This window comes from Diplotaxodon limnothrissa, linkage group LG2, assembly GCF_057381915.1.
Source record: "Diplotaxodon limnothrissa isolate DT_005_m linkage group LG2, D_limnothrissa_male_GT1.1, whole genome shotgun sequence".
NCBI classification, from domain to species: domain Eukaryota; kingdom Metazoa; phylum Chordata; class Actinopteri; order Cichliformes; family Cichlidae; genus Diplotaxodon; species Diplotaxodon limnothrissa.
The window spans coordinates 14,516,057-14,641,951 of NC_140597.1; the positions used below are offsets into that span (position 1 = coordinate 14,516,057).

At 43.9% G+C, this 125,895-nt stretch overlaps 1 protein-coding gene and 1 pseudogene across 2 annotated transcripts; both read left to right on the forward strand.

The window, feature by feature from the left end:
• The first annotated feature begins 26,255 nt into the window (after window positions 1-26,255).
• fat2 (FAT atypical cadherin 2) lies at window positions 26,256-101,370 on the forward strand. 2 transcript variants are annotated; one of them, XM_085367452.1, is made up of 28 exons: window positions 26,256-29,514; window positions 30,644-30,955; window positions 37,618-37,676; window positions 39,077-39,388; window positions 40,180-40,387; window positions 46,657-46,796; window positions 47,973-48,035; window positions 48,660-48,872; window positions 49,111-49,321; window positions 50,278-53,945; window positions 56,353-56,749; window positions 60,756-60,955; window positions 62,163-62,316; window positions 63,945-64,178; window positions 67,472-67,861; window positions 75,101-75,312; window positions 76,295-76,432; window positions 76,514-76,657; window positions 80,023-80,220; window positions 80,970-81,570; window positions 81,656-81,856; window positions 83,359-83,516; window positions 89,824-90,262; window positions 91,532-91,685; window positions 93,734-93,827; window positions 93,918-94,066; window positions 94,152-94,426; window positions 100,871-101,370. In XM_085367452.1, the coding sequence occupies exons 1-28, from the start codon at window positions 26,256-26,258 to the stop codon at window positions 101,368-101,370; spliced, it is 13,083 nt and encodes a 4,360-aa protein (XP_085223578.1). The 2 variants fall into 2 exon arrangements, with proteins under 2 accessions (XP_085223578.1, XP_085223587.1); XM_085367461.1 differs by having other exon boundaries at window positions 26,277-29,514; window positions 94,137-94,426.
• Window positions 101,371-110,006: 8,636 nt separating this feature from the next.
• LOC146638297 (uncharacterized) lies at window positions 110,007-110,834 on the forward strand (annotated as a pseudogene).
• Window positions 110,835-125,895: the final 15,061 nt, after the last annotated feature.

Sequence of the window (125,895 nt, forward strand, 5' to 3'; positions counted from 1 at the left end):
GCCTGCAGATCAACAATGGATAATATATTGAGTGCGGCAGATAGTATGAGCGTGCAGCGTTTAAAGCGTGGAAGTACTGACCTTACTTTGAGTTTGATTCCATAAAAAGTGACAAAAACATTAGCGTCCATCGTGCGTGGGAAGAAAACTTCTTTTTGCAGCGAAAAAAACCGCTAAACTTCCGAGCAAGCACCGAGTGCGCTACGACGTAATGGGAAACTCACAGAGAAACTCGCAGATTCTTTAACTGACCGCGGCACACCTGCACCAGGGCAAACCTCCGCCTGCCCCACTCCTGCTTTACAGGTGAAAATAGAGCAACGGGACCGCTGAGTCTTTGACTTTATTTATTTTCTGCTGTTTTACTTGCATCTATTTGAAAGAGTGAGTGTAAGCACAAAAAAATATTTTATTTTATGTGCTGGAATGTGCAGAAAATAGGTTTAAATGTTAAACAAATTTCTTCCAGTCAGAGAATGTTGCATATAATAAAATTTTTGCTTGATGCATAAAGTTAAAAGATTAAAACTAATAAAACAGGTTTTAAAAAGAGACTTTTCCATTTGATTACATTTTGTATGATGGATTACGCAGAAAAAGTAGAATTGGGCTGAAAGATCTATCGCTTTATCACCTCTTCAGGTTGTAAATCGTGTTTTTAAAAAGTAACTAAGTAATTAAGTAATTACTTTTGAAAATAAGTAATCAGTAAAGTACATATATATATATATATATATATATATATATATATATATATATATATAGATAGATAGATAGATAGATAGATAGATAGATAGATAGATAGATAGATAGCTAGATAGATAGATAGATAGATAGATAGATAGATAGATAGATAGATAGATAGATAGATAGATATACACACACTAACTACACAAGATCTGTGCTAAGCGTTGCAAATCTGCAAAACAGAATTGTTAACGTATTAATTTTAATTTCAATTCAGGTTTGATTTTTTTTTTGTGCGCAACGCAGATTTTCTGTGCAGAGACCGTGCCAGCAGTGTGCAATTGCGCATGTGCGCAGCTTAGAGGGAACATTGGTGGGACCTGAGATAAACTCCTCTAAACTGCCAGGATGCTGTTGATGAAATACGGTAGGAAATACATTAGATGTTACCCAGGCAACAGGTACAAGTGACCAGCTTCAAAAAGATGTGCAGTGAGCCAGAGCAGACGCCCGCGCTACACTGTTACAGGGCAGGCTCAGGGATGGGCTGTTGTAAAGGCCGAGTGGGTTTTCCATCAGTGCACCAAACAGAACTGGAGATGGTGTCTTAAATGTGGCCATGAGTGATGAGGCTGTGATACTGATACTTGTGTCGGGATGAATATGTAAACGTTAAAGTGGTGGACTGAACAGCGTGAGATGGCAGCGGGATGCATAAGGTGGATCTGAGCTTTCATTTCCTCCAGGCTCTCCTGCCCTCTGTCCAGCTTCACCTGCTGCCAGTGGCTTCCTGCCCACCTTCTGTTGGTGTTTATTTCTAGCTCAGACCTCCTCCCTCCTTTTCTCCTCTGTTCATCTGTCTTCCTTGCCTTTCCTCCCCCTCGTCGCCCCCTCCATCTCCACCTTCACCTCTTCGTAGTTCACATTTTCGATCTCATTCATTTTGTCCCTCTGTCACCAGCCCTTTCTCCCCTCTGTGACCTGTTTTCCATTCTCTCTTTGCTTTCTAACTCCCTGCTCACATTTCTCACTGTCACTCTTTCCTCATTGGCATTTGTTCCACACATTGTTTACCTTCCTCCCCCTGCTGCCATCTTTTTTTTCATTTCTCTATCTCACCTTTGACGCTCTTTTTTCTCCTTCTCCAACTTTATCCTCTGTTACCTCATTGCTTCTGTGTTTCTTCAGTCTGTCCAACCTTGGCCTGGAAATCCTGGACATGGCCCCGGGGAAACTTCTGCTCACCTTCTGATGCAGCACTAAAGCGAGGACAGTAGTACAAAGCTCTGTATATACATATACATGTATATGCGCACCAATAGTGAGCAACACTAACTTAAATTAGCCCAAACAATTTAGTCTATTACAGTTTTTTTCAGTCGCTAACAAGCGTTTGTCCAAACAGTTGTCACATTTGCAAAACGCTAAACACAATTAGCACAGCATCGGTCTGTTGTGGCCATACCATTCACACATTTCATGTCGTGTTCACCCAATATGCAGTCAGTGAACACATTTCCACAATGCTTACATTTTCTTAACAGACAAGCTATACCTCCCAACAAAATTATGGACTGTTTTTGTAGTATCTACGAATGTTAACACACAACATCCCACAATAGCAAAAACAATATTCCAAACCTTAGATACAGTATAAAAACCTCTGCCTCTGCAATGATATCAGTACAAAAACAATATCAATACCAAAAATATATCTCAGCTGATAATAAACAAACAATTGAATAATTGACACACAGCTGATTTATGTTGGGTAAATTGGGCCAACCACAGCTTCTTCCATTCTGGCTTAGACTCAGTGGGGTTTATAAGGCAAGACCTTGAGGAGTGATGTTTTTGGAAACAAAAAAAAGACAAACACTGTAATGTCTGGTCGAGGAAGAGTAAGAGCAAGGGGCCCAGGGAGAAGAGCAGGCCCAAGGAGAGGGCAAGGTAGAGGTGTAAGAATGCGTGGTGGTGGCATTCCAAGGGCTGCAAGAACAGTAGTCAGTGATGAAATTCGTGCCACTATCATTGACCATGTAATCAACCATGGTCTTTCACTAAGAGAGGCTGGTGAAAGAGTGCAGCCCAATTTGAGGCGGTCAACGGTTGCCTCCATTATACGCATCTTTCAACAAACCAACAGGTAAGTATTGCATTTTACATGGATTGTTTCTATTCTCACTTGACATGTCAATATGGTCATACAGTAATGCATATGTTGAATTTTTTGTCTTTCTAAAGAATGCAACGTCTTCCACCCTCTGGGGGAAGAGGAAAGCTCCTCAGTAATGATCAGGAGCTTGCCATTGTAGAAATGGTTACTGCAAATAATGCAATAAAACTGCGTGAAATTCAAACTAGAATTGTGGCGGACCATGAGATATTTGACAATATCGATAGAATCAGCCTCACAACCATTACGCGGACATTGTCCAAACACAGAGTGTGGATGAAGCAGCTCTACACTGTTCCCTTTGAGAGGAACAGTGAGAGGGTCAAGGAGCTACGACGACAATATGTCCAGGTATAGTGTATATTCAATCCAATGTCCAGTTCTATAAGCTTTGCACTTTGCAAGTAGGTAACCTACACAATACTAGGTTACAGTACAGTATGGTATACAGTACTAACATGACTTACATAAACTTTGTTTCAGAGAGTTATGGAATTGGAGGCCAACCAGGCCCCTCATGAATTCATATACATCGATGAGGCAGGATTCAATCTGGCCAAAAGGCGTCGACGTGGACGAAATGTAATTGGAAAAAGGGCCACAGTTGATGTGCCAGGACAGAGAGGGGCAAACATTACCATGTGTGCAGCAATTGCAAATGCAGGATTACTCCTTCACAGATGTCAGGTTGGACCCTATAATACAGAGCGCTTGCTTGCCTTTCTCAATGATCTCCACCAGCGCCTGGTTCCAGAGCAAGGTCAGGAGGGTGAAAACATGAGGACCTTTGTAATTACCTGGGACAATGTGGCTTTCCATCACTCGCAAGCAATAACAACATGGTTTGAAGTCCACCCAAGACTGGTAAGTCTCTTCCTTCCACCCTATTCACCTTTCCTCAACCCCATAGAGGAGTTCTTTTCTGCATGGCGGTGGAAGGTTTATGACCATCAGCCACATGACCAGATGTCCCTCCTCGAAGCCATGGATGCTGGCTCCAGGGACATCACAGTTGACGATTGCCAAGGGTGGATCCGACATACCAGGCGGTTCTATCCCAGGTGCATCGACTTGGCTGACATCAGATGTGATGTTGATGAAAACATGTGGCCTAACCCTGAAGATCGCAGAGATTAGATGCAACTTTTTTGCCTTTTTTTAGCCCCCCTCCCCCCCTTTTTATCTTGGCTTTTTGCTGTTGTTTTTTTGTTCAGAATGCTCTTGTGTGTTTCATGGATATTTTGTTCACTGTAAGCAATACTGTAAAACTTTCTCTGTCCTATCATACCGTGTTTCTACTGTACCTCCTGTGGTAAACAGTAAAGAAACAAAAACTTGTTTGCTTTTTACTGGAATGCTTTTGAATGTGAACATTACTGTACATGTGGACATACAGTTACCAACCAAGACATTTCTGGTGTCAATATGGTGGATTGCATGTTTCGCATGCAAATACCTGTGACACTGAAACATAAAAGTCTATGCAGTTTTTGTAATGTCAATAATAGCCAGTATTTTGAAACCTGGTGTACTTTGATTGACTGCATGTACCTTGTGAAGTGAAAACAAGTGTTATTCTTTGACAGACTAATTTCATTTTGAGTCAGATTTATAGTGTTTTTGTACAGTTAGTGTGTGCAGAGAAAGATGTGTTCTAATTTTGAAATGAGGAGTTAGTATATATTTAACAAAGTGTATTTTTGGGAAGGATATTATCCATTTGGCCAATTGTGTTTTGTAGGTGTGGGTCTGTGTTAAGAGTTTAGAAAAAGTATCTGAAGTATGGGTAGGCGCTTGTTAGCGATTGAAAAAAACTGTAATCACTAATATCAGCATAGAACCGGCACAGCACAGACTGGAACACAGACTTCAGTTAAAATTTGTTTTATTTATATAGCGCCAAATCACAACAAAAGTCGCCTCAAGGTGCTTTATATTGTACAGTAGATACAGAGAAAAACCCAACACCAATTCTCAACACCAATGAACCCAATTCAGGGAATTTAAAATAGAAAGTAGCTCGTCCACAGAAGGACTGGTAGCTCCCCTTACGATAAGGGTTCAGATCGCGCGAACAGGTGTGGGATTAGAGCTCTGGGTAGCTCCCCATCTGGGTCTAGACTGGGTCTAGAGAGTATTTTAAATTCAGGGAATTTAAAATAGAAAGTAGCTCGTCCACAGAAGGACTGGTAGCTCCCCTTACGATAAGGGTTCAGATCGCGCGAACAGGTGTGGGATTAGAGCTCTGGGTAGCTCCCCATCTGGGTCTAGACTGGGTCTAGAGAGTATTTTAAATTCAGGGAATTTAAAATAGAAAGTAGCTCGTCCACAGAAGGACTGGTAGCTCCCCTTACGATAAGGGTTCAGATCGCGCGAACAGGTGTGGGATTAGAGCTCTGGGTAGCTCCCCATCTGGGTCTAGACTGGGTCTAGAGAGTATTTTAAATTCAGGGAATTTAAAATAGAAAGTAGCTCGTCCACAGAAGGACTGGTAGCTCCCCTTACGATAAGGGTTCAGATCGCGCGAACAGGTGTGGGATTAGAGCTCTGGGTAGCTCCCCATCTGGGTCTAGACTGGGTCTAGAGAGTATTTTAAATTCAGGGAATTTAAAATAGAAAGTAGCTCGTCCACAGAAGGACTGGTAGCTCCCCTTACGATAAGGGTTCAGATCGCGCGAACAGGTGTGAAATGTGTGTGTTTAGTTAGTTTGTTTGTTTGCTTGTTTTAATCAATTTTAAATCATGCTTTTTATTTGCTTTTGTTTCTAATGTCTCTGTAAAGCACTTTGAATCACCTTGTTGTTGAATTGTGCTATACAAATAAATTTGCCTTGCCTTGCCTTGCCAACAATCATATGACCCCCTATGAGCAAGCACTTTGGCGACAGTGGGAAGGAAAAACTCCCTTTTAACAGGAAGAAACCTCCAGCAGAACCAGGCTCAGGGAGGGGCAGCCATCTGCTGCGACCGGTTGGGGTGAGAGAAGGAAAACAGGATAAAAGACATGCTGTGGAAGAGAGACAGAGATTAATAACAGATATGATTCAATGCAGAGATGTCTATTAATACATAGTGAGTGAGAAAGGTGACTGGAAAGGAAAAACTCAATGCATCATGGGAATCCCCGGCAGCCTACGTCTATTGCAGCATAACTAAGGGAGGATTCAGGGTCACCTGGTCCAGCCCTAACTATATGCTTTAGCAAAAAGGGGAGTTTTAAGCCAAAGCTTGAAAGTAGAGATAGTGATCTGGCATCAAGCTGGCACTTCCGACTGACTGGTGTCATGGCAGAGTGTATTGTCAACCAGATGTGGGCCAGGTCTGGCAATGATGCATTATTTATGCTCCTATTTAACTATTTCAGTTAGAAGACCCAAATGCCATGTTGCAATACTATACTGCTATGGTAGCCAACGTTTCAAATGCATGTTTGACAGGTTTGTGAGTGTACACTTTATCCAAAACCTAGTGAGGGTTTACTCATCTTTGCCAGTGGGTGGCTGTAGCTCAGGCGGTAGAGCAGGTCACCTACTGATCGGAAGGTTAGTGGTTTGATCCAAGGCTTCTCCAGTCTGCATGTTGTGTGTGTGAATGTAGTTAGGAAGCACTCAGTTAAGAGAAAGTGTGTGACTGGGTGAATGTGGCATGTTCTATAGAGTACTTTGAGTAATTTGGGAGAGTTGAAAAATGCTATATATGAATCAGTCCATTCACTGACTAAACAGAGTTTTGTCATGCTACTTTTGCACTATTATGCACATGTTGTTATCACATGGCTTAATTAAGGTACACATTAGGCTGACATCTGGGGCCAGAGCTGAAACTGTTCGGGGCCAGAGCTGAAACTGTTCTGGGCCAGAGCTGAAACTGTTCTCGGCCAGCACAGGGCCAGCAGTGTGTCTGCAACTGACCCGTGGTTGCACACAACTTACACATAGTCCACATACTGCAAAGAATGACGGCCTTTTGGTGGTCCAGATCTGGTTTGCCAGAGGTAATCCACACATGGGCCAGCACAGGACCACCAGTGTGTCTGCAACTGGCCTTGTGCTGGCCCATGTCTGGGCCACATTTGGCAAACCAGATCTGGGCCACCAAAGGGCCATCATTCTTTGCAGTATGTGGGCCATGTGTAAGCACATTGTGTGGGCCATACCAATTTTACTATGTGGGACATTAATAAAGAGAACACAACAATAAATTGGATCTAAACCAGCAGGCTGAGAGTGAAGTGCTCTGTTGGGGTGATACAGTGATTATGAGGTCATGGTCAAGATGGGATTATTATAAGAGCTTGAATGTGAAGAGAAGGATTTTAAATTTGATTCTGCATTTAACAGAGAGCCAGCTAGCTTAGCTACACCGCCTGTGTAGATGGCGTTGTCACATGAACTTTCTCATCGTTGTAGCTGTACACGCCAGGCGCTCAGGCGCCAAAGCATGCAGCAATGTTTTATTCTGGTCTCAGAATGGCTCAGTACTTCTGTTTGCTCTCCATCCACCCATTCTCTTCTGCTTAAGGGTCGTGGAGCCCATGCAATCTGCCATATGGTAGCTGTTTGTTCTGCTTACCTGAAATGATTTCTGTCACAGTCACATCTTTTCCTTCGGAGAGACGAATTATAGCAAACAAACTGCATAAAGCACAGGTTTATTTGGCTCACACAATGATCCCTCTTTGTGACTTCTCCTTCCAACTATTTTGACTTCAAAAAGAAAACTACAGAGGATCATTATTGCTGATAGTGTTATCATTACTGTATTATACCTCTCTGTAATAAGTTGTACTGGAGTCGACCTGTGCTGACAGATAAGTGTGATTTGTGTCCCTCACAGGCCACGGTAAGCCCTTTTCCATTTTTCAGAGTTTATATGACAGGAGAGACTTAATACGTCTTTATTCAGTCATGTAGCACAGAGCAGATACCACCCCCACAGCCCTGATTGTTCTCTGTTTCATTTCCAGCCATTAATGGCCCGGGGCCAGACGTTTGAATCTGTATGCACTCAGATTATTTGTAGTGTTTGCACAGCAGTAACACAAAGCCCGCCGATTCTCTGCTCCAACTGAAGACCACAATGACTCAACTGTTAGTCTCACCCACCACTATCAGCAAGGCAACAGAGTCACAGTCAACTTTGTTAGTTTTGTAGTAACAAGAAGGAATCGGTGGTAAAACTAAATTAAATGCTGAGCCATGAAAAAGAAAATAATTAGATGTTATAAACATTCTAAAAGCCTATTTACACAATTGCAGTCTATGTACTTTACAGTGCAACAAGAGGGATGCAGAGGACTTCTGCTTACAGTCAATCAGACAACTAATAACAGCTGTAGTATGAATCTGTCATAATTCAGTGAAATTTGCTGAGCAGCTAACTATTCATCAGGATATCAGAATATTTGGTTATGATTGTCAGGCTCACGTGCAGCCCTGTGTCACATTACAGCTTTATCATGTGGAAGGAGTGGAGCTGCACAACAGTTTAAACATAATTTTGTGTTTTGCAAAAATATTGTACTAAAGTAAAATATGTAATCCTGCTTATACAGTTCCGATTGAAAGTTTAAGACCACTTGAAAAATGGCAAAAAACATAATTTGCATGGTTGGATCTTAACAAGGTTCAAAGTAGAGCTTCAATATGCAACAAGAAGAAATGGGAGTGACACAGAACATTTTTTGAGCATGCAGTTTAATGAAAACAACACTTAAACTACAACAGATTTTACAGCTGATCAAAAGTTTAGGACCACACTGCCAAAAAAACCCTGTAAACCCCCCAAAACAGAAATCAAAGTTCCAAACATGAACTCAGTAATGAGTAGCTCCACCGTTACTGTTCCCAAAGTTGTTGATGCAAGCATTGTCATGAGGTGAGTGGGAACATTTCTCTAAATGGTGAAGACGGCCGCATGAAGGGCATCTACTGTTTGGAACTGTTGTCCATTTTTGTAAACGTCCCTTGCCATCCATCCCCAAATGTTCTCAATTGAATTTAGTCAGGGGAACAAGCAGGATGGTCCAAAAGAGTGATATTATTGACATGGAAGAAGTCTTTTGTCCTGCGGGCATTGTGTACTGTAGCGTTGTCCTGCTGAAAAACCCAGAGGTTACCACACAGGTGAGGGTCATGAGGACATGCTCTCTGCAACATCTGGACATAGCCAGGGGCCGTTTGATTCCCCTGCACCTCCTGAAGCTCCATTGTTCCACTGAAGGAAAAAGCACCTGTAAAATGTTCTCATTATGTAAAAATCAAACACATTATTGGATTTTTATTACCCATGTATTGCTGGGCAGCTTGAACTATATTACTGTTATTTATCACAAACAATGATGGTTTAGGCAACAAAGGACTCTTTGACTCTGCTCACATTAGATCTCTGGTTCACTCTTGTTTTATTCACTTTTTACCAAGCTGAGTTCCTCTGTGTCAGGCTCTGAGGTGGAGATTATTATTGGTGCCTTTATTTCATCACATCTGGATTATAGTTAATCACTGTGTTGTCTTTACCAACCTCCCAGGTTGTTCAGAGTGCTCACATTCAGACTTGCTGCCCATCAACCCATCAAGCCCACTTTAAGATTCTGCTATCGACTTTCAGACCTCTGCATGGACAATCACCAGAGTACATCAATGAGCTTTTACATCCAAACCTCCTCAGCAGGTCACTGAGGTCACGTGATCAGTGTCTCAGATCTGTGGATTAAACAGAAAGTGTTATCGAAATGTTTTACTGAATTCTGGGTTTGGCTGAAGGTCTGTGAGCTCTGTCCTCAGATTTGTTGTTACCCTTCAGGAAAAATCATATTTGCAATAAGAGAAATGTTAAAAATGAAGAGACTGGATGTACAGGATCAGAAACACACACATATGCACTCACCACAGAGGCTCAGTGCTGGCTGAGGCCCAAAGGCCTGAACCCACAGGCAAAGAAAGGGGGGGCAGCCCACGATCTGGGCACATGGAGGGTGTGTGTGTGTGTTGCACTGACAGAGAGGAGGGACAGTGCAAGAAGTGGGTGGAGATGAGATCCTGAGGGAGTGCTGAGGTGTGTGTCTGGTGCAGATCCTCTGAAGGCGCTCAGGCTGAGACTCACTCCTGTAACTCTGCATGTTTGTACACTCGTCTTCTTTTTCTCATGAACTTTGCACCAAACTGTGATGGGAGGACGACGGCTGTCGCCGTGCGAGCAAAGGATTTCTTTTAAAGTTTCCGAAGCGTGACGGGAGAGGAGAAAGAGGAATTCCTGGAAAAGACGTCTAACTGGACGTCAGGTAAGGTTTCCACGCTGCTTGCTGTTTATTGTGAAGAATAATACCACTATTTAGCACCTCAGTGTCACAAAACAGTAGCCAGGAGGAGCTTTAAACAGGACAGAGGAGCTGAAAACTACATGAAGCTCACATGTGAGAAAAGTTCAGTTTTTGCTTCAGTTTTAAAGCACATGTAGGTTTTCTCCGAGGGCAGCATCTCTCCTTGGGAGGATGTCTGAGGTTTAACACAGAGAATAAATGACACGTTTTAGAAAAGAGATGAAAGTGTGAGTGTGTGAAGTGTGTGATCTGACAGGTTTCGCTCCGAGCGTTTGTATGGGAGGAGAGTGAAGGAGCACATGTCAGCGCATGCAGGCTGACGTCCTGAGCTTCAGCCAAAGTTTCTCGGCCTTGTCTTCATATTTGTCCTCAAGCTGATTTACTGTATGAGCAGTTAAATCAGCCTCTGCAGTGCGCTAATAATTTGATGGTTTTGAAATAAGGGTTAGAAGGCGCTGAGGTGCTCCCGTATCCGCCTGCAGGGTCTGCCTGCAAACCGAGTCATGGTGTTTGAAACCGATGGAGGCGAGATAACCTTTAAGGACAAAAACACATAACTTCTCTAAAAGCACACTTTCCCTTTTGCCCTGAACCTGGCTTGACCTCACAGAGTCTGTGTTGTGTCCAGTTGTAATTTGGCTGCCGTGACCCTGGAGAACAGCTGTATCTCCTTCTTGTTCTTCTTCTTCTTTTGTTCGATGCCTTAGCGGATTTGGAACAGCAGCTTGTCTGCCCGTTCTCTGGTCGGCATGTTTGACTTGGTAAGGATTTTACCCTGGATACACCTGGAGCCAGGCCGGCACATGCTGTATGTTAGCTGGTGATCCCGTCAGAGGTGGAGTAACCAGATGCCACATCTCTGATGGGATGTAATAGATTTACTAGAAATCTAGTAAATGGAGTTTCGTGTTTTTTAGGAGTGGATGTTCTGCTGGTATTTCAAAGCCAAGCGCTCCGTCTGGACCAATGGGTCATTTCTCCAGGGCCATTTAATGACAGCGTTGATAACACGGTTGTAATGACTTGTTGAGATAAAGACGTAGCTGGAAGGGTGGCTGAAACTACCCGCCATAAATGAGAGATGGATGATTAGCTGGGAGCTATTAGTCCAGCCTGCTGGGCTCTTGATGGGACTGAGCTAATGTCTCACAGAAGATTACACAGGATCAAAAACCAGTGCTGAGAGGGCAAAATGAGGTTACATGCACCCTGATTCAAACACACACATGCCTACCAGAGCAGCGACACACTTCTCCTCCTCTTCCTCACCGAGTCCGAACGAGCCTGATTGACTGATAGCTGCTGCCTGTTAGCATCCTGTGGAACTTCTGTAAATACAGTGCTGTGAGGCAAGAGTGACCCTGTGTGATTTAAACAGTCCCGCAACCTCACATCACATGACTCATACCTTCACACAGTGGCTTCGTACCTGTTCAGGTGATCTGTTTTGGTAAACGCTGGGTGCAAAGGGGTTAAAAATGTCTCTCACAGCCACTGTATCAGAATCAGAAAGGGGGTTTATTGCCAAATGTTGAGCAGGTTTACAACATTAGGAAATTGCTGCGGTAACACACACACACACACACACACACACACACACACACACACACACACACACACACACACACACACACATATCTGTGACGTGAGAGTTTTTATGAGGGCCTTCAGTGGTGCAGCGCCACATCTCTCACAGATGCTCCACCAGTAAAAGCTTTGATTGTAAAACAGAGCTCGAACAGAGTTTAACAGCAGCATGTAAAAGCTGTGGCTGTCGGGCGTGGGTGGGAGGGGAGCTGCTCCTAAACAAGGAAAAATGTCTTATTTTGATCACAGATGTCGTTAGTCTGCAGACGGAAAAGGACATGAAGGAAAAACGTGTGATTGTGCAACGCTGCAGTAACGTTCAGTTTAAAGGAAAAAAAACAGGTTAGTGTACTTGGGGCAGATTTTTGGCAAATTAAATAAAAGTGCACACAGTCGTGGGGGCTGGTCGAGTGTCAATCACATGATTTTTGAGTCATTAGGACAGCAGATAGCTGAAAAAAACTCTGAAAATTGCAGGTACTGCTATAGTTTAGTCAGACTTTTCTCCAAAGGTTCATTCTGTTCATCTGGACGTAGCGTTTTGTGGGAGAAACGTTTCGTCACTCATCCAAGTGACTTCTTCAGTCTCAGCTGACTGCAGGTTTCCCCAATCCCCAAAACAGTACATGTGCATAATGACTGAAACCAGCCCACTGAAGGAACAATGGGCTGGGAGGTCACCTTCATCATAATTATGCAAATTCTCATGACCATTGATCAACAACCACTGATCAATGACCATGAGTACCATTCACAGAGAGTTGGGGAATGGCTGCAATCACAGCACTGTAAGATGGTGAAAGATGTACCCTTAGGCCCCCTCCTCGATTCAGAGATGGTCTTTCCCTTTTCACGTAAATGGCCTCCTTGACTCTCCTGGACAGATGTACAGATGTGTACATCCTGGACAGCCTGCCTTTTGAATGCAAAATAATGCATTCTGGGTAAACTTTGAGGGGTCGTGTTCAGTGGGATAGGTGTCTGAAAAAGGTTCATTTTTACCAACACATGATAGCAGCTGTTATCCATGAACCCTCATTAAGTTGCGAAGGCTCAAAAATAAAAATAAAACCTTCAAAGGCTCCAAACAGTAAAAAGATTTGGAGGTAAAAGTTTGCATGGCTTCATTAAATATGTTAAAGATAGTGTAGGTCAGGTGGGGAAGCTCTGGTTGATTTATCAATCTTTGAACTTCTCTGGCCGTGTCAGCGCACTGTGACCACACGTGTGTGTGTGTGTGTACTTGAATAAAGCTCATTTGATTTGGTGGACACACACAGCCCAGTTTGACGTTGCATGATCCTGACCACTAAAACCAGAAAAACCTCTGAAAATGTTAACATTTAATAAACCACCAGTTATAAAACTGAACAGTAGAGCTCAGATTTTCCACATCCAGCCTGTTTAGTGTCTCTCTCACAGAAAACTGTCTCCGCGCAGCAGGCCAGGCCACCTTACTTTGCCCGGTATGGCAGGCCGAGGCTGATGTCCGGACCGCAGCTCTCATCTGCCTTTGGTCACGATCACCTATGACTCAGAACGGTGAGGAGTCCCACGTGTACGCTGAACCGGGGAAGATTGGACGTTTCTCTTTGAAACCCCCTGCTGAGGTTAGCGTCTCTGCTTTTGTTGTAGAGCAGAGCTCAGAGTAAAGGTCGGACACATTTCTGATCAAACCCAGAACATTAAATCATTTCACTCACTCTTTCCTCAACTCCTTATTTCTGACGGACTCTCCGTTTGAGGTTTCACTCACAGATGTCGGTCATCGAGGCCGGGTTAAGTCCTACCACACTGTAACTCACTCAGATATAACCGTTCAGCTAAAGGCCTCCACGCTCCAGCTTCACTCTGGGTGTGAATGGGGTTAGTTTGGAGGCCATGACCTTTCCAGACAGAGGTCACCATTGTAGCCTCACCCTGACGAAATCCAGCATCTGAATTTCAGCTGTGAAAGCTGCTTAAAGGGCTTAACATCTGCTTTTTAAGTTAAACACACCCCAGAAAGGCCCAGACTGCTGATTTTCATCAGATTACTGTGAGGAAGCTGGACTTTCAGCTCAAATAAAAAAACAAGCTGCCCTGCCACGAAGCTCACAGAGTAATGTTACTCTCAGCCTCATTATAAAGTCCCCCTAATAAAGCCCCGAAGCACTAATTTATATATGAGAACAGGTGAATAATTTGGGATGGTGACTGGAGCTGACCGTGCAGGGGTCAGGGGTCACAGTCATTGAGCTCTGCTAACGATCACGCAGGAAAAAAGCTATAAAGCGAGAGCAGAGCTGTGAGGCAGCTTCCATCAAAAAGAAGAAGTCATGGGGGTGGGGAGTCAGTCAGTCATACCTCCGACTGGCAGATGCCCAAGAGCCCGATTTTAATTGGTACCTGGAAGTAGGAGCGCATACAAGAGCAGCTGTCTGTTCTTATTTGAGTATTTTTTCACTTCATACCTCAACAGCCCTCAAACAGCGGAGCACGTTTCACTTCTCCTGTGAAGGTCCAAAAACACTCTGCAGACCTCTGGCTGTAAAAGAAAAAAGCTGACTGACACTTAACACCATGTAGAGTTTAAAGCCCTCCTAACCTGACACGTGGAGCCATCCTGCACCTGGTTGGTCCCTGAACTTAACCCGAGGTCTTTACAGATCTACGTGATGGAGGGATCTCTGTTCTGGTTTTGTCCTCTGAGGAATAAATCCAGTTGACCAAATGTGTCACACTGACAGTCTGCACTGTGTGCTGGTAGAGTCTCGATCAGTCGGACTGTTTCAGGAAACTGAGATGTCTAATAGCAGAGAGGATGCAGGTGAAAGACAGAATCGCGTGTAAAGACGGGGCATGACTTCATGAGAAAACACAGCGTATGTATGAAAGCACCAATAATGCTGCACGTTACTGAGACAGCAAACAGATAAACTGCAGCTGCACGTGGCCGACAGGGTGGCTGTGGAAGTTCTGCCTTGTTGATAATCACTGATCACTGTGGGGTTGGCTGGTATTCGCTCTTCTTCATAGTCAGTTTCAAGTTCCAACAGGTTTGGCTTCATTGAATCCAACATTACAGTTAGGACTAGCTTTGCAGCGTCTGAGTGTCGGCCTCATTCTGGGCCACAGTCCAAGCTTCTGGAGGTTTATTTAAAGTCATGAGCCAGTGGTCGCTCTGCTGTCTGCTGCTTCATGAATGTAAACGTGAACCAAGCTGCACATTTTCACTTTTCAGAACAGTTAATCAATAATAACCTATGGTTTTTCCCTGATTGTTGGGGTTCTCTCTGCATTACTCTAGGTCTTTACCCACAGAATAACGTACTTTGGTGCAACTGCTGTTGTGATTGAAATAAAACTGAATTGAACTGAAACTGCCAGCCAGAGTCGGCGAGAGCCTTTCCCGTCATCTGTCCATCCACGACTAACAACAATCACTCTCGGCGATGGTCATGTTCGAGATGGCGTTCGTCATTTTTACAGCAGTAGCCTGTGAACTGTGACAGATCCATACCTGGACGCTTCCTCTGAAATCACCTCACTAATCTGTCTGAGATGAGCCTGTAGGTGTTTTCGCATCAGAAACTATGAAATGATTGTGTGAGGGACACACACTGTGCATAGATGTTCTGCAAACAGCAGGCATTTCAAATGGCTGCTGACAATTTGCAAACAGTGCACCAATACAGGGATTAGCGGGGATTATAATGGACAACTCTTCAGGATTAATAAGAAGACCTTGAATCCCCTCTGAGGAAACTGGACCTGGCGTCGATGTTATTTTAAATGTAACTTATGATTCATGAGACATCTTCTTGTTTCATGTGCTGCGCTCTGATTGCTGTTCTTCATCAATTTTAAAACTCTTTCCATCATTAAGCTGCAACGATGTGCTGCAGAGCTGCACGTGTCACAGAGCATAAAGCGACCTTTCGTCTGAAGGCGAGCAGCTGCTGGAGCACCTCATTGTCAAATTTGACATTTGGGGCTGATTTTGCTCTTAAAGGAGGAGGAAGACATTCTTTACGCTTTGCAGTCATCAGATCTTAGGTGTTTTTTTCACCTTAAAACAAAAATGAGTACTTAATAAAGTGGCAGCGGGCGAAGCCTCCCCATCCATCACGGTCCGGCGCTGCAGCCCAGACTCATTACTGTGTGAGATTGTCCCAGTGTAACGACCCTCTGTTGTTCTTTTTAATGGCTACCAAGGAAATTGAACTCTGCAATTATGCAAATGAAGATGAAAGTCTGAAAGTAAGTTGAGTTTCTGGCAGAGGAAAACATGCCGCCGTGCCTCGGCCCAGACGACTGAGCGCATTAAAGGATAAAAACTTCAAACCGCATTCTTAGTGTTTGTGTGGCTTCAGAAGCAAAAGGCCGCCACGTTACCGGCTCACTGATGTGCAGCTGTGGGCATGCTGGGACACTGGGTGATTAGTGTCAGTAAGTGATTTGTACTCAGCTAATTACTGATTGGTGGCACAGGTGAAATAACGTGAGCCAATCAGGCTTAAGCTTCAGTTTGAACTGTCTCCAGCTTCCTGCCTGAGCTTTCGGCTGTGCCGAGTTTGCTCTGCACAGAGCTCAGCTGTTTGTCAATAATAAGAACGATCATTTTTAGCTTTAACACAGCGGTTGCTTTGTGAAGCTTTCACTGATTTCTCATCCTGAATTTGTGCACTTGTCATGGCCTCGTATTTATATGTAAACAAGTACAACATAAATCAGGTAAAAACTGCTGATGGGAACTGTTCTCAGACTTAAATACATGGTTTTGTGTATATTTCTGAACCTGCATCCTGTTGGGGTCTCAGCAGGACAAACCTCCGACCTGCTGAGCCTCTCTGTCCGTTTCCTCCGTGCGCCATTAGCAGATGTCCCACACCTGGACCGAACAGGTCGACTCACCATAACCAACACTGGATCCAGCTTTTAGATACGGGATGGCAGTGATAGGTTTGTCTGAACTTTGTGTCTGTTTAAACTTCCTGGATGAATTAACAAACCTCCACGGGAGCTCTAATATCTAACTTTACTTATGTTAATTGAACACTAGAAATGATCGTAGGTCTGCTTATTATGGGCCTAAAGTCAGCTAAAAAGGCTCCCGTGCTGTGCATGCAGTGAGACTAAAGCTCTATGTGTACCTGGGTTTGTAGTATAAATGGATGATTTAGCTGTTAGAGAAATAAATAAAACACTGTTTTCATTTATGGAAGTGAACCTCAGCTCTGTGAAACACCTACACCTCAGCAACTCCTTTATGTGAAGACTGGGATATTAAATTTCAGGGCCCTCGTCTCTGCTCGCTTTTTTCAGAATGGGGGTGTAATCACTGACAAAAAGCAGGAAGTGGGTTGGTGGGATTAATACACTCACAGAGGGAGCAGGAGGAAGAATAATGCCAGATAGTTTCCAGTGACAAAAGGAAAACCCTGAGATCCTTTCACTCGCTCTGCGTTTCATTGCAGTTTCCTGGAGGAGAAGCTTTTGTACAAACATATGGCCGTAATTATTGTGCTCTTCAGGCTGAAACAATGTGCCCTGCCCTCCTGTTATAAAATACCCTCAGGTTTTCACAGCCAGACTGGCAGCTCTGCGGATCCATGATTCAACTTGTTGCAGGAGTCGTCACACAGGAAACAAACTACTACCTTCACGCTCAGTGAAGTGACTCATGTTCAGCTCCTCGTAGCATGAATGAGTAAGAACATAAGAGCAAAAGGCTTAATTTATAATAAAACTGAACTAGACAGAGCAGGCTGGAGGAGGGTTCCACTTTATGCAGGAAGTCAGACTATAAGAATAAACCATTTTTAGAAACGTATCACTTTTCAAAGCAAAACGAGGCCTGAAAAAGAGAAAAGTGTGACGTATTTCAAGGATGAGGCCTCATGTAGTTTTTTTCTTTCCTTGAACAGATGAGTCAGATTTAATTTTTAATTTAATTTTTAATTTTGAATGAGTCTGAGACGGTCATGATCAGTTCAGGAGGAGATAATCTCCATGTGAGGACACTTTGTTCCTCTCACGCTCCCTCTGCCCAGTATATCTGGATTTTTTTCCAGAGGCCTGTGGCAGTTCTATGAATCCAGATTCAGTGATAAGACCCGCCAGCTTCCTTGTGTCTGATGGTGTGGAGGAAGTCATCTGGTTTCAGGAACTGTTTACTCTGACATGCAGCTGAAACCTTTAACTGAGTTTTCTACAAAATGCCCTCAAAGTGGATCTCTTATTTCTTTCTATGACTTTTCCAAAGCAGCTTTGCATGATTAATAGTTCAAAATAATCCTTCTTTGTGCCCCACAGCTCCTCCTCATTATTAATAAAGCTCTTTCAGCTCTGATTGGCTGCCCCCTGCTAACAGAAGTTTTAAACAGCAGGTAGGTGACGAGACCACATTAGAGAAACCTGCTCTATGTGACATCATCCAGAGCTTGGAGTGATAAAATGAGTGTTTGTATTACAGCACATCATCAGAAACATGTTAACGTCAGCATGAACCACTGGGACTCAGAGTTTTTTACATGAATGCAAATTATTCCGATTTTAAATCGGCGTGTTGAAAGGTTGCCCAGTTTGAGTTTTAAGAAGTGTTTGTGTCAGTTTAACTGAGCAAACGTTGTTGATCAATTGATTTTTTTTTGCTTTATACTGTGTTGCCAGGAAGTTTACACCTGATAAAATGCGAGGAAATTTAAGATGAAATGAAAAGATTATGCTAAAAATAAAAACCGAGACACAGCAAAGTCGAGAAAAAATAACAAAGATCTTAAAGATTGCTGAAAAAATGTACCAGCATGCACAACTGTGTTGAACTTAGCACTGCAGATAAGATGCACATCAGGCCTCTGTGCTAAAAGTGCTGAACAGAGGCGGCGACCATTAAAGACAGGAAGCTGTCTTTGACCCCATCCAGCTCGCACTGACTGACGGGGCGGGACCAGGATGCAGATGCTGCTCTGTTTGAGCCCTGAGCCATAGGGGTGATGTGGAAATGTAAGCCATGCATTTGTTTGTGCCCCAAAATGAGGTCTGAGGGGGAAGCGCTGAGCTCACTGAACGGACAGTTTGCCATTTCCTGTGCAATGGGGCCGTTTGCTTTCAGAGCAGATCATCTCTCACATTCCTTTAAGTGATTTTCGCTCAAGTTCTGCTAGGATTTTGAATCCACATGGAATTAAATTGTACCTGAGGTGTTCTTACTGATCAAAGAGCTGAGAACTTGTGGTCCTCCTCATGCATTTGCCCTTCTCCCTGACCTGCGCTTCTGTGAAGGATGACATGTATTCCTTCATTTCCTTTGCCTGTAAATTTCAACCAAAAGCACTCCGTGTGTTTTTTAAACCTTAGTCTGTTAGAAATAAGACAGCTTAAATCATCAGCCCAGAATTCACTGCAGATCCAGCGTGCACGCTATCCTTCGCAGGTCAAAATGTATGTTAAACATTTACAGGTCCGTTTATCCAGTGTTTGATAAAACAGAGCACCAGCGCCACTGCAGCCCTCTGAGCAGTGTGTATGAACGCGTGCTGATGAAACAAATCATCCTGATTTGTGAGGTTCATTACAGGCCGGCTCAAAGCTCATTAGATTCAAATGGATTTCATAATGTTTTCCAGTTTCCCAGCGAAGGTCGAATCCATCTTCGTCTCCCTGCTTTGGTCCTTTTTATTTCACCACTAGATGAAGAAGCATTAGATTCCTCCTGTGACTTTTAATGTTCCCAAACTGTGTTCAATACTCTAATATGCAGTAATATCAATATGCAGGTGCAGACTGGCACAGAGCAGACTACAGTCGTACGTAAACTCCTTCAACAAGACGTGTTTATTAATCACTCTTTAATAACTAATTTTTAATAGAATACCTGGCCTACTAGTTTCTCCAAAAAAATGCTAAAATTCAAATCCTATTAGAGGACATGCTTGAACCTAAATCTGCATGATCAGGGAATTCCTGTTTTATGCTCAAAATTCCTCTTTAAAAAACACGTTACTCTACGTCCCCATGCACGTGGTTTAAATTTGTATATCTATTTGTATTTGACTGTCTCTAAGTGCTGCTGTACAAATGGTAAATATAAGACTTATCTTGTTTTATCTTATACTAAAAAATTATATTATATATTTATTTGATAAGATTGCTTTAACCTTGAAATATTCAAACTGGACTAAATGAACATGTAAATGTTTAGATTTGACTGACATGAGGCTGAATCAAACAGCTTTGTCTGAGAACACAACGCTTTGCTTTGATGTGAAGATAAAAAATAATAATATATATAAAGACATTATGCATGTGTATAGTGAGATTTTCAAGGGCCTTTTAATAATAAAGGAGAAATTAAATAGAAAAAACAAACACTGAAGAAGAGTCAGGCACATGACGGGAAATCAGATTCAGGCTTCTCCTTAAAACTTATCATAGAAACTAAAGCAGTGAAACGGGCACGTCTGCTTTCACCTCAGCTGAGCAGGTAACACTTTATAATACTGCTCCGACTAAGGGCTTAATTCTCCTGTAATTTATGTAATTATATTTACTTACAAATAGTTAAAGGTAAGACCAGGGGCGATTCTAGGATCAGAGCTTTGGGGGTGCTGAGCACCCAGAGAGCTGCCCATCCAGGCAAGGTAAACTTTCCTCATCACGATGAGACTTCTTCCCTGTCTCTGTCAGTCCCTGCATCCTTAAATGTCTCCCGTTGTCCCGAGTTCCCTCTGACTGTCCCCTTGGTGCATTTAAACCCCTGGTCCTCCCTGTCCTCGTCCTCTGTTGTCTTCATCTCCATTATCAGTCATCACAATTTTACCATCTCTGTGCAAGTCTGCAAATTTCTTTATTAAATCATAAGATTCTTAAATTCATCAAGTCTCTCTGTGCCTGGGTCCTCGTCACAAAACATGACATCACTGTTTTGTACATTTTAACACAATTTAATCCCCACATTTGTGAAAGAAAAGCAAAACACTTTTTTGGAAAGTCTGTAACAAAACCATCAAATCTGATCAAGGTTATTTAAATGCTGCAAAAGAAGAATGGATTGGAATTTTTAAAAAATACATATACTAATAATTGATGGCATTCATATAGCAGGGCCCTCAAAGCACTTTACAATTCTGGTGGAGGCAGGTACACTTGGTGACAGAAGCGAGGCTGCCATATCGCGCCATCGGCCCCTCTGGCCATCACCAGTAGGCGGCAGGTGAAGTGTCTTGCCCAAGGACACAACGACCGAGACTGTCCGAGCCGGGGCTCGAATCGACAACCTTCCGGTTACAAGACGAACTGCCAACTCTTTGAGCCACGATCGCAGTTTCCTAACCTTAATTACTGCGGGATAATAATGAATGATGCTCACTGTGAGTAAAAAGTAAGCTGGGTGCATTTTTTGGACAGAGATTCACTTTTAAAGTGTATTATAATACAATAGAGATACATAAAAATACACTCCAAAAATAGAAGAGTCCTTGAAATGTACAAAATATTATTAAAAAATGTAAAAAAACTGAGACACCTTAGCCTCTGGTACAATGTATACAATGTATGAAAAGATCTTTACTGCAGATACTAATATGGCTCTGCAGATTTTTTCTTTTCTTTTATCCTCTGTCGCCTCAGCTTGAGGTTGGCAAATCTTTCTATCACATTTTGGTGTTCAAGTCTCTCAAGCATCTCTTTCTCAACTGACATCACAGCCAGGTGCTGGAGTCTGCTTTGACCCATGGTCCTTCTCAGCCAGGTATGGAGCTGACTCAAGACACTAAAAGACCTCTCACAGCTCCAGCTGCTAACTGGGTTTGTTAGGACAACCTGAATAACAGTTTTCAGTTTGGGGAAGATCTGATTATCCAGAAGATTGTACAATGTTAACATATCTGGGATGGCACCAGCCTCACTCTTGAGCTTCAAAAAGTCTCTGGCAACCGTGACTTCCTCTGACTTAAGCTCAATATGGTAATGCAGTGCCAGGGCTGACAACCCAGTTTGTTTTGCAGACTGTGTATAGCAGCTTTAATCCGGTTGTTCAGTCTGACGTCACTAGCCGTGTCTGGGTCTAAACTCCGCTGCAGGTCCATATATCAAACGATCACTATGGCATTACTGAGAGTTGAAAAACTGTCTAAAGTCTTTCATCTTTAATAAAATGATCAGCGTTCTACTCTACCAGGTGTAACAATTGAGTTTAACATCCAGGCATCCATGAAAATGGAATTTATGACATTTAACGGAGTTAGAAGTTAGCAGGGAGTTAGCTCGCTAGCTTCTATCTAAATACAATATAGCATGTCCTGACTGCGGGGTTTTGGAAACAAATTAAAACGTAGCCTACAGCTCTGTTATCACTTCCAGCATAAATGAAGACAGAAAACTAAACAGCAGTGACGTTTGTAGGGTTACTGAAGTTGGGCTAGCTTGTAGCTTTTCCAACTATTTATTTATAAGTGACTTATGTATGTATGTATGTATATATATGTATATATTGTACTATTCTTAGTTAGCGTATTGTCTGTCTTGTCTTAATGTTGGTTTAAAATGGAGCACTGTAACAAAAAATAATTTCCCCCAGGGATCAATAAAGTATTCTGATTCTGATTCTGATATAAAGATGTGCTACGTGACAGCTAACGACACAGCTATGTTAGCATAATATAAACAAGCTAACTTTTTTTCCACTCTATAAAAGTTAACGTGAGTGTTCTCGGTGGTCAGGAACAAATGTAATCGCATGGCAGGATGCTGTAAAAGGACCAAACTTCAGCCAGGAGAACAACTGAGATAATCCATCCACAATACGAGGTTAGTCATTCATATACTGCTGCATGGGCTGGGCTGTAGTTACACCCTAAGGTTTTAAAAACTGAGCTTAAATAAATGATTAGCGGTAATAAAAGCCGAGGGAGGTCAACAGGGATCACTGACTGTTTTAGGAGCTTTTTGAGATCAAATAGAAGAAAATACATAACATTAAACATGTTAACAACACAAAAGCCATATTAAACGCAGACTACTTTAGACCCGGAAGTAGGATTCGTCGCGTCATCATTAAAAAACCAGATAGTTTAATAGTTGTGTTTTTTTCTTTGCCAGTTTAACAGTTTCTGTTGTGCCTGTTAGTACTCCCTGTCTGTTTTCTTACCTGGTTCTTCCTGACCTTGTACTTTCTCCTCATGTTCTCCTCTTTCCTCTCTCCCTCTTTGGACTGACAATCATACACAAATTGATTGTATTCAATTAGATTAAAAAATACTATTAAGATCACTAATAAAAAAGAAGTCCTCTCTCAGTTTACTTTTAACCAAAAGGCAAATAAACAAACCACATGTACATCTAATAAAGGATATAAATATTGAAACACTGATCCAACATTATCCTTTATTGATGGATCATTTGATTTTACACTTTTACCTGAATGTGGCTCCTTTTTTTGAAAAAACTACCTCATATCCATTATGAACCTGGCTGTCTCTCTGTACACAAACAAACACACACACACAACAGGAGTTATAAGGTTAATGGGCATCCAGTCAGTTAGCTAGTTAGTACCTTGGGTTCAATATCGGCACATATGACAAAATAACCAGTTTCTCTCATTACATTTGAAACAGGACGGTGGTAACAACAGTAGGCTGCGGACAATGTTACGTTTTACATTTTAAATAGGCTGCATACATTTAAATGGGAGCAACAGGACGGTCAAATGTTGCTGATTTTACTACAAAGCAGGACGGATTGTAGGGTAGCAAACATAGTCGGAAAACACGTTTTCAACACTGCAGGTTACCTGGTGTAATATTTTTCAGCTAAAAAGAAACATGGCCTGACTCCTACCTAACTATATAAAGAGTAACTGAAGGTTAAAGGCAGCTAACATGTCCTGTTTTAAGCCAGGCACTTACACCTCTGCTCCGCTGCGTCTCAGCCACCATCGCTCTGGCAGCAACGGCGCTAGAGCCAGAGCAGGGGAGAGCTGGAACAAACCACTTTGGGAGGGGGGAGGGGTTATCTATACTTTTGTTGTTAAAATGTTCCATCTCAATTACGTACTGTATGCTTTTTATATTTTTAGTAGTGTGTCCCACAAACAGCAAATATTGTCAAAAAAAAGTAAGAAATCTTTGGGGGTGCTTTGATTCATTTTGGGGGTGCTGAAGCACCCTCAAAAATGGGCTAAAATCGCCCCTGGGTAAGACCATTTAAATAAGGAGGTAATAAGTCAGGTTTTAAGTAAGTAAGTTTTAGCGCTTGCGTAACAATATTTCCCAGTTTTACATTATAAGCACGCTTTTACAGGAAAAGAGACATTTGGACTGTGATTATAAAAATAAAGATGTCCCAAAATGTCCACATTTCCAGGCAGCATAAATATTCTCGGTGGAGAGATCAGCGATCTGTGAGGTGTCCTAAAAAAGTCAAGTCAAACCCTGAAGCAGTGCATCTAAAATGTGCCAGTCACAAAATAGACGTGAGCACCAGAAAAAAATGATGGTGCAGAAAGCCTGGCTAAATTACAAAACACCTTGCCTCTCTTTTGAATTCCAAGCTGTGACGTTGGCGTTTGTAATCTGATCAACTGTCACCATGTGAGTGGAGATAACACCCCTCATACCTGTCACCGTCCAGTGAAAGCTCCAGCGCCAGCCTACCTGGAGACTCGGGACCAAACCATCAGCGCGTCCGGGAGTGCTGTTTTCCTAAACCCACATGAGTGTGAGATCGTGTGAGATACTGGTATTCATAACTTTCTGCCACAATAAGGCATCTTTTGTCTTGCCCTTTTGTGTGTTCAGATTTGTTTAGACAACTGAAACCGAATGGTTGGTGTGAAGGTGCGAAGATATTCTATTTGAAATAGCTTATTTTTGTGGAGGAACCGGAGGTAGAAGGGAGAACTTTTCATACCTCTGATCTTGGAAAAAGGAGTTTGTTCCTTCCAGATTCCTATGATTGGATGAACTGTCAGAGACGCAGTGAGGATGGTGTGGGCAGCCTCATTATTTTCCAGATTCCTTGGACACATCAGACTCTTTGTACTCCTCTGAATAAAGGGAGCTTCACTTTTAAAGCAGTTGTGTGATTCATGGTTTTAGGTCATTTGTGAGTTACTTTTAGCTTTTTGTGTCCTGATGGGGTTGATCTTTCTGCCAGCACGCCGTGTACACACCATCAATCAGAGGCTTGGACCACATGGACATGATGAACCACAGGAAAACATTAGCATAGGTAGATATGGCGATTCCAGAGATGCTGAAGAGTTATGCTACAATGCTGATGTATGGAAACATGGATTAGGTTCAGAAGGATATTGTGGGTCATGATTTTGAAAGACAAACTTTAAAGTGTAAGACAACACTGGCAGTGACATCCTTAACTTTTGATGTATGTCTTCATCAGATTTGAGTTTTAGGCCTCTACATCATCACGGGGATGTCTTCATCCTAACCCCCTTAAATGATTTCGTTTGTATAAACAAATTGTGAGCAATACATTGGACAAAATGCTGAATGTAGAAAAAATGGAAAAAATCTTTTGATTTTTTTTGCATGATCATCGTCATCATCATCAGGTTTGGTCCAAGTCCATCTTTTCAGAACATGTTCAGCTGCTGCTGCTGTGACTCATTTATGCAGAAAGTGTAAACAGGTTAAAACCACTGTCTTTCCCTAAGGCTAACCTGGTTTAGAGTCTGAAGTTTCCCAGGAAGTCAAAGAGAAAGTAAAAAAAGGAATTATAACTGCACCATATGCCTCCAACCTCCCAACAGACACTGTAGGTCTGTTACTCAGGTCCGTTATTTCTCGCTGCAGCTGGCGCATGAATTGAATCTGATTAAAAAGCATTGTCTTTCAGAACACCTTATAATAAAAGATGCTGTTAAACTGGAAGAATAAAAGACAAAACACACATGTGAGCTTTGTAGAGTTGGACATGAATGTGGGCTGCAGGTAGTGATTGTTGGTTTTATATGTTTAACTTTTTGATCAGGTCTTCCCTGTAAAAGGTTATGGGTGTAGCAGTTTAATGACTCATGCCTCCACGGATAAGTGCTCTCAGTCTCTGAGCCACCCACCATCACCTACCACTCCTCCACACATCGTTGCAATGACTGAAGGCGATTATTGGGACAACTCTGCGCTGCTGATATTCAGCCTCAGAGAAATGATTAGGGGGTATTTGGGCTGCCAACTCTCTGAAAAAGCTTGTTGGCCTGAAACAATCCAGCGTTTTACTGGTTTTACGTTTTGTCAAGACAAGTTAGGACAAGAGTGAGACGCCTCTCCGCAGCCTCCCCTCGGCTGTTGTGTCAATATGCTTTCTCTGTTGTACTCTTTGTGCTCGAGCTTCAGGGAAGTGATTGGTCTATTTACAAAATAGCTTGGAGTGTACATTTCATGTCTTGTCGTGTGATACAGGCAGCTGTTGTCTCTCCCTAAAGGCTTTTCTTACATGACTTTTATTCTTCTCTTTTCTGTCTTTTTTACAGATGTGAAAATGTTCAAAAAGGGGATTATGATGGCAGCTTCAGGAGCAATCCTTCTTGTTTTTGCCTCAGTCCTCACATGTGTGACAAGATCTGAAGGTAGTTATAGACTGGGAAAAGGCAGTTCTCCTCTGCTGTTTACACACCACCTCTACAACGCTGCCATCAACGAGAACTCAGCCCCGCGGATGTACGTTGAGACGCAGGTGAAGATGGGCATTGAAGTGACAGATCCGCTGTGGGACATCAAGTACAACATCGTCTCAGGTGACGATGACAGCTTCTTCAAAGCAGAGGCAGTCAAAGTCGGAAATTTCTGCTTTCTCAGGATCAAGACGCGCAGCAGCAACTCGGCTCTCCTCAACAGGGAGGTCCGAGACTCGTACACTCTCACTGTGGAGGCAAAGGAAAGCACTTTTGGCTTCGAGGCAATGACGAAGGTCTTCGTCCAGGTGCTTGACACCAACGACTTAAAGCCTCTCTTCTACCCGGCATCGTACAATGTGGCCATCAGGGAGGACGCTCCTCTAAAGTCAAGTGTCACCAAAGTCAGCGCTACAGACGCCGACATTGGGAGCAATGCTGAGTTTTATTATTCATTCACCAGCAGAGCTCATCCGTTTGTTGTTGACCCTTTCACGGGCACGGTGAGCCTCATCAAGAGGCTCAATCACACTCGCGCACAGCGCTACGACCTCACCGTATTAGCAGAGGACAGGACAAAAAAGATATCCGGTGTTCAGAAATTTGGGAATGTCGCCAGGGTCACTGTAAACATACAAAAGATGACCATGGCATCTCCAGTTATCACACCGCCCCCTGAAGCTACAGTGTCTGCAGATGGAAAAATAGATATCAATGTCCATGTGGAGGAAGGAGTTAAGCCAGTGGAATCCCTCAATATCATTGGAGGGGATCCCCACAAGTGGTTTGAGGTAATCCCCTCAGGTGTGCAGGGCAGTGACTTCCAAGTGATCTCTACAAAGAGGATTATCTGGTCTCAGGCTCGTTTTGGGTTGAATCTTTCACTGCAAGCTAAAGACAGGAGCTTGCCAAGTTTCCTCTCTCCAATCACACAAATCCACATTCCAGCCTATCATTACAGCCCACTGGCATTTTTGGAGGACACCTACATTGTGACTCTGAGTGAGTTTTCACCCCCACAGACTCATGTACTTAAGGTTTCTGTCACCTCAGTTCCCTTTAACGTTACCTTTAGTATCAAGAACAATCCAGACACCTCTAACTTTAAGATCAATCCTAAAACTGGGATTATCATAACTACAGGGAAATTTGATTATGAGAGGAAAGATCGATATGAGTTTGATGTAATGGCCAATCACGGTGAAGCTGAAACTCACATCGTGGTGGAGATAACGGATGAAAACGACAACAGCCCAGAGTTCACACAGACATCCTATCAGGCCACGCTGGATGAAAACAGCCCTGTTGGCAGCAGCGTGTTGAAAGTAGCAGCTTCAGACAAAGACAAAGGCAAAAACGGCTTTGTGACTTACGCGATTGCAAATTCAGGCCCTTTGCCTTTTACAATAGATCCATTCACGGGCATCATCTCTACCTCCGAACACTTGGACTATGAACTGATGAAACGGCGGTATCACCTGAGAGTTTGGGCGTCGGACAGCGGCGGCCCCTTCAGTCAGGTCAGCGAAAGCCCTGTGACAATAACTCTGAACAACATCAACGATAACATCCCTCTGTTCGAGCAGGTGGGCTGCAATGTTACTGTACCTCTGGATTTACCTGTGGGACACGAAGTCGCAAAGCTGTCAGCTATTGATTTAGATGAGCTGCAGCAGCTGAGGTATGTCATCGAGTCAGGGAACGAGCTCCAAGTGTTCGGGATCAACTCTGTGACTGGAGTCATTGCCCTGAAACAACCTATCCCTCTGCTGCAGGGTTCATTCACTCTGAGAGTTGTAGCCACCGATGGGAAGCATCACTCTGAAGCATCGGTTGTCAGGATAACCATTACTAACCGAGGTGAAGATCGAACGCTGCACTGCAAGGAAACTGGCATTGCCAAACAGGTCACTGATAAACTAATCAAGTCAATCAAACCCATTTTAATCAATCAGGAGGAGGACACATTCTCAGATATCCACATCACCAATCGACATTCTCCCAAGTTTGATACAAGCATTCCCAGTTCGATTGATCTCGTCGAGAACCATCCATTAAATTCAACCATTGTTCAGTTCAAAGCAACAGACAACGACTCTGGGTTTAATAGTAAGCTTGTGTACGCCATCTCGAGTGGGAATGAAGATGGCTGTTTCTCCATTGATACGTTCTCTGGTGATCTTCGGCTAGTTTGTCCACTTGACAGAGAGAGAAAGGGGTTCTACATTTTGAACATCACTGTTTATGACTTGGGAATACCGCAAACTTCTGCGTGGAAATTCATTGCCGTTAACATCATGGATGTCAATGACAATCCTCCTGTTTTCGATCAGCCCAGGTACGTGATCCACGTGCCTGAAAACAAAGAGGTGAATTCGGTTATTTTTACATGTCGCACAGCAGACCTGGACTCAGATATGAGTGGTAAAGTCCAGTATTCCCTCCTGACAATGACCGACATGTTCAGGATGGATGAATTCACCGGAGAGCTGATTGTGACGGGTAGACTGGATCGAGAAAGCTCACCCAAGCATGATCTCCTGATTGAAGCAAGAGACCAGGCTACAGTCGGCCCTCAGCTGTTCTCCACTGTCAACCTGGTGGTGATTTTGCAGGATATAAATGACAACCCACCCAAATTTGTGCCCAAAGTGCATAAAATAAAAGTTCCAGAAGATGTTCCTGTGGGCACGCTGCTTGTCTGGGTGGACAGCATGGACTTGGATCTGGGCAGTGGAGGCCTTGTCACCTATAACCTCAAAAACACAGAGAGCGGGATCTTCCATCTCGACTCCTCCACCGGCGCCCTCACCCTCGAGAGAGAGCTGGACTTTGAGAGGCGGCCATCTTACAATCTCACAGTCTGGGCAGTCGACCACGGCCTCCCTCGCTCCTTGTCATCGTCATGCTTCGTGGAGATCGAGGTTCTGGATGTCAATGAGAACCTCCACCGGCCGGTGTTCTCAGAGTTCGTCTATGAAGCTCTGGTAAAGGAGGACTCAGCTGTAGGGACATCTGTGGTAACTCTCACGGCTTCAGACAAAGACCTGGGCAGAGACGGGGTTGTCAGGTACCACATCCATGATGGTTCTGGCTTAGGAGTGTTCACCATTGATGAGGAAGCAGGTAACTAACACTTGGTGATTCAATTTTTGTTGTTGTGATGTTTTTATCTAAAAAGTAGAAAAGCAATGTTAGCAATTTTTAGTCAGATGTGAAGCCTGATCTCGCTCTCATAGTTTAGCTTAGCAGAAAGACTGGGAAAAGGCCTTTGTCCTCTCCAAAGGTTGCACCATTAAATCTCACCTGGTAACACACTAGGTTTCCATATAGAAACAAAGTTTAGGAGCTAAGAACCAATCTGACTGAAAGCCAAAGCTAACCACCTGCTAAATAAAGCACTGTTTAGCAGAGTGTGTCTTCAGTGAAGGGTAAAGATTATAGACTAGTTCTCAGTAGAAAGGTCAAAGGTCAGAACCGTTGTGCTCTGTAAACAGTAATTAGCACTGCAGCATAAATTAAACGGCACAAGTGTTGCATGGTAACATTTGTCTTTTCCACCTCTCTGACACGCCTCGTGCTGCATTGAACTTTACAGCTGTATGCTCATGTGCTCACTCTGATAGAACGGGACGTGTACTTGCTTGAAGAAGCAATTCTTCGTCTGGGGTTGTTAAAGTAGTTTGTATATTTTTCCATCAGCATATCCTTTGCAGAGGATACCCTGCGACCTTGCAGCGTATCACAATGTATTCCATTGGCCTGCTGCTGTACTTAAGACTCAAATAAAATCAGACTGAATGGCGTTCACTGTGACAAAAGAGTTATGCTGAAATATGTCTTTGTCTCCACGTTGCTGCTTCATTATCTCTCACTTGGGGCATCAACATTTAAACAGCCTCTTCAGACCACTGTGCAGAGGAGTACATTTCCATTGTGTTCAGGCCTCTGTGCGGGCCTCTTTTCTAGCGTATTAAGCTAACACAAATATGTCACACATTTTGCTGAACAGGGAATAACTTAAAATTTCACAACCCACGTCTGGGCTCCTTTCCAGATTTTTTTTGAATGCAAAGAGACACCTTAAGCTCAGTGACGGCGCAAGTGGCTGCTAGTTCCTCCCGGGCTGTACAGTGATTAAGCATGAACAGATTAGATGGATAAGTGATTCATTCCTGAGGCAGGGCAGCATGTTTGAAACATGTGAATACCAGTGTAGACAACAATGATTTAACTGTACCGTTGGTGTGTTTAGGTGTGATTCGTATGACAGAGATGCTGGACCGCGAGACGGCGCCTCATTACTGGCTCTCCGTCTACGCCACCGATCTGGGGACTGAGCCTCTGATCACCTGGACTCACGTCTTCATCGAGGTCCTGGACATTAATGACAATGCTCCCGAACTTTCCCAGCCGATGTATTTTGCATCTGTCCCAGAGAACGTGGACACGGTCGAATCCGTCATCAAGGTGTCGGCCACAGATGTGGACACGTCCTCTGAGGGGAAGCTTTCCTTCCAGATGCTGGAATCTCACCGATTGCACTTTGACATCGATCCTAACACAGGTGAATACTCTTCAATGAAAAATATAATCAAAGGAGACCTTGATGAATTTCAACATGTCACAGAAAGTTTTCCTGGCTCAGAAAGGTAAAACAAGGTGATATCATGTGAGTTATCTCAGTCGCAAACTGAGGCACAACATTTTAACACCAAGTTTTGAATGGCAAGCTAACCTGGAGAATTTCTTATCCATCCAGACCTTTTCTTTAACTTGTCCAATTCAAGGCTGCAGCGTCACAGGGCGAGCGGCAGAATACACTCTGGACACTTTGCTAGTCTGTCCCACAGAGAGACACACACACACCTACAGTCAATTTAACCTCAACAGTTTATTTAACGTCAGGGGTGTCCAACTTGAGAGCTACTGTCCTGCAGCTTTTAGATGCATTCCTACTCCACCACTGCTGAATAAAATGGTTGGATTACCTCTTCAGTATGCCATCAATTTTGGCAAAGGCCTGATAACAAGCCATTCATGTGATTCAGGTGTGTCGGAACAAAGACTGGAGTTGGACACCCCTGGTGTATGTCTTTGGACTGTGAGAGGAAGCGTGAGTACATGGAGAAAGGCCAAACTGCCCCCAGCTGTACAAAGAGTGTTTAACCTTAATTATGAGTACTCACCAATAAAAACATGGTCAGTACTCTGAACTCTGTCCTTAAAGTTCCTAAACCTTCATAAGATTGAAAAAATAATTTCCAGACCTAGCACTTATTCCATCCAACAGGTAGACATTGTGTTTTTAATTGCAGCTATAATTATTTTGTTATTGAATTTATTATTAGAATATAGTACAAAAGTACAATTTTCCAGTTTTCCAGCTTTGGCTCACGTCTCCTCCCTCCCACTTAAACATTTCTCACCCCTGAATCATGGTATTGAAGCATTCAGTGAGCAGCATATGTGCAGGCAAAAATACAGGAACTCTGGGATGTAATTGGATCAAGTTGCTCAGCGTCATTCTGGCATTTCACGAGCAGCTCGAGCAGAAAAAGAGACTTCATGCTCTCATTGCAATTGATTTACATCTTGATTCAAACTCCCTTTGTGTGTGCAGGACATCTGGCAGGCCTCTGTTGCAGAGTGTTTTGGTATATCTGTACGTGTTACATTTTGATTCATGGGTGAAAAGCTAACAAGCATATGCATGCTTGCAAATGCAGTGTTGCAAGCATGAGTGCAGTATGTGCTGCGGAAGCTAGGTCTGTCTATACCTATACAACAGGGAGCTCCCTGAGAGTCCCTCAAAGAGTCAGTCACGTGCGACCTGAAATAAAAACTGAGTTAGCATGACGGGAACAATGAGGAAGCCTAAACATCTCTGCCTTCCTCGCTGACAGTTGAAGCTGAATCACCTGGCGAGGACTTTGAAGTTAAAGCTATTGAGCGCAGCATTAGCTGTGATGCTACCAGCCGCTACCAGCCCTGTCCTCGTCCTCTAACATGCTATTTGTCCACGCCCCGAGGCCAGTGTACCGAGGGATTACAGAGATGTCGCTCAGAGACGGGGCAAAGGTTTGCTGCCAGCTGGAGTGTGTCACATTCAAACAAGTATTTTTCTATAAATGCAGGTGTATTTGGTATCCATTTACTCATGCATAGAAGCACAGGATGAATAGTGTTTTGCTGAAAAGGGGTTATTAAATCTCTGTGAACCTTTTTGTATTCTGAGGCTGCAGGCTGAGGACAGCTGACTGACACTGACCCAAATTCTTGCAGAACTGACCGAAGTTTTATTTTTTTTATCCCTGTGCTGCAAACTAAAAATAATTAAAGTAAAAAAACTCCTAAAACCTGAAGTTCCTCTAACATCTAGCAGAGGCTCCAGCAGTGATAATAAACGTGCAAAAATAAACGTGCATTATTAGGGCTGTGGTCTCTTTGACTGACGGGTGGCTGGTGACCAGTGTTGCCAACTCCTCAGTAAGGAAAATCGCTATTGGCTGTCCTAAAAGTCGCTAGAAGTTGCCAAATGACGTCATCGCCTAATTTGCATAATTGGTCATGCTAATGTAATTGTAACCTACGGTGTTTTAGAGAGAAATAACATCGTGGAAGAGACAAAGTGAGTAAAAAACGTCTTAAATGCAGTTAGAATTTATTTAGAACTACAAATTAAATTTCTTTCAATTATTGTTTTTTAATGTCACAATTCCAACCCTGCTCCTTTTTCTGGGCCTGGACCGGCAAAAGTGACCTGAAATAGGCACTCTGGTGGAGTTACTGTGTGTGTGAGAGTGTGTGTTTATAAGTAGTTTTAAACCTTGTGATCCACAAAACAGCATAAGAGTAAAAGAAGAACAGACTGCGTTACAGTCAGTGCGGGAGCAGCGGCTTCGCTCATGCGCGATTCATTTGCCGTTTGGACACACAGGTGTGAACGTCTCCTGCCCTGATAGCAGCTGGGGAGGACTATCCTCCGCCTGTGAGCGCTTTGGCACGGGTGAGGTGCTCACGGCAACACCGCTGCTTGTTGAGAGTAAGAGCGATACGCGTTTTCATGTCAAAAAGTCGTCATAAATAAGTCTCCAATACCACCAGAAAAAGTCGCCAGATTTGTCGCTAGTTGCTTTTTAGAAAAAAAGTCGCTAAGGTGATCTGAAAACTCGCTAAATATAGCGACAAAGTCGCTAAGTTGGCAACACTGCTGGTGACACAAGTGGCTGTAGCTGCTAGCTGCCTGCTAGGCTTCTCCTCAGCTAGCTGGAGTTCCTGAACTGGACCTGTGGACTAGGGCTGGGTATCGTCACTGATTTCTAGAATCGATTCAATTCCGATTCACAAGGTCCCGAATTGATCCACGATTCGATTTAATTCGATTCGATTTAATTCGATTCGATTCAATTCGATTTGAATCTGGGAAATTTTGACAGTCAGAAATATTATAATTCAGATCAGTACATTTACATATTTTTGTATCTATAAAAAGGAAGCTGACACACGCAAGACTTTATCAAAAGTGTGTGCATCACAGCAGATGCCTTTAAAGGCATCTGCTGTGATGCACAGAAACACAGAAAAACATGAAGGTGATTTTCCTGGCCTGGGATTTTATAAAAATATTCTGCAGTACATCATAAACGAAAGAAATCCATTAATCAATAAATGAACATTACCTCTGAAGTTACAGCGGTTTTATTAGAGACACAGTTAAGTGTTTTGCATTTTGCATAATTTTAAAAAGTTTAAATTTGTTCAGTATTGAACGGCAGAAATTAGGTTTTCTTTTTGGAAGTATATAAAACGGAAAGAAAAAAAACGTCGGCCGACAGCGCTGTAAACAACGGCAGACTTGTGCGTAACAAGCAAGCGAATAATGAAGAAAAACTGTTCTTGAAGTACAGAGAGAGAGAGCTGTGCATCGTGGTCGAAGCAAAACAGTAAAAGTAAGAGTGAATACATGACGATGTTTATGTGAAGCGTAGTTTGGATCTTCTTTAGCTGCTGGTTCGGTCAATATTGTTTGGAGAGACATCAAACTAACAGCTTTAGAATCAGCGCATAAAGGGCGTGAACACAAAGCGCGGACCCGCCGACAGATCAGAATCAGCGAGCTGTCGGCTTTCAGCCCCGACTGTGAGAAAGGCGACATCTGACTGATTCTGATCCGCGGGTTGCGCTGTGTGCAGAATCCATGTTCCTGCTCTCATTTACTGTCTTAGCTGTTTGGTGGTTGTTGAAATTTTGTGAGGTTTCACCTGAGATTCTGGCATTTCGGGCAAAATAAATTTATATTAAAAAATCGATTCAGGATTTTAATGAATCGATTTCACGTTATCCAAGCCAGAATCGATTTTAATCGATAAATCGATTATAAAAACCCACCCCTACTGTGGACCACATTTGTGCTGTTGGAGCTCTTGCTAATAGTTTTTACATTAAATCGCAGCTTCCACAGGTCCAGTAAACATCAGAACAAATGCTAAACAGGCTTTTTGACTTCGAGGTCTGCAACTGGTTTTTGTGGTTCACTGAAGTCCAAATCAACAGGAAACCTAGTTGCCAGTTTGTGGCCTCTAGAGCTCTGACCTCAGCTTCTTTCAGCTCATACGGGATGAACTGGACTCGAACTGGGACCTCATCTTCTGCCTTCAGTGGTCACTAACACTCCTGGAGCCATGTCGGAGCACAGGCTGTCATAGCTTAAATCAAACAGACTTTTAGGATGTGCTGACATCCTCTCTGACTTTTACTTGTAGACAGCAAACTGAGCTGTCCTTAAAATCCTTTGACAACAAAGAATCAAAGAAATATTGTGTACTCGCTTATATAGATTAGAAAAACGGCGTAAGCAGAGGGAGATCATGTTACCTGGAACCTGTTCCTCTTTGGAACATGACCCACCTTGTCTTACTGTTAACAAATGAACCTCTTATTAGTAATATGAGGGTGAAACCACTCGTGCCTTGACAAGATGAAAGTGACTCATGACCACAGCGCTGTGTCCGTTTCAGGCGAGAAGAATCGAGGAAGCTTCGTGCTTTAATGCAGAAATGCACATGAAACATTGTCGTGTGTGTTTTGAGAAAAAGCATCTAGTGGAACACTTCATTATGTGTTTGTTTGTTGACAAGGCCAGGCAAGTCAGGAATGTGCCCACTTCATTAGCATTTTGCAACAGCAAATTCCTCAAATGGCTGCAGGCTGTTGATGATTCAAAAAGTGATATGATGCGATTGTGTATTTTATATTCTTGATATACACAAAGCACTCACCAAGATGTATGATATTTTTCTTACTATTAACAAATTTACATGAAAAAGAGTCCAACACCTGAGACCAACTTTTATATGAAATCTGTCTTGGGTAGCACATTCTCAGTCTCAGAGCCTGAGACTGAATTATTACGTCTATCGAGACGGGAACGATACACTGTGTAAAGGAAGGATGCAGCCAAAAGCCCAGCTTTGAAGCCTTAATGTGTTTTGGCCGTTGCCATGTTGGCTTTTTGGAGGCAGGAGTGACTGTATGTGGATGAGAGGTTGGAATGCCAAGGCTCCACCGACCTTGTTATCAAGCTGAATCCACAGACTCAGTGGGAATGTCACACAGACACAGATACCTGCTAATTACCCCTCAGTAACATACAAACAAAAATTCTCAAACTTTTTTCTCATTGGCATTTCTGAAATAGTTCTCAGAAATTTGCGATGTCTGAATTAAAAAGCAAGTGAAACTAGTCCACATTCAAAAAAGAAGAGACGTAAAAATGTGATGTGAATCCTGCGAAAAAGGAATGAACGGCCCCTGACGCAGAAGCAGCTGTTTGTCCTCGTGTGGTTTTGACAGGCGTCCTGGATGGCTGAGTGAAAACAGGCGGTGGGGAGGGACGAGGCTTTAGCCGTGATTCCCACATCTGCACTAATGACAGGAACACACTTTCTAACGTTCCCACCTGTCCCTCCCAGCAGGGCTTGTTTGCTCTGTCATAAAAGGACTCGATGACGCTCAGTGGGGCCTCTTTTGCAGCACTTACGACCCCCTCCTCTGTCTGCAGCTCCCACACCTCTTTTGGTTGGAGACACAGAGACTTGTATTTTCCCAGCCTGTTGCTGTGTGTCTAGGACGCTTCTCCCAGCAGCTGCAGACACTTAAACACGCTGATTCAGCAAACTGTCAGCCGCGGTTTCCCTCGCGGTGTCTGATAATCACCTGTCACACAGTTCAGAGGCCGACTGAGCTCAGGCGGATGCGGCGGAAGCATCTGATTGGCTGTGAGTGACCCCTCCTCCCAGTGATCAGTCAGTGTTGTGCTCTGAGTGTAAGGTGACCCAAATTGCTAATTTCCAACTGTAGAGCAGCTTTGGATGACAAAATAGTGGTTTTGTCTTTCAACAGTAAATTCCACTGGTCCTGTAATGTGACACAGGTGCTTCCCGTATCTCCCAGCCATGCTGAAGGTGATGCCCTCCCCTTATGAGCAGCCGCTCTATGCTTCTGTCTCCTGTTGGTTATTTTGAGTTTATGGGCCTCCAGTTTTTTCCTGTTCTGCCAGCATCAGTACCGACAGCTCCAGTTTCTGTGAGAAAACGATCGAGTCCGGACGCCCCAGCCTTTGCCTGGTGGCAGCGGGATGGGCTCCAGCCCCCGCCCCCACGACATTGAAGTGGAGAGCGGAAGGAAATGGAGGTTTTTTAATGTCTTCTGAAAGTTTATTCTTGATATTAAACAATGCAAAAAAAATGGATGATGTTTCTTTTTTTAGACAAACAGAAGAAAGTCCTTTGCAAAGCTCCTCGATGCGATCTCTGTCGTGTTGAAGGCGGCTTGTTCTCTGCTTCAGAAGTTTATCACGCGATCCATCGCTCACTCTGTCCCTGTTTGATATCTGTATCAGTCTTTATTCAGGTCGACTTCACCTCAGCACTGCATCACACCGCCATCATCATCATCATCTTTTTTTTAGCTGTTTGTTGTAATTTTTTATAGCGACATAAACAAACATTGAGTGACCCTCAAAAACAAAAACAACAGAAACAACATCAAGAGCTGTAAAATACAATGTGTTTTCTTCTGTTACTACTCAGGGACACCCGCCTCCATTCCCAACCGCCACAACACACACACACACAAAAACTCCCAACTCTGTTTGTTTATGTGTAACCTGCACTCTCACTTCCTGCTAACAGCACCTGTGTTTGGTGTGTGTGTTTGTGTTTGCAGGTGTTATCAGCACTGTCTCAGCTTTGGATCGAGAGGATAAACCGGAGCACAGTATTGAGGTGAGACTCTGATAAACAACATTTTCTCTTCCCATCAGATCGATGCAGAAACAGGAACACAAATCCAGCTCTGCTGTGAATCGCCGACGTTCCCATAAATCCAGAATACACAGCAGTGCTCGCTGCTTTACTGACACGGGTAACGAGCACCAAACGTGACGTCAGTGTGGAAGCTGCTCTTTTTTTAATGCTATAATTTTAGTGATCGTTCAGTCGATCGCTGACCTGTGAGTCAGGAAATAGCACAACCCCCCCACACATAACGATTTTTTCGAGAAAGTTTTCAGATAAAAGTGAAAAAGGTTTTTTTGCCCCGTCCGAATGTGTTGTGATCATTATTATTTATTTATTTCCAATATTTTTTTTTTAAAGGCCAATAGTTCATCTTTTAGTGTGTCTCTGTTGGTTTGTGTTGTTGGCTCATGTTAAATATTTAAGATATATATGGTTAAAAAAATGCATGGCATAAATGAACCGTGTAACTAAGAGTGCATGAGGCTGAGAGTATGAAAACTGGAATTCTTCCTCAGGGAAACAAGCTTTACTTCAGTTGGAAGCTCCACTTTAAAACTTCCACAGAAATGGGAATCAGTGCACAGTCATTACATTTAATTATGTTGTTGTTATGTGGACAATCGGAGGTGTGTAATGAGATAAAAGCAGAAAGAAAAGGCATGTGACTGGTAACATTTAGATGCTGGTTCAGATATTTCAACATCAGAAAATCAAACCACATTTCTGGCTACCGACTAAAAGAAATGTATCTCAGCTGCTTGGAAATTAATCTTCCTTAACTGGTGTGACATTTCAGGACAGACCCAAAGTTTCAGAGATTTGAGCCGTCCATCTGAGACCATTTTTATTTTTTCTGATATTATCTATTCAAATCAGTTTTATGTATAGAGCTCCAAATTAGAACAACAGCCTTCTCAGCCTTCTCCATTTTTTTATAATGATACTACAGAGAAAACAACAACAGGCAGATAACTCCCCTATGAGCAAGCGCTTTGGCGACAGCGGGAAGGAAAAACTCCCTTTTAACAGGAAGAAACCTCCAACAGAACCAGGCTCAGGGAGGGTCAGACGGGTTGGGTGTGAGGGGAGGAAGGTGGGACAAAGACAAGCTGAGGAACAGAGCCAGAGATGAATAATAACTAATGATTAAATAAGACAGGTGCATGACCACATGGAGAACATCTCCACCCCAACCTCCCCCACTCCTAATAAAGGAAAACTCTTAGCAGCAACACAAAAATACCCCCGCCTCCAGCAATCTTTGTCGTAGCTTTAAAACCCCAAGAAATTCATTTAGTGGTTTAAAATTAAGTCAAAGTAAATATAAAGATCAATCGTGCTTTTATTATTCTGATGTTGACCCTCCAACTCTTTTTCACCTTCAGGTTATCGTGTCGGATAACGGATCTCCGGCTCTGAGCTCCACCGCCACCGTTGTGATCCAGGTTCTAGATGCCAACGACAACCCTCCCAAGTTCATGGAAAAACGTTTTGACGTCAAGCTGCCTGAACGGCGTCACGATGGTGGCAAACAGGAAGTCTGCAGGATACTCGCTCAGGATAACGACGAGGGCCCGAACGCGGCAGTAACCTACAGTCTGCAGGAAAACGTGGACGAGCAGTTTGAAATCGACCCAGTGACGGGCGTGGTCACATCGCACGGCGACTTCTTGCCCGAAAGCTACAATATTCTCACAGTAGGTGCTGCAGAAATTTTCACCACAGCAAGTTTACTTGTCCCGTCAACGTTTCATACGGCTGATGAATCTGAAGCTGTTACAAACCTGTTGTTAACGCAGTGTTTACTCATTGGATGAATTTACTGCATGTATGATTATTTTATCAAGCTCAATTTTTCCGATGTTTTGTGATGCAAACAGATCTGACCAATCAGACCACTGCATTTGGCAATAAGTGCACTCACAATACGGAAATAGTAAAATAATCGTAGGTTACCTCTGCTCCGGCTCAGTCGGCTCTCTGAACGGATTATTACGTTTCCTCAGATGTGTTTCCACCTCTGACATCCTTAAATCAGGACGTCAGGATTTCATCATCACTTTTTTTCACCGTTGTTATTTAAGGATTTTTTTTACACACACTTGCGATTTGTGTCCCAAAAATTAGGAATTTCATGTCTTTTTTATTTTTCAGAATGCGCTCGTTGTGCAACACCTTCAGTCTGTCAGCATCTATGTGTTGATCCTGACTCAGTCAGAGCGCCCCCTAGAGTCAAAATGACATAAGCAGTATGCGATTGTTATTGTATGTGGCACGACTGTTACCATAGTTACCATAGGTAACCAGTGAGTCCAGGCCCTCAGCTGTTAGTTCATCTGACGCGGCGACATGAGTGACGGTGTAATCGTCATTTTTGGTGAATCTGAAGAAAACATCTGGACGTGAGCTGGAAGTGTTTTCAGTTACCTGCTGGACTGGATGTGCAGGTGTGTCACAGCTTCCTGTTTAGTTTCTCTGTTTATTCCAGATTAAAGCTACAGACCAGGGCAGCCCGTCCTATTCATCCACCGCTCGACTCAACATCGAGTGGATCGCCCTCCCGCCTGCCTCTGCGGAACCAATCGTGTTCGTCGAGCCACACATCAACTTTGCTGTCATAGAAACAGACCGCATCGCTCAGATGGTGGGCGTCATCTTGACGGAGCCGCATCGGGAGAAGTGGTTCGATATCGTGGGTGAGTGGAACCACACACACACTCTGAGGTTTGACCTTTGATGGAAGCCGAGCATCACACAAATGGCTGTAATGACCTTGAAAGTAAGACAAATGATGGGGAGAAGTGCTGCTTGCATTCACGCCTGCAGAGCGCCCACTTCCACAAAGAAAACAAATTAGAGGAATCACCTGCATCAGAGCTGGCTGAGCTCATAGTAATGATTCAGAGTTTCTCCGTCTCCGCTCCTCCCGCTAAACTCTGCGGCCATGGAAATGATATTTGACGTTCGCCATATTTCCACTTAGCCCAGAGTGCTGACTCGGAGAGTCACAGCTAACAGGGTCTCATCATTTTACAATCAATCCTCATGAGTTTCCAGATGAGCTGAAGTAGTGTGATTTTCTTAAGGTCAACCAATATAATGCAGCCCGTGCAGGACGAGAGCACCGGAGGAGGGAAATGTTTAGATGTTGGTGATTTATGTAATTTTCCTAAATGTGCCTGCTCGGCTTCAGCCAGAAGTGCCCCAGAAGTGTGTCGGCTTCACTGAAAGGCCGACATTCCCATGCGACATAACTCGACCCGCATGAGCAGAAAAGTGAGCGAGCGGGTTCATTGCTTGAAAAACTCAGAGTGACAGTCGAACCGAACCTGACTCAAGAGATCCAGTCACGACGTTTATTACTACAGTCATGTTATTGCAATAAAGAAAATTGATGCAGGCGTTTTTTTTACGTGAAAACATTTGATTGATAACTGAGGCATGGTGAACTGGTCCCAGAGCCGTGACCTGTGTTCACTCAGCGAGATGAGAGACCCCGGAGCGAGTCATCTGTGGGATAATGTTTTCAGCTTCTCCCTCTTCTCTTGATCGCCGATGTTCAGGGTTTATTTCATCGATCAATACAAAGATTGCATGAATGATTCCAGCAGGTGGCGAGGTGTCAGCTCCAGTGTTGGCATGGCTTTTATCTCGTGTGTGTGTTTGTCAGATGTTTGTGATGACACTGCAGCTGGATGTCATCACCAGGGGCCAGTGTTAGAGATGGTGTGGGGTCAGGTTTACGTCATCAGTCCTTCAGATGAGCTGCTGCAGTGAGGACAGAAGTCAGAATGTAGAAAGATTTTCCTGGTGATTAAATCAAACAAAGTCTGTGCTTCTCAGTTTTCCCCCTCCTTTTGTGCTGGACTTCCACCAATCAGCAGCTTACTTTCAATTCAACCTGTGTGTTTTCTGTTTAAAAAATCCCAGGAGTTAGATGTGACTCAGAAGGACAGATTCATCCTCCCTTTTCTGATTCGTCAGTCATGTAATCACTGAATAAACATGTGAAATTATGCTGTTACATACTGACATTTGCCTGGCGGCATCTCAGGCTTCTGTCTGTGCACAAGTGAAAAATCTGCAGTGCTTTCAGAAAACAGGTAGAAAAACTAGCAGCGGATAAATAATGCAAAAGGCCGGCGCTGCCTGAAGAGGGGGAAAGGATGGAGGAGAGGAAAAAAAGGTCTTGGTGTCAGCGGTATCAGCAGGACGTTTCTCTCTGTGAGCAGGACACAGCAGAGCTCCTCTCATCACCTGCCAGATCCCCACTGCAGGGACAACTGGCCTTTCCTCCTCTGCCTCCTCCCTCCTCTCAGGAGGCCGCCACGGACAGCTCTACAGAAATCCATGAGAGGCATGACATCACATTCAAGTGGAAGTCATCGCTGGCTGTTCCCTTTGAGGCTTGCAGGAAAACACATCAGGGTTTTGCCAAGTGCTTCCTGCCAGGCGGGGCGACGCGTGCAGAGAAAGACCGAGCTTCCTCCTGCTCGGCTGGCTGCGCCGAGCTCGGTCTGAGCCAGAGCCCGGGCGTGACCCTGTGCGTCCCAGAGGAGGCGCTCGGGTCTGCTCATTCTCACATTTATTGTGATGGAGGAGCTTGTACACACAAATTCAAATTGTAAGAGTCATTTTGTCTGAAAAAAACTGATAATCTTTATAATCTTCACCCTGTGCCTCCTCCTCCTCCTGTGTTTGCAGGGTTCCATCTTCTTCTCTTATTTTACTGTTTGGCACATGGGTGCTGATATCTGATGGGACTCTCTCAGACAGATATCATCAGGTATTTATTCCTCTGATTTGCCCTCCCCCCATCAGATGTCTATCGCCGTGCTGTGTTAAGGGCCAAGTGGAAACGGCAGCAGTGGGATGTTGGCTAGCAGGCGAGGAATGCAACCCGGCTGTTTGTGGATGGATGTGGCGCCCTGCAGGTTCACTGGGCACTGATCTGAGATCTGGGTCCTGGATCGGGTCCCAGAGGGGTGCATTAGGATGAGGCTCCAGCTTCTGTTCAGACAGAGCAGTTTATAAAATGTTTATCCCGAAAGGTGACATTTAACCCAAGACATGTTTCACTGATCAGGCTTAGGAGGAATGAAAAAAGAAAACCACATATGCAGTAAAAATCCAGTCATGTCATGTTAGAGGTTAAAGGTGTGCTCACACAGCTGTTAGCGGCTTATTGTCGATGCTTTTGCAGGATTTAAGTCTGAAATAAATCGTGCACATGTGATTTACTACTTTGCTCCTGATGTGGTTTTAAGCTTTAAGCTACGAGTGTTCATTGTTTTTGGAGTGACAGACGTCATCAGAACAAGCTCAGGTCTTGCTCTGTCCTGCAGGTGAAGACCTGCAGGACAGAGCAGGTCATGCAGGTGAAGACTTCACCCACATGTTTCTGAGCACAGATGATAATTTGGGCTGAAGTTGATGTGCAGTGTGGGCGGGAGGACGTGTCTGCAGGAGGTTGTTTTACAGCAAGCAGAGCGCTGTGCGCAGAGATGAAGGAAACTGTAGAGCACAAACAGCTCAGCAGTTCTCTGCAGGATCACGTCAGGTACACAAACAGAGACGTTTGCAGCAGTGAGATTACGTTAGTTTAAAGTCTGAATATGAACGTTAATAAAGACGTACAGCCGGCAGAGCGACAGCTTCATTTAGTTACAGTAACTTCGGCAACACGCAGCTCGTTCTGGTCTTAAAACATCTGATTTTAATGCGTGTTGATGTTCATGAACGGAGGAACTCCTCACTGATGCCTTTGCTTCAGCGGCCTGCTGCTCACAGTCACGTGTTGGTGAGCTGTTGAGCTTTAACTCTGCCGATAACGACGCTTCTCTCATTGTGTGTTTGCGTGCTCCTGTAAGTCATGAATCTGATTTGCTGTATGTCTGCGGCGCCGCAGGAGTGAAGACAGTCCATCTTCGTTTTCTGACCCTCGGCCAGTGACTCGCGGCGCGCAGCAGGAGATGTGAGAAAATGAGCTTTTCCTGGTGGGGTAGCTGACCTGACCCCCTCTGCGGCGGCTCGGCCAGGTCAGGAGAACAAGGAAGCTGGCGGCCGAGTTGAGAAATGAAAACTTCCAGGTTTGTGCCTGGGAACAGTTAGACGGGGAAAGCGCAGCAGGACGTCTGTTGCCGGTCATGTTAACTCTTCCTCCTCGATTCGCCCTGAATAGGCGGTGGCTGCAGCTCTGCCGCAGTGCCCACAGGCAGTCATTACTCAGACATTTGTATGGTGATGTAGGGATGACATATCAACTACCACTGAGGCCCTGCAGGACGTTCAGAAGCAGGCTTACCTGTCCAACACTTCACACCTGAAACACAGGAAAGGAAGACACACAGAGACATTCGCATGTCATGTGTTAAATCTTTGCTTTCTGAACAGAGAGGCAGGGCTCAGACGTAAGAAGTTCAGGTGTTACTCACCAGTCTGACATGCTACCCAGAATGCACGTGTGAAGTTTCAGCGCTGGTTTGTCTCCACTACGTCACAGACGTGAAACTGCTTCAATTCGTTCAGACCGATGGATCCATCGGTCTGAACAAGAGCAGATTTAGTCTTTAGTTTGGTCTTGGAGGGCTGGGGTGGGATTTGGGAGGTCTGCAGTACTAATGAGATATAAGGGCTCAAAATCCTAGAAAAAAAGCTTGGCCTTCCGGCCACTGGCACCTTGCCCTGGTCGACATTCACAGGTTATGTAGACGGAGATAAATTCCTGAGATGAAGCTCTTTTTCTTCTGTGGGTCATTCTTTTCTTAAAGAAGCCTCCAGTGTCCGCAGGGATCATATCATTTTTTTCCCTGGAGACGATCAGTAAAGTGAATTGCTTGACCCGATTATCTATCGATCAGGAACAAACGCCAATGAGAGACTGTGTGTGTGCGATGAAGAAGTAAAAAAGAACAAGAGGACATCAAAGGCTTAGTGCAAAAATAACACTGCACTGCCTCGCTCATCATGTTACACAGTAATATCAGTGTGTGTGTGTGTGCGTGCATGCATGTGAAACGAGGATATCGTAATAAACACCATCTGGCTGAGCAGGCATGAGGCTTACCTTTCTCACGTACATCCACAGAACCTGCTGAGAAAGAGAGACAGAGAAGGAAGGAAGGATAAAAGGGAGGAAGTGTATGAAAAGAGCAATAAACAGATGGTGGGAGGGGCTCAGTGAGCAAATGCACAGGTACATCACTGTATGTGTCATAGTTCAGTGATTTGTGACAAAAAAAGTCAAGAAAACTCATTGGATAACCACGGACAATGGGATTCAGGTGCACAGATTAGAAGGACAAACACGCTAAAGTTTCCTCTTCACCGCAGAGTAACCATCGATGCTACAGCTCATAAGGTTCATACAGAGTTAAACCCTTAAATATCTGGTCTGTGTTCCTCTGTAAAATCAAAAGATAAAGATGGGACTGAAGTGCAGTTTAGTAGCTTTTCACTCCAACTCACAGAATGAGGCCCCAAAAGACATTAATACCAGTGAAGAACTCTGTCGTTAGGCTGAAAAGGGGCAAAATAAAACTCCTGGAGATACTCGAACTGAACGGTGTTGGTGTGAAAGCAGTCCAGTCTGAGAGGAATTTTATTCCCTTCAGCCTATTGTCAATGGCTATGTGTCTGTGACATCGAACACCAGGAGGAAGAGAGATGAAGGTTAATTATAGACGCCCCCTTACTGTTCTCGTGGTGCATGAAAAGATGGAAAGCTGTGATTGGTCACAGCTGTAGTGTGCCATATATCCGTGTCATGTTCCAGCAATAATCAGCTGATTGTGTCCTTTTTACCCTGGGAGGGTGCTGCCATTGCCCGCAGGGTGGATGGGTGGAGGTACACCTACTAAAAGTCTTTTTGATGGGTTTAAAGTTTTCGGACAAGTTTTCTGAAAGTCTTGTGGACACGATATCTCAAGAAATAGGTGACCTAGTGTTTTCAGATTTGGCTGCAGCTCATTAGGTGCTTCAGTTTGCCTGCCAAAGTATCCTGGGGAGAGATTGTGAACCCTGAGTTGTATGTGAGTGTTAGATAGAAAGAACAAAGTGCTTCTGTGAATGAGGCAAGCTTGGAGTGCTGCGGTGGAGTAGAGAAGCACATAAGAACCCTCCTTTAACTGTTTACCGAACCAGAGGTGATACTACAAAGTAATCAACTGGGAATACTTGGAATGGTGTTATTTGAGCAACACATTATCCTTCTAGCTTCGTGATTATGATGAGGAAATGGTTTCACAATCCTATCTTTGTTATAAACAGACACACAGTGTTTCAGCCTCTAATCCTTTATCTGTAAGTAAGACTGAACTCTGTGGATCATATTTCATGCCTCAGACCATGAGCCACTGCAGCACATCCAGCTGTTTTCCGGCGTGGACGCGAGAGCAGACGAACCAGTTTCTGCTCTGTTTGAACTTGAAACAAGCTTCAGTTTAAGCAAACCAAAGGTCACCATCAAAGGGAAGCGATGCATCGGAAAGGTTCACATGTTTAGTATCGAACTGCATGCTGCTCCACAAATCCAACATCTACCGCTGCTGTTGACAGGAAACAAACAGAGATCTCGGACAAGTGGTGCAGACAGGTGAGTGGCTCAGTGGGCCAATAAGAAGGCGTCACAGAGTTGTGCTGTGGACTCTGGTATGAGTCTGTGTGTCCCGCCTTACCAGCGCAAGAGTGTCTGACACACATTTGTTTCAAGTAGAAAGTGACCCGCTCTGCACGCTGCCTCAGTGTGGGTCACATGATGTCATCATAATGGTGATATCATAATGGTTCATAACTGGCTGTATGTGTAATTACATGTAAATGAAAAGCAGCAGCACCAACCCTGAATGCCCCCCCAGAAATTATTGTTAACACAGATTGCAAAGTGAATCTGTGTTAACGATGCCAATAATCGTCACAATCAGCCTAACTGGTAATAACTCAAACCTGTCCCCCTCTCGTCTCTCAGGTGGGGATGAGCAAAAAGACTTTGACATCCAGAAGAACACTGGGAGGCTCTCCATCGCCCGCCAGCTCGATGCGGCCCGGCGCTCCATCTACAACCTGACTGTGCGGGTCACAGATGGGCACCACAGCGCCATCACACAGGTTAGGAACACAAGTGTCTTCTTCTTCACTAATAAACAGATGTTTCAGCGCGCAGATAACAGCAGCACTTAGTGTTGGTGTGTGGACAGAGGAGATGAGATGGTGAATAAAATAAAGGTTGTTCCACTCATTACCAACGGCTGGAGGGCAGAATTCGATTGTTTTTACCTGCCTGTGTTTGAAACAAGTGACGACCTTTGTCTTTTCTGTTTACTGCTATTAGATATTTATATATTTTGATGTTTAGCATCAGGAAATCCTGAGACTAAATCTGCCTCATCGCACTCACATCACACATTTGGAAGCTGTTTGCGAGAAAGAGATAATGAGGCCAGCTAATTATTAGGCTCAGTTAGGCCTGCAAAGTTTTTAGTTTCATTATAATTATAAAAGTATACTGTTAAAAAGTTACACTTCGAAACACATCAGCTCTCAACAACTTCTGCTGAATATCTGTACTGAGGAACCAAAGGAGCCACATTGATCAGCTTACAGAATTCACCCCAAACATCATATGTGGGTGTTTTTGGGGGTTGTCTCCTTGTTACCCCTGGTCTTAATTTCATTAACACCCAGTTTAACAGCCCCCTCTGATACCTGATGCTGTACTTTGTGAGGAACATGACACTTTTGGCTGATACTGAATTAACAGTTTGGGTCAGCCGTTTATTTAAAGGGCCAGTTCGTCTCATTTAGTCTTCTAAAAATAATCCTTGTCTGTTAAGGAGGCACTTCACACAAATGGAGTCTGGGCTGACTCACAGTGACAGTAACTCACAGCTGTTTTTCATTTAATGAGACAAATAAAGGACTGAGACAACGAGCCACTTTTCATGTGAATTTATAGATTTCTGTGTTTGTGAAGCCACAGTTTAAACCACTTGTTTAGTCGAAATTAAACAAATACATCAAAGCATCCAAACGTCATTTTCTCCCTGTTTCTGACATCAGAGGAAACAAACGGCGTGTCTGATGGCAGCACGCTGTGGCAGCAACACATACAAACGTCCTACAACTCCATTTGTGTCTTCATTTTCAGTCTCAGGGTTGCTGTAGAATCTAACTCAAGATCCTGCGGGCAGTCACAGATCAGCCGTTTTGAAGCTTGACCTTTCACATTTGATATTGTTCATGCTGAGAATCCATTTTCTCAAACCCTGTGTGTCCCAACTGCAGGTCTACGTCCAGGTGCTGAACATCAATGAGCATCGGCCCGTCTTCCTGGAGCCGCTGTACGAGGTGAGAGAAACGACAGCCCGCTTGCATGTTCTACAAAAAACTGTGCTTTGTTGTGTATCTGACGGACAAACACCAAACCAGTTCCACATCACTGCTTTCCGCTTTCTCCCTTCTCATTCTCCGTTGCCGCCATGCTTTTTTGGCCATGTGCGTATGAAAACAAAGGCACATCTTCTATCGCGATATTTCATTTTCTTATCGTTGCCTAACATTGTACCGGTATTACCATGAACAGTATAATATGGCCCAGCCCTAATGAGAATAGATTCAAGCATACTGGAACCAGTTAGCGTTTGGAGTCCTGATGATGACGTCAGAAAGTGACGTGAACATTTTGAAATGTGTTTAAAATACTTATTCTGTGAGTTTGGATGAAATTTCATCCAATCTGTGGTTTTGGCCCAACAGTGATGGCCCAACTTGCATTTACTTTACATTTTATTTTAGTGTGTTTAAAAAACTCTCACTGCGCTGTTCCTACTGACTAAAATGTCAGGCTTCTCTGGATTCACTCGATAATAGCTGGTTATGAAGTCTCACAGTAAAATGTTTTGGAAGTCCTCTTTCTCTCAGTTGTTTGTCGGTCACAGTAATCAGCCTCCAAATGTTCTCTGTGGGTTTAAGGTGAGGGTTCCTGAGGACACCTCCCCATGGAAGGACATCCTACAGATCAGCGCTCAGGATGGTGACACCAACAGCAAGCTGGTTTACTCCATCCACAGCAGCCTCCACCCGGACAGCACCAAGCTCTTCCACCTGGACCCGAAGAGCGGAGTGCTGGTGATGACGGAGGAGCTGGACTACGAGAAGATCGCCGTTCATACGCTCACCGTCATGGTATTGAAAACTGCTGATTTACTACCACAAACATGTTTATGGAAGAAGAAACTCAGATTGTGTTTTCCATAATGTCCAACAGCGTGAACTTTGAATGCTGATGTTAATTAGAATAATAAGATGAAAAATAATCTCTTCGTCTGATCAGAACAGTAAAGTAAGACTTTTATTTGTCTTTATTCAACCCTTCAGTTTCTTTGTTCCTCCAGCAGTTCATTATCTCCTCGCTCGTCTGCAGGTGCGTGACCAGGGGATACCAGTGAAGAGGAACTTTGCAAAGGTGGTGGTTCACGTGGAGGACTGCAACGACCACTCACCGGCTTTCCTCAGCCCTCGCTATGAGGTCGGTGTCTCTAACCTGGCCCACGCGGGCACCGAGGTCCTCCGGGTCAAGGCCCTAGACAAGGACATGGGAAGCAACGCCCACATCAGCTACTCGCTGCACTCTGGTGAGCAGGCCTCTCTTTTTATTCATGGTGCTCCCTTTTCTCATTTTGAAAGCTGGAAACCTCTGAGTGTCAGGCACTTGAAGTGAAAGGTTTAAGGGCACAGCGATGATATCCGAGAAATCGTCTCTGTGTATTCACAGCTGCAGTTTCCTCCTCTTCGATCTTTTCTTACCTCACAGCTGAAGCCTGCTTTCGGCCTGCTCTGTAGGTTTTTCTCTGATGCTTATCGTGTGTGTTCAGAGCGGTTATGAAAATGCGTGACGGAGCATGGCGCTCGACCCGAGTTGCCGCAGTGGAATCCTTTATGCCTGCTTGCTGTGTTTCAGACAGCAGAGAACATCCATCTTTACAAGTGTTCTGTCTCAGATTCAGCTTTCAACACTTCTTTTTTTCTTTAAAAAAATGGGCAGTGGGCAAGATAAATGTCTCCCAGAGGAGCTTCTGCTTAAATCACTGCAGCAGATCCAAGAAAATCCCTCTTTAATTCAAATTCTTTGAAAATCTTCCTAAAAGTAGATCGTGGAAACAAACAAAGGTAATTTCACATTGAATACTTTAGCTTTTGTTCACCCACCTGTTTTTGAAACAGAGGAGTTTATATGAGAGAAGTGTGTTCAATATCTTGATATCTAGATTGATAACAGTCTTAAATTTGTTAAACCTGAATGGCTTTTCCTTTTTTCCTGAGTTTCTAATAATGATCATTTGGATCTGAGTACATCATGGTCGTCTCAGGCAAACTGTTCCATTTAAGAGGAACAGCCAATCAGAAGAAAACTTTCTTAAAGAGGAAGGGGCTAAAAGATCTTGTTTCAGACATCATTTTGAAAGCTCAGTAATAAAAGGCATGGAGCTGATTTGATTTCTTGGATTGCCAACAATGAAAGGTATTTTTGAGGTATTTTACCAGTGGGATATTTTATTTGTGTCAAACTTCCTTTTCTGTGTCCCTGCAGGTAACATCGACAACGTTTTCAATATAGATCCAGACTTGGGATCCATAAGCGTCTCCAAATCTTTGGATCTGCAGCCTCAGGACCTGTTCCACTTGACTGTGAAGGCCACAGATCAGGGTTTTCCTCAGCGCAGCGACCTCTGCTCTGTCCACATCCACGTCCGGGTCTCTGAACAAACCCCACCCACTTTCCTCTCAGATGATTACCTGACGGAGATCAGCGAGCTGAGCGCTATTGGTACTCCCGTTGTCACCGTGTCAGCCTCAAGCCCAGCTGCGGTGCATTATGAGATAGAAAGCGGTAACCGGAACGGAACATTTTACATCAACTCCTACACGGGGTTGATTTCCACACAGGGGCGCCTCGATTATGAGACCTGCGATTCGTACAAGCTGAGAGTTACAGCTTCCACCACAGCTGGAGCCGTGTCCAGGACGGTCGTTCACATCTACGTGGTCGATGAGAATGATAACGCGCCTGTGTTTGAGCAGAGGGAGTACCAGGGGCAAATAGGTGAGTCCGCTCACATAAACAGCATGGTGATGGGAGAAAGAAACACCCCCCTGGTCATTCGGGCCTCGGATTCAGATCGAGATTCAAATTCCTTGCTGACTTATCAAATCCTTGAACCAGAGGCCCTGAAAGTCTTTAGAATAGACTCGAGTATGGGGACCATCTCCTTAATTTCACTGCTGGACTTTGAAACCAAGGCTGAGTATCACTTCACGGTACAGGTGAAGGACTCAGGGGAGCCATCGCTGTATGCGGCAGAGCCGGCCAAGGTCACTGTTCGCATCCTGGACCTGAATGACTGCCCACCACAATTCACTGCCTCTGTGTATGAGTCATCCATCATCCTCCCAGCTGTCAGAGATGCAGAGGTGGTGTGCATCACAGCTTATGATGCTGACTCAGCAGTGTCATACAGCATCACCGAGGGAAATCTTCATAATGCCTTTTCAATTCACCCCAATACCGGACTCATCACTGTGAACAACGTGTCTGACTTCAGGCCGTTTTATCAGCTGCATGTCAAAGCCTTTGACGGCCTCTACAGAGATTTAGCTATTGTCAACGTAAGCGTAACAAACCTAACGGAGAGTGACCTCAGATTTGAGCACAAAGTCTATTCAGCGAGCGTTTCTGAAAACATAAAGACTGTCAAAACTTTAGCAGCGCTCAAAGTCACAGGATGCTTTTTAAACGAACCTCTTTTATACTCTGTCCTAAACCCAGCAGGCAGGTTCACAATCTGCCCAACAGCAGGCCTACTCGAAACCACAGGAGTCCCTTTTGACCGGGAAGAACAAGACGTTTATGACGTTGTGGTTAAAGTGCAGGACATGAGAACCCCACCGAGAACAGCCATCACCAAGGTCAAGGTTTTCATAGATGATGTCAATGACAACTTGCCACAGTTTTTAAACTTGCCTTTTTCAATGATGATTTCCGAAGACGCGGAACCAGGAGATGTTTTGTATCAAGTGACCGCCATCGACAGAGATCTGGGAGAAAACGGAGCCATTGTGTACAATTTGGAGGAAGACTATGGCCTCTTCAGAATAGATCCAGACATTGGCGACGTGTCCCTTCAAAGACCTCTGGATTTTAATGCCCTGAATAAGTACGTACTAACGGTGTCAGCTATAGATGAGGGCGAGCCCAGTCACAGCATCATGGCTCAGCTCAGCATTCAGGTGAGGAATCGAACCAATCCAGTCTTCCAGACTCTTCTGTATCCGCTAAAAGTCCCTGAAGATGTTCCTCCATTCACCACCATCCTGCACGTCCAGGCGAGGAACCCCGAGGGTTACAGGCTCATCTACAATCTTGAAGAGGAAAACGCTTCAAAACACTTTCACATTGATTTCAAAACTGGTGTGCTGACAGTCACCAACCCCCTTGACTATGAGAGCCAGACCATGCATGTGCTGATAGTCAGAGCTACTGACTCAGTGACCGGAGCTTTCTCAGAGGCCTCAATTGAAATAGAAGTGGAGGATGTCAATGATAATGCCCCGGTTTTCTCTAAGCTAATGCACAATGTGAATATCGCGGAGGGGCTCCCAGTTGACACCTCTGTGATCAAGCTTTCTGCCTCTGATAAAGACTCTGGTAGAAATAAAGATTTGACCTTCCACATGGTGAAAACACACGGAGATGAGAGTGATTTCTTTAAAATAAACTCTCAGACTGGGTTGATTGTTACAAAACAGGTGCTGGATTATGAAAGCAGGAAACATTTTAATTTAAAAATCAAAGCCACAGACAATGGGACCATCCCTCTCAGCAGCGAGACTTTTGTGACTATAAATGTCACCGATGTCAACGATAACCCTCCGGACTTTGACAGCTCCCGGTATAAAGCCACACTTGATGAAATGGCAAAGTGTGGCCACATTGTCATCAAAATCCAAGCTTCAGACCCTGATACTGGTGACCTGAATAACCTCAAGTACAAAATTCTCTCAGGGAATGAAGGCCGGTACTTCAATATAAACGAATCCTCGGGTATCATCTCCTTTTCTAATGTCTGCAGGAGGAATCTCGATCCTCACTATAACCTGACTGTGGCGGTTTCTGATGGCGTGTTTCAGAAAACTGCCCCCGTCAGTATCGATATGATAAACAGCAACAGGCACAATCCATACTTCAAGCAGAGCGTCTATGAAGCAGAGCTGGCCGAAAACGCAGAGGCGGGAACTCGCGTGATCCGGCTAGCTGCAATCGACCCAGATGATGGGCCGTACGGTAGCGTTGACTACACCATCATAAACAAACTTGCTGATGAGAAATTTGCAATCAGCAAAGATGGGCAGATTGTCACAACTCAGCCACTGGACAGAGAAAACCCCTCCCAGAGGGTCATAGCAATCAAAGTCATGGCTAAAGATGGAGGTGGTAAAGTGGCGTTTTGCACTGTCAAGATTATCCTTACAGATGAGAATGATAATGTACCGCAGTTCAAAGCATCTGAATACCAGGTTTCAATCCAGTCGACAGTTAATAAAGGCTCCCCAGTCATTCAAATCATGGCTTATGACGCAGATGATGGCAAAAATGCAGACGTCACCTACCTGGTGGATGAAGCGGAAGAAGTGACCGAAGACATTATTGAGATAAACCCTTTCACCGGAGTTGTGAGTGTCAAAGAGAGCCTTGTGGGCATGGAGAACAAGATCTTCAACTTCAAAGTCAAGGCTCGTGATGGCAGCCTTCCTTTTTATAACTCCACAGTCCCCGTCCAGGTGAAGGTTGTTCCGCCAGAGGTTCCTCTTCCGAAGTTTTCCGAGCCACTTTACACCTTCTCGGCTGCAGAGGACATTCCCATAGGGACTGAAATCGGCGCTGTGAGGGCGGACTCCGACATGCCCCTCATTTACAGCCTGGTGAATGGGAACACCGTTGAAAGCAACAAAGACAAAGTGTTCAGCTTGGACCAGGAAAGTGGAACTTTGTTGTTGCAGAAGAGCATTGACCACGAAAAGACAAAGTGGTACCAGATAGATGTGATTGCCCAGGGGAATCACAACGGGACGGACGTGGCATCTTTGGTTTCTGTCAGCATTCAAGTCCAGGATGTCAACGACAACCAGCCAGTGTTTGATGCAAGTCCATACAGAGCTTTCCTGGCTGAAAACATGCCTGTTGGAACCACTGTTATTCAGGTGAGACACAGGAAGCTTCATTTGATACCCGTCATGGTTTAAGCAAAGTGTGTATAAAAGTCTGAACTGTTATACACACTGAAAAATGCACTATAAACTCGCCCATCCACTCTAGTTACCAGACTGCAGTGTATTATATGTTCTGTCTGAGAAAGGACTGTTTCCTCTGATATCCTTGGGTAAACAGGGAGTTTCCAGCAGGGATTTTCCTTACCTGTTTTTGTAGCAGATCATCATTAGGTTGCTGAGGATGGTCTTACACCCAACGAAGCTGCTTTAGGCGGAAATATTTACCGAAGGTTCAGGAAAGTTAGACTCTGCTTTCAGTGCAACAACTGCATCATTGCATATATAAATATATTCCACACATGTAGCAATTAAAATTTAATGCTATTCTTCCAGCTGCTCTCACAGCGGATTATTTTCAGATTTCATACTATTCATCTTTTTAAACTAGCCCTTTCAATACATTATTGAAAAATGTAAGGGAAACATCACCTGTGATTTTTGGGCGTAGAGCAGACTGAGTAGAAATGGTGTCATTATTGGTTTGCTCTTTCAATAATAGAGTTGAGCAGCCCAAGAGATTTTAAAGCCACTGGAGTCAAGACAAAGCCAAGGCTTTGTTCTCAATTTTTACAGAGGATGACATTTAGGCACGGATGCAAGACTATCACACTTTGGATACCTTGGTTAGCTTACTTCCCCAGGACTTCTACAGTGTGGAAATCCAAATAATACACCATGTGCTGGAGCAACTGCCCCCTCTAAGAAACAACCAGGACAGGAGTTTGTGAGAATCAAAGTTCCTTAAACTGTTCAACACACAAATGAATCCATGATGTGTTTAGGCTGGTTCATAAGTTCAGAGAAAAGCAGTTGGTGCTTCAAATATAACACATACAACATAGTAAACATGGAGTATTTTTCTACTGGCAGTGCCAAAAAATGCACATTAGCATAGATTCAGATACCTGCTAATCAGTGTTCATTACATCCAAATAAAATGCTAGAATTTCACTGTGCACCAAGCCTGGAGCTCAGACAGAGTACAGTAACCTCCCCACAGACATACCATTGGTCAGATAATGTCATTGAAAAGGCTCCAACAGCACAAAAAAATGGTCCAGAGGTCTAGTTCAGGCAGACAGCTAGCTGTTACAACTGCGTGTGTCACCTGTCAGTCAAAGGGGGTGTCCAAATTCATAGGTTGCATGAAGCTGCATTTATACGCCGATTACCTCACAGTGACGCGACGAAGGCTGTCCAAATTTGTAGACTCCGACAAATGCGGCCGACAAATGCGTCCTCCTTTTCCCCAGATTTCAGGATGGGTCGGGTGTATCCTTCGTGGCCCAACCTATCCCTGTGCTTTGACGTTTTCAGAAATGTCTGTTACCCACCAGATTGATAGCTAGCCGGCTCACTAGAGCCGTTGAAAACAGCGGACTCCCAGCACATCGTTTTCAAACCCCCACGGTCTTTCGCTACTCAGGTTAACCATGATATACAGGTCACTTAGATAACTTAAAAATGTTATTGTTTGGGTATTTTCTGTGTTTTATTTGTTTCTGAGTAAATCGGTTTGGCTGAGATTAAAGTTATAGTTTTTACACAGCTGAATAAACATCAAACAGAAAACGGATTAAACAGAAGTGTGAGATGGTTGAGAATTTACGCCAGTGTCCTGTTATATTTTAGATAGCAAGGAGCAGACAGCTGAGTTTATTAAACTACACCGAGACAGATCGTGACACAAATCTGAAGGCTACACCGTACAATTTCACAGCTGCTCACTTCTGGGCTACCCGGCCTTCGGAGGACCCAGCCCACATAGACTGCATCCTCCTGAGGCTGGGTCCTCAGGAGAATGCAGCCTATGAATTTGGACACGACTAAAGAGGCCATGCCCCTAATAATGCAGACAGTAAGCCTTAATCCAATTTAATCAGGTCAGTTATAGAATAATTTTCTCCCCGTGTTTTGGTGGGAGAAATTATCTATAGAGACCATTATAGTTTGAGCATCACACTGTAAACGTGTTTATTCCAACATGGGAGTCTGTGGGACTGACTCTCTGCTGGATCATCTGCTGGATGCCAGAAAAACTGCAGGTTTTGGCACTTCGGGTGTCAGTTTTTTTCAGTTATATCAAAGAAGCTGATTTCGAGTTTACAGAAGCTGTGATGACAGGTAAACTCAGTGCATACCTCTGAAAATGCTGAATTATGGATGTTTCCCTGGTTTTCTGTTTATTAAGCATTAGCATTAGCAAATACAGGCCATTTAGCTTAGCTTAGTGAAATCCTGCAGCAGTGTATGAGCTAAAGAAACACCTGGATTCTGCAACAGCATCCCATGTTCAGATACAGTCTCAGCACAACTCTCTGCACGTATCCACCTTTAGGTAACGGCCAACGACCCGGACACAGACACCAACGGTGTGGTGACCTACACCTTGGAGCCGCTGCCCGATGACACTGCGTTGGACATTACTGAGGTGTTCTCCATCGACGGGGAGAGCGGCTGGATCACCACACTGCGAGAGACCGACTGCGAGGCAACCAGGGTGTACAGGTTCAACGTCGTCGCCACTGACCACGGCGGCAACGCAAAACTGTCATCCAGCGTCCTGGTGGAGGTGATGGTGACGGACGAGAACGACAACCCGCCAAAGTTCACAGAGGAAGTGTACCGCGGCTCGGTGGTGGAGAACAGCACTCCCTACGAACCCATTGTCTACATGACGACCACGGACGCTGATGTGTCGTTGGAGAACCGCCTCATCACGTGTTACATCACAGGTGTGTTCATGGGTGTGTGTGTTTGTAAATTTGAGCCTGTTTGTTTTGCTCTTGCGTGTCTGGGCATTACGTTTGTGTGCGTGTCAGCAGTGTTGTTTTGTCCGTGTTTGCGTGTTTATCAGCGTCCCGTCGAAAGAGTGGCCGCTCTGTTACGAAGACGTTAATGAGGTGAAATGAGTTACGTGTTAATCACCCCCAGCAGAGAGTCAATATTATTGAGCCTCAGATTAATCGCACTGCACTGCCAGCTAACGAGGGGAGAATACCAACAGGTTGCCCTGCAGCTAACAACAAAACAAAGCCTCGAATTAATGCAAATCCTGTTTTCCCCCAGACAGTTAAACCGTTCTAAAGGAGCTCTCTGTCACACTGCGGTTTTCCTAACAGACGAGTATTTGCTTTGGAATAATTTATAATAGAAGGTTTGTCTGATGCTGACATTTGCTCTGCTCTAAGAAGCGAAAACAGAAACAAAGCCTGCCCACCTCTGCTGTGATTGATGAGAGGATTTACTCCCATCACCACAGGACGATTTTCTATTCTGTTTGTTTTTTCCTCCTATATTTAATTCCTTTAACTTTGCAATTGCACAAACATTCACATTGTTGTTCTGGGGGCTGTTTGAGACGCTTCACGCTGTAAAAATGCTAATCTGGCTCCCAGTGAAGGCAGCAAAAGACATAAAGAACGTCCTGTGTAATGAGGACATGACTTCAGCGTCCTCAGCAGCAGTGCAGACTCTCAGCTTTAGTTCAAGCAGGTTAACTAAATGCTAACTGTTCAAGAGTGACAGAGTTCCTCCCTCTTTATTGTAAAATCATTTTAAATGTTAGGAGTTTTTTCCCCCTGCAGTCTCTCTCATGAACACCTCGAAGAATACCCCATTCCTCTGTGTTGAGATGCTCTCAGGTTGCTTTTGCAGTTTACTTTGGGTAATTATCATCTGTTCTGCTGTGAAGCTGTGCAGAAGTCTGTACACGTCACACTTCATCCTGCTGTTTCTATTAGCAGTGAGATCATCATAAATCACCAGAGAGCCAGCTCCACTGCAGCCATACAGGCCCAGGCCATAACACCGCCTCCGCCATGTTAGACAGAGGATTTGGATGCATGCACTTTTCTCTCCATCATTCTGCTTCATCTTCATCCTGTTTTCATCTGTCCAAAGAGTTTTACCAGTACTAAATAATAAAAATAAAAAATATATAATGAAAAGAATAACGATATAGAGAAAACCTTTCTTCACTTCTGTTTCTTTAAAAAAAGTGACAAAAATATGAGGTAGTGCTGAATTCCTGCCAAAATAGTGCACAGATTATTTTCCAAATACAGAAACAAAAACATCAGAAGATTAATTTAAACTCTTTATTAGTCAGCTGTGTGGAGACCAGTGTTGGGTAAGTTACTTTAAATTAGTAACTTAGTTACATTACTAGTTACTTCTATCAAAAGTAACTCAGTTACTTCAAGTTACTCATTACTTTCAAAGTAACTAGTTATTAGGAAAAAATAACTTTGGTTTTACTCAGAATTCTCTTGTTAATGTGTTGCTTCCGTAACTGGATACCAAGCAAGATTGCCAGTCTTCTAGCTTGCTTACTTGCCACAAGTGCACTGTGCCACCTACCAATAGAAAGGAAAAAATAATGTGCATATTTCCACAAGAGAAATCCCACGCCTGGACCGTCGTTGTCCGCCGCCATGATTCTAGCACAGCGTCATGTGCACTTTTTACATCCAACACAAAAACTGCAGTCGTGGTGCTTTCGATTGTACTCAGAACTCGGGAATTCTGCCTTCTGAATAGGAAGATGTAGGCAACACCAGACTGCATACAGGGCTGGACTGTGACAAAAAATTGGCCCGGGCATTTTGACTGACCGGCCCACCATTATAGGAAAAATCATAAAGCCTTTGAATGAAAATAAACACTGTTGTGAGAGTGATGTACACTGTTTTGATGCTATATATGTATCAATCTAACAATCGTTTGTTGTAAGATTCAGATAATTATTTTTTAAAAGCTAGAAATTTTAAATGAGAATAAGAAAGAAAAGTATGTCTTTGTGCCCCCCTTTCCCTGTTAATGCCCTACATGCCCCCCTGGCAAAACTTTGCTAGACCCGCCCCTGCACAGTTACCAGCTGTCAGCTACGTAAAAAAGGATCCTGGTGTTATTTGTCTCTCAGAAACAGTTCATAACTTCCCTTCAACTCATTCATGTGACCTAAAAGGTAAACCTGTTTCTCCATCACCTGTTCAGCTCTGATGATCCAGTAAGGACATCTCCTGGTTTCATCTTCATGTTTCCCTCTCACCACATATCCAAACCATATCATGACCAGCAGCTTTACAGCTGTGGCTCCAGCAAACATCAGCTGATACTAGAAAGTAATATTAAATAAATTCTAACAACAGCTGACCAAGCTTAAACGTGCTGCTGTTGTTTAGCGCGACATCCGCTGGTTTCCTCTTTCTGGCACAGAGTGGGAGATAAACAAACAAGAGAGAAAAGCCGATCAGCTGATCACTGATCAGTTTCATGATTGAAGTAGAAACAGGAGAGGGAGGGGAGAGAATGAGAGAAGAAGAGGCAGCTGTGCAGCAAAGACACAGAATAACTCCAGCTTTGTGTCTTTTTCATTGTAGCTGAAGTCCGGGACAAACTGTTCCTTTTCACCTCAATAAGAAACGCGTAATATTTTCTCTGAATACCAGACGATTCCGTTTTTTACGGGATGGTTGGCAATTAGAAACTCCGTCATGCTAGCTAGTACCCAGTACGAAAAAGTCAGCATAACGAAAATAATCTCCACCTAAACTTGGTTTATGTCTGACCCAGATAGACTGCAGACTCCTCTTGCCTCCCCTTTCCTTCATTCACCTGCTGGCCTCCAACACTTGCTAATGTTACTGAATCTGTGGAAGCTCCACGATAGCCACCACATGAAGTAACGAGTAACGACCCTATCTAAATCCCAGTAACGATTAACGCGTTCCTGATTTTGGCATAATAACTAGTTACCGTGCTCGTTACCACAATAATAACGTAGTTACTGTAACGCGTTACTTAATAACGCGTTAGTCCCAACACTGGTGGAGACAGAGCAAGGCGGTTGTTTCTCAAATCCATAACATGAAGTCTAACACTTTTATCTTCAGACTGAAACGCTGACCCATAAACATCAGGAAAAAGTTTTCAGAGCAGAGTGTGTCTGTGTTTTTAGGTTCTGTCTGTAAAAGTGTTGCTACTCTCACATTATCATGCATTTAATATTTTGGGGGATTGCTCTGAGTATTTGATGCGTGAGTGGAGGGGATTTTTTTTTTTTGACTGAGTTATAGATACTTAATATTAATGCAGAACATTTAAAAACAACAAGCTGACCCGAGGTGCCTTCAAGTCACAGCAGAGGGTATAAAAATAAACAGGACTCAGATAAAATATATTAAAAAGTTAAACTTAAATGAGAACAACAGATTAAAAATGCAGCAGGACGTATTAGACTGAAGTAAGAGTGAAGACTGAGGTCAAACAGCATAAAAACACGATTAAAATAAAAAGACTGGAAAAGAAATAAAAGGAATCAAATCAGAAATTAAATAAATATTCAAACTTCAGCTACAGGGAGTCAGGAAAGAATTAAAAGTTGATTTTCCTTCACACCAAATTGTAAACAGGGATACACAGGAGGGTCTGACTGATCTGATAAGGTTCAAAATGGGACAGGTTAGTCAAAATTCATCCATGCTGACCATGTCGACCCCTTCCAGAGTGAACCGATGAACATTTATCCAAAAGTTTGAGTCACAAAAGAAAAGATCAGAAGAGAAAAGCTGAATTCACGCTCATTAACGTGATCACACGTCTGATGCTTCAGCAGAATGAAGGACAAAGCAAGCTTTTCTGGTAGAAGCCTAAAGCAACAGTGCTCACGGCTTTCTACCTCTGAGAGCATGACGCCAGGCCTCTCTGCTGTCACTCACGTCCTTCTTGCTCCTGCAGCCGGAGACCCGCTGGGCCAGTTCGCCATCGTGCAGGTGGACGAGGGCCAGTGGGGTTTGATTGTGAAGGAGAGTCTGGACCGAGAGGCCAGAGACAGATACGCCTTGAGAGTCACGGCCACCGATGGCAAGTTTGAGGCTCCCATCAGCGTGGACGTCCATGTGCTGGACATCAATGACAACAGCCCGCTGTGTGAGCAGGTGAGTACAGGTTACTTCAGCTCTGCAGTTAGATGCATGGAAGCCACTCAGAGTGAAAATGGTAAGGGGAAGTGGACGCTGGGCTGTTTTTGAACCTTTATTTTTTAAAGCGTTTGTTTTTCCTTTAAAGGTGCTTCTGGGAATATCTCCACATTAAGAGTAAAGACAAAAGCTGCTGCTTCCTGTACAGGCTGTAAAGCCCCCGAGGCTAATTTATGAAACTGAGCTATTAAAAAAAAGATTAGTCTTGACTTCGTGTAACATTTAATATTAAAGATGGTTTCAGTATAAAGCCAGTATTTCTCCCTGTCTGTTTCCTCACAGTCATTACTAGAGTTTAATGGAGACAGATGCATGAAATGTTCACCATCATAGATCACGTATCATCCAGCAGCCAGGAGAAATATTTCTATCATAATAACATATTGTTTAACTGAAACCAGGTAAATAACATTTGCATGAATAATCTTTACTTAACAGTTAATAAAGTCCTTTTAAGTCTTTATAAGCCAGTTATAAAACTGGCTTTGACACAAAGTCTTCTTAAAACAAGACTTTATGGAGTATTGCATCATAAGCAGTTAATAAGTAAAAAATAATTTATTTATTACACTTGGAAGGTTTGTGGTAGGTTTGTAACATGTATATTAAACAGTTAATTGTGACATAAATCCATCCATCCACCCCCTCCATGTATACATCCATCCATGCATCCACCCATCCATGTATACATCCATCCATCCATCCATGTATACATCCATCCACCCATCCATGCATCCACCCATCCATGTATACATCCATCCACCCATCCATGCATCCACCCATCCATGTATACATCCATCCACCCATCAACCCATCCATCCATCCATGCATCCACCCATCCACTCACCCATCCATCATGCATACATCCACTTATACATACATCCATTCATCCACTTATCCATGTATACATCCATCCATCCATCGATGCATCCATCCATCGATACATCCGTCAGTCCGTCTGTCCCTCCCTTCCTCCTTGTGCCATATGTTATGGTGTCAAAGTTCAGATGTAAGTAACAACTTACTTAACGTGACCTTTTTCTCAGCTCTGTAGGTGTGTTTCTGCTGCTTCCTGTTTTTTCTCTTTAATCCAACGCTGAGTAGCTTAACTGAAACCCACCCAGTAAATGCAGGCCTGATTATTGTTATTATCCTCCTGCTGCAGCTCGTGTACAAAGAGGTGGTGATGGAAAACTCGCCCTCCAGCGTGTTTGTGCTCAAGGTTTCAGCTTCCGATCCAGACGTGGGCACTAATGGCCAGATTTCCTACACACTCCACGGGCCAGATACCGACAAGTTCCACCTGGAACACAGGACAGGTATGATGGTGTCTGTTTGACGTCAGTGCACGGCATCCCTGTCAGCGCGAGTTTGAGGGTGCAATAGCATGAACTGACATCCATCACCTGATATCTTCACCACCTGCTGAGACATCAGTCAATCTTTTGACCCACTCACAGGTCAAAAGCCGCTCTTGTCATATTGTGTGTAAAACTAGAGGTTGATTTTATACTTGAATATAGAAAAGTAACACGTGCATGGATTTCCAAAAGTTCAAAGCTGCTTTAGATTGAAAGTTGATTGTATCATGATGTGAAATTTGGGCACTTACAGCCCCAGACTGTACAGACTGTTCAAATCTTGTCCAAACAATCCTCCTCTAAGTGTCCACCTCGTGTGGATACTTAGATCATTTAAAATATATATATAATATAATAAAGAAATGAATGTTCTAAGTGGGGCTTTTAAAGTTCAGAAAAGCAAGAACACTACCACAGAAAGTTCTTGGTTGGGCTTGAAGGTAAATCAAAGCTCCTGAACTTCATGGAAGAGTCATTAGAAGAAAAGCTTTCCTCTGGAAGTCTGAACATCAGAAGGATCCCGGTGCCTTCGTGAAACATTTTCAAAAGAAAGTTTTTGTTAGAAAGACGTTTGGAGAACAAAGAGTACAGGATCTATGAAAAGAACTCCTCTCTGTGGGGGTGCATCAGGAAGAAATGGAAAGCACAGTGATCCTAAACACACCTTAGCATCCACTGCAGACTAAAAAAACACAACAGGCTCAACCCGAGGCCAAGCTGAAGGCATTAGGATTGAAAACCTAGACTTCAAAAGAGGCGCACCATAACGCCGTAAAGCCCATGAAGATGAGAATGTGCCCAAAAATCCTAAAGCAGGAATTCAAAGACTCTCCGTTCCCTGTAAAGTCTTTACAAGCTGTGATACCTGCAGCAAAATAGAATCCAAAATAATCAAAGAGACATGCTCACACCTTCACGGGAGCCAAACTTCAGCAAGGTGTGCATGAAACACTAAAACACCGACGGGGACAAGCTGGTGATGTGTTTAGGTTCCGCTGGAGTTTAGCATCCTGCCATTCACGCGACAAAACACCAAAAAGTTTTAACATTTGACTGAGTAATATAAGTTTATAATACTCGGGCCTAAAACTGTCACCTGTAAATGAGCAGCACCACAGTCACACGATGTTTGTGTCATGGCGATGAATAACGTGTGCGGCCTCTTTAAGCTGCTCGTTAGCGGAGGCCTGTCCTTCGTGGCTGGGGTATTTCCTGAATATTTTATTGCTTATCAAATGTTCATAAAGAACAGGAAATGCAGACACTTTTGTTTAGTGAGGCAAAGCAGTGTGACTTATCTGACTCCATGCAGACCAGTTGGACTTTGTCTTTTTGGAGGGAGTGACTATCAGTTTTAAGCAGGAAACACCATGCTCACCTGCTCACACCTCAAATATTAAAATAACACCTCACAATATTCATCTCAACACGCTACATCTGACCTGAAGATGACTGCTGATACTTTAATTATAAGACATACGTCATCATCTGCATGTGCATCACCAACGTGTGGAGATGTGTTGGCCTTGTTTTGGGGATGTTTGTGTTCCGCGGTTTGATGGTTGTGTGTCGTACACCTGTCCCAGGTGAGCTCTTCACGCTGGCCGTGCTGGACCGTGAGAGGAACGTGGAGTTCAACCTGGTGGCGAAGGCGACGGATGGCGGGGGTCGATCCTGTCAGGCCGACATCCTGCTGATGGTCCAGGACATGAACGACAACCCGCCCCGCTTCTCGTCCAGCCACTATGAGGTCACCGTGTTCGACAACACCACTGTCCGCACGCCGGTCGCTGTGGTGTATGCCAAGGACCCTGACACAGGTGAGCTGCTGCTGCTGAGTTTGACGTGTCGCTGTGGGTGCAGCGAAGGTGGAGTAACTAGACAAACTGAACACGGAGTTGTTTATGTCAGGTCCGAACATGTTGGGACAAACCCTTCATTCTGGTATCAGGTTAAAGCCTGATGCTCAGGCGTGCCTGTGTGTGTGTGTGTGTGTGTGTGTGTGTGTGTGTGTGTGTGTGTGTGTGTGTGTGTGTGTGTGTGTGTGTGTGTGTGGTTTGACTGATCCCAAACATAATAAAGGCAAAGCCGTCCATGAAACACCCACCTGAAGTTCACCTTTGCTGTGTTGTTCCAGCTGTGATGGGAATTATCTGCATCACGTAGCTTTTAACCTTTGACCCCTGCAGCATGAGCACCTCACTCATTTTACATTTTTAGCTTCAGTTATAGCTGACTCTTTCTAAAAACATTGCGCTCTAAAACAAAGAATCCTAATTAATCTGTTTTCATTAGAGTCTGCATTTCAAACCTGAACTTTCACCCTTTAGATTTTTACTGCCACATTTCTGCTTTTAAACATGACATCAGAGCTGCCGCGCTTCCTGCAGTCGGTCGCGTGTCTGCGTGTCCTCATTAATGTGTGAAAATATGTGGGTGTGCCTTAATGACAAAGCAAAACCAAAGGCCACTACAAAAGCAGCTAAAAATAATGTCAGCCATAAAAGCCGTTTAACTTGGCTTTGGTGTCACATTTGGACGTCTGTTATTATTTCATGCAGTGTGGGTAGTCCTGAATTACTGTAAACACTGCCTTTTTTATGTACAGGTGTTGCTTTACCTTTTTAAAATGACAATTAAATCTAGAGAAAACTTTAATAAGACACTTTAATGATAAAAAGTAGTTTTATATGCAGTTTTTGTAGTTATTTTAAGGACAGCCAACGTCTGTGTGAGAGCTCTGATCAGTGTCTGTGGGGTGGGGGGTTTCGGGGGATGGAGGGCAAACACGCCTCTGCTTTGATGTGTAATTTGTGAGTGTAGCGGGAAAAGGTTGGACATGAAACGAAAGACGCTTATTTTTCAGAACCAGCTGCAGGCTGATGGCTCGGTGACGTCATCAGAGTTTCTTAAACATTTAAAGTGTGAACGCATATTCATGCATCACTTAAAACTTTAATGGCATTTCTGCATTGACGCTGCTGTTTACGAGTCGCACGCAAAAGTTTGTCACAAAAGTTTCACTGCTTTTTATTTCCAACACGTAAATATAAAAGAAATACAAAATAACATAGTAACATTAGTAATATCTCTGTGTGAACAGTTACACACGTATGAATACAGAAACACTTTTTGCATCTTTAGATTCATCGCAGCCTTAAACTGTAGGCCCACTGGTGTCCATCTCACACAATATTCAGAATACTTTCTGGCAACAAATGAATGAACTTCAGACATCAGCTGTGCTTTTTTCAGCTCTACAAAATCCAAGAGTTACAGAGTTTATCTTGAACACGAGTAAAGACTCTTTCTTTGTTAAACCTTCTATTTGTATTTTTTTTCCCAAATACCACAAATTTGGTCTTCTTCATGAGGATTTACTTTTGTCAAACCGTTTTTAAATATTATTCATTTCAAAAATCTGTTAATGCTACACTTGTAGGCCGCTTGCTCTAAATCCCGATAAGAAGAGTAAGAAGCAGCCAGTGTTTCACATTGGTTGGTATTATTTGTGCAGAGGTGGAGCTGCGTGTTCACTTCTGTCTTTGTGGTTTCCTTTGTGCTGCTCCTCCTTCCTGTGATTCATGTAAAGCCCGGGGTTTTGTAATCAGCACACGTATCGCTGATGTACCCCAGCCCTCTCTTACTGAGGCGAGCGGCCACACTTTGCTGCAGATTGCCAGTGCAGTCGTAAACACCTTATTAATTAGTTTGAGTGCTGCATGGGTGAAGTCACATTAAAGAAAAGAGCTCGGTTTGTGCAGGTGTGTGTGGTTTTCGATGTGTCATTCAAATGGTGGATCACAGTGGGACTGCACACACACATTAGTTTGTACAAAGGTGGACAGATTCAGACAGGTAGGACACACACAGCCCCAACAGGCTGGCCACGCCTTCAGATGTGCAGCGGCATGTCCTCTTTCTCAGTGCTGACGACTTTCTCACAGATGCCAGTGACTCACACTCATGTTTCCATTTTTTAATGCTTTATTTGCCAGATAAATGGATAAAACCACTTCAGCACGCAGAGAAAAAACTGCAGGCATCAAAACAGAGATGTGGAGTCACATGTGACGGTGAAACTGTGCAGCAGAGCTCGAGCAGCAGACAGAAAATAACCGTAGTTGAAGTGCTAATCCTCTGAAAAACCAACACAAAGTGTTTGACCTTTACCCGTAGTGACATCTTTAGGCTGCTTAGTCTGTTCAGCAGGAGATCAGACAACGAATAAAAAGAGTGAGAAAAATAGAGGCGTTATTTCACGAGCTCTGCGGGAATCTGAATGTTCTTCTTATTGCTCTGGAGTTAGTGGTTAACGAGCCTCCTCATGGGGAGGGTCATTTTTATCATCAGTGGTTTTCATTAGAAACACACATGCTGGGCTTTTCACCCACACACTCCCACTGTAAATGTGTAACTGTGCAGAAACAGTGGGATCTCCTGGATGCTTCGTGTTTTTTCATGTTTACAGCCCGGAGAGTTCAAAGCGTGCGCTGATTATTCTTTCTTTTGATTCTTTTAATTGGCGCTATGTGGAAATCCAGATGTGGCTTAGATAACAGTTTCTTGACTAATTCATATTTTTCTGTTTGGATAAAAGGATCAGTCACACCCAACAAACCAAAGTAATAACCTGACTCTGGATGGCCTCCAGTTACACTCTCGAAACAATTTTGGATAACTCAAAACAAACATGTTGGACTTTCATCTCTGCAAAATCAAAGTCCCGTCATCCGGGGTTTCACAAACTTCCTGAAACACCTTCAGTGGATCCAAAACACCTGAACTCAAGGGGAGAACAGCTTCTGTTCATTGGCTCAGGGCCTCATTTACTGTCAGCCAATCACAGCTGGGATCGGCTGACAGTAAAATGGAGACGTATTTGTTTCTTGATGACCTGAGTATATTTATTTATATAGTTACATTTATTTATATTAACATATTGAGTAAAGCCGTCTGCTTATACAGTCTGTCTCTATAAGAGATTTCATTGCTTTAGTCTTTATGATTCTAACCTGAGCAGGATAAGGTCGCTATTAAAAGTGATGACCTGATGCAGAGAAGCAGGTGAGACATCCTCACACACCTTACCTGTCCGTGTTCCTGTGCTCAGGTATAAACTCCGAGGTGAAGTACTCCCTCCTGTCCGGCGATGACGGCTACTTCTCTCTGGACGAGTTTTCGGGGATCCTACGGCTGGAACGACCTCTGAACCCTGAAACTCCGACCACATTCGAGCTAAAGGTGAAGGCCACCGACCGCGGCCTGCCTCGTCACCTCCACTCTGTTGCCACGGTGACAGTGGATGTGGTCTCTCTGGACGACTACCAGCCCGTCTTCATGAGCTCCGAGTACACCGCCCAGCTCCCAGAGTCCTCGGCGGTCGGGTCGGAGGTGCTGAGCGTGTCTGCGCTCACCAGAGACAGCAGCTCCCCGGATCCCATCGTGTACCGTATCATCTCTGGGAACGAGGACGGCCGCTTCCAGCTGGACTCACGAACAGGTCAGAACAGCTGATTACACGAAACACTCGGCGTTTCATTATTGCGCTTAGGCAATAGTGAATAGTGGAATTGTAAAGCGCTTTGAGGGTATCGAAAAGCGCTATATAAATGCAATCCATTATTATTTTTATTATTATTATTAGGCGTACAGGTACAGGTGAGCTTTACACCTGAGCGGCATTTACCCGGCCCCCCAGAAACAAGCCACATATCAAATAATAATAATAACAACAACAACAACAACAACAACAACAACAACAACAACAATAATAATAGTTGTTATTATTCTTATTATATAGGTCCTTTCAGCTGGAGAAAAGAAAACAGCAGCAGAAATAATGAGTGAGGGTTAGTCAGCTGAAAACAGACAAGCCAAAACAAAGGGCTGAAAGATGCTAAACCAAATATCAGGTGACCACTCGCTAACAGTAAATATAGACACAAAAAGGATTTCAGAATAAAAGCACAAAGAGAAAATGGGACCGTTGGTTGAGATTAATTTATTGTGACAGAGTTTTCTCCACTTTTGTTACTTTACAACAAAACGATATACAACTTTTATTGCTATGGGTGACTAGAGGCTCACTAATTAGCTGAGTATTTAAATTCATGACAACGGTAATATTTCCTCTGCATTAATATTCAGGTAAAGGAAATGCTTTGGGCTCAGTCTGAATTTAAACAGTTTAATCATTTTGGACAAATAATCACAAGGTTTAAGTTTTTCTACCTGCAGATGTTTTTAAAAAGGATTAAGACTGTTGCCTTGGTGCAGAGAGGCTTTATTAATGCTGCAGATGGTGCAGCGAGCGCTCGCGAGCTTCGCCCTCTGCTGGGTTTAACAGTCGGACTGAACTGCAGTGTGGGACTCACAGCTCGTTGCCAATAAATCATTAAAGGCCAGAAGAGGTGCACTCATCTGTTTATTTTGAAAAGCCAAGACAAGACGATCAGAATCTCAACTAGATGGGATTCACTGAGATTGCAGGTTATTTTTGGTTCGTATGACACTTTAAAGCTGAAATGGAAAAGTGTGAAACTGTTGGCTCGGCCTGCACACCAGAGCAAAGAGACCAGCGAGCAGCACCACAGTTCCAGCAGTTTAGCGATTTCACTGATCGATGCAGCCTCTGCAACAACGCAGGTCACTAACTCACATGTCTTTACTTATTCTCAGTTTGAAGCGCTGTCAGCCTGCAGCACACACTCACGCTTGCATGAGTGTGTGACGGTCCTTCATGCAGCTGCTCTCTGGACAGCAGAAATAGTTCTGCGTGTCGTCCCGTTAGGATTGTTTTGTTTTTTTAACAGCCGGCTGACACTAGTTTCATATTTACCCAGCATACAGGATGTGAGAATATGATTGGTCAGCGTAGTTATTTTTAGTTTGGTGAACTTTGAGCTGGTCGATGCTATGTCAGTGAAGAATTCCAGGCGAGCGGGTTGTGTTTGACCTGAATCGTGTGTTTTATGAATGGATCCTTCCCCCTGCAGAAGAGGGAGTGCTGTTTGTGTGTCGGAAGCTCGCACGCCTCCGGCGGGAATCGCCAACAGGAAGAGTTCAGCTTTCTGTCTGAGATGATTCACAAACAGCAGAAGCTCCAGTTTCTCCTGTTTTTCTCAAAGTTAATTTCCAATCAATACTCATCCATCCACAGCATGATTAGAGATGAGTGACTCACTGGCTTGTGGATAATTTATGATTTGAGTTTTTTGATGTCTGCAGAATGATTCAGAATTGAATCAATTATTGATCCTGTGCATCATCCGTAAACATCTCCGAGCATATTGTGGAGTACGCGGTCGTAAATAGTAAATCTCCCTCCGGCCTCTGATCAAATCAGGGGCGATTTTAGCCCATTTTTTAGCCCATTTTTGGGGGTGCTTCAGCATACAGTACATAATTGAGATGGAACATTTTAACAACAAAAGTATAGATAACCCCTCCCCCCTCCCATAGTGGTTTGTTCCAGCTCTCCCCTGCTCTGGCTCTAGCGCCGTTGCTGCCAGAGCGATGGTGGCTGAGACGCAGCGGAGCAGAGGTGGAAGTGTCTGGCTTAAAACAGGACATGTTAGCTGCATTTAACCTTCAGTTACTCTTTATATAGTTAGGTAGGAGTCAGGCCATGTTTCTTTTTAGCTGAAAAATATTACACCAGGTAACCTGCAGTGTTGAAAATGTGTTTTCCGACTATGTTTGCTACCCTACAATCCGTCCTGCTCTGTAGTAAAATCAGCAACATTTGACCGTCCTGTTGCTCCCATTTAAATGTATGCAGCCTATTTAAAATCTAAAACGTAACATTGTCCGCAGCCTACTGTTGTTACCACCGTCCTGTTTCAAATGTAATGAGAGAAACTGGTTATTTTGTCATATGTGCCGATATTGAACCCAAGGTACTAACTAGCTAACTGACTGGATGCCCATTAACCTTATAACTCCTGTTGTGTGTGTGTGTTTGTTTGTGTACAGAGAGACAGCCAGGTTCATAATGGATATGAGGTAGTTTTTTCAAAAAAAGGAGCCACATTCAGGTAAAAGTGTAAAATCAAATGATTCATCAATAAAGGATAATGTTGGATCAGTGTTTCAATATTTATATCCTTTATTAGATGTACATGTGGTTTGTTTATTTGCCTTTTGGTTAAAAGTAAACTGAGAGAGGACTTTTTTTTATTAGTGATCTTAATAGTATTTTTTAATCTAATTGAATACAATCTATTTGCGTATGATTGTCAGTCCAAAGAGGGAGAGAGGAAAGAGGAGAACATGAGGAGAAAGTACAAGGTCAGGAAGAACCAGGTAAGAAAACAGACAGGGAGTACTAACAGGCACAACAGAAACTGTTAAACTGGCAAAGAAAAACTAATTTTACTCGTACAATCTGGAAGTTGTGTTCTCCCTATGTTAAAGCTGCTATACACAGTCTGCAAAACAAACTGGGTTGTCAGCCCTGGCACTGCATTACCATATTGAGCTTCAGTCAGAGGAAGTCACGGTTGCCAGAGACTTTTTGAAGCTCAAGAGTGAGGCTGGTGCCATTCCAGATATGTTAACATTGTACAATCTTCTGGATAATCAGATCTTCCCCGAACTGAAAACTGTTATTCAGGTTGCCCTAACAAACCCAGTTAGCAGCTGGAGCTGTGAGAGGTCTTTTAGTGTCTTGAGTCAGCTCCATACCTGGCTGAGAAGGACCATGGGTCAAAGCAGACTCCAGCACCTGGCTGTGATGTCAGTTGAGAAAGAGATGCTTGAGAGACTTGAACACCAAAATGTGATAGAAAGATTTGCCAACCTCAAGCTGAGGCGGCAGAGGATAAAAGACAAGAAAAAATCTGCAGAGCCATATTAGTATCTGCAGTAAAGATCTTTTCATACATTGTATACATTGTACCAGAGGCTAAGGTGTCTCAGTTTTTTTACATTTTTTAATAATATTTTGTACATTTCAAGGACTCTTCTATTTTTGGAGTGTATTTTTATGTATCTCTATTGTATTATAATACACTAAAAGTGAATCTCTGTCCAAACAAATGCACTCAGCTTACTTTTTACTCACAGTGAGCATCATTCATTATTATCCCGCAGTAATTAAGGTTAGGAAACTGCGATTGTGGCTCAAAGAGTTGGCAGTTCGTCTTGTAACCGGCAGGTTGTCGGTTCGAGCCCTGGCTCGGACGGTCTCGGTCGTTGTGTCCTTGGGCAAGACACTTCACCTGCCGCCTACTGGTGAGGCCAGAGGGGCCGATGGCGCGATATGGCAGCCTCGCTTCTGTCACCAACTGTAGCTACCTCCACCAGTGAGTGAATGAATAGTGGAATTATAAAGCACTTTGAGGGCCCCGCAAAGCGCTATATGAATGCAATCCATTATTAGTATATGTATTTTTTAAAAATTCCAATCCATTCTTCTTTTGCAGCATTTAAATAACCTTGATCAGATTTGATGGTTTTGTTACAGACTTTTCAAAAAAATGTTTTGCTTTTCTTTCACAAATGTGGGGATTAAATTGTGTTAAAATGTACAAAACAGTGATGTCATGTTTTGTGACGAGGACCCAGGCACAGAGAGACTTGATGAATTTAAGAATCTTATGATTTAATAAAGAAATTTGCAGACTTGCACAGAGATGGTAAAATTGTGATGACTGATAATGGAGATGAAGACAACAGAGGACGAGGACAGGGAGGACCAGGGGTTTAAATGCACCAAGGGGACAGTCAGAGGGAACTCGGGACAACGGGAGACATTTAAGGATGCAGGGACTGACAGAGACAGGGAAGAAGTCTCATCGTAACAAGGAAAGTTTACCTTGCCTGGATGGGCAGCTCTCTGGGTGCTCAGCACCCCAAAGCTCTGATCCTAGAATCGCCCCTGGATCAAATGCTGTTTGTCACACACCGGACACACAGCACTTTTTCTCTCTTACTGCAGCTCTGTACTGTGAGCCAGAGCGCACAAATCTCTGCGAGCTGTGTAAGCTCCAGAACCAAAAGACAGCGCCATCACACAAATGAGGAAAACCTCAGTGACGTGTCACTTCACGCTTCTGCTCAGGCAAAAACACAACGTCAAGCTGGAAACAAAAGTCTTCCATGCATCATCGTTTCAGTTATAGGATTTGAGATGAACAGTTTATAGCATCACAGTTTGATTCTTGGGCTGGATTAGAGCAGCTTCACATGAGTCACAATTCAAAATAATCCTTCTTTTTCTCGCACTGGACCTCAGTTCATCCTCTGTCTGAAACAAGCTGTTTAAGCCCTTGAAGCTGGCTTTGTTCTGATTGGCTGACCATTATAAACAGACAGTCTAACAGCTTCCTCTCTGTGATGTAATCCTAATCTAAAGAGTGTTTAGAGCACTCAGGCTTCCCTGGCAGTATGGGGAGGTGATGGGGGAGAGGGAGGGCTTTGCTGCTCAGGGCCCAGATGATAAGTGAAAGAAAATGGATGAATGGATCTATTGGTCTTTATTTTCTTTATTTTCTTGTACTTTTGTCTTGTTTGCCTGACTTTTAGGATTTCTAGGGCCTCCTCCACCTTCTGATAAATATATGAGTTGACTCTGCCCTCCATGGAGACACTCGTGATCAGCATCTTTTGATGCTTCGTGGCCGAGTTGTTGGGGGGTTGTTGGGACCAGAATGAAGACTCTACTGAGCTTGAAGCTGAGCTTGCTGCTTCCAACAGTGCGAGAAAAGCTGCTGTAGAAAACCCCGATGATCCGAGCTGCCTTTAACCTGATTCCGGATGATCCAAGAATATTCCAGAGGCTTTAATGTTTAGCAGCGTTTGTCTTTCAGGGCTGTGCTCAGTAATGTGGGTGGAGATCTGAAACCAAGCTTCGAGGCGGGCTGCTCTGTTAGTGTTCCGCACATTTCCTCTTAGACTTTATGTCTTTTTTAGTAGTTGTTGGGAAACATTACCATGCACTGAAAGTTAGTTAATGGCACAGAATTGCAGCGGTGACACAAAGGGAGGAAAAAAATAGTAAATCTGCAGAGTAAAAAGTGAAATCGCGGACTTCCTGCCAAGTTTGTAAAATGTGTTTCTGTTACTTCACTGAACGTTACTGATCTTTCACAGGCTGCGAACTTGAGGAATGTGTGAGCTGAAAACGCTCCAAAATCCCTCCTTTGACATTTGCCGGTAATGCGCCATTACGCCCAGAGGTCATTTGTGTCACCAAATCATGTGGGTGAGATCAGAGATGTTAATGAAGAGGGAGACGCACCGTGGCAGCTTCCAGTGAAACGAGTCGTGAATGACAGGACTCGTCAAAAGCAAGCTAGCCTGGACTTGATGTCTTGGCTCTCTGATTATTTTCTTTGAGCCCACACACACCAGCGCACATTAGCGCAGATGTGAATCAACCCGTCAGGAGCTGCTGTCACGCTCTCACATTCTTCATGGTTTTTCTGCTTTTTGCTGTGAATAAAATTCATAATTGTAAAGATTTCATTTTTCACAAAGAAGCTTGGTTTATTTTATTAAAGTCATCAGTTTAAGCTTTTAAATCACGGGTGTCAAACATTTGTCCCGGGGACCAGTGCCGGCCCCTGAGAGGTGCAGCTTTGGTCCCGTGGAGGGTCAGTGTGGATGGAGGGTTGAACTGAAAATGAGCTCTTCATTTAGGGTTGAGTCCAAAGAGGGCAAAACTATGACCCACTGGGAGACTAACTGGAATTATAAGAAACCCACAGTGAGGCTGAGAAACACTAAAAAGGTTATCAGGGAAGTGTAAGCAGCTGGGCAGAATGAGACACCGAACACGACACGGGGGAAACAAAAACAGACGCAAAGCACAAGGAACAGCTTTCAAAATAAAACAGGAAGTGAGGTCCGAGATAAAGGATGTGGTGTAGGAGCAGAGTGGGTGTGAGGAGCGTTAAAAATGTGTCCAAACTCCTGGAGTCGGTTGGTCACACAGGGACTAAATACATACAGACTTTGTGGGGCCGCTTGTGGCTCATGGTGCACATTGAATCGTGGGAAGTCGAGCTCACAAAGCAACCTTCTGATTAGCAGGCCGCCTGCTCTGAGCCACCAGATACAACAGATCAACAGTGAGGAGAGTGAGGGCTCCATCCAGGTGATGTGACCCAGTTACCTGCACCACTTAATTAAAATTGAAAGAGATGTAAAAAGGTTGAGTCCAGTTTACTTTATCTGCCTTTTGGCAGCGCCATTAAAAAGGCCTATCATCCCCAGTTTCTGATTGGTCGAAGGGCTTCATCAAAACAGTAATTCTGAAAGAATTCATGTGCCGGTTTCGGTCTTGTACCCACTTGTGAGCGTTTCCCTGTAATGTGTTTGTAACTGCACAGTGTGCGTGCCTCCGCAAACCCTCAGAAATATGAGCAGTGTTTGATCTAATGTACGAGGTGTTCACTTCTCCACTATCAGCTACGATCAGCGCTCTTAAGCAAGGCATTCAGCTTATTGCTTTAACACATTGGCTGCAGAGCTGCTGAGTGGTGATAAAAGCTGTGCAGTGGACTTACTGTCCAGGTGAGAATGCACAGAGGCGTGTCACATGATACCATACACAGAAGGAGGGAAGTTTGTACTGCAGGGAAAGAGGAAGGAAGCGAGGGCACTCTGATTTACTGAGCTCAACTCTTCTCTCCTGTCCCGTGTCTCCTGCTTCTCGAGGCGAGGATGGAATTTTGAGCAAATTTAGCACCAGTGTCGGAGGACGTGATCAAACCAGCCGTTTCCCTTCATGCAGGCCTCGTGACCCTCGTGGCCCCGCTGGATTTTGAGGTTTCCCGGGAGTACTACCTGTCTGTGGAGGGGAGCCGTGGGAAGTCGCCACTCAGTGACATCGCCACGGTCATCATTAACGTGACAGACGTGAACGACAACCCGCCGGTGTTTGGGCGCAGTGACTACAGTGCCGAGGTGTTGGAGGATCTATCACCTGGGCGCCTAGTGATGAAGGTGAGAGGTGTGACTCACACGAGGTCGGTCGTTGTTCTGTATGGAGTCCGCATGCTGGGTTTATGTAGCACATGCTCAAGCTTTTAATTAACAATGTTCCCCAGGTCGTACACAGAGACGCACTGACAGCTTCACAGCTGAGGGGCAATCTGCATGTATTTAGTGCTCATGTAAGCTGATGATCTCATAACACGTGCTAATGTAAAGAAAACAAGTGATGAAAAACATCATTCACACACATTAATAACAGCACGGGAGGAGCACGCACACACATGCAGTTGTTCAGCAGCACGTCAGCGTCATCCTTTCAGGCCAGCAGCAGAGATAACACAGCTCACCGCCTCCCGACGGTCACAGCTGGGCTGCGTGATTCTCTCCTCCTCGTTTTTCTTGTCATTTGTTCCCACGTCGTCAGGCTCACCTTTAAATAACGAGACAGAGGTTCTGGTAGTGGAATGAAAGGATTCGTTAGTTGCAGTCACAGAGGAGGAGAAGTCGGGCGGGACAACTTCAAAACACGGCATTATTCATTTTCAGTCTTTTTTTAATCTATTATCAAGTTTTGACTTTTAATAATAATGTTACAGTCGAACCAACCCAGATTAACTGGATGACTCATTGAAGTTATTATGTTAGAGAGAACAAAAGTATGATAATGATACTGAAGCTGAAGAGGCAAAAATCCAAGTCCAATCTAATCCTCATTTAAATGAAGGTGAGAACGAGTGCGCTGTTGTGAGGAAGATGCACGCTGTGCGGACGCAGCTGCTGAAAGCTTGAGAGGCTGGATGTGAAGAGTCCTCCAGCCAAGAAGCCACATTCAGACCTTCGCACAGAGCTCAGCTCTCCGTGACCTTTGACCCACTCGCAACTCAATTTGTCGGTGTGTCGTGGGGATGTTTTGTGTGACCCCTGACCTCCAAAGAGGTAGGCGCAGTTATTCCTCTCCCGATTTTCATCCTTGCTTTTTCTCCATGTCCAGGTAACTGCCACAGATGAGGATGGCCCAGTCAATAACCTGCTGCGCTACTCGATTGTGAGCGGCGACCTTCTGCAACAGTTCTCCGTCGACGCTCGCAGCGGTGACATCACTGTCCGCACTGCGCTGGACAGAGAGGAGGTGAGCGTGCTCAGGAGCAATGTGAGCTGCGTCGCACTAAAGAAGCAGCAGGTCACGTGAAAACTCTCTCCTCATCTGCAGATCCCTCACTACTCCCTAACGGTGCAGGCAGCAGACGAAGGCAGCCCACCTCTGTCCTCGGCCGTCCTCGTCGCCGTCACCGTCAACGACGTCAACGACAACCCGCCCGTCTTCTCTCAGGTCAACCACAGTCTGCTGCTGCAGGTACAACGACCCGAGCGTCACCCACCCAGGCTGGAAGCCTTTATTCATTTAAAATATTAATGTTATTATTATGCTGACAGATATTCCCCAGATTCCAACTCGTGTTCCTGCTGCTGTTCGAGTTGACCTAGAAAACAAGCTTTAAAATGAGCTGCAATGAGCCCAATACACCACATTTGAGGGGTAATGAGAGAGTCTCACCATGTTCTGTAAATATTCAGACTTTATATTCTCAGGTCAAAGGTTTGCTTCTTAAGTAGTGATTTTAATCTCGGAGAAGTTCTCCGCTGTTTTATCCCTTATGTGTAACTTTCTAAGAAAAACATCCCCATTTTTTTTGTACATTTGTTGTTTTTTGATCCAAGCTCAGTGGTCCATATATTCCCCCGCCTCATGCCCAGGTTTATAATCACTCTGTCACCCTGCAGATATGTAATGTGGCTCTGCAGCTTTAAAAAGACACAATCATGACTGCACCACACGCCTGCGTCAGGAAAAAGAGAGTTATGTCGAGGGAAAGAAATACGTGTGTGTACCCAGAACCGGCCAGAATGAATCACCTGTCATTAATAAGCTCGGCTGTCCTCAGGGAGGGCGCCACAGTTACAGTCCTGTGTGACTTTTGACACCTGTGGATAAACACAGACAGAGACAAGCGGTTAAGGCGTCCCCGTAAAGCAGCTGCTCGGCCTAACAAGGTGATAATGGAGACAGATGACCTGATGGCTGCAGGTAATTAAAGAGAGCTCACTACAGGTGACCGTTTATCCACCTGTCAGTACTCTCTGTGACAGGTGGATATATGCTGCTCCGTCATCAGAGCGGTTTCTGAGCTTTCAGGGATCAAAGCGGCAGAAAGACGTTTCGCTCTCACCTGAAACTCCTAATTACGTTGCAAAGTCAAAGCTTTCGCTCCAGTGTGTATTTTTGGATGCTTCATTGGGATGTGGATGCCCACATGCCTGCGTGCGTGGACATGAATTCACGCTGCTGGCAGTCCCATCGCAGCGCCTCACTGACAGTTACTTTTTCCCCCGCCAGCTCGCAAACTTCCATCGAGTCACTGATCCAGGACCGAAACACTGCCAAACCCAGTGTGAGGACAAATCCGGACTCTGGGTTATCGTCCCATCTGCCGACAGCTCCGCAGCCAGCTCTGCCTGATGAAGAAACTCAGAAAGAATGCAGCTTTAAGATAATTGCACGTTCCACCTGCACATTGGTCTCGCTATCATGAAGCTGAGCTTCGTCTCTCCTGCGTCCTGTGAGGCGTGCTGTAGTTGGAAGTTTAAAGGTCCTCTCTCGGAGGTGTTGCACATTTTAGTCCATTAACTCTGATGCATCCTCTCCCAAAGCACGCCGCATGTTTTTAGATTGATAACCTATTTTTCCAGGAAGCTCTGGTTTCTATTAATTCCCTACAATATGAAAATCAGCATGCAAAGCCTCTTAAATTAGTTGAGATAGTAGGTAATCCATCACAGCAAACAGCTGAAGGTCTTCATTATTTTCTGGCACAGTCAGTGGAAACAGGAGGGAGTCACTCTACAAACAGCTTCCATGAAACGACGCCGAAGTGTCTCTGAGCTGTACAGACATGCCAGCTGTTCTTTAAATGACCAGTAAACACGGATGGAGTGCTAAACAGGAAGAGTGTGATCAGTGTGGCTCTGTCCAGCACACATAAGATATTTGACATCCATCCATCCACCCACCACGCTATCAATCCACCAATTCATTCAATCATTCATTTATCCATCCATCTATCCATCCATTCACCCACCAGCAGAGATGGGCAGTAACGCGTTACTTGTAACGTGTAATCTGATTACTTTTTTCAGGTAACGAGTAAAGTAAGGGATTACTATTGCAAAAACGGTAATTAGATTACCGTTACTTTCCCGTAGGAACGCTGCGTTACTGCGTTACTAAAACCGTGATTTCTTTTTTGCGAGAACATCTCATGACAGTGACGTAAGCGAGTGCGACGTTCGTGACAACAGCTGTGTGCAGATCAACAATGGATCATATATCGAATCAGAACCAGAATCAGAATCAGAAAGGGTTTTATTGCCAAATGTTGAGCGGGTTTACAACATTAGGAAATTGCTTCAGTGCAAACATACTGTTATAAATACTGTTATAAATTAAGCTTAAATAGACATGAAAATAAAAATGAGAATAAGAATTAAAAGTGCTAAGTAGATAGAAGGATAGAAAGATATATACATGATATATACATGTATGAATGCGGGAGAGAGTATGAGCGTGCAGCATTTAAAGTGTGGAAGTACTGACCTTACTTTGAGTGTGATTCCATAAAAAGTGACAAAAACATTAGCGTCCGTTGTGCGTGGGAAGAAAACTTCTTTTTACAGCGAAAAAAACCCCTAAACTTCCGAGCAAGCACCGAGTGCGCAACGACGTAATGGGAAACTCACAGAGAAACTCGCGGATTCTTCCACTGACCGCTGCCGCACACCTGCACCAGAGCACACCTCCGCCTACCCTACTACTGCTTTACAGGTGAAAATAGAGCAACAGGACCGCTAGTCTTTGACTTTATTTATTTTCTGCTGTGTTTTACTTGCAACTATTTGAAAGAGTGAGTGTAAACACACACAAAAAAATATTTTAGAATTTTTGGAATGTGCAGAAAATAGGTTTAAATATCAAACAAATTTCTTCTAGTCAGAGAATGTTGCAGATAATTTAATTTTTGCTTGATGCATAAAGTTAAAACTAATAAAACAAGTTTTAAAAAGAGACTTTTCCATTTGATTACATTCTGTATGATGAATTATGCAGAAAAAGTAGAATTGGGCTGAAAGATCTATCACTTTATCACCTATTCAGGTTGCAAATCGTGTTTTTAAAAAGTAACTAAGTAACTAAGTAATTAATTACTTTTGAAAATAAGTAATCAGTAAAGTAACGGGATTACTTTTTGGGGGGAGTAATCTGTAATTAGTTACTGATTACTTTTTTCAAGTAACTTGACCAACACTGCCCACCAGTCACTGAGCCTAAACAGGCCAGTGTGAGTGAAATGGATGTGAGCCGAGTGTGTTTGAGTATAATCAATGCTTCACATGTTCCTGCAGACAGAACATTTCTAACTGTCAGATTAAATCCTGCAGAATGAGCTGGATGACGTTGCAGTGTATCTCCCATCACATGCTTGATGTCATGAAATAGGCAGAGCAACTATACAGGCAGTGTTGCATGTGAATGATTTAACATGAGGTAGAACATACTAAATCTCTGGTTAATGGGAGCTCTGAGGTCGATGTTGGAGCTCTGTGGTGCTGGGATAACGAGAACATCCTTAGAAGCACAAAACTGAATAAAAATGTGTCCCGCAGGAGGGCGAGGCGGTTGGCAGCAGCATCCTCCAGCTGGTGGTGACGGACAAAGACACCCCAAGGAACGGCCCGCCTTTCTCCTTCCACATTGTCAGCGGGAACGAGGGCCGCCGTTTCCATGTGGACCAGGGCGGCCTGCTGTCGCTCTCTGCTCCGCTCAGGAAGAAGGTGAAAGCTCACCATCAGCTCAAGATACAGGTGAGAAGCTCTTGTCTTTCTCTCACAAACTCTCACTGCAGGAAAGACATCTTAGAAAGTTTGTCTCAGCTTTGGAAGTGCTGAGCGTCGCTCCCGGCCTCAGCCACTGTGCTGTCCAGAGAGGTGAAGAAAAGTTAGAACAAAGTCGTCTTTATGGTTTTCTGTGGTTCTGAACTGTCAAGACTGACCCTGCACACCCAGTAATGATGACTGAGTTTGAATACAGGAATTATTTAAGCTGGAAAAATGAAAGTCAGAAGAATGACCCTGCTTCAACTCTTCACTATAATCCATTTACAGAAGGGGTTATTCTGAGGGTTCAGGCTGTTTCAGGTTGCAGCTGATGGTGCATATTCGTGTCCTGCACTGTATGGATTTTGTTGGCTGGAACAAATATATTTTGGGATGCTGAGAGATGATACTTTAGTCCAAAATGCTCCATTTTTCATTTTGTTCTCTGCTGTCAGAGGGAGAAAAAAATAAATCACAGTGGTTGGACAGTGTTTGGTTGATCACAACAAAGAAACAAAAGGATTAATATGAAATGTGAAATACAAATGTTTTTGCTTTGATTGCAAGTGAGAAAAAAGTTTATTAGAAAGCATTAGAGAGGAGGAAGACACACACCTGCACACCTGTAAATGCATAAGGAGAAACAGACATGTTACCTGTCCCAGCTTTTACATTTCAATGATATTTCATAAGAACAAATCAAATCATTTAATTTTTTGTGCTCCACCTTTGCCCAGGTGACAGACAGCGGCCACCCTCCCCTGTCCTCCATCTGCGTGGTCAACATCAATGTCACCGAGGAGAGCAAGTATCCTCCGTCTGTGGTGCCGCTTGAGGTCTCCATCACCACCTCCGGAGGGCTGTTTGCAAACCGGGTTGTCGGCAGGCTCCACGCCTCAGACCAGGATGTGCAGGACGTCCTGACCTACAGCCTGGTCTCGCAGAGTCCCGACGGCAGGAGCTTCTCCGTAGACCAGGCTGACGGCAAAATCTGGGCAGACGAACACCTGGAGGAGGGCTCGTACGCGCTCAATATCAGCGTGAGCGACGGGAAGTTCACCGTCTGGACCGGGGTCAAAGTTCACGTGTGGGTGGCCACTCAGCAAGCGTTGGACTCTGGACTGACTCTGCAGCTGGTCGGGATGTCGCCGGAGGAGTTCCTGGGCGATCACTGGAGAGGCCTCCAGCGCAGCCTGGGACAAGAGCTGGATCTCCCCCGGCAGGAGCTCCACCTGGCCAGCCTACAGCAGCGGCCTGACCCCCGGGCCCTGGAGGCCCTGCTCATCTGGAGGCCTCAGGGCGGCCCCGTTCGGCCCCTGCCCACCAGCAGGCTCGCAGGTGAAAGTGCTGCATGATCACACGTGGTCAGTGAGGTCAGTGTTCAGTATGTGTGCCATCTGACATGTTGGACTCTTTGGTACAGGAATTATATCGGACATCGAGGACTCTCTAGGCCTCAGCATCCTCAGAGTGAGTCACAACGGCTGTCTGGGCAGCGGATGCCCACCGCGAGGCTGCAGGAACTCCGTGCGGCTGTCGGGAGAGAGGCTGGGCCATTTCACCACCGCCAGAGCTACTTACATCACCCCGCAGCACACCTGGGAGAGCGCCTGCCCCTGCAACCGTACGTCCACCTGTCTGTCTGTACTCAGAGCATATGTACGTATGAGTGAGCTGACAGGGTGCAGCAGCTGTTTCTGACATCTTCTGAAGAGCAGCATGTTTGAATCGTAAAGTTCGGGCCTGCAGGTTTGCAGGATAAGTGTGCTGCAGTAGAGTCATGTGACTGAACACCCACAGAGGGCACAGCGTCCTCCTGGGTTATTCAGCTGTGGTGTAACTGAGCGAACCTGACATGAGGCCGGTTCAGCTCTTTATCGAGTCCTCTGTCACACGTGTAGGACTAGGCTTCTAAGCGAGCTTTCTGTTCGTGGAGGCTGGTGACTTTAAAGTGAACATCGTTGTAGGGTCTCTACCTGGAAAACGATATATACTGCATGCTTACATGCTGTGTTATGATGACAAGTACACTGACCTCCTAACCCCTGACGTCACTCCATATTCAAAGAGCTGCAGAGAAAATGATCTTTTCATGCTTCAGTGTGTGCAGCCGGAATTTCGTCCTTTTCTTCCTGAGATCTGAGGATGAGGAGGGTAAATATTCTCACCAGTGTCAGCCTGTTCTGGTGCATCATGTCGTTCAGGTTAACCTCCCTGCGGTTACACAAGCTGAACTGAGGGAGTAAATCCCCGGATTTCATGAATGGCTGTCAGTATTCCCTCAGCGGGCCACATTGGGATTTGTGCAGGCATTCCTGTATGGATTATAGCTGCAGGGGGTTTTCCTCTGGCTCTTCTTGTCACCAACATGTCTGACTCTACTTTACTTTTTAACCCTCTGCTCTTAAAACCAGTAAAGGCTGAGTTTTGTGCCAGATGTGCCACACTGCAGGTCCAAATGAAACTGCTGCCACGTGTTTCTTCTGCAGCTCAAAATTCACAAGTTCAGTTTAGAAAAAAGGTAAAAATCAGAGTTCCTGGGCTCTGATCGACTTTGGTGTTGTTAGTAAACCTCCCCACAGGCATCATCAAAGTTTAATCTTAGACCAACTAAAAAACAAAAGCAGAAGAGAAATTTGCTCATGGCTCTTATTTGCTCTGGGTTGCCAGACTGGACTCGTGGTTGCCGTCTGTGCCTGACTCTTTGCTCCGTTTTTTTCCTTTTCCAGTAACAACATCAAATAAATTTTCTCTCAGATCAGAGATCACACATTACAGGTTACCACCTCGTTTCATCTGAAGGTGTAAAAACATCAAAAGAGCCGCGCCTTTTAACACAGATTAGGATTATTAAAGATAAGTGGATGCCTAGCTGATTTGGTGAGAACTGCTCTGCAGGTATTTAGTGAGACAAACATAAGATTCCTGATCTCAGAAGCTCGCCGCGGTGGCACCCTCATGGTTGACGCGGTTAAAGTCCGAAAGACAGAATACGTAGAAGTCATCCAAAAATAAAAATCAGATGATTAGCACATTTACTCAGGAGAGGATAAACCAGGCAAACGCCTGGCCAGCTCATTCTTCTGTGTGTGACCTCTGCTTGTGTTTCCTCTGTTTGTGTCTCAGAGTCGGCGCTGAGGTTCGACAGTAGGTCCTACCTGAGGTACCTTCACCGTAAGGACGAGGACAACCAGGACTTCAAACTGTCACTGAGGTTCAAGACGATCGAGAAGCAGGGCGTCATTGTGTCCACCAACAGCAGCACCGGCTGGGGAGCTTTACAGGTATGGATGCATCTGCGGTGCTGTCATCAGAGAGCCGGACATCTTTGGTTTTACAACTGATGTAGTCTTCCTGAGAACACATCAGAGCTCTCACTGTTTCAGAAGTGTGCAATGAACTATGTCTGCCTGATCCTGTTGAACACTGTTGCAGTGTAGGGGTTTGTGTGAGAGGTTACCCAGAATGCACTTCGTTCCAGTTTATTCCGACTCTGAGAGAAGCTCACAGAAAGGCTTGAGTGGCTTCGTTAAATACACTAAAGTCATTGCTGCGGATTAGAGGGGTCACATGACCAGATCAAACCGGGACCTGCGTCATGCGCCTCCTCAGCCAGCGTAGAAGCTTCATGCAGGTCTGCGATTCAGAACCGCTTCTGAAATTCAATCAGGCATTTAGGACATGAGCACATGAAAGTACCTGTCACGCAGAGATACAAGAAAGGAATACCCGATATGCTCTCGATTTGTCGGGAGAACCAGCATGATGGTGAGGAGTTTTATTTCAAAGCAGTGACTAAAGAAAGCTGAACATCTCTACAACAAACTCCACTCTCACGCTGGCCTGCCTCGTCAGCTCACAGAGGTCCGGGACATCGCTGGAATTTCACACCGAAGGAGGCAACGTCGTCTAAAAACAGGCGGACTGACCCAGATTCACCACAGTGAGAAGAACACAGACCAGCAGCTCGGCGGGTATCAGATACTTCACACACACACACGGCGGCCGGCAAACAGGAGCAAATCAAATATCGGTATTTACGATGATGTGAGTGGGGATGAAGTGAAGCACCAGGTCATATCTGTGAATCATAGCTGGAAACTTTCAGGGTAGGTGTAGAAAAGAGGACTCGTATGCAGGACTCCTTTGGGAGAAGACAGTGGATGTATTTACAGTGCGGTAAAGGTGTAACAGTATATAAGTGAAAACACACGTAGTGACTCCTTCCAAACAGTAATCCCGAGTGGCGGTCCAGCTCCCGTGATCTCTCTCTCCGTTTCCCTCCTGGTGGCAAACACACAAACACACACGGAGTAACTAAACAATCCTCAGATCAACGTAAACTGCCACAAAAACCATCCGCGCTGCTCTACCGTGCTTCACACAATGATCCAGCGCTGACCGAAGCTCGATCGCCCTGTTAAGTAGGCAGCCCGGGAGATGGCGGATAATTGGCTACAGCTGGTCGGCTCCGATCAACAACAGGTGCGGCCAGTCTCTGCGCAGGAATGCCGTCACAGCTCGGAGGTAAACAATCCCGTTACGAGAGAGAGAGAGAGAGTGGGAGAGAGGGGAAGGGAGCGACATGCACACAATAACACATGGGCAGGCATCCAGGCGAGGGCTGTCGGACCATGACAGAAACATTTTGGGATGAAAAGCCTCACTCGACGGTCCCCACAGAGACCCGCCTTAAATCAACTCAGCGGCTCTGCTGCTAAATTAGTGTCAAACAACGTTATTAAACATTTGCCAGCTGAGATGCCCAGCTCAGGGGAAACTTCCTGTGAATGAAGGAATCAGAAATCCTTGTTCCGCCAAATGCTGCAGTTTTCTTTCTTTGTGTCTCAGGAGAGCAGCAATAGAGACACACACGTCTTCTTACCTGCTTGACTTTGTAAAAGAGGAAAATGCGAGCACGCTGCTTATCGTGCACGTCTGTGTAGGAACTGTATTTCATCTCGATGTGTGAGTGTGGAGCAGGAATCAGTTCACATCCAGATCACAACAACACTCACCTTGGGTAACTCTACAAATGCAAAAACTGAGCGAGAGGGGCTGCTATTGTGTGTGTGTGTGTGTGTGTGTGTGTGTGTGTGTGTGTGTGTGTGTGTGTGTGTGTGTGTGTGTGTGTGTGTGTGTGTGTGTGTGTGGATAATAGCAAACACTGAAATACATTTTTGCACGCAGGAATGAATTTTGTTCACTCAAATTTAGCTTTTCTTCGCTAAATTTCTCCTCAAAATGCAACACTTGCACCTGCAAACTTTTTTTTACGTGCGCTCAAATTTTTTTTACGTGCGCTCAGGATAGTGGCACAAAAATATCACCATAAACCTGCAGAGTTTCACAGGCTGTAAGTTTCTGAACTTAAAAAAAGAAAAATCTCCAACATTTATTGCCTCGTTTCGTGGAGCAGTACAGGAAGCTTTATTAAGCTGACTGAAAACAATGAGACCTGAACAGATAACTCATGACCCAAACCTGGTTTGATGATGTTTCCCCTCCTGGGCTTTCCTCCTCTATGAGCTCTCCGGCTCAATATTCACTCGCTCTGATTCTCAGGAAATTTCAAAAGCACCATTCAGCCTTTCCCAGCGTTCTCCCTCCTGGGCTTTGGATCTCGGTCCCTGCCCGCTTCATTATGAGCAGAAATGGCTTCAAAAGGAATTTCTTTTTTTTTTTTTTTTTTTTTTTTTTTTTTTTTTTTAAATGACATCAGAAACAGCAGTATGCGACATTACGTGATGGCAGAGCTTCAGTTCATCCTTTGTCATTTTTTTTTTTTTTTTTTTTTTAATAAATAGGACAGGGGGAATGAATGAGAGAAAGAGGGGGAGAGAAAGAAAGAAAACCAAAGGGGAGAAGAGACGGTGAGAAGGGGGGGGAAGAGAGAGAAAAAAAAAAAGAACTCCTGGGTCACCTGTATGGAGAAAAAAAAAAAAACAAACAAAAAAAACAAACAGAGGAGACAGCAAACAACAAAGAGCAACATAATAATAGAGAAAACAAAGCACCATCACAATAAACTAGCTAGTCATAGATATCAATATTTACTAAATAATAAACGATATTGTGCAGCACGCAAGATAGACAGCGCACAGTGTGCTTTGAGGCAGCAGCCAAGAAAGCTTTAGTCCGCGTCTGTGAATACCCATGTGTGCATACCTGTGTGGATCAGCATGCTTGCATTCCAAAGGTTTCTCCATGTAATGATCTGCTAGGGAGTGTGGGGGGGCCACAGCCCCGTCCTCCAGGGTGTGAAGCAGGTATGGAGGAGATCAAAACTCCAGACATCCAGAGGCCCCCAGAACACAAGAGACCATGGAAGACCAACAGAGGGGCAGCCGCGCCACTGTTCAAAAGGAATTTCTGAGCAGCGAGAGCTCCCTCACCTGGGTTTGGTTCAGAGAAACTTCCTGAACATACGAGGCGCTATTCATACACCTGATTACCCGGGAGGACTGAGCGGACTGTATGAGTGTACTCTTCCACACCTCATCAGTATTCTCTGTCAGCTTTCACACCTGTGGGACAGGAAATGCGTGCTCACCTTCAGACCTGTTTGCTGCCATTAATTTCTTTGCTTCTGCATGCATGCGCTTGGAATCGGCTCCTTTCAAATGAAAATGTGTGAGCATGTGGATGAAAAGCTGCCAGGGTGAGAAGTGTAGAATAGGAAGAGGTGATTTGTCACTCCTGTGTGATGAGGAGTGTCAGTGAACACACTCCATACACAGTTGGTGTTTCTGCAGTGACACAAAATGCCTGAAATGTCAGTTTAGGCTTTTATCGCGGTGAGAGAGCAGCAGGGAATCCTGCTCACAGTCTCATTCAGCAGTCGTCCCTTTGTTTTATTAAATTCCACCAGTGTGGGTCTGCGGCGGGCGAGGCTCTGAGGTTTCTGTTGCTCACTTTGCTCCACAATCAGAGCGGAGGAGGCGATTTACAGAACTGAAGAAAAGGAGAGCTAAGCTGTCTGCGTTCCAACCTGCAGAATGAGCTGGTGGTGGCATTTGATCACTCTGGAGCCTCTTAGACGAGGTGTTTTCTGTCCAGCTGGGAGGAGCCTGGGCCGTGCTCAGGAAACTCTGGGGAGATTATATTTATTTAGGAACAACTGAGAATTGAGAAGGCTGTGATGTAGGGTTAGCAAGCCTACCCCATAAAACCCAAATTCCTACGGAAACATTGAAGAGGCTTGGTTTAGAAGGAGGACCTTCACACTGAAGACTAAGGACTTCATATGGTGAGGAAGCAACAGGACTGAAAATCCTTCTTTAAGGAAGATCAACATCAGTGCATGGGAGGAGGAAAGGCAGGCCACAGAAAACATCCGTGGGGTGTCCTGGTTTGTGTGTGTCTTTGTCCATTTCATCACAAAGACTCACACACACATGCGTGAGTAAGTAGGTGTAGGGACAGCTGCCCAGAGGAGCTGGATGGAGGTGCCGCCACCCAGCTGTCAGGCACAGAGGGAACTGTTATGAAGGGGGAAACTATTAACAGGGACCAGAACAGTTTCTCTGTCATGCTGTAAACGTGTTTATTTTAACAGTCGGTGGGAGCTCTTGCTTGGATGGTCTTCGTGTGTTTTAGTGTTTGAGCAAATGCTCACGAACACTGAATGGATGATTATTAATTTTCATATTTGGAAAACAGTCGCGTCTCCCTCAGGAGGAGTTTGCAGCTTTTTCTCAGTGCTGCTGAATTTTGATCAGGTGCAGGGCAGACAGTGATGAATATGTCCAATACTCTGAGGACGACATGAGTGAAAATGTAATTACATGTCTCCCAGGTTGAGTCACTATTTATCCCCAAAGAGAGTAAACAAAAGTTAATGCACTTTTATGCTAAATGTGAGAGCATTGCTCCTGATAAACATCGCGTTAGTGACATCAGCTTTTAGCCTCTCAGACTCTTGGCCCGTTTAGCCAGCCTGATTCTGAGCAGTCTGAACTGCTGCCTTTCATCCTCCCAAAATTCTCTCCCAGGTGCTGAAACATCACCTGCAATCTGCAGACTGTTAAAGACCAGCGTTCCTTAAAAACACTGGATTTATATCCAGGATGTGAGGATGCACACTCTCTGTCAAGTAGCTCAATTGGACAGGTATGCAGTTTCCTGGCTGTGCAGCTCTTCTCAAAGCCAAGAGTCAGTCCTGATGCAAGGAGCCTCTTTGAGTTTCATACATACCTCTGTTGTCCCCATCCAAGTGAAGACACGCAGGATCACAAGTGTGAGCAAAGCTGAAATCCAGCCCCGATTCACTCACTTTAATTAACATAGCACCAAATCACAACAGCAGTCATCTCAAGGCACTTTGTATTGTAAGTTAAAGACCCCACAATACTACACAAAACCTCCACAATCAGACCACTCCCTTTCAGCAAGCACTTGGCAACTGTGGGAAGGAAGAACCATACAGGGAAAGGGGTGTGTCCAAGGGTTTTTCCTTTTTTTTTAAATTGGAAACTTCTATTTTAATGTTTGAAGCGCGTCAGATTGCTGAGTTTTCCTTCTTTGGCCTGAGCTCGGCCTTCTCCCTCTCTGTCTCGGTTTGACACCAGCGCTGTAGTTTGCCTGCGTGCAGTCGCAACACACATCACACGCTGCGGGCACTCTCCAGTTTATCAGCAGCACTGACAGGATGTGATATATAGAGGCGTGAAGCACTGATGCTGCAGAGCTGAAGTCTCTGAGGAGCGGGATTCGACTTATGCTGCGCTGGTGCTGTAAAAGCCCGAGTGCATCATCTCCCTCACACGGCTGCCATAAATCACACCCAGAGTCACAGGAACGTACATGATACAGAATAAAGACGAGCAGCACAATTCAGCCCTCAGCTCCCTCCTTCAGCCCCGTGGGCTGTCATTAATCCATGAGAAGAGTCCTGCAGGTCCGGCCCCTCCGATATGAATCACTGCTGAAGCTTTTTACTGCCACAAGAAAGCAGAGAGAACATGCGGCAGCAATAGAGAGCAGTGCAGCATCACCCAGAGGACGGCCTGAACGCTCTAGAGGGCTGCAAATAAAGACAGGAGCACGCCGAAACAGACACAGCAGCTATCAATAATGCCTCCGGTGACCAGCGAGGCCAAAACATCCATGCTCCTTGGAAGTTGGAGTAGCATGATGTTACATGTAGAAAACATGACCTGGCTTTGGGAACGCTGAGCGTGCAGAAACTCTGAGAGGACGCTGAGTGCACAGCATGACACAGTGAAGGACCTTTGACCCAATATTTTTGGCATTCATTCAAAATCTGAAACATAAGTCACAGCACGAGCGCCTAAACGAAGGAAGATGAATTTAAAGCATTTTGAGACTTTTTTCTAACAAACTACAAAACACTAAGTGATGGAACCACTGAAACGAATCTGAAAGGAGCATTAAATGTCAGAGCTGCTTCCAAGCAGGATGTCGGTGGTTAAATAATGTTAAATAATGTTGTTTCTTCATTTAACAGTTTCTTCTCCCCAGAAAGAAAGAAAATAACAAGTCAAAGGCTTACACTCAAAAACTGAGTCGGACGTATTCTTCTCTGGTTTTCGTGCATGTGTCTCACTGACCTTTGTCTTCCTCCCTCAGTTGGCCGGCGGAGACCTGCTCTTCAGGTACAGATGTGGAACCACCACCCCTGCCTCACTGCCGATTGGCTCTCATATGGTGTCAGACGGTCGCTGGCACAGCGTCCTGCTGGAGGTCAACTCCTCCTCGCTGAGGCTGACCCTGGACGGGCAGCATCCGGTGTCCGCCTCCTCAGTTGAGCCGTGCCAGATGCTGCGCTCCCATGGAGCGTTGCTCTTTGGTTCTCCTCCAGAGCTCCACCAACAGCCACATAATTTCAGCGGCTGCCTTGAGGGCCTGGAGCTCAATGGGGAGCCAATCAGAACAGGCGACTCGGCGGAATGGAGGGGGTCAGGGAGCAGGAGGGTGTTTGGGGTGTACCAGTGTTGCAGCGGGGGAGGAGCCTGCGACAGCAGCCCTTGCAAGAACGGAGGTGTCTGTGAGGAGGACGCCACGGGGGGTGAGTCGCCAAAAACTAGATTTTATTGAAAGTAAAAAAATAAAACAGAGATTTCGAGATTGTGCACAGAACTTCCTGAAACAGACAAATGTCCACACTTCAGGGCCAAAGTCCCGAGTCCAGCTCAGGGCTCTTACATCATTTAGTTTCCTCTCAGCCTCCAGTTTAGCCCGCCAAAATAAAAGCAGGAAAAATGTGCCAAAACATAAGGAAATACCACACAGTGTGTGTTCCTTTATCATAGTTTAATTAGTGTTTTTGTTATGATGACTTAATAAAATTAGATTAAAGCAAACAAACAAACAATGTGAGCTCAGTAACTAAAGTACTAAAGGAGAACAAGTGAAGTACCACAGGAGGAGGAGATGGACCGACGTGCGGATTCAGCAGGAACCCACACCCATTGGAGCTGAGGTTCTCCTCAGGAGGTTCAGCTCCATGTGTCCTCCTCTGCTCCTCCTCTGAGGAGGATTCGAACTTAAAAAAGTTGCTGTTTTTGCCCCTGCAGTCATTTTTATCTCATCACTAGAAGGAAAAAACAAAAATTTAGTGCCTGCAGGTGGTGGAAGTTAAGCTTTTAATGAAGAATCAGCCTCAGTACAGCTGCAGGGCAACGTTCAGTTTGCAACATTTTATGAAACTGTTGAAACAAATATGATTTTTTGTCTGTCCCCATCTCACAGCGTCGTAGCAACAGTCGTCTCAAGGCACTTTATATTGTAAGGTAAACACAACATTAAGGAGAAAACCCCAACAATCAGGTGACCCCATCTGAGAGACCGGTTGGGTAAAAACGAGTGTAACAACATGTCAATCATAGCATAGCCCCACCCTAAATCCTCCCCTGCTTCCTGTCGTTTACAAATCAGGAAAGCTTTATTTTTATGACTCGCAGATTAAGACAAATACAGGTGTATGTGCAGAAGTCAGTTTAGATTGTAGATTAGACACATGATAATGGAAGAGTCGTGATCTCAGCCTGTGTCCTTGATCCCTGCTTCCTCATCCTGGTGGCTTCCCTCTCTGATTCTGGCTGATGAAACATGATTTTTGCTGCCTTCTCAATTCCACGTGCTATTTTCTGCCAGTTATCCGTGGGAGAATAAAGCTTGCACGATTTTTCCCTTTAAACATCAACAAGGTGCTGCACTCTCCGGCCGGACCTTGCTGACCTTTGCTTTGATTATTTCGTGCCTGTAGGGGAGACTCGCTGTGGCTTTGATCAGTTGCTCTTGTCTCAGATGTCTGGGTGTTTTATTTGCTCTGCAGAGCCGCGCTGCAGGTGTGCAGGACTCTTCCACGGCGCCCGATGCGAGCTGACCGACAACCCATGCGCCTCCCAGCCGTGCACCCACGGCAGGGTGTGCATGCCCATGGATCAAGGTTACCTGTGCAACTGCTCGCGTGAGAACCCTGAGGCAAGGTAGGCACATGTCCACACACACACCTCATTCACCGATGCTTTTAACCATCACAGCCACTTTATTAGGTACAGTGGAGCCTGCCTTTGCCGTTCAAATCAATGTAAGCACAGAGTGTATCCTTATTCTTCATAACTTCTTCATCTGGCCCCAGTCCTGAGTGATGGAGATCCATTCCTGTCGCATCATCCTCTTTATAGTGTGCAGGTTTGTGATCATCTACTTGACTTTTAAGGACTGACCAAACTAAAAATGTCCTCAAAGACCAAACAAACAGGCAAAAGTGATAACTACTTAACTCAGACAAAGGGTGGAAACCAAAAAGAGAGACCAAGACTCAAGTGCATGAACTAAGATCCTGCAACAATAATCCAGAAGAGGAAAGAGAAAATTCAACATCAAGGTCCTGAGACCATGGCAACAAGCTCTTTGAGCATTAAAACGTGATTGGCTGATTAGATATTTGCTTTAGAGAGCAGCTGCTGCACATGTGCCACTGTGCAAAAAGCATTGTGTTTTGGGTGATATATGCTCCAGTGATAACATACTAGTGTTGTCACACAGCAAGTCACTGAAACTAAACTGAAAACTAAACCTTTGTAATGGTCACTTCAGAGTTGGAGACCAGGTCTGCAACCACTCACAGTCAGCCGCCGTCTTCAAAGTGACTTCGGTGCATCGAGACCTTCATTTTTACCCTCGAGTTCAATCAGGTTACACCCAGTCTGCAACCCGCTGAGTCGAACCCCTGATTGCATTGCGACGGGGTGCAGACTGACTGCAACATGTTGGTAAATGTCTGCATTTATAAGTTAGATGATGATTATTTGCAAACCTTCAAATTTGCCAATCTGTCTGAGAGCGACTGCAGTCACACTGCAACTGATCTACTTCTGGGCTTTTTTTTTTTTTTATATAGAGCAGTGAAACTAATAAAAAAAACAACTAAAATTGACATTTTGAGGGTAAACTGAAACTAAAGATATAAACACGAACCAAAAAACCCAGTCTGACACACACAAGCTCACCCCCCCCACAGAGTTACGGCCATATTTGCATCTCCTTCCTTTCATTAAAGCTGCTTCGATCCCCGCGGCTCTGAGCCACCGTCCCTCTTCCAGGTGGGTTTGGTTTAATTCGCTGAATGAAAAATGGCTACTGCTGGATGGTAGTTGCAGGCGGCGTACTTTTGCTTTAGGAAAACATGCAGAGATATTTTATCAAGCTGTCACCAGCGTGTGTGGTGGACAGCAGCACACAACAGGACATTTTATTTAGAGTGTCCAAAGACATTCAGAAACGTTCCTCTGGTCTCCAAAGCAAAGTCTTCCTTCAGATAATAACAGGAAACATGTTTTTCTCTGCAAAGCGCTGCCGGGATACACTCTGAGTGAAGTAAAGCGGGGGACCTGAGCACCGGGGAAATAAACTGAGCTGCGGGCACATTTATGGAAAACAGAGTGCTGGCTTTGTGTGAGTGCTTCTGCTCCAGCACTCAGCAATCAGATCTGTGCCAGCAGGGTCTCAGGGTGGTGTTTCGTGCCCATGCCAGCTTTGAAGCTTATAGGATCATCACTGATTTAACCTCCACCTCTGTGCTCCTCTCCGCTAATGAGCGCTTGTTCAGACAGGCTTCAGGACCAAAGAGTAACCTCTGGAGTTTGGGCAGTCTCATCAGCAGAGAAGTCCAACTGAGGAGGGACAGGAGCTGCTGTGTGTGCGGCTATCACCGGAATCTTTTATCATTTTTTCATTTCATTTCCAACATAAATTCTTTTTACAAAGTTAAAAACTGTGGACACAGTCACATGAAATTCAGGTCCTTCTGAAACTAAAGCTGATATTTGCTCTGTGAGCTTTTGGGATGTAAAAGATCAGAACAGGACTGAAAATCAGTCCAGAGGTGCCCGAGGAGACGAAACTGAATGTGAGGTGTGCAAAGTTTAAATGGGAGTTTTGGTTCTTTTCACTCACAGTTTGCTGTTTTTTGGAATATTTTAGTTTTCCATCCTCTGAAAGTGCTTTAATGTTCCTCCCTTTAACCTTTTAGGTGCCAAGACACAGGCTGTTCACCCAACGAGTGTCCTCAAGGGTTCGGCTGTAAAGTCACTAATGGTGCCATCTACTGCGAGCCACTGCCTCTGGTCAGTCATGACGACAGACACACATGACCTTAATGTTCTTTCTTCTTCAGTGGCAGCAGATCAAACTTTAATCATTTTCCCGTTCTTCAGGTCAATCCATCGTTTGGATACATGGAGATCATACAGATTGGTGCCGGTGTGCTCGGATTAGTCTTCTTGGTCGGCGTCTTTGTTTGCATCAGGAAACGACATGTTCAGCAGAAGAAGAAAAAACCCATCTGCGTCCAGGACTCCAACGGGTAAGAGTTTTTATTTCTGAAGTTATTCGTCAACATATTCCATCAGATCTTATTAAATCTCTAACGTCAGCTGCTTCACCTGCAGGTACTTACAGTCCAGTCTGGCCAAGAGCCTGAAAGCAAACTCCCAGGAAGTCAACCCCATTGAGATGAGCTCGCTGGTTGGTCCAACCAATGACCTCAACCACACACCGTTCAGATCGCTACGGCCACGCAGCCAGATCGGTTCGTCGGCGGGTGGGTCTCCAAAGACGCAGGGGCCGGTCGTGTGCAGCGTTGCTCCCAACCTTCCTGTCAGGCCGCCATCGAGCTCTGATAACGACTCCATCAGGAAAAACCACTGGGACCTGGACTATGAGGGTGAGTGTTGGTTTGAATTGGGGGACTGGGAGACTTTCTGATGAAACCTCAGCATGCTCTTGGACATCTGATTGTGAGCATTAATAATGAGAATAAAGCAGGACTATCAGCAGCACTCATGCAGCGCAGAATGTCATTAGATCCGACGCTCCTGGGGTTTATCGCAGTGATTCTTCTAGCTCAACACGAATAGACAGAAGGATGACTCCACTAAAATTCAGTTTCGTCTGTGATCCAGACCCTTCAAACATTTTCAAAAACTCCTTCAGGACCTAAAGTGTGCGATGTTTGCAAACTCTTCCGCCGAACAGGTGAACTGTTCTGCGTTTCACAGCTGTGAGCCGCATTTAGACAGCCAAACACTGAGTGCATTAAAAAAAAGGAGGAAGCAGGGCTATGAGATGATCCTGGTATCAGATGGAAGCAAAAGGTCTTTTTGAGCAGCCACCTGTCCCGCCAACTGATGTGATCCATGAACGTTTACCCACAATACACTTTAGGGATTTTAACAGTGCTGCACTTTACATCATGCAGCATGGACATCATGCATCTTTGGTCTGAAGGTGTGTTGGATTTTGTTGATAGAGGAAACAAAAAGACAGCATAAATGTACGAGAGAAGGCGTTTGGACAGGCATGCAGATAACACCGGCATCCTTGCTGTGATCAATCCAGGGAAGCATGGAGTCTGTTTTAAAGAAGACTTGACTTCAGGGCAATAATTAAAGCTCTGACTCTTTAATAAGACGGCGTTGGAGTTTCAAATAATCCGACTGGAAAATCGTTTGGAGAGATGCCATCTAAGTCACAGCAGCATTTTCAGTCCTGACATATAGAAGGTCAGAAGAGACGCTGTAGTCACTCGATGTCGCCGTAAACACGCAGTTAATTGTGATGTGCAGTGCTGCATCATGTGAAACGTGCACTGTCTGTCAGTACACGGCACTGATTAAACTCTGGGAGATGAAACATTCAATGAGGCGACAGGAAGTGATAACATCGGGAAGCGATTTTTCTGTTTCACTGCTGTGATCACGTCACATCTGCCTCCTCACTGTCTCCACGTCTCGTTCTCGTTAGTACTCTTCCTTCAGTTAGCACCTCTCAGGCTCCCTAAATCTCTACAGCTGTCCCGGGGGTTTCTCCGAGCAAACGTTATACGTGCACATTAAACATGAAGCTGTGTTTCCACCAAGCTGCTGAAAAACGAAGTAACAAAAAGCATCCACAATAGACCGCCATGTTAAATGCTATCTACTGCTAGCAAACACTGAACAGCGTTTCATCGGCGACCTGGAGCTCACAGGCAGCAACATTTATGAGCTCTATCAAAATAAAGGACGTTCTCTCCTCGTCCAATCAGCTGCTGTCACTGACGACACTGATGAGCTGCAGTTGTGGTTCAACTTTACCAACACAGCATGAACCCAAAAGTGGTGTTTCCCCGGAAATAAATTCTATTAACAATCATAAAAAAGAACTTAACAATAAATTCCTCAACAACAGTTAAATGTAACTCCTGCACGTTGTTCTGCTTACTGGTTTATATGGAATATAAATAATCATATAAAATAGCTGCTGTGTGGTCCGAGCAGCTCCAGTTACAGGATTTTATTTGGATGTTATTGATTGCATGGTGCACGGTGGTTAGCACTGTTGCCGCACAGCAAGAAGGTCCTGAGTTCAATTCCACCATCAGGCCGGGGTCTTTCTGTGTGGAGTTTGCATGTTCTCCCCGTGTTTGCGTGGGTTCCCTCCGGGTACTCTGGCTTCCTCCCACCGTCCAAAGACATGCAGCTTGTGGGGATAGGTTAATCGGATAATCCAAATTGTCACTAGGTGTGAATGTGCGAATGAATGTGAGTGTGAATGGTTGTCTGTCCCTGTGTGTTGGCCCTGCGACAGACTGGCGACCTGTCCAGGCTGTACCCTGCGTCTCGCCCTATGACAGCTGGGATAGGCTCCAGCGCCCCCCGCGACCCTGGAAAGGATAAGCGGAAGCGAATGGATGGATGTTATTGATTAGCAGGTATCTGTTTCTGAGTGATGTTTGACGACCAGTCTAAGTGGAAATCACATGAAGATGTGATGTGCCAACTTAACCCCACCATCAGTGTCACACAGACTGATATTCGATGATGTTTAATCTGCGCCTGGTTTTAGTTCAGAGAGTCCGCGTTGGTTCTGTCCCGTTTGCACACCTGAGCTCAGGTGTGGAGCTGTCGTTGTCCTCTTCTGAACTTTTTCATGAAGCAGTTTGAGTAATTCAGCCTGTGAACAGCTCAAACAGGTGGCCTTTATTCTACTATGAAAAGGATTTTCATAGTAGTGCAGGTCTTTATTTTCCTGCTTTGTCGCCGTGAGGCTGGCCGATAAGATAACGCTCCTGTGTGAGGCCAACGTCTGCTTCCATGTTTGTCTCCCTCTCCTGCTGTCGTGCTCATCTGTCTGTAAGCGATCCATACCACCGAGCTGTGAGTCCTGCGTCCGTGGTCGTGTTGCTCAGACAGATGAAGAGGCAGATTGGGTGTTTGTCATGCCATCGCTCCTCAGGCAGCACCCGGCTGGCAGGTCGTTCGTCTGTTCAACCTTACGAGCACAGGAAAGGACACGTTTCTGTGTGAGCCGCTTCATTCGTTGTAAGACTTATTGTTAATGGTGACGCCACCCGAGGCTGCCGAGTGACCTCCATATCAAACTCTTCACAGGATGATAACATGATTTCTGAACTGAGTCAGGCCTGGCTTTAGAACAAAAGGACTGGCTGTGCATCCGTGAGGGAGGTCTCTGCCTCACCCTTGGAAAAACCTGGAAATTGTTCTAATGATCATCAAACCACGACTTTATGGGCATATACTCAGGTGTCAGAGCTCATCATTAAGGGTGCTGGAGAGGTCATCGAATGTTGTCTTTAAGGGGTAAGAGTCCAGTCTGGTCCTAAAGATGGTCAGCATGTGTTCGCGAGGACTGCTTCAGGTTTAAGCAGCACTAATGTTTGAGTTGATACTTCATTTTAATTCTCCATCAAGATTTTATGCTTGAATGAGGATTAAAGCCGCCACTGCTGGTGTGAACACAGCGCCGTAATCTTCCAAACATCATGAGCTCGCTGCTGATATTTGATGTTTTCATTTGTTTTCTGTGTTTCTGGATAAAATCTCAGTGAAAGTTTCCAGCAACACTGATCTGTAGTTAAATCATGCACACAGTGGTAGATGGCAGCCCATTCAGCCCTGAGATGGGATTACCGCCTTGCCCTTGGTCAGCCTTTCTTAAACATTTGTGTGATTTGGAAGCCTCACAGAAAGCCTCCAAAGGGGAATTTCATTACTTTTAATGGTCTTTTCAAGGCTGTTTGAATATCAGACTTTACAAAAACAGCTACAGGGAAACTTTTTGTCCCCAGTTCTCGAATCTTTCCAGCTCAGCAGCAGCTAACCCTAAACCAACATGATCTGCCCACTTCAGGCACAAATACCCATGGCGGTGAATTCTAACACTAATTACAATTTTTGCTTTTACACGTCATTTCACTGATTATAAATAAGGCCCAGAGGCTCTGGACTTTCATCACACATGTGTAAAGAAAAATGATGCAACTCCCCAACAGGACTTTAGTCTGAAAACATTTTCAGATAGAAAGCTTCCTCTAATTCTACCTCAGTAGGAAACAGAAAGACAAAGAGGGAGCTTTAAAGTGACCTGCCGTCTAAATACAACATCATTTATTAATTTGTCAGTAAGCATCCTAAATTTCAGAAAGTCATCCGTGTGAACCATCCTGTTTATCTTTATACATGCAGACATTGTTTCAGTTTCTACAAATCCCAGGCCCTTTGGAGCAGCTCGTGCTGTTAGCCTGAGCCACCGATCGGAGTTACTGAACAAAGACTGTTGGTGTGGGTGAACCGTTAAAGATGCTGTCAGGCTTTCATCGCCGAGCTGTGTTTACTTCATCCTCTCATCAGTCACGTCTCTCCTCTCTCACCTTCCATCTGTCCTTTTCATTTCATCTTCCACCCCCTTTCCCCCTCATCTCCTCGGCTTCTCTCCAGCGTTTCCCTTTTGTCTCCTTTGCATTTCCCTCGCTCCTCTTTTGTCTCATTTTGTCTCTGTGTCTACATGTCAAGCAGCCGGGAGTCTGCTTGGTATTCTCAGAGACCAAACTAACAGCAGGAAATCCTCTAAAGTTTGTCTGAGCAAAGTGCCGAACACGTCTGCTCTGTTACTTTGAGATTTGGGGATGAAGGGCAGGAATATGAAGTGATAATCCTCGGGAAGCAACTTTGTTTTCTGCTGAGCCCTCGAGTCTGCGGGGGTCTCTTCTGGGACGTTTTGGGACCATTTCCTCGTGATGATGATGATGATGATGATGATGATTAGTGTGTTGGTATCACTGTTCAGAGGTTTTAGGCACAGACTGGCTTTACAGGTTTCCACTTGACTGCAAGGGATGATTTTCTACCTGTTTTCATGACTGTAACTCCTGAGTAAGGATTGACTGTTTTAAGCTATTTAGAAAGCACAAAGGCAGCCCTGTTGAGTTTGTGTTCTTTGATATTTTCTCATTTTTCGTATTGTATGACAGTATGGGCCCAAGCATCTGCTGAAGGCTTCGTCCAGCGAGGCTCAGGAACCCGGGATCAAGAGCCTGTTTGATGGCAGCACTGTCACATCTGACAGTGTGGGCTACTTTAGCTGTCATCAATCAGCTTTCAAATCAATAAACGTGATGTCACGGCGGCTTTGCTGATGTCACTGGTGTCGGGATGATATCACGGCAGCTGTGATGTTGTCACGGCAGCTGTAAAATGTCAGTCATGTTTAGGGGTAAAGGTCAAAGGTCAGGCAAAAGCAAATAAGAGCTGCAACTCTTTAATTCATTATATGATACATTTATACTATTATTATGTGTAAGCAAATTTAATTAATATGTACTCTGTAGTCTATTTCACTGTGTGTATGTGAGTAAGGACACAAGAAAATAATTATTGCATCATATTGATTTTTATTTTTTTTGTATTTTTAGTGTCCCATTTTATGGCTATTTACTTATTATTTTATTTTTTCTAATGAGTTGAGCTCTTTCTGATAAAATGTTAACCTTAATGAACTTTTTTATTAAAATTAATAACATTTTTTTATTATTTATTGTTGAATTAATGATCAAATTCAAGTTACAACTTTTAAAAACTTATCAGTGATTACTGTAAAAATGCAGAGCACATCCAGAGCTACAACAGATTTTTATGGATTTACAGACTTTTAGTTTTTACGGTAATTATTATTATTGATGTTTAATATTAATAATAATAATTATGTGATAATATTATAATTAATAATAAATATGAGGTTTGAGGGCGGTGTTTCGTAGCTGAATTATAGAATGCTTTTTACACATATGACTATGTCTGTGATGCTCTGATGAGTGAACTCCTCTTTGTGGAAGTGACGCCGTGCGTGTGCTCATAACCAGATGTGTGTTCAGAGCGGTGACCTCTGACATGACAGATTAAATGTCACCGAGTCACCGCTAAGGTTACGTAAGCGGCACGTTTTCCTCTCTCCTCACCGACTTCCTGCTTGTTTAATAACTAAAGTCTGAAGCAGCTGCTGCACATGATTAAAAATCCTCCTGACGGTCACTTTTGCTTGGGATGAGCAACCTGAAATCACCAAATTAGTATTTCAAGGTTGAGACGTAGCTCGAGATTACAGCGCAGAAAGATGGAGGAGCTAATCTTTAATCAGAATCAGAATCAGAATCAGAATCAGAATCAGAATACTTTATTGATCCCTGGGGGAAATTATTTTTTGTTACAGTGCTCCATTTTAAACCAACATTAAGACAAGACAGACAATACGCTAACTAAGAATAGTACAATATATACATATATATACATACATACATACATAAGTCACTTATAAATAAATATTTGGAAAAGAAAAGAAAGGTTGCCCTTGAATTGTTTTAATCTTGGCCATAGAGAAGTAAGGAGGATTATTCTACTAAGGAAGTCATTAGACATGTTTCTGGATCAGTCGCCTGCCTCTAAGTGAAATACGGTGACCTGGGGACGCGGAGCTATTCTCACACACACCCACTGAGTGTTTAATATGCAGATTGTTAAAGCTTTTGAAACCCACTTTCAGCCCTGTGTTCAGTGTCAGTAGATGTGGAGAAGTTTCACTTTGATTTCAGCGTAGTAAAGTTCTGACTCCATCCCGGTGGGTGGGGATTTTCAATCCCTCGTTTCCAGCGAGTTGCTGTCGCTGATGATAGACGACATTGCAGTAAATCAAATGTAAGAGCAGGAGTGGCCTGGGTAGTGTTTGCCTGGGACATTTTAGGTGAAAGTTGGAAGTAAGTGATGATTTTCTGAGCTGATTGTTTGAGTGCGAAACCATCAGTAACCAGAGCTCTTCCTCTGCTTCCTGTCCTCAGTCTACCCCGCAGACCCGGACTATTACGGCCGTCCGGCGGTCCAGGATTTCCCTCAGTTTGACATCGTAGAAGACACTTACTCCACCTCCACCATGGACTCCCGCAGGAACTCTAGGTTTGGTGGCTTCCCGTTCCCGCTGGACCGCTGCGACCGCCGTGCACCCCTGCCACCGTGCTACAGCAACCAGAACCTGGATGATTTCCTGGGTCCAGACGGTCTTCCTCTTCCGAGCTCTCAGTGCCCCAACGAGTACACCGCCATCAGCTACTACCCGACCCAGCACACCCGCAGCCTCGACAACGTCACGGGCTACAAGAGACTCAGCATGCGCCTCAGCGTCGCCATGCCCTCATACGCTGAGCAGGCCAGCCCGCCGCCGGCACCGAACCTGAACCAGGCCCAGCCTCAAACCCGAAAAGCACGACAGAACCCACGCAGCTGCGATGGGTCAAGCATGGTGGAGAGTGACTACGGGAGCTGCGAGGAGGTGATGTTTTAAGGTGGTGACATGTGGGCGTGGTCCTCACACGGCAATCAGAAGAGATCAGATCTCTTCGTCGCTCTGTGTGAGATGATCACAGCATGTGGAATGATTCTTCACACACCTCTGATTTGTTAGACTCTTTAAAGTGTTGCAGTCTTGCTGCGCCAGATTAGACAGAGCATCTCAGGATGGCTCGCTCACCTCCGCAGAACAAGTTCAGCACAAGTTCATCTTCTGTTGTTGGGACACCACCCAGGGTGTTCGCTGTCTCGACAGGGCTGTGAAATCATGGACAATATTACCCAGCGGGCTGTGAACTGCTCAGACTTTTGAAAGCTTCAAAGCGGAAAAGTCTGCCTCTCTGCACTCCAAACACACCTCCCACATTTCACCGTTCACACACACTCGTCTGATCAGCCACACAGCTGGAGCTGTGCTGAACACGGACAGCACATCCTGCTGGGTGTGTTCGCTCATATCTGCTCCTAAAAGTGCAGAAACAGGTTTATGGTATGTCTAAGGATTTCAAATCTCAGCGTATTAAAGCACATTTCATACAGGAGAAAGGTGTCGGTGTTTGTTGTTAGCATTCAGAGGGCTGGATCCTCGTTAGAAACATGAAAGCGATTAAAAAAGTGACGTTATTGTGAAGTGGACTTTGTATTTTTAGCTGTAAGAACTCTGTAAACATCTCTTTGTGGATTTCAATGAGTGAATTTGATGACAGTATTTTCCGTGTTTGTGTATCGCTGCCCTGCATGATAAAGGGAACTCTTAAAGTGCAGCAGGAGAGAATCGTCCATGCAGCCATTTTAAATGGATTGAATGAGCAGAGAAGCTCGGAGTGCACGATGCAGCGTTTTTATAAGTGACTGTTAGATAGTGAAGAGTCGATGTTTAGTTTAGTTTTGTCAAATCAACAGTTTGACCTTTTCTTTTTCCCAAAGAACTGAGCAGAGACGACTTGTTTCTAATAACACATAGAGTTGGTCAGTTCATTGTCAAACTCCCTCCTGCCAAATTACGTGTGAAGGTTATGATCTGAACTGCAGGAAATTACAGAGGAATATTTGGATGTGAGCAGCTTCAGTTAAAAGCTGAAATAATTGTTAATTGTGACTCACAGACTGGTTGTTTCAGTGTTTCTGCTTAGTTTTCAACTCTGTGGTAGCCGTGGCACTTTGTGAAGATAAAACTCTCAGGATTCGCACTGTCCTCCTGCTACCTGCTGGTGCACCGACCACTTCTTTGATCCCCAAAACTCCTAAGTGGTCATCCTCAGCCTCTCCTCTCAGCTGTGTGCAGTGTGTCTGTAAGCTCAGGTTTTAAAAACTCAGTGTACCTACAGCACACGGGGAGCTCATGGTGTCCCAGAGACCAAATATTTGAAGGCTTCAGAAAAGGCGAGCTCACTTTGTTGCGACAGCTGGAAGAAGATCCTCATGGATCATTTTATTGGAGCTGAAAGAATCTGGATCTTTTGTTTGATTTCAGGGATGGAAGGACAGAGTAGAGCAGGTTAAACGATGTCCAAGCCTGAAGTTTTTTTCAATGAGCTCCTCCAGGCGGTTTGTGGATTCCAGGACAGAAGATCAGATCTGGGACACTGAGTCGATCTGGCTGCTGTTTGGTCAGTTCATGTTTCTGTAAACGATGAAGTGCCGGCTGAATATGAGCGCTGTGTTTACCGCTGCCTCCAAAACGTGCCAAGGCTGCAGATGTAAAAATCAAAGCCTGCATAAGCGGCGTATGTGGTGAGCTCTCGGAGGCTGGGGAGATAAACAGTGCACGAGAGCAGCACTTGTATCTGGAACACGGCATTTGTAGTAACGTGAAGGCGTTAGCAGACGGTGATTCGGGCAGGGCTGGTTCTTAATGTCCTGACTGTCCAACCTGTCCCATCTGGCACCATAATGTCAAATTGCCAAATCAAAGCATGCACACTCCACATATGATTACATATTACTCCTGCTGAGCTTTGGCTTTTGGAAGAATTCGGGTTGAAACAGAGACATGGCTACCACAGTGTGATTGTCTCATACTTTTGTTTATGTTACGCACAAAAACCAGGGGCAACCTAAGGGCCAGCCGTGACTAAGGCTGAGGATGTGTGTGTAGATGTGTTATGGACATGATCCTTCTCTCACTGGTGGTTCCACTGTGAGCTCTTTCCCTTTGTTTTGAGTCCTTTGTACAAAAGAGATCCCATAATCCGCTCGTGTCGTGCTGTACAGTCTGTGCCTGTGTGTTGCTGTGCTGAATATGAATCACTTGAATGTATTGACATGTGTTGTTTGTATTCATTTCATCCATAAAGTTTATTTTTGTACCAATGTGGGCATCCCCATGTTTTGCCCTGATGTTTTTCTCTGAGAGATTTTATTAAGATGCTGTCTGTCCATTTGTTTTCCAATATTGTAAAGAGAATATGAATAAAGATATTATCTTCTGTAAACACCGACCATATCACGCTCTGTTCCGGTCAGAACAGGCCAGGTGGAAAAACAGCCCTCATCAGACAGGATTAGTGTTATCACAGGAATTTGATCTTCACATCTGGAATGCAGCACGATGATAAACTTTTACTGTTAAAACTACTAAAATCTCCCCATTCCTCTTTAACAGGGCAAGTGGTGTCCCCCAGAGGTCTGTTCTAGGACCTTAAACCTGTAGTCAAGTTATCAGTTCAATTATATTTTGTTTAAATAGCAGCAAATTGCAACACCAGTTGTCTTAAGGGACTTTATAATGACTTTATAATGTAGGGTAAAGTCTCAATAATATCCTGATTGTAACACAGTAAGGGGAATTGTTGAAAAGAATATATCAATGGGCCAATAGGCTCGACTATAGGAGCACAGGGGTGTGTTCAAATGAGACACAGAGACAAGAATGTAACTCAAAAGAACCAGCCAACTTTAGTGACATAAACCATAAGGTTGACAAGCACAGGTTAAAGACACTTTACAATGGTAGAAAGGAAACTTACAAAAATTAAAAGAAAAGTAAAACACAAACTACTAAAGCAATGACTTGGCCAAGTGTTATTTTTGGTTTTCAATGCTCGGGTTTCAATGCTCGGGTTTCAATGCTCGGGTTTCAATGCTCGGGTGCACCCTAGTAACCTGACTCCTTAACTCTTATAGAAACAGATTACACAAATCCAATGCACATTCAAATGAAAATTTCACACTCTTTTCACATGTGGAGAATGCTCTACACAACAGCTCATTATTTAAAGTCCCAAATAAAAAATGTCCAAGGGGTAAAGTCCAAAAAATTCCCAGGGTGTGAAAGAAAATAGGGATGAAAGAATGTCAGTCAGTGGTCTTATGTATAACCAGCTGTGCGTGAAAGTGTGAGTGATACAGTCCTACCACACCGCAAGGTGCAGCAGATCATCAAGTGGAAAAGAAGCGAATCTCAGTCTCTCTAAGTCCAGGTGGGAAGGCTCGCCATCTATTTCACTGGAGGAATCCACCTCAGGAACAATTCAGCATACAAAAAAAAACCTGACCTGTCAACAGACAGGGTCAGAAGAGCAATTCAAATATTAATTATGCTGTTCTAGCTATAATTCACAACTTAGGATTTTGTTTAAATCACATTCAACATAAATTTGCAATAAAAATACTCAATTTTGCAAAAATAAAACATCTCTCTTACATAAACTATGCATTAAACCAAGTAAAGTCAGTGCATATGCATATATGTCGCATATGCGACAATTATTAATCAAACAATTGAGATTAATTCAGTTTCTCAACGATAAAATGTGAAACAGACATGAACTAACTGAGACATACAACATGTGCTCACCGATCTCAGCGCATCACGGCCGAAGACAATGGCATAGTGTCTCTCGGTCGGAAAATGCAGGGCTCTAAATAACGTAACAGGACATGTTTTCTCTTTAATAACCGTAATACGACATGAAGGAAAAATAAACATAAGTTGCGCTTCAAGTGTTACCTTGCTTCTGGAAGCAGATTGAGATGAACTTCCAGGCAGTTGATAGCAACCAGAGCTAACAAAGGCTAACAGTTTACCTCCACGTGGTACTTTCTAAAGTCACCAGAAAAATGCAGCATTTGCCTGTTTACTCACTGCGGCTACTTCTAACATGAAAGTTAGCTGATAACCAGTGAACTTATGTGCAACACAGTTGGTTGCAACTTATATCTAATACTTTTTTCCAGCTCAAAAGCTTCAGTCTCTCTTTTCTCCTGCCAGCACGCGACTACCTCCACACATAGCAGCGAACACAGAGCACGTAGGTGGGACATACAGCGGCAGGCTGCTCTCCCATTGGTCAAAACATACTGGGACCTGTGCATTTCGATTGGTTGGGCAGGCTGTCCATCTCTCCTCATATCAGTCCTTAAAGTGGTACCCTCATTGTATGTGGGTTACATGATGCATGCTCAATCATCCAGGTAAGGATGATTCTGTTCATCTGGACGTTTTCAGTGGGAGAAACATTTCGTCACTCGTCCAGGTGACTTCTTCAGTCTCAGCTGACTGCAGTTTTCCCCAACCTTATAAACAGTGCTTTTGCACAATGACTAAACTAGCACCACTGAATGAACAATGGGCTGGGAGGTCATTTCCATGATCATTAATATGCAAATTGTCATGACCATTGATCAACAACCACTGATCAAAGACCAACGCTGAGGAACGCTGGTTTGAGCGGGCAGTCAAGGTCATTTACGGGAAAAGGGAAAGACTGAATTGAGGAGGAGGCCTAAGGGTACATCTGTCACCATCTGTCACAATGCTGTGATTGCAGCCATTCCCCAACTCTCTGTGAATGTAACTCATGGACATTGATCAACGGGCTTTGATCAGTGCGAAAACCTAATTGTCTCTCAGCAGTTTGTGAAATACCTGTTCAGTTCAGCTTGAGCCAAGATGACTAAAGCTGGGCATACACTGTGCGATTTGTGGCCCATTTTGAGACATTTTTCAGTCATGCGACCATTTTGGGGATCGGCCTGAGTTTTGCCTTAATCGTGTGTCGTGCATTGTGTAGTATACATGGGGTAATGAGAAGCGATTAACACCTCACAACCAGCTCCCGATCAGCAATTGTACGGTCATAAGAAAATCAAACCTGTTTGAAATCCTGGGTGCCCCTCGTGAGGGTATCGCACTGTTGAAGCAGTGCCATGAGCCGATTTAACGCAACCTCTCACGCTGTGCATGCGCAAACAGAAATGGAAGTGAGAAAGATGGAGTAGCACGGCAGTGCAGCGTGTGATCTGGACACAAGCGATGGAGGCCCAACTTGTAGAACTTTGGCAAGCTCATCCGTGCCTTTTTGATGTGGTCTCACAAAATTATCACGACTGCAACAACCGTGAAAAGAGTTGGATGGATGATTGTAATGACCACGGCAGACCCAACAACATGAACATGCTTTTAAGCATCACTTTATTGCACACACTATTTAGTCAAAGGAGCTTGCAAAGAAAAGCGTCTGGACTTCTTTAAGTTGCTTGAAGACGTTTCACCTCTCAGAGAGGTACGATGACCTGGATGACTGAGAACCTTCACAGACGCACGCTATTTACACTTTTCTCACGGATGCTGTGCACACTCGGCTGCAGTTCTCCTGCTGCCAGCCACACACATCAATAACAACAACATGATAGGACTCAGTTCAGCCTTTTAACCCAGCGCCTACCCTGCAGCGGCACCGCTGTTCACACCCCGCCGCATAATTGCTGCTCGATTGCAGCTGCCTGGTCAATGTTTTTCCTTAGCAGTTTAGCAAAGTTGGTGGTGTGAGTGTGTGTGTCTGTGTGAGTGAAAGACAGAGAGGGAGAGAGAGGGAGAACGAGAGACAGATTTTGTGTTAGAAGATTTTGTAACACTTCATGTTACCACTTCATGTTATTATGCACGCACAGAGTGAGCAATCAGGTCACGTCAGAGCATCAGGCCGTATAGTATGAGACTATGCATTGTGACCTATGAACTTCTAACCCCTGCGATTCAGTTGTACAGTTTGAGCAGGAGCTGAATAACGTGACTAAAAAAATTGCAGTGTAGGCCCAGCTTTAGATAAACAAGATCACTGCACAGGAAGCAGAACTGTCAGTTTCTCTAGTTGAACCTGTGGAGGGATCATGGACTGCCTGCAGTTTGCTTACAAGAAGGTGCTCTTCACAGGTTCACCTACAGGAACCATCGCCCAGCACATCCAATCATATTCCTCGTGGAGGCGTCACACCACACACCAAAGAAGAAAGTGCAACAGGGCTCGCTTTGTGAAGAATTAGAGTAGTTTCCCGGAATGAAAAGTGCATTCATCTAGATTGTTAATGGAGCGTGTTTAAAGACATGAAACGCTGCAAAAACAAGCAGAAGCTGCAATATGATGATGATGAATGATTCCCCACAGACTCAGTCATGTTCCTGAAATGATTAAAGACACGTAGTGAAGAGCAAACGAGATACGAGCACCTTCGTCTGCAGACTGAGGCTGTGAGAGTGTGATGGGACGACAGCACGTTGAGAGATAAATGCAAGACAGCATGTGCATGTTTTAAACTCCCCTTTTAAAACAAATGCTCTTATCTGGCCGAGTCTTGACATTACCTGATAAGGTGTGTCTGTTTTGGGTGAACCTGCTTTCAGCTACTTCCACTTCAAGTTAGTGACTCCTGTTTTCTAAAACTACAGGTGAAACGTCAGCTGATATTGTGTGCACTCATTATCCATCTATGTCTGTCCATCCGTCCATCCGTCTGTCCATCCGTCCATCCATCATTTAATCTGTCTGTCCATCCATCCATCCATCCATCAGTCCGTCCATCCATCAATCCAACCGTCCATCCATTCATCCAACGTCCATCTATCCATCCAATGACCATTCATCCAACCATCCTTCTCCAGTCCTGAGCACTCATGAGCTGAGGCGTGTGTTCCGGAGCATTAACACCAGGAAGGCGGCCGGGCCAGATGGAGTGCTGGGCCGGGTGCTAAAAGACTGTGCTGCGGACCTGGCGGACGTCTTCACCTCTATATATAACACCTCGTTGTCCTGTTCACTGGTACCATCCTGTTTCAAAGCAGCAACCATCGTTCCCATCCCAAAACAGTCAAATGTCACATGTCTGAACGATTTCAGACCTGTGGCACTCACCCCCATTCCCGCCAAATGCCTGGAGAGACTGGTCATTAAACACATCAGAGCTGCTTTTCCACCATCCCTGGACTCGCACCAGTTTGCATACAGGGAGAACCGGTCAACCGAGGATGCGATCGCCACAGTGCTGCACACATTACTGAAGCACTTGGAACACAGGAACACCTATGCACGGCTCCTCTTTGTAGACTACAGCTCGGCTTTTAATACCATCCGGCCATACAAACTCCGTCCCAAACTCCACCAACTGGGACTTAACTCCTCTCTGTGCAACTGGATTGTGGACTTCCTCACTAACCGTAGACAGAGTGTCAGAGTGGGTAAGAACACCTCTTCCACCCTTGTGGTCAACACCGGTGCCCCTCAGGGGTGTGTTCTGAGCCCTCTGCTATACACTCTCTTCACCCATGACTGTATTTCCTCCTGCGCGTCCAATCTCATTGTTAAGTTTGCAGATGACACTACAGTGCTCGGACTTATATCCAACAATGATGAGACAAACTATAGGACAGAGGTGCAACAACTAGAGTCATGGTGCCACGACAATAACTTGGTCTTAAACACCAAAAAGACCAAGGAGATCATTGTAGATTTCCGGAAGAGGGGTCATAACAACCATCTGCCTCTCTTCATTGGCAGTGAGGCGGTGGAGAGGGTGAGCAGTTTTAAATTCTTGGGGGTAACTGTGACCGAGGACCTGTCCTGGGGCAACCATATCACCTCAGTTGCACGGAAGGCCCAACAGCGCCTCTACTACCTGAGGAGACTGCGGAGCGCACACATTCCCAGATCTCTGATGTTGAACTTCTACAACTGTGCCATCAGCAGCGTTCTGACGTATGGATTTCTAGTGTGGTTCCCCAGCTGCACCAAGGCCGATCAGCAAGCACTCCAGCGGGTGGTGAAAGAAGCTGGCAGAATTATTGGAACAAGTCTGCCAGAGATCAGTAATATCTTCCCCACTCGCTGTCTGAGGAGGGTGCACAGTATCCTGCGGGACCAACATCACCCTGCGCGCCACCTTTTCCATCTGCTGCCCTCAGGGAGAAGGTACAGGTCTATACAGGCCAGAACATCCAGACTGGCCAACAGCCTGTATCCACAGGCTGTGAGGCTCCTGAACTCTCTGCCCCCCTCTCACGGACAATAACCATATCCAACTTCTTAATAGCAATGAACTGGTCTGCATTGGTGCATCATATCTTTATTCTCTTCCCCCTCCTGCCCCCCCCCCCTCTTTCTTAAATAGATAACTATCATATCTGATATCATATCTCACAGTACAATAATATTGAATGGGTTGCATTGTTGTATTTCTGTCATGTTTCTCAGGTCTTTGTCTGAATTTCTACGAACATTATTGCTAAGGATTGTCTTATTGCATTGGAGTCACACTGGGTTAAATATGTACACTTGGGTTTTAAGGGGTATTTATTATTTTCTTCTTTTTTTGGGTTGTATGGAAGCCCCAAACGCAATTTCATTGTTCTTGACAATGACAATAAATAAATACTACTACTTTTTCCAGCCGTCCATCTATCCAACTTTCCATCCATCTGTCAATCCGTCTATCCGTCCGTTCATTTATCCGTGCATCCATCTATCCGTCCATCAGTCTGTCCATCATCCATCTGCCCGTCCGTCCATCCATCATTTAATCCATCTGTTCATCCATTCATCCAACCGTCCATCCATCAATCCAACCTTCCATTCATTCATCCAATGTCCGTCCATCCATCCAACTGTCCATCTATCGTCTATCTGTCTGTCCATCCATTCATCATTCAATCTGTCCACCCATCCATCCATCCATCTGTCAATACGTCTATCCATCCGTCCATTTATCCATCCATCCATTTATCCGTCCATCAGTCTGTCCATCATCCATCTGCCCGTCCGTCTATCCATCATTTAATCCATCTTCTGTCCATCCATCCAACTGTCCATCTATCGTCTATCTGTCTGTCCATCCATCATTCAATCTGTCCATCCATCCATCCATTCGTCAATCCACCCATCCATTCATCTGTCAATTCTTCTATCCGTCCATCCGCCCATCCATCCATCAATCATTCAATCAGTCCATCCATCCATCCATCCATCTGTTATTAAGTCCTTCCACCTGTCAGTCAGTCCATCTGTCCATCTCTCCATCCATCCCTCCATACTCAGGGCAGACTGCACAAATCACAGCAGCTGCATTCTGTGGAAGGTTTTATTTCCGTGGTTAATTCTTTCTACAAAGAGTAATCTTACATTTAACCTCCACACATCAAGCTGCTCCGTCTGCAGTGCAGCAGAGGCTTTCCCACCAGCTGTTTGATGCCCACAGTTTCCTGATTATGTCATCATCCTGACAGCCTGACATGATCTGACTGATTACAATGATGATGTTTCAGCGCCAAATCACACAGACCCCGAAACACTTGCTAATGACTAAGTATCTCCTCAGCCAACAATTTACCCTGCTTCCTTAGCATAATGAGTGCGATATAATACTTCATATAAGAATATGACTCTCATTATTCCTGGTGAGGAAGGCCACACCCTTCCTGCACAGGACACTGCAGGAAACCTGGGAATAGGCTGATTGTTCCTGAACAGTGCAGCAATGTGAGAGGAGGTAAAAATGCTGAAAATCTGCTGGTTAAAATTTTATATTATACAGTGGGGCAAAAAAGTATTTAGTCAGCCACCGATTGTGCAAGTTCCCCCACTTAAAATGATGACAGAGGTCAGTAATTTGCACCAGAGGTACACTTCAACTGTGAGAGACAGAATGTGAAAAAAAAATCCATGAATTCACATGGTAGGATTTGTAAAGAATTTATTCGTAAATCAGGGTGGAAAATAAGTATTTGGTCACCTCAAACAAGGAAAATCTCTGGCTCTCACAGACCTGTAACGTCTTCTGTAAGAAGCTTTTCTGTCCCCCACTTGTTACCTGTATGAATGGCACCTGTTTGAACTCATCATCTGTATAAAAGACACCTGTCCACAGCCTCAAACAGTCAGACTCCAAACTCCGCCATGGCCAAGACCAAAGAGCTTTCGAAGGACACCAGGAAAAGTATTGTAGACCTGCACCAGACTGGGAAGAGTGAATCTACAATAGGCAAGCAGCTTGGTGTGAAAAAATCAACTGTGGGAGCAATCATCAGAAAATGGAAGACATACAAGACCACTGATAATCTCCCTCGATCTGGTGCTCCACGCAAGATCTCATCCCGTGGGGTCAAAATGATCATGAGAACGGTGAGCAAAGATCCCAGAACCACACGGGGGGACCTGGTGAATGACCTGCAGAGAGCTGGGACCAAAGTAACAAAGGTCACCATCAGTAACACACTACAACGGCAGGGAATCAAATCCCGCAGTGCCAGACGTGTTCCGCTGCTGAAGCCAGTGCATGTCCAGGCCCGTCTGAAGTTTGCCAGAGAGCACATGGATGATACAGCAGAGGATTGGGAGAATGTCATGTGGTCAGATGAAACCAAAGTAGAACTTTTTGGTATAAACTCAACTCGTCGTGTTTGGAGGAAGAAGAATACTGAGTTGCATCCCAAGAACACCATACCTACTGTGAAGCATGGGGGTGGAAACATCATGCTATGGGGCTGTTTTTCTGCCAAGGGGACAGGACGACTGATCCGTGTTAAGGACAGAATGAATGGGGCCATGTATCGTGAGATTTTGAGCCAAAACCTCCTTCCATCAGTGAGAACTTTGAAGATGAAACGAGGCTGGGTCTTCCAACATGACAATGATCCAAAACACACCGCCCGGGCAACAAAGGATTGGCTCCGTAAGAAGCATTTGAAAGTCCTGGAGTGGCCTAGCCAGTCTCCAGACCTCAACCCCATAGAAAATCTGTGGCGGGAGTTGAAAGTCCGTGTTGCTCGGCGACAGCCCCAAAACATCACTGCTCTCGAGAAGATCTGCATGGAGGAATGGGCCAAAATACCAGCTACTGTGTGTGCAAACCTGGTAAAGACCTATAGTAAACGTTTGACCTCTGTTATTGCCAACAAAGGTTATGTTACAAAGTATTGAGTTGTATTTTTGTTATTGACCAAATACTTATTTTCCACCCTGATTTACGAATAAATTCTTTACAAATCCTACCATGTGGATTCATGGATTTTTTTTTCACATTCTGTCTCTCACAGTTGAAGTGTACCTCTGGTGCAAATTACCGACCCTTGTCATCATTTTAGGTGGGGGAACTTGCACAATCGGTGGCTGACTAAATACTTTTTTGCCCCACTGTATGTCTTGTAGAAAGACATAACCGGTGGACATATGACCCAGAGCCAGTAAAAATATGTCAGCCAGGTAGGTTAGCCAGCTGCTTCTCTAGTTTCTCAGCTACGAATCACAGCTTTGAGCTGGTGAAATACACTGACTGTGGAAGTGTGACGGGCCCGGGCAAGGGGAGGTAACATGTAGAGAGAAGAATGATGGGATTTTGTCAACGATCCACATCACTTCACTTTTCATGGTTAAGTTGGAAAGAAATTCACATATTTGAGCTGCGGTGATCAATAACTCATAAGAAGCATTATTAGAGCATTATTAAAGGACCAGCAACAGCTCTGAATCTTCCTCTGAGCTGGACCGACAGCACTGGAAAAGAGCACAGACACAATCGGTGATAACTTTGTGTTGATACATTCTTACATTTGGTCCCATCAGTTTCTACTGTAGTCACTGAGTTTTTAATTTTTTGTTCCAATTTTTTTTTTAAATGACCAGACAAAAGAGTGATGTCCCGCTAACTCACCGTGAGGAGGAGATGTGCCCTCTCTGCATGGATACATTCAGTCTCTGGACTGAAGTTTCCAAACTAAGTTATTCTTCTTTTCTGTTTTAACTGACGAGAACTCTCCTACAGCAACATGAAACACATCTTCCTAACGTATGTATTTTGGCTGACACTTTTCACAGTACTGAAATAATACTTTGAGCACTGTATAGCTTTCAGTGGTTAACTGAAATACAAATACTGACAAAATAACCATCATGCAATATGGCGGGACGATAGCGAAAGCTAGCTTACACAGCAAAATAAACAGCGCACAGTTCACCTCTTACAGTGAACAATGACGGACTAAAAGTAACACGAGTTTTGTGCATTGTAATAACCTTAAACAGGAGAAATAGTAGTGGGGGGGGGGGGGGGGGGGGGGGGGAATAAATGAACATACTTGACACACAGCTTTCGCTTTCACTCGTCTGTATTGAATCCCTCTACTGGAGACTTGAGGTATTACCAATGGATCAACACCTAAAAACCTCAATGAATCGAAGTAATGTAAAGAACAGTGACCAAAGTTCCTCCACAGTGAAGCAACAGACTGGAAACATCACTGAACTTATCATGAGGTGGACTCTTCTCTGCCCGGAGTGAGGTACAAACTCTCTGTCACATGACTGTATGAGCATGTGTGTGGAAACAAAATCATATACACTATACTGCCAAAAGTATTTTATTATTTTATGTATTATTAGAGCTGGGCGATAGAACGATAACGATATGTATCGCGATATAACTTTTACTCGATAGAGAAATTAAGCTATCGCGATAGACCTCGCCGCTCTTGTCCTCTTTAAAAAAAAAAAAAAAAAAGGTCAGCCAATCCAAATTAAGTAGCGCAGAGCCGAACCAATCACAGCCGCAGCGTCACGTCGCGTGACTTGTTACATACAGCACAAGTGCCAAGCCGCACGTGTGTTTGTTTGGGAAGCAGCCAGCGGGTAATGGAGCCAGCGGGTAATGGAGGAAATGAGTGTGCCGACTAGAAAAATCAACCGAGCGTGACCGAAGAGAAAACAGATGATGGTTCCAATGCCGGAGAGATTGTCGAACGGAAGAGCCATAGAAGCTCCGTAGTGTGAAGGTATTTCGGCTATTTCAAGTCTGACAAAAAACAGAGTAGCGTGCACTGTAAATTGTGCCGAAAGCAAGTCTGGAAATACAATAAACTGGTGCATGCGTCACACTGTGCGCCACGTTATTGTTTCGGTGAAATGAATTTCTACAATACTGTTACTGTTAATTCTACTCTCTGCAGTGTTTAAATGCTTACACATACACACAGTTACTGTCCCTCCACACATACGACTCAGTTCTGCTTCTATGCCCCAGCTTTGTTTACTTTTTCCCACCGAGGCTTCTAGACTTCTGATTGGCCAACATTTCTGCACGGTTAGGAATCTAGCGCCACCTGCTGCTTTGGCATGTTCATAGCAGCGTTTTCCTTCATTTCTGCCTTAATGTGTGGACGGGATTATTTTTTAAAACGAAAACGGAAAATCTCCGTTTTCAAAAATACCCGTGTACGTGTGGACGTAGCCTCAGTCTCTGACTGGAAGCGCTAATTCGTCATTCGGCTTTTGTCAGACTAAAGTAACTGTTAAAACTGTTTGAAAAGCTAAGCTATACAAAAAGGAGAGATTGAGAATTTCCTTTTAGTTCTCAGTTTATTTGATATTGACAAAAGTTAGTCAATTTTGTCTGTTCTTCTGTAAAACAAACTAAGATTTATTTTTAGAATTAATATTTTGTTTCTAAGTGGAATTGACAATTTAGTAGTTTGTTTCGTTTGTTCTATTTTGAAACTTAAACGCTTTAGCGGCTGCCTTTTGTGTAGTTTGCAATATTTGCCTTTATTTATCTGAAAAAGTCTCATGTTCCTTAAGTACATCTACCCTGTTGAATTTATTATGGGAAATAAATATTTAAATAAAAACAAGCTGCTGATTATTTCACATTTTACTTGTGAGCAACGGCACATTTAAATCTTACAAATATAGTTATTTGGCTTATATCGTGATAGATATCGTTATCGCCTGAAATGAAAAAAACATATCGTGATATGAAAAAATCTCATATCGCCCAGCTCTATGTATTATATATTATATTATAATAAGAGTATTTGCTTGTCTACACAGCAAATCCAGCATGTCCAAATTAACACTGTCGGATTTGATTTCAACACTATTAAAGTGTCTATATGGGTCCACACCAGAGAGTGTTAATTTAACTCTTTTTGGAGAGTTGGTACGTTAACTCTGATTTAGTGTTAAACACCAAATCTGTCTGGAGTTGATAATTTAACACTTGGTGTTAAGAGTTTATATATTAACTCTCAAAGAGTATTTTAGTTTAACTACGTAAGAGTTATCTTCTAATTCATTCTAAAAAGCAGGAATTTTACTGTTCTGAACTTCTAGAAATTTCTTTTGGAAATAAACATTTACTAAAAAGATGCAATGGTTTTTGAAAAACATTTATTCTGAACTGTGCACCACAATTTCAAAACATTTTCTGAAAGATGTAACAGTATACATGTTCTCACTTTCATTAGAATTTTGTTTATCAAAAGGTCTGACATGGTAAATGCAAATAACAGCATCTCATCACTTATTTCTTCAATACAATATGCATGTCCTTCATTCATCCCTTTGTGGAACTTCAACGCACTTCTACTCTCCCCCATATTCCATCTTCACAAGCATATCCTGTGTGGAGATTGAATAAAAATTAGTTGACACTAATTAATGGCACAAATAATCCAGTAAACAATTGCAGCACAGTAAAAAAAAAAAAAAAAAGGAATCCTCTTTGAGCCATTACTTGTGTAAAGTATTTTCCCAAAAGACAAAGACACAGGCAACAGGTAATACTGAACTAAATGTAAAACCTCAACCTTTTTCATTTTTACCTAAACCGTGTGCACAAAACTCTGTAGGGATCTATGCTAACGTAGAATCGAGTCAGGACGTCTGCTACTGCTGTTTGCTCGGTTTTTTTATGGGCGATCGTTTTCAGGCTTCAAGCAGCACCATTATACCAACATTTCACATTCTAGACATTGTTTTAGGTGTATTTGACCAAAAGTTTGACTGAAAATTCACATGCAAGCTTTTTTTCAAGGCTGTGGTATTTGCCCGCAAACAATACCTTTCAGCTAGCTAAAACAGAATATTATGCTATCAGCGAGCAACATGGCTAATGCCTTTCACACAGCTTTGTCTCAACTCCAAAGAGCCACAGAAGTAAAAGCTCATAATAATAATTGAAACAATCTTTGAAAAAATGACTTACCAAGCATGGCAAACAACTCAAATATGTAGAGCAAAATGTTCTGAAACGGCTTCACTTCAGCTTCGATTGGAGCCGTGCTGGGGGCGGAGTCTGTGAATTTACTCTGTTGGTGTCATAGCCCCTGTAGGAGTTCAGAGTTAAGAGGTCAAGAGTTAATGTTTCAGTTGTAACACCTCCAGATTTGACAGAGAAACACTCATTTTTAACACTCGATTTTAACTACTATCATTTTACACCTCAGAGTTACATTAAAAGAATGTGACTCTGCTTAGAGTAAAATTAACTCTACTTTTGCAAGAAGACTATTAACACCAAAACATTTAACACTTTTGAATTTGCTGTGTACCTTCACTTACAGTCTTTATGGCCCATGCTTTGTTCACTGGTGTGAAGTCATGTTGGAATAGGAAGGGACAAACAGGGCAAAGGTGTAAACCCCAGCAGAGCAAACCTGCCATAGTCTGCACACACGCACACGCACACACACACACACACACACTCAAACCATATTAGACGGTGGCCTGCTGGATTTTAGAATCAAGGATCAAATATATAGGGAGTTCATATTTATGTGCACAGGTGTGTGTGTGTGTGTGTGTGTGTGTGTGTGTGTGTGTGTGTGTGTGTGTGTGTGTGTGTTTGGAAAGACATCAAACATCTTCAATTATTTCAGCACCTCGGGTGTCATTCTCATTATCTACGACCAGTGTGAGAGGGTGTGTTTTCTTTTTTTTCTGTCCCGTTTGGATCTTTAGCCATCAGAATTGTTGTCTTAAGGCCAAGAAAGATGCCAAGCGGATTTATTTTACCAAGTGGATCATCATGGCCTTGCCATATTGGTCCATTTGATTGACCTTTATTATAATTATGAATTTATTTTATTTTCAGTTGCTACAAACGGGACAGACATGACTGGGGGATAGGACAGGGAGAAAGAATGAAAGAAAGAGAGGCAGAGAAAGAAAACCAAAGGGAAGAAGAGACGGTGAGAAGGGGGGGAAAAAAGAAAAAACAAAAACAAAAACAAAAAAAAAAAAACACCTGGATCACCTGTATGGAGAAAAAACAACAGAAGAGAAAGCAAACAACAAAGAGCAACATAATAAAAAAAACTGCACCATCACAATAAACTAGCTAGCAGTAGATAACAGTAGATACTAAATAATAAACGATATTGTGCAGCACGCAAGATAGACAGCGCACAATGTGCTTTGAGGCAGCAGCCAAGAAAGCTGTTTGTCTGTGAACACCCGTGTGTACATCTGTGTGCATACCTGTGTGGATCAGCATGCTTGTATGAGTGGGTGTGTTTTCATGAGCAGCGAGTTGAACAGCTGAGGAGTAACACAAACGTCCCAGAGATACACACACCTGTGCTGCTTTATGGAGCACGTGATGCAGAAAAACATTGATGGCAATGAAGAACAAGTCAGCGCTGGAGTCAGCAGACTTTCACTGAAACGTCTCCACTCAGACATCTGACCTTAGAGATGGACCCCAAAATGACTGCAAGATTCCACTCAGTTGTGAGCAAAACTTCAACCCTGCACAACTCACATATAATAAGCCACAGAAGTAATTTTAAATCGAGCACTATTACTGAATGTTTGTGGAACTGCTTCATTAATCGTTCATTGCTGTTAGTACAGAAAATAAATGATTGCCTTAATCTTCCACCTCCTGAGGCTTTATGGAGTTTTACAGTAAGTTTCAGCCCTTTGTTGTTTACTTGGTGTTGTATTTTTCAACCACAGCAGGGGACCGTTCAGCAAGAAAAGGCTCGGAAAGCCCACATCGGAATATAGAGAACAAACCATTTGAGAGCTACACATTTCATTTTAATGCCAGAAAGATCATTGTGTATTTAAAAGTGTCTTTACGACGGCTGCTGCAGGTTTGATATGGGACTGAGAAAGAGCATGTGGTACTCACAAATACAGTGATTACCTGCTGATGCCAGGGTGTGAGGATTCATACCTCAGCTCAGGCAACCTTTTCCAATCCACACGGTGACAGGGTGGGTCAGTGAGTGACCTCCTCCATGGTGACGGATTAAAGAGCCTCTCGGATGAGCGCTTACGACTGACACAGCAACTCTAAAACCTAAACTCAAGTCGAACATTTTTAACGAATAAAAAGTAAATTGTCACCATCCATCTGCCAGTCAAAGAGGCCACACCCCTAATAATGCAAACTTTAAGCCTTAATATAATGAACGATATTTGGAGACCAGAGCAGTTTTTATATCAGGCTGTGAACATGCTCCCTCCTGGGAGTCTATGGGACTGGCTCAGTGCTGCCTCTGCAGGAGGTTTGGGTGCCTCAGGCTTCAGCCGTGGCTGCTGATGCTTGTTTGCAGCTAAATATTTGCTTTCATCACGCAGATGAAACCAGTTCTGTATGATCTGTACGAGTTGTTTTTCTGACCTGAGTGGGCATTCATGAGAAATTTCTCTGCTCTGCAGGCACTCAGAGTGACTCAGCAGATTCATTTTTTTCATTCCTTGACCTGAGAGTAGACTTTACAATTGGCCCAGACATTTGTTGCTTTTCCCCCCGCCTGCTGGTCATCATGCATAAATTCCTTATTTCCAGGAGAGCTTCTGTGCTTCTTCTTGATTGAATTTGGCGAGCGGATGCCTCGGGGTCTGAATAAATGCACCCTGAAATCACTGACAGGAATTTGTGCGTGATGCACTGATGCATAGAAGATGTAAATAAGAAGCAACCGATCCCTGGTTGTATCTCTTTCTCTGTGTTTTTCTTGACATATGAGGCTTTCTGTGCCTCGTACAGCAGAGCGACTCTCGCTCATCAATAATAATGTACAGTATAAAGCATGTTTCAGCTATCATCTCAAAGATGCAGGTGTATTTGCATACATAGATGTGTGCATCAAAAGCACTGAATCACATTATTCACAGTGGAGACTCGGGCACCAACAAAGTGCATGTGAGATGAGGCAGACGAGTATTTGGCCTGTTTGGATGAAAATCCAAAGACTTAGTGAGCGTTATGTTTGATGTGGAAATGAAAGATTCAGATTCTCAGGGCGCCATCTTGTCTTCTCACACCTCAGCCTCCACCCTCTTCTTCCTCTGCTCTTGTTTTGGGGGAAGGCGCATGATCCAGATCTGTCTCCTCATTCAGTCCGTACTGTACTTCATTCAAAAACAGGTGAGCTTCTGTTTTTGCTTCTGGTCCTTTATATTTAGTCTGCACCAGTGTTGGGTGTTACGTGTTACTAAGTAACGCGTTACTGTATTTAACCCTTTACAGCCGATCGGAGCAGGCACGCTCCATTTTGCGTAACTATTTTTAAATCCCGGTAGCTCTGCAACCACGTAAGCTAGCGCAATAATTTTTTTTGCATATGAAACCGGAGGAGTTGTACTTACATCTGATGCCATCAGCTTGTCCTAGGTCACAGTTTCCTTCCACATATAGCTTTGCAAAAACTGCATAAAAATCACTTGCAGCAACAAAAACATGATATTCCAGAAACACGCTTCGCCGATCCGATCAGCTGTTTGTAACACTTCCTACATCCATCAGCGCGAACTATCACATGACCGCATGACCTGCCCGAAACCGGAAGTGACGTCATTTTGCGGAAATGTAGTTTTTTTTACGATCGGGGCCTTATGAGCCTATACTTTTAAAAAGTTATGTTTGAGTTTATGACTTTCTGTGTCGTTTCTGGGATGCTTAGGACTCATATTGCACTGCTGGAAATAGTTTATTTTGATGCATATGCTGTTATTTTGCAAATTTGCACTATAATATTTATTTTCGTTTTTCCTGCAGTGTATAAAAATTGGTGTATTTCAAAAATAAAACTATGAAGACACTCAAAATAAATTTCCTGTGGTGGGAAACTAGTTTGTGTAACTTTTTTGTATTTACAGTTTTGAGGGATGAGCCTCTTAAATTTCTCTAACTAGAAATATATGTTAAAAAAACAAAAACGATTTTCAATTTTTTTGTAGTTTATTGCACTTTTTTGCGATTTATGTAATTACTATGCACCTAATGCAGACATATTATTAAAATTTAGGCTGTAATGGTTGTATTGATGTATAGCAACTTGAAATGCTCCCAAAAATGGCTCCACAGCATGTAAAAATATAATATAAGCTCTGGCGGACTTGGTTCTATGGTAGGTCTTAAAGGGTTAAATTACTTTTCCACTGAAAAAGTAGAGAAACTAATTACTGTTCATTTTTAGGTATTTTAAATACAATTACTTACAATGTACTTGCGTTACATTGTAAAATAACTAAACTCGCTGAAAATCATTATGTAATTTCAATAATTTATCTTCTAAAGGTAAAAATAAACTCTGCCACTTTAACATCGCTGTAGTGCAGCTGTACGTCATTTCGCGCCAGTTTGCCGCATAGTCGTATTCTACAGCGGAAGATGTCGGACTCGGCTGAAGCGAGGGCCTGTTTTATGAAATATTCCCGTCACTTCACTTTTCTAAAACAAGCAGACAAGAACATTACAGTAATATGTAAGCTATGTCCTGGAGAGAAAAAATTATCGTCCGCTGTCAATAGCACGAGTAATCTCCTGAAGCACCTGACACGGCAGCACAGACAGAGACTTCTGAGTGAGCCATCTTCATCATCCATGGATAACACCGCGGCAACTCCTGCTAAGCAGACGAAACTTGATTTCACTTCAGCAACACAGAAAGTGTCTGAAGGTGAGCTTAAGAAAATGATTGCAGGCTACGTTGTGGAAGAGATGCTACCGCTGCGTACTGTAGAGTCTCCGTCTTTTAGGTGCATATTAGGATTGTACATTAACATAACACTATTGTACACACACACACACACACACACACATATGAAGAGAGAGAGAGTATGCATAGTATGCAAACGGCTAACAAACAGCAAACAGCCATCATAATTCGTCATACAATGAGAACAGGACAAATCAACAATTGACAATGACTAATTAATATTAAAATCTGTAACATAATGTATTGTTTGCAGTTTAGTCTGTTACTGTTGCTATTTTTACCATTTCTTCTTGGAGCAATTGTAACACACATAATTTCCTTAGGGATTAATAAAGTATTCTGATTCTGATTGTTTCAGGATATATGCCTTTATCCAATGACACATCTGCTTACCTGATAAACGACAGCATTCGCTGTTTAAAGCATGTCTGTCGTAAAGCTGAGTGTTTGTGGAGAAAGACTCGTTTACAGGTTCATCTCTTTCATTTAAAAGACCTTGTAGTTTCTTTTAACGCTTCAATTCGTGATGCAAGGGCTGCTTATTTTTCAAACCTAGTCTCTAGAAGCAGAGGTAACCCTAAGGTTTTATTTGATACAATTAGGGATATTGTTGCTCCGGCTTCTGCTGCTGTCCCTATTTATTTGAATGAAGACTGTGAAAATTTTCTTTCCTTCTTTGTTGAAAAGGTTAGCAATGTAAGGAGCAACATCTCTCCCTCCATGTACCATTTGCCTGTTCCGATTTTACTTAAGTGAGCGACTGTGGCTAAGGGGGTTGGGAAGCGCATCCATAACTGGAAGGTCGCCGGTTCGATCCCCAAGCTCTCTGTCCTGTCGTTGTGTCCTTGGGCAAGACATTTACCACCTACTGGTGTTGGCCGATGGCACGATATGGCAGCCTTGCTTCTGTCAGTCTGCCCCAGGGCAGCTGTGGGTACAACTGTAGCTTGCCTCCACCAGTGTGTGAATGTGAGAGTGAATGAATAGTAGCATTGTAAAGCGCTTTGGGTGCCTTGAAAAGCGCTATATAGATCCAATCCATCATTATTATTAAGCCTGTCAGATTTGAAAGATTTTCACCTGACCTATCAATGAGATCCTTGATATTTTATCCGGGTCTTTACTTAAAAATGTTTTTAAGTCTATTGGTCCTAGTGTTCTTAAAATTCTTAATGCATCTCTACTCTCTGGTCAGGTCCCTGTTTACTGTAAAAGTGCTGTCATTCACCCACTTTTAAAAAACCTAAACTTGATCCTTCTTTGCTTTCCAGCTACAGACCTATCTCAAAATTGCCTTTTATTGCCAAGATTTTAGAAAAGGTTGTGGCCAAGCAACTCACAGTTGTTCTAGGTGAACATAACATTCTTGATAAATTTCAATCTGGCTTTCGTAAGGCTCACTCTACCGAAACTGCACTTCTTAGAGTGTCTAATGATATTTTGATGATTTATGATGCTGGAGAGTGCACTGTTTTGATGTTGCTGGATCTGACCTCTGCTTTTGACACTGTTGATCATCTTATTTTGTTAGATAGATTAAACCACTGGGTGGGTGTATCTGGTACCGCATTGGAATGGTTTAAATCCTATTTGTCAAATTGATCTTTCTCTGTGGCTACCTCTAAGTTCAGATCCTCCGTCAGCTCTCTTGCCTATGGGGTGCCTCAGGGCTCTGTCTTGGGACCAGTATTGTTTTTGTTGTATTTACTCCCTCTTCTGCAACTTCTTAGCTCTTACTCTGATATTTCATATCATTGTTATGCAGATGATATTCAGTTATATAACTCTTTTAGGCCACCTGATGTTTCTAAGCTCCAAATCCTGCAGTCCTGCTTAGATTCCGTTAGAGATTGGCTGGCTGGTAATTACCTTCAACTAAATGCTGATAAAATGGAAGTCATTATTTTTTGCCCCTGAGAAATTTGTTCCCCTCGTGGTTAAAAATCTAGGCCCTCTTGCTTCTTATATTAAATCATCCATTAGGAATTAGGAACCTTGGTGTTACATTTGATCCAGCTCTGACGCTGGACACACACGTTAAATCTTTGGTTCGCTCTTGTTTTTACCATCTAAGAAATATCGCTAAGCTGAGTCCCATTGTGTCACGTTCCGAATTGGAAATGATTATTCATGTTTTTGTTTCATCTCGCTTAGACTATTGTAATTCCTGGTTTACTTGCTTAAGTAATGCCTCCCTGGAACGACTGCAGGGTGTTCAGAATGCTGCTGCTAGGCTTCTGACAAAGCATCACAAATACTCCCATGCCACTCCCCTGCTGATTCAGCTCCATTGGCTCCCTGTCAAGTTCAGGGTCCAATTTAAGATCATAATCATGACTTATAGGGCCCTGCACGGTGTAGCTCCAACTCCAAGTGATCTTCTTCTTTCTTATCACCCCAGCAGGTCCCTGAGGTCTTGTGACCAGGGGTTGCTGGTTGTCCCGCATACAAGGTTAAAAACAAAAGGTGACAGAGCATTTGTATCAGTGGCTCCCAGACTCTGGAACTCGCTCCCTTTGAGTTTGAGATCTGTGGACTCAGTCATGTCTGTTTTCTGCCTCTGTAAAGCACTTTGTGATTTTATCTTGAAAGGTGCTATATAAATAAAATTTTACTTTACTTTACTGTATCTTTTGCTCGTTTCTCTTCCTCTTCTTTTCTCTTTTTCTAAACTGTAGTGATGGGTCGGTCGCAAACGAAATGGCTCTTAGAGCCGGGTCTTTGACGTGAACGACACGAGCCGGCTCCTTATCGTGAGCCGTGGGGTTTTTATTCTTTCTCTCACCCTCTCTCTCGCACTTTTTTTCCGCTTCACTCCGCATGCGAGCCTTGTGCTTTACGCTGGGAAGAGGGGGGAGGGGCGGTAGTTACACTCAGTAGCACACGAACAGAGCCAGAGGGAGAGAGAGAAAGAGAGCCAGGGACAACAACGTGACATTAGAAAGGTATAGTAATCATCCACAACTATTTTCAGTTGCAGATGATAAAGGATTCAGAAAGTTTATTCATGCAGGCCCACATGACAGAGAATATGCATCTTCTTTTTGTTTTCATATTATAATTTATATTTAATTGTGTTGTGGTTTGCAGTGTTTTGTGTTGTTTCACTTTAAATTTGTAAAAGGAAAAAGCTGAAAATTTAAGTAGTTAAAAGTTGAAATGTGAATAGTTGGTTTTTGTATTATATGATTTATTTATTACATTTTATGTGGAGTGAATAAATAAAAGTATATTTACGGTGGCCCCTACAGACAAAGCACATACAAGCTCCAAAACACGTACAAACCCCGAAGCACGTACAAACTCCAAAACACGCAAAAACTCCAAAACGCGTAAAAACTCAGAAGCACATAAAAACTCAAAACACGTACAAAACACAACAGAAGTGCTCCAGGATGCTAGGGGCAGTGTTGAACTTTTGTTACCTAGTGGCTACACAAGCCAGCAAGTACCAACGACCAGATTTGGTGTGTGGTAATAACAGGTAAATGAACTAAATGAACTATATATGAATGCTTGTGTATAAATACACAAACAATACACATATGCTTTCATGCTTTGAATTGTGTAATTTAAGTGATCTAGGTAGCTCTGTTTTGGAAGTTCAGTTCATGCTAGGAAAATGTGTTTTGGAGTTTGTACGTGCTTTTTGGAGTTTGTACGTGTTTTGTCTCTAGGGGCCACCGCATATATATAAATAAAACCACTTTTTTTTTTACATTAGTAATTCCTTTTGTGCATAATTTTATATTATTGTTAATAATAAATTAATTAAAGCAACAAAACAACCTGAAGAGCCGGTTCGGACCGTTAGAGAGCCGGCTCTTTTTAGTGAGCCGAACCGAAAGAGCCGGTTCTCTAAAAAGAGCCGGAAATCCCATCACTACTAAACTGAGGACCTGATGGGTTTGAACTTTTCTTGTCCATCTTCCATCGGTTTTAATTTTGCACTCCAGTACAAACACCCATCCTTCAACCCGAGGATCACCACAACATAACCTAATAGACCTACACCTTAGTTCACAGATTCACTTTGTCTAGGGTGCATTTCTGAGATTTCACACAACCCAGGATTCAAATCATGAATTCATAATGGACTTGGATCTACAGCATCATGAATGGAATGTGCTCTATTTGGAAGCAGCATGGCCCCCCTCCCCTTTCGACGGGTTATGTGTGAGACTTTAAATCATCAAACTGTAAATTTTAAATTGTTATTGATCCCTTTACCCCTAGCCCTAAAGTTTATATTTATTTTCTTACTCTTCTTATATATATTGTTTGTTTACTTGCACTACTGTAACTGGAGCCTCGTCGTCTTGTCTCTCTATGTACTGGACTGTAGCGGAGATGACAATAAAGTTTACTTTGACTTCAGCAGCAAGCAGGTGCACTGAGGGCTCTCGCGCTCACTTTATAGAATTTCAAAAAACCATCGGTCCAAATTATAAGTCTGTATTATAATGTCTGGTGTTTTTGTGTTTGTTGGTTTGCTTTTATTTTGTTTTATTTTGTGAGTTGGTT

What these genes read in the sequence shown, in the direction of transcription:
- fat2 (XM_085367452.1), top strand. Translation starts at nt 26,256, where the DNA reads ATGTTCAAAAAGGGGATTATGATGGCAGCTTCAGGAGCAATCCTTCTT. An exon ending in CTGGGCGCCTAGTGATGAAG is followed by an intron (nt 75,313 to 76,294) that starts GTGAGAGGTGTG and finishes CTCCATGTCCAG; the next exon opens with GTAACTGCCACAGATGAGGA. An exon ending in TGCGTCCAGGACTCCAACGG is followed by an intron (nt 94,067 to 94,151) that starts GTAAGAGTTTTT and finishes CTTCACCTGCAG; the next exon opens with GTACTTACAGTCCAGTCTGG.